Below are 143407 nucleotides of genomic sequence, written 5' to 3' on the forward strand. Positions count from 1 at the left end.
GCCATTTCCTCTAGCTCTGTTTTCATTTGAGGGCAGGCAGCATTATTCACCCTGCCTGTTCTTTCTGTGTCCCTCTCACTCCTAGCCATGGAATTTTCCTTTACCAACAGCTTGTATTGCTCCCTGTTGAAGATCTGCTCATGCCTTCCCCTTGCACTTGGAGTTAACACCCTTGTCAAGACCTAAATGGCCCGTCAGGATCACCCTACCTCTGGGATCCTATCTTGGATCATCGTCCCCCTTTACTCCATTGATGAATCTTTCTCTAGTTTTCTCAAACCTGTCAAAACTGGATGCGGCTTCCAGATTATTACACTTGGGCAGGAACAAACTTTCGCCCAAGGATTTCGCCCAAATCCTTTCATGGTGGCATTCAGAGAGGCCTTCACTAACTGTCCAACACTACCTTATTGCTAACTTGTTTATGGCCTGTGTCCGTAGGTTTGAGGTGGAGAGGACAGGCAGGTAAATTCCCTGCAGTGCTGGTGGGGACCAGGAACACCACTCATCTTGTGCCATATGCTCACATGGGGTGACCCAGCGTCTCCACCGGGGAAAGGGACTTAATAGTACCCACGTATCCTTGGAAGAATTAAGCGGGAACCTGCTCAGGAGAGCCGAGTCCGGCGCTGATGAAGTGCAGTGGGACACGGCTTCCGGCCACCCTTTCTCGTGGCAGCGCCCCGAGGCGTTCAGGGCCTGTCTACTGGGCGCCGCAGGGGGGAGGGGGGAGGGGGAGGGGGGGAGGGGGGGAGGGTCGCGGGGGTGCGAGTTCGTTAGGGCAAAAGCCAGGTACGGGACTGAGGCACGCGCAGGAGACCCCGCGCGGGTCCGGACCTCAGGCCCGACGGTGGCAGGTAAGGGGAGTGGAGGCACATACGCCTTGGACATGCTTCCGGTGTCGCAGCCCCCAGGAGAGGCCCAGGTGGTCATAGGCTGGTTCTAGGGAGAAAACGGGTATAGGCGGTGCCAGGGCGGGGAGCGGCTGTCCCTTCAGGTCAGCCCGGAGCGCGGATAATAGGCTAGAGTAGGGGTAGGAACGTAGCCACCGCACCACATCCCAGATCTCGGGACTGCCTTTCATATGATTACTACAGGGAATGGATTGCCGCCATTCCCCTCCCCCACTCTGGCGGGTAAGGGGACAGAACTGTTTGAAGGAAGACGCATGCGCATGAAACTAAATCATAAACGGCAGAGGCTCGAAGTTCAATAACCGCGGAATGGCGCAGGCGCAAGAAAGCCCGGCGGGTTTATGGAGGTGGGAGGGGGAATGAGCCCAAAACGCGTGCGCACAATCATATGCTGCCTAGAGGGAGGCCCGTTCATGAAATTACGCATGCGTCTGAGCTCTGTGTGACGCAAGGGGGCGGTGCGGGCACCTAGCTGCGCGTGCGCAGAGCTTGTTCAAAGGGCCTTATTTAGGTTGCGCAGGCGCCCGCTAGCCATTTCTTCTCAGCCACGCCGAAGTCGTGTGTTCAGGTAGGTGAGTGTCGCTCTGTATTTGCTACCCAGCGGCCCCCGAGGATGTCATTTTTTCGAGGACTGCTTATCCCTAGCCCTCGGTAGTGCCTGTGGGGCCCTGGCAAGGTGCGGGCTGCAACTAGAAGCCAGAAGTAATTCGCCGAGTAGCGGCGGGGCCGCCGAGGCCTGCAGGCCGCGTCGACTCTATTGTGTGAGATGTCGGAGGAGGCGGAGCGGAAGCGGCCGCCGCCATTTCCTTGCCTCCACGCTGGCGCTAGGCCAGGGCTCCCTCGGCTTGGGGCACCGGTACTTGGTGCCCACAGCGGCTTCGGGCTCCCGGCCGTTGGCCAAAGAGGTGTTGGTGTTGGAATTGCTGGGTTTCGGGCGTCTGCACGGGCTCGCCTCATACTCGGGCCCCGCGGACCGTCGGGCGCCTGGAGGGCGGAGGGCTGTTGAATTTTAACATTTCCCTGTTCTGACGTTCATCCCTCGCCTTGCAGTCTGTTTGGACGCCAGGACCCACTAAGAGACAATGATGTTGGGCACCGAAGGCGGAGAGGGATTCGTGGTGAAGGTCCGGGGCTTGCCTTGGTCTTGCTCAGCAGACGAAGTGCAGCGTTTTTTTTCTGGTGAGTTTGAAGCGGAGGCGGGAGTTCGGGGCCGGAGCCGGCGGACGGGCAGGCGGGCCGTGAGGCGGTCGGGCCAGGGCGGGGCGGGCCGGGCCGGGCCTGGGGCGCCCCCTGGCGGGGCGCGGGCGGCAGCCGTTCCCTCTGGGCTGCTCGCGCCCCGCCGGCCGCTGTTACGCAATGGAAATTGCGAAAGCCCCGCCCGCCCTCCCGAGTCCTCTTGGGGGGAGTGCGGCCTCTCTGGCTGATTTTTTTTTTTGTTGTTGTTGTTTGCTTTACCTACGTTTAAGCACTAGTCTTCTACGGCTATCTTTTCGAAAGGATAAATGGGATTTCTCTCTTCATCTTGAGAAAATTGCCCAGTTGCTGGGCAAACAATACTAACATTTTGCAAAACCTTGAAGTGTAACAACTTACTCCCAATTTTGGTATGTTCTTGAAGCAGGGTATTTGACTTCAGAAAGTTAAAATGTCACTTGTTAATTTCAGATAATTTTCCAAATCAAGATTTGGTAATTGTGACGAGTTCTTGCTCATTCTAGTTCTTGATCTGGCTCACTTTACAGTTGAGGACACTGAAGCCAAGGGAAATTTACTTGTCTGTGTAGCTCTTTTCCAGTATGTAGGTTTTCTAAATAATTTCTACTAGAATGTCCTTGTTCTCATTGCTAGTGTGAGTTTAGGCTGATAAAGATATATTTGGAAGAAATTTACAGGTTTTGGAAGGACACTTGTAGTATTGACTTACTGTCTGAATTTAGCCTGGGTAACGGAAAACGACCTGTAAAACGAGAACCAAGTACACTGGAAGCCACCTTGCGGTGAGCAAGACTGAGTTTGGCTTCAGCTGTGCAACTTGGAGCATTTTAGCTTGCTAACATTGATCCCCACTTAGGTGAGTATTGGCCCTGCAAATTTGGATTCACAGGAGAAATTGTAATGTTGCTGCTAGTAAGGTAAAACCAAGTGCCCTGGACCAAAACTTGAAACAGTACCCAGAAAATGCCATAAAATCAAGTCCAGACTTATTTTATGAGGGGTTTCAAAGGATGTTCAATGGAGAAGACTTGGAAATCAATTTTGTTAAACTGTTTTTGGATTTTGGGTTTTCTTGAGGTAATGGAATGTATCATCTAGGGAGTAAGGAAGTTTGGGAGAAGTTAACGGCTTAAGTTCTAGAAAGCGGCTCTGGGATTTGGTAATATTGCTCATTCTAGGCTTTGCAAAAGCTCTGTTTGTAGCGGAGCATGAATAGGCGTTTCATCTGTATCACCCAGAGGTGGGTTTTTTTTGTTTGTTTGTTTTGTTTTTTGTTTTTTTTGTTTTTAGTTTTAAATTCTGTATTAACGGTTGTTTTCTTTCCAGACTGCAAAATTCAAAATGGGGCTCAAGGTATTCGTTTCATCTACACCAGAGAAGGCAGACCGAGTGGCGAGGCTTTTGTTGAACTTGAATCAGAAGATGAAGTCAAATTGGCCCTGAAAAAAGACAGAGAAACTATGGGACACAGATATGTTGAAGGTTTGATTTATGTTGCCCTAGTAACAGTAAATAAAAACATTAAACACATAGAGCTCTATCTTACCCCTTCTGAATTTTAGGTATTTGACCGCATGGAAATGGTCATCTAAGGGAGTTTATGGCAGCTCTTCCTAGATTATCTAAAGACCCAGGAAGTCTGAACTTCGTTCTCTGACTTTCCAAAATTGACTAATTCTAAGCACCTCTTTCAGTATTCAAGTCAAACAACGTTGAAATGGATTGGGTGTTGAAGCATACTGGTCCAAATAGTCCTGACACGGCCAATGATGGCTTTGTACGGCTTAGAGGACTCCCCTTTGGATGTAGCAAGGAAGAAATTGTTCAGTTCTTCTCAGGTATGTAGTTGTGTTTGTTGCTGAGCAGTGAGTTCTGGCTAGCTTCTGGCAACATGTGATTTAATAGACCTTAAAGTTGAGTAGCTTAGATATTTAAACAGGTGTGAGTATATACAGGTGAATTTAAATGTTTTCTTCTTCCTGGAGACCTTCAAATAATTTAAGCCCATCTTAAAGGTGGAAATTAAGTACTTTGAAAATGCTAACTTTGCCTATATTTAGTATTGTAGTTCAGAGTAGATCTTTGAGGATTGTCCTCAACAGCTTAACTACTTCCTCACAATGCTGTTCAGCAAAGTACTTCAAGTTAAAGGTAAGATCCCTTAACATTAGATTAGTTTGAGTTAGGTTGTTGTGATTTATGGCAAGTGCCTATGTTTTAAGACAAATTGGGTCATGGGCCCAGAAACGTCTCTAATGGCCTAACTCTTAGTGGGGAAAAAAAATACGGAAGCAACTGGTTGTTGTAGCCAGGGAATTATGAACTTAATTAAAATCTAATGTAAGAGTAGTTTGAATGTAGTCTCATTGTCTGAAATAAAGTATTTTGAAACTGTTCTGGGCCTAAAGTATTTGAATGTTTTTATGCTGAAGAGCTGGTAAAATTGCATGTGTAGAAGAATGTTAGATCATATATTTTAAGTACTATTTTAATACTCGTGATAAGTGGAATTAAGAAATCCTTTCATGGTTCAGTATAGTATGTATGAAAATCTTGACTTAGATATGTATCAAGTCCTAATATTTTGCCAGAATTCTTGAAATCAAGTCTGCTTTGATTGTTTTTGTCTAAATTGGTGAGAATTGAATGCTATCTGTCAACGTTAAATATGAACATAATTTCATATCTTCTAGGAAAGTGCTTTAAGCCCTTTTTGTAAGCTTGGGAATGTATCCACGGAAAGGATTTTTCATAGACGGAATTTCCAGAAGTGAATCATACTACTATTAGAGCATAAGAGTGCATGATTGTGCTGTGTAGATCAGTTGTTTGTTGAAAAGTTTAGATTGTATGTTTGTCAATTATATGACTTAAGCAATGTTTCAATTTGTATATGAAATGTTTAAATGTGTAATTTTTTTTTAAAAGTTGAAGTTCCACTAACTTAGAACATTGAAATATAAATTGAGGTAAAAGGTGTTTTAAGTATAGTAACTGTTGTATTTAATGCTTGAAACTTTATTAAATTCTTGTGTAATTCTCAACATTAATTTGCATAGATTAGAGTGTTAATTGTTGAATTCTTAATGCATCCTGTGTTCAAGTTTTTTTCTTACATACTGTGCCATGGGGTGTGTTAAGAATTGAGTTATACTTTGTAATAATGGAACTTCATATTACAATGCATATGTAAAAAAGTACTTGTTGAAAGCATACCGTTCACCTAAAGTTAAAATTCTGGTTTATTTAAAGCTATAAGAAGAATCATTTCTGGGCTTGTGATGTTAATATTGCCCCCCTACTGGGGTTATTTGTCCTTGGGTTGAAGGGTTGGAAATCGTGCCAAATGGGATAACATTGCCGGTGGACTTCCAGGGGAGGAGTACGGGGGAGGCCTTCGTGCAGTTTGCTTCACAGGAAATAGCTGAAAAGGCTCTAAAGAAACACAAGGAAAGAATAGGGCACAGGTGGGGATGGATGGTTGGTTGGATTTGTCACTTTTCTTATGGTAAACAATTAAATCCATATTCTCTCTGCTTAGAAGAAAGAAACCTATTTTCTAGTCCCAATTGATGTTTTGCCACAATTTTCAAATTCCCTATATTAAAGTCCCATAAAGCATTCAGATTAAAGTTTAGGTTTTAAAATTGTCCCCAGTTAATTTGGTCTCCCTTACAATACTGTAAGATTCCAAGATTCCTAATTCTAATCAATAGAGTTGAGAGACTATGGCTTTAAAAAATGTTAATGCAAACCTGGCTTTAGCTGTAATAACACCCACCTAGTAAATTAATATTACCATAAGAAAATGTGATACTTTCTGATCTTGTTTTTAAAGTTGAAATGCAACAAACTTTTTCTTGCTGTATAAATATTCTGCATATGTATTAATAAGCATAGCTTTCAAGAAATTGTCACAAAAGGTTTTATTCTCTTTGCTTGTGACTATTTTTCATTGAAGCATGCGCTTACCTATGCTGATTTCTACTAAAAGCATAGGCCTGGGGTATTATTGGCGAAAGAAAATGTGTAGTGTGGGCTAGACTGTTGGTGGAGGCTGGCTTTTTAGCCCACTTGCTATACATGATGCCAATGGATTTAAGACATGAAATGTTGAAAGTTGAGTGGAATTCTTTCCCTCCTAAAACATTTATTTGTAGTACTCCTCTCTACCCCTAAGGTTGGGCTCTCTGCCTCAGAGGAGTGAGTTATACTCTATAAATACAATTTACATTAAATCTTACAATTGAGTGAATTTCTGGTCATTGCCTATGCAAATATAAGAAATCTGGCTTTAAATATTAGTCAGTTTCATGGCTATGACTACATTGTTTTCTTGTGTAACTAAATACCTGTATGAAATGAACTAATGTTTTTTCTCCCTTCCCCATCCCTTTCCTTCGTGAACAATGCTTTAGGTATATCGAAATCTTTAAGAGCAGTCGAGCTGAAGTTAGAACTCACTATGATCCACCACGAAAGCTTATGGCCATGCAGCGGCCAGGTCCCTATGACAGACCTGGAGCTGGCAGAGGGTATAACAGCATTGGCAGGGGAGCTGGCTTTGAACGGATGAGACGTGGTGCTTATGGAGGAGGTACGTCAATATGCAGATATCACAAGGTCTGTTGTTTGTGTAACTGTTTTCATTTGATTGATTGTACTTCTTGTCTTCCAGGTTATGGAGGCTATGATGATTATAATGGATATAATGATGGCTATGGATTTGGGTCAGATAGATTTGGAAGAGGTAAGGTAAGAATTGAATTTCTCAACTAAAGGATACTTACACTCTTGTCCATCTAGACCTCAATTATTGTTTTTCAGGAATGTCTGATCACAGATATGGGGATGGTGGCTCTACTTTCCAGAGCACAACAGGACATTGTGTACACATGCGGGGATTACCTTACAGAGCTACTGAGAACGACATTTATAATGTAAGTGTAAGATAAATTTACAGGTTGTCTATTTCAGGAGAGCATTAAAAACTTGGTTCTTAGTCTGAGTGAAACAGTACGCTATAAATTTGTTTTCTAACAATAGAGATTTGACTTTATTCTCTGAAATACTTCTATTTAGTTCTTTTCACCGCTGAACCCTGTGAGAGTACACATTGAAATTGGTCCTGATGGCAGAGTAACCGGTGAAGCAGACGTCGAGTTTGCAACTCACGAAGATGCTGTGGCAGCTATGTCAAAAGACAAAGCAAATATGCGTAAGTGAGATTTAAGTGTCTTGGCCGGGGGTCTCTACAGATGGTTGAGTGACCAGTGTTTGTGATAGAGAAATAGTAGGGATGTATGAGAAATTTGGTCTGATAATGAGTTAGTTCTTTGGTTTGTGTTTAAAAATGTGGGTTTAGTGGGATTGGAAGGGGTTTGTGATGAGAACATGGACTTGAATTATAGCCTTAATTGACTTAATTTAGATGAATGTTTAAATAAAAAGGCTGGTTTTTGAAATGTGCATAGTCCAATTGCCTGAGAAGCAGCTAGACTTTTTTTTTTTTTTTTTTTACCAAAAGTATTTGAAGTTCACAGATCTACTTGTTTAAGAACTTAAAAGTGCTTCTCTCTCTTTCTTTCACCAACAAACACTTTCAAACTTTTTTTTTTCTCATTTCAGAACACAGATATGTAGAACTCTTCTTGAATTCTACAGCAGGAGCAAGCGGTGGTGCTTACGGTAGCCAAATGCTAGGAGGCATGGGTTTGTGTAAATATCACTTTAGTGTCTTTTTTTTAAGCTAACCTTGTATGCCTTTTCTCTCATTTCAGAACACAGATATGTAGAACTCTTCTTGAATTCTACAGCAGGAGCAAGCGGTGGTGCTTATGGTAGCCAAATGATGGGAGGCATGGGCTTGTGTAAATATCGTTAGTTTTTTTAAAAACCAAAACATATCTATATAAGTCGATTATATAAGTTAAGTTAATTTATATTTTAATGAGTTTAGCATAATTTAGGCAAAGAGTTTTCAATTTGAATTTTGTCTGGCTTATTTAAATCCTTGTGAGTTAATGTAAAAACTGTTTAGATGACTAGTTTTAAGTACTTTTGGGGGAGGGGATGGCAGAAACTAGTTCGGTTGTCTTTATGAAGTATAAGTCTAAAATTACTTAACTAAAAAAGCACAGGATCAATAAATTCTTGGGCATAGTTGGGCATAATTAGGTGTTCAGTTATACCTGTGTATTGACATAACCTTACTGTATAAATTATGGGGTAAAACCCCACTAAATCCAGTTAAGCAGTATCCTAAGGTCTTCTCAAAATGCCTCTACTTTATGGAATCATGTGCATTTAGTCCTGCTGATGTGCATACTGTTGGCCTTTTGGTTTATAAATGGTTGACTAGTTCATATGATGGATAGGTAGTTTTGGTCATAGGCAATAGGCAGAAGGAGACAGAGGATTATAGTAATATAAAATCAAAACTGGAAAATCATAGATTTAGAATTACAAGCCCGGTACCACCAGGTACCACATTACATATGGCACAAGGTTCTAATGTTCTCTTAACTTAACAGCAAACCAGTCCAGTTATGGTGGCCCAGCCAGTCAGCAGCTGAGTGGTGGTTATGGAGGCGGCTATGGCGGCCAGAGCAGCATGAGTGGATATGGTAAGTGTGTTTTTCTGTATACTTGAGATAAGTTTTAGGCAGGTTTCTTTAGTTGGGGGAATATGCAGGCTTCTTTTTGGTGAAATTGGGGTTAATAAATAATGTTTTTGATCCAAATGTAACTTGTTCTTTTAATAGCTTAATTTTCAGAACCAATCTTTGGGAGGGGGAAGTGTTGTATAAATTATTAGTCATTGCAACTTGGAATAATGTCGAGCCAGAAAACATCTGCCTCCACTTATTAAAAAAATTGTTCATTTTTTTTTTTTTTTTTTTTTCTGTCTTTTCGTTAGCATTAAATCCATTTTAGATGGAGGGAGAATTTTATAAAGTAGAATGGTGGTTGGGTTCAGGACCGTATTTACTAGTCAGTTTTATCCTAGGATTGCTTTTATTTGATTTTTTTTTCAATTGGTCTAAAGAATGGTGATTTTGGTATTATAGTCTTACCCTACAAAATCCTTTTGCAGACCAAGTTTTACAGGAAAACTCCAGTGATTTTCAATCAAACATTGCATAGGTAAATATTTTCTCAAAAAATATAATTTAAATTCCCAATAGCAAATACTGATATGTTGTAATAACACTATTTCTATAGCAGTCAATGGCTCTGACTTAACTCCATGGAGGCTGCCATTTTGGGCACAGTGAGTTGCCTTTAGTCCAACTTTTGTCGTCTCACTTCCTGCCCACCATGAATAGGAAAAGCAAGAGACTGCCCCTGTCCTCCCTATTCATATATGCCATTCGATGGACACATTGTGAATGTTTATGGTAAAATTTTTTTTTTAAAATGCCTTGTTTAGCTTTAAAAACAACATGAAGTAATTTTGCAATTTTTGAAAAACACTAGTTTTCCTTTAAACTTAATTTTCTATGTTGATCCTGAAGCATCCAATTAAATGGTAGCACGAGAGTCTGGCAAGTTGGTACTGCAGAGAAAAGGGGTTAATAGAGACTTGTTTGGAGTCGGGAGTCCCCTTTCCCAAACATGCTTCTCGCCACTTGGACAGCAGCCATTTGTACTCGTATACTTTTTAAACTTTTTCTTGGAATGCTATATTTTATTTGACTGATAATCTGATAATTCTCCTGACTTGTCATATTGATCTCTTTGCAGGCAGCCAAGGAGCAGTGAACAGCAGCTACTACAGTAGTGGAAGCCGTGCATCTATGGGAGTGAACGGAATGGGAGGGATGTCTAGCATGTCCAGTATGAGTGGTGGATGGGGAATGTAATTGATCCTGATCACTGACTCTTGGTCAACATTTTTTAAAGAAAAAAGTTTAACAGTTTTGCAATACAAGCTTGTGATTTATGCTTATTCTAAGTGGAAATCAGGATTGTTTTAAAGACTTAAGGTTCAGTATTTTTGAACACAAACTTTCATCTAGGATGTAACAACCGAGTAAACTATAACTGTTAAACAATTTTCAGCTTTTCTCTAGTTATATAGTAGGATGTACTTAAGCAGTAAGTGTATTTAGGTTAAAGCAGTTGAATTATGTTAAATGTTGCTCATACCACATTACATTGAACACTGTTTGGATGCATGTTGAAAGACATGCCTTTTTTTGTAAAACTCAATATAGGAGCTGTGTCTACAATTAAAAGTGAAAACATTTGGCATGTTTGTTAATTCTAGTTTCATTTAATAACCTCTAAGGCACGTAAGTTTTTTTTTTTTTTTTTTTTTTTTAAGTTAATGGGGGAAATTTGAGACGCAATACCAATACTTTAGGATTTTGGTCTTGGTGTTTGTATGAAATTCTGAGGCCTTGATTTAAATCTTTCATTGTATTGTGATTTCCTTTTAGGTGTATTGCGCTAAGTGAAACTTGTCAAATAAATCTTCCTTTTAAAAACTGCACTTTGTCTTGTCTATGCTTCAGTGTCATGTGGACTGTTTCTTGGTGCTCTATTCCTGCCCGGGGCGTAGGTGACAGTGGCTCACGTCTTTGGCTGTGGCAGAGAGGCTCGGCAGTTGAGGCTGTTGTGTAGATGTCGTCAGACTTCTTCCCTCCAGTGCAACTGAAGGTAAATCTAGCTTGTGGGGCCCTTGTGGAAGGGCTGTGTGTTTGGCCTGGCTGCATAGGACCTAACCTGAGCTGCCTCTGACTCGCTAAGCGCTTGCGTAAAACATGGAGAGGCAGAAGTGCTCACTGCATGTTCTGCATGTTTGCGGAGGCCTGCAGCAGGCATGGCTAAGAAGGAAGTGCCAGGGTTGGCAGGTGGCTGACCAGCAGCCACCCTTCCCACTCTGATGGCATCTCGTGAGTTTTTGCTTACGTGGGGTACGGGAGGTCTAGAAGGAGCTAGCCCTCTTAAAAGTGTGATTGTCTCAAAATTCCTTTAGTACATGCTTAACACTGCAGACTCCGCTTAAGCCAAATTGAGGATTTGAAGCCACTTGTGTCAGTGTTGAAAATCTCTTTTCATCTTGGGTGAGGTTTGGTTACAATCCTAGGTGTTTCTAAGCATCTGTAGATGGCAGCATTGCACAAACGTGTGCAAAAGGCCCTGCAGATGTATTGTGCTGCATCCCCTCTGTGGAGGATGGTGCTATCCCACATGGTGGAGGGGAACAACTTGCCATCAGCCTGGGGCACACAAGTGTTCTTGGAATCCTTAGCCTGTCTTCAGGTTTAGAGAAATAATTTGCAGGGGATGCAGCCTTGAGCTTCTGCTGTGTTCTGGACTTCACACTGCCCCTAGCATCTTGGCTGAGTTACTCAGGGTCTGGAACTGACCCCTGTTAATGAGAAGGCTCAAGGAAGGTTGCTCGTCTGGCTCTTTAAGTTTTACGTAAGGAATGTCTTTGTTGAGTAAAGGCTCTTTGGAGGTAAAGGGGACGGCGGGAGTAAGGCTAATCCAGAACCATTTGGCTTTTGAAAAGGGAGTATTTAACCCACCATCCTGGTTCTTTGGAACCTTGTGTTCCATGGACTTGAACCAAAACCACCAGGGTGCTTGTTAGACCAGAACCTCCAGGTGCTGTTGGGAGGTGGCATTCTAACAGGACACCCTTCTTCCTGGCTAATTAACCTGTGCATTTAAGCTTGAGAAGCATTGCCTTAGACCACTGTCCCTCATTGCCCGGGTTAGGAAGGTCACCCCACCACAGCCTGAGGATTCCAAAGTTCAGGTGCATATTTGATGTGGCGTGGATAGAAAAGTCTCACTGCAACTAAATATTTGGTAACTGGCAAAAGGGTCCTTTGAATAATGCCTCAGTATCTTGCTTGTTGGGTGGAGAGGGGGAACATTCTACTTAGTGGTCAAAACAGGAGTCAGGTATTCTTTTCTGTGTGGGCAGATGAGAGCCCATAAGTGAGGTGATGATGAGCCCAAGGCTCCCCAGTGAGCTGGAATCCAAATTGGGTGCACTGAAAACTGGGTACTGCTCTGATACCAGACCAGTGTGGAGTATAGTTCAGGATGTAAGCATTACGGGAACAGCTGAGTGCTGGAGATTTTACTAAAAAGCTGCTCAGATGAAGTGTCCCTCTTGGCAGCTGCTTTCGCTGCCATCGTACTTGCTGATAAGATGTGAGAACCTGCAGCTCCGAAGGAATGTTGCTCTGGAGCTGGGCGTGTGTATCGACCCAACCTTGCAGAGCTGCCCAGATCTCTTCCCCCCCGCACCCCCCAACTTCCCAACCCCACAGATGTGTTTAAGGGAGCAGCACATATGGAATCTGAGCCAGCCTGTGGGGAACTTTCTGCAGGGTAAGAGCCCAGGAAGAAGAGGGAGAGCCAGGGCCTCGAGCAGGGGCTGGACAGCTAAGCAGGCCAAGGGACTTATGGGGAAAGTGGGGACTGAGCAGCCAGCACAGGGAGTCCACTGAGGGCTGGAGAAGGCAGAGGTTCTGCAGATGGATGGATGGACAGGTCTGGACAGCATTACAGCACTTCTTTCATTTCAGACCCCTGGCTGGGGGCAGGGGGTGGGGTGAGCATGTACTGAGCCCAATTTCACAGCTGACTGCACCTGTCCTAGCCCTACTTTTGAAGTTCGTGAATGACTATCTGGCAGGTGCCTCCCACAGGTATCTCCTGCAATCCACTTGCATAAAGGAACAACTTCTGAGCTTTGGTGATGGGCGTGAGGTCACTTCCTCTGTGCCTGTTGGTGGACTTAATGGCCCATGTCGTCCTCAGCTCACTGGACAGGGCACAGCCTGTACCAGAACCCAGCAGGCTCACCTCAAAGGCAGCTGCCCTCCTTGAGGGCCTTTAGTCCTGACATGGGGGCTGCCTTGAGGCCTCTCCAGAGGCTGACCCTGACCTCTGTGACACGGACACGAGTCCCTATGCTTTCTGCACCGGAGTGAAAAATAAATGATTTTATTGCAGGTCCAAAGACACATATTAACAAGGGTGTGATGTGGCAAATCTCTGGCTTCTGAAGCAGGGAAGGCACGGTGCGGGGGGGCGGAACTGGTTGCTCATTATACTAGTACGACTGCCATAAAACCGGACAATTTTTTTGAAAAGTGAAAAATGACAGTAGCAAAATCATGAAGTTACACTGGAGCCAAAGCCAGTGATATAGCCAAGTGAGAAGGAAGCATCCAGACAGGTTAGCAGATAGGTTAATTCCATACAGTCCGGAAAGGAGAGGCGTGTACCTTCCATTCCGCCAGGCTGTGTGCACAGCCGGCCAGGATCGCGTTCCTTTCTGCTTCCCCAAGCCCCTGGGCATCCCCCGAGACCCACAGAGTTTGGCACTGTTCTGAGACTGCCTCGCCGACGCCCTGTGTGCTTAGGAGCCAGTGGACGAGGAGCAGCGCTGCAGGAGCAGCGTGTGGCAGCTGTCGCACACACGCACGGGCTTGGGGTAGGAGGGCAGTGCTAGCTCGTTGCTGGAACACGTGTTGCAGAAGATGTGGCCGCAGTTACGGCAGTGGTGCTGCAGGACAGAGAGACCATCATGGTGTGCTGTGCTCCCCCATCCGTACACCCACTCTGTTCTTAAAGCCTTTGGGGGAGGGACCTTAAAACCTAAGGCAGACTTGCAGATGTGTCAGTTTGGAAGGGGTCCTTGCAGACCTTTGTTTCTACAGTCCTGTGCCTCTAAGGTCTGCAGAGTGGTGGTGGAGGGGCATGCGCTTGTATGAATCAGGCTCTTTACCTTCAGAATGTGTTTACTGGAGTTGGGGGCCCTGGTTCAGTCCCTGCAATCCCTGCACCCTGTGGTGGGACCCCAGGTTTCTTTAGCCAGCCAGCCCCTCCTGATGGGTGTCTTACTTTGTGAAGAACTGCCTAAGCCTTGGGCAGAACGCCAAGACCAGGATCCATGTAGAAATCTGTCATTTCTGCCAACAGCCCAACCCCATCAGGCTAGACAATGAACCTCTGCCAGGCCGTTCACAGGTGGGGACGGAGAGGCCCTAGTGTCCAGCAGGCCTTGTGGAAAGCAGGATTTCAACGGTAGCCTCGGGAGGGCTGTTTCTACCTCTGGACCTACTGCAAGGCACTAAGGTTTGGGAGTTGTACTTTTCCACAGAGAGGCCATTAGCCGGGACCGGTGAGCATGTGCACCTGTGTAGTAGTGGATGGGGTACTGTGGGCTGTAGAGGTTTCCAGCTTTGCTTGGCGTCTATATCCTGCCCCTATCATGCTCAACTGGTCACTCAAAGCCCTGTCAACCCTGGACCAAAGGTATAGGACCTTCTGTTCCTGGAGCCTGAGGGCAGGCTGTACACTGGCAGAGGCAGACTTACCAGGGCACTGGCCCTGCCCAGATGCCAGTGAGCTTTTGGTGCCACTTGGGGGCCTGTCCGGAGACTCACTGCTCACGGGTTCTCTAGAGATTGTTTTTGCCTCACTTTGCCAGATGTTGGTCCTGTTGCTTAAAATGAATTTTCAATGATCTGCTCACCTAGACTAGCTCTGGGCATGAGCTGGGAAACCATCTCCGTGGGCCAGCAGACCAGCAAGTGTGATCACAGTGCGGTGGCCCCTGTGGGACTGGGGGTGGGAGGGGAGCCCACCTGTGTGAGCCAATGGAGGGCCACCCCACGTACCTTTCTTCGGGAAATGGAGAACTCCTTTTCACACTGCTTACAGTGCGTTGCTTCATCGTCTTTCAGCCAAGTATGGCCCTGGGGAAGGAAAGACCACAGAATCCCAGTTTACGGCCTGGCTCCTGATGGACCTTTGCCCAATGTCCGTGACCTACTACCACTTCTCTAATAGCACCTTTTGAGGGACAGCCACTTTACGCTAGATGGGGCCTCCTAGGGCCTTCCTGCCCTGACCACAGCTCACGTGCTGCAGACCGTCTGCCCTCTGGCCCTGGCTTCCCAGCCTGCAGCCAGATCCCCCAGCTTCCCGGGAACCTGAGCCTTCCCCACCCCCTTTCAATAAATGCCCTTCGGCTGAGGTAACAAGAGTCAGGATCTGATGCCTGCAACCGGATCCTGGCTGAGACATTCTCCAGTGTCCCCCTGCTGAACTGGCAGGAGGGAGAGGGGCCAGACTGGTCAGCCAGACCAGGTCTGTGATGGCAGTCCCTGCTGAGACAGAAGGCAACGTGCCATGGGATGGGAGGCCCTTCTCCACATGCTGAGCCCCTGACCCTCAGAGCGAGGCGGGGAGGCAGGAGTCTCCATTCTGCAGAAGCAGCCGCCACTCTGAAAGCTGTCTTTCTAAAGGACAACCAGGAGGTATGATTTGTTCAGCTGCAGGGACTGAGCTTTCAAAGGGGCCAAAGACCTGAGAAACTTTTCTGGCTCCTTAGCCTCTGGTGGATGTCACTTTCTTGGTGACAGAGTGACCCTAAGAGCTGTAGCACCATGCCCAACAGCTCCTTCCTCGAGTGCTGCTGTCACTGTTGGACATTCCAGCAGTTTTTCAGGGACAGAAAAGCAGCTCACAGCGATCTCCCCTAAGGCGCTGCCCACCTGCAAGGGCGGGGAAGGTGCATGATGTTAAGTCAGGGCTGCCGTGAGCTGCCGTGACAGTTTGCCTCTGCCCTGTGTGCACTAGGGTCTCCAGCAGAGGCCGCAAACTCCTGTCCTAGGTGGGCGGTCCCTTCTCTGAGCTGTCCCTGTCCCGACCCTAGCGGGCCAGCCTGGTGCCCGTACCTAGTCACCTGGTCCCCACGTTCCAGCTCTCCGTAGGTGGGTGCATCATCCTGCCCTCCCCAAGGTGGTCCAGAAACACAGCCCAGCTCAGGGCTTGAATGGTCCCCAGAAATAGCAGGGTGGCCTCCAGCCCCTCACTTGCAGGGAGAGGTCTCACGCTCCCTATTCAACAATCCCTGGATCTCTCTGCCACTTCCTCCATTTGGGCACCTGTGTGGCAGGCCTGGGGTGGAACTACGGCTGACAGCTGAGGAGCCCAGATCCAGACCAGGGTTCTGGGCTGGGCCCTCCGCTCAGCAGCACCACCTCTCACCAGGTCACCTGGCTCTGAGTGGCACTTTCTGCTCTGTGAACAAGTGCTAACCGCCACTGAAGCCTCAGCCGCACACGCTCACCTGACTTGTGGCAAAACCCAAGAGCACATGGGGCATTCGCACTAGCTGACCAACAGCTGCTCTTGGGCAGAGATTCTTATGCTAATAACATCAACAATCCAGTACCTTCAGTGCCTTATTTACTTCTTTGATGTCTTCCATCTTCAGCTTTGACCTTGAAGAAAAAAAAAAAGGCAAAAATCATTTAGAAGCAGTGAGAGGCTCTCAACAGCGACTGGCTTCGGGAGGGAGACCGGGCTTATTGAGAGAGCTGTCCCATAACATGAGTCATTCTGGAACACTCTTTCTACCTTTTCATCATCCCAGAGCCACCTCTTGAGGTTGGCTCACGTCTGCCATGCTCCGAGGTTGAGTCTGTGGACTGAACGTGGCCCAAGAACAGACTGTTGATTCTGCAAGCTTTCAGAAGACTTGGAAATAGTTGCAGCCATTTAAAGATTGAGGATACGGGTGCCTGGGGGGCTCAGTTAAGCGTCCGACTCTTGGTTTTGGCTTGGGTCACCATCTCACAGCTTTGTGAGTTCGTGCCCCGCATCGGGCTCTGCGCTGCAGTGCAGACTCTCTCTCTCCGTCTGCCCCTTCCCCACTTGGGGTGTCTCTTTCTCTCTCAAAATAAATAAACTTAAAAAATAAAAAGATAATGTCCTAGAAGTCCAGTTTCCTGGCTTCTCTGGGCAACCATTCCTGCATATGGCATGTGCTGGAGTGGGGCTGTGTGTGCTCCCCTCAGGAACCAGAATCTGCAGGGCTCTCTGGGCCCTTTTCCTGCTGCCTGCTCCTTTTAGAACAGTCCTGCTCAGAGGACATGGTCATTTGTCCTTGCTCCATTCTCAGGGTAAGAATAATTCCTTAGTTGTCCACATAAACGACCGACTGAACATGGTCTAAACTGGCAGGATTAAACCAGATAAAATGAAACTGTAAGAAGTTGTAATTGTGGGCAGGTGGGGCAGGGGGGATGGTCTGAGCCCTTGAAAGCTGAGATTAGCCTAAACTGTCATTGGATTAACCTAATCCAGGTGTCAAAGTGGCCGGGCTCTGAGACCCGAGCTAGTCTTCTGGGGGAGGATTAGGAAACTGAGCATCAGGTCCCTTAGAAAAAGACGTTCCCCCCTGCCCTGACCAGTTTAGGAACAGGCCTGCAGACTGACAGCACCAGCAGCTGCCTGGGTGGAGAGACCTGGGGACACCAGGTGGAGAGGGCAGCCTGACCGTGCAAGCACTTCCCTGGGAAATAAGCTTGGGAAGGACCCAGACTTTGGTGACATAAAGAAACCAGGCAGCTGTGTCTGGTTGGTGGAGGGATCTGAAGGGAGTCTTCTCTGGTGTCACCTGGTGACATGAAGAGGGAGGGAGGGAAGGAGGGAAGAAGCACAAAGGTTCCCTGGGGAACTCCTGCCTGTGTCACGTGTCCTGACACAGCAACCCCCACGCAGCCCAACTGAGGGATGTCCTGTTCGGTGTGCATACTACTTCAGTGTTTCTAGTTTCTTCTCCTGGTCACCCTCATCTCTGGACCTTTTCTGGTCAGGGTTTTATTCAGCATGGAGCCTGAGCCCAGGCTGTGCTGGCCATGACAGCCCTTCTCTCTCTGGTCACCATGCTTATGGCAGGCACCAGAACAGGACTCTGGTGGGGGTGGCAAGTCAACCTGGAGTCCCTGTGGGAGCCATTCTGCCCTGATGTGGGCCAGAGCCCCTCTTGGTGGAAGCAACAGACAGGACAGCAGAGGTAGGAAGGAGAGACAGTTCTGATGGCTTTTTCTGCTTCAGTTTGAGTTGGATTTCTGTCCCTCTGAAACCAGGAGTCCTGACTCAGAAGGAGAAAAAGCTCCCCCATGGCTTTGAAAATTCAGTAATAGGGGCACCTGGGTGGCTCAGTCAGTTAAGTGTCCGACTTTGGCTCAGGTCTCACGGTTTGTGGGTTGGAGCCTGGAGCCTGCTTTGAATTCTGTGTCTCTCTCTGCCCCTCCCCTGCTCATGCCCTATCTCTTTCAAGAAATATTAAAAAACAACAACAACAACAATAATTGCACAGGTGGACATATTCTAGTATCAGCTGTGATCTATCAGACTGTCCAGAGAAACCTGGCAGGACTGGGACATCGGGAAGGAGAGCTGTCCAGTTACAGGACAGACAGAAGCACCAATATCGGCACTCCTGCAGCAGCAGCCAGCAGAGCAGACAGAAAGACTGGTGGGTGCGAGTATCCAGAAAGGCTGGAGGTGACCGCACTTTGGCTAGGGCAGGCTGGAACCCTCACACCACAGTATCCACTCTGGTCTGACTGCAGGCCCAGCAAGCAGCCCGCCCCCCACCCATCTGGTTCACCCATCTGGGGTTTCTTAACACGTTAAACCAGCATTGCGTCCTCGAGGCCTGACCTCCACCTGGCAGGCCTCCTTCCCAGCCCTCCCTTCCATGACAACACAATTTGGTTCAGGGCCTGGTGGGCAGGCTGGTGTGACTCCAGGGGGCGGCGCAGGGGACAGGTGAGGGGGACTGGGGTCTTACTGGCTGAGGTGCAGCCCCATTTCCTGGAGGGCCTGTTCCTGCTCCTCGCAAACCTTCTGCAACTCCGCCTTCTCGTCCTGGAGCTCCCGCAGCTCCTAAAACAAACCGACCAGATGCCTGATATGCTGACAGTCTTTTTCTTTCTTTCTTTCTTTTTTTTTTTAAAAGGTTTAGCGATCACAGGGGCACCTGGGTGGCTCAGTCGGTTGGGCGTCCGACTTCGGCTCAGGTCATGATCTCGTGGTTTGTGAGTTCGAGCCCCGCGTTGGGCTCCATGCTGACAGCTTGGAGCCTGGAGCCTGCTTTGGAAGCTGTGACCCCACCCCTCTCTGTCCCCTCCCTTGCTCATGCTCTGTCTCTGTCTCTCAAAAAATAAATAAACGTTAAAAAAAATTAAAAAAAAAAAAAGGCTTAGCGATCACAGCAACAAGAAGGGCAGAATGCTTTTCAAGCGCAAAAAGCAGTTTTGTTGTATGAACCACACTCCAGACGGAGTTACTTCGTGGGTTACTTCTCACCAGCCTGTTTCTCCAGAATGGGCAACTGCAAGGTGAATGCTACAGGGGTGGCCCTGTGGTGGGGACAGTGACATGGAGCAGGAAACAGCTCCATTCAAACAGTCCTCCTCCCAGGGCAAACAAGGCTCTGCCCATCTGAGTTGCTATTAAAGGACTGTTTAAACACAGAGAATTACCTCCAAAAATACACAGGTGAAACTTCTATAGAACTGTAGGTCACTTGCCCATGGAAGGCTTGTCTGGATAGTGTTTTTTGGAAAGGGCTGGTCGTGAGTGAGTGAACAAGGCTGATGAAGGCCCAGATTGGGATCTCATTCTCGTGCATGTGGGGAGAGCAGCTCACACAGTGACAACCATCATAACCTGAGAACAGGGCACCTTGACACAGGCTGGCGAGGGCCAGGACAGAAGACCCAGGACAGTGCGGTTCAGGGCTTAGGCCTAAGTGGTGGGCACTTCCCTCCCAGCTGCCCCAGAGCCTGCTGTCACAGGCACATGGCACAGGGCACCCTGCTGATGTCAGATACATTTTGTTTCTTGTGTGTGTATGTAAGTGCGGGTGGGAGGTGGGGAGGGCAAGGGATTCAAATCTTACACCAAAGTATTTGGGAGTGGAATAAAGGAGGCACGATGCAGAACTTTCTGGGAGTCCTCTTCTACCCTCCATTTCTTCTCCTCCCTTTTCCAAGCCTGAGAGGCTCATGAGGAACTTCTCCCCTCCCCAGGGGTCCTCCCCACCCCTGGCCTAGTGGGCTCCCCAGCAAGGGGCTCTAGACACTTTTCAACAGAAACCAAAGTGCCTTTGTTGGCTCATTCAGGTTGTGCAGCAGGACCCATTACCACGTTCAGCACAACGAGATCCGGGTCTGGGAGCTGCCCCAGCCTCAAGGACCCTCCGCCAGGGCAGGTGTGGTGCGGAAGGCATGCCAGTCCCACCAGGAGAGGCTGCAGTAGCCAGGGACACCCCCTAGCAGGCTGCAGCTGCTCCCACCAGCATTGTGGGGACCTCCCGCCTTTGCGGGAGATGCCTAGCGATTTTATCATCGGGGAAGACTTGTGGACTGCCTGGGTTCCCTGGGAGATCTAGTTCTGCAACCAGAGATGCCATTCTGGCACCCCAACATCTCTCTCCCTGGAGCTTTCCATAGGATCCAGGCCTCACCTTCACCAGAGGACCGAGGTGACTCCAGGCAGAGACTGGTTTGGTTGGCTTCCCAGGGGTGGCCCAGGCCCAGAAAGTTCTGAGGAACCAGGATACCTGACCCTAGGCCGAGCCCCTCTGGGGTGGAGGTGTGGCACTTGGTGGAAGATGTTCATGCTTACTGTTTCCTCTCTTGCAAGCCCGCCACCCATTCTCACACAGTAGCTGGTGACGGTCTTAAAATGAAGTGGGCCATGTACCTCCCCCACCCCCTCCATGCCCCCAACAGCTTCTTACCGTGCTCAAGATAAGATCCAAATCCCTTCGTGCAGCTCTGGGGGCCCGAGATCGGTCTGCCCACCTGAGGCCTCAGCTCCAGTGCCTCCTTCTTCCGCTCGCCACACCTCAGCCTCATGGCCCTTCTTTCTGCTCCTTGACCACGACAGACCCTCACACTTCCTGCTATCTGCCTGAGAGGTTCTTAGCTTGGACTTGTGCATAGCCGTCCCTTGCTGTCATTCAGATCCGCCCGTCACTCTTCCCAGACCACCCCTGCCCATGGCAGGGAATGTTCTGTTCACAGCACTCATCCCTGAGTGTTTGGTGTGTGCACCAGCCGCCCAGAGCAGCAGCTCCATGGGCACAGCTCTGGCTCTGTGGTTGCAGTTTCCAGAGACACTGGTAGCTCTTTTTCTCCCAAGGATGGCTGCCTTGCCTTTCTTTTTTTTTAGTTAGTTTTTTTGTTTGTTTATTTAGAGAGTGAGTGAGTGAGCAGGGGAGGGGCAGAGAAAGGGAAAGAGAGAATCCCAAGCAGGCTCCATGCTGTCAGCACATAGCACAATGTGGGGCTGCAACTCATGAACTGCGAGATCGTGACCTGAGTTGAGATCAAGAGTCCAACACTCAACCGAGCCACCCAGGCACCCCTGCCTTACCTTTTTTAATCCTTCCACTTGCTGTAGCTCTGCTCGGAGCAGAGAGGAAGTGTCTTTCTCCTGCTGTAATTCTCGTTGAAGAGCCTGTCTTTGCTCTTTTTCTGATTTCAGCTCTTTCTCTAGACTTGAGCTGTTTTCCCAAAATGAACTGGAGTTAGTCTCAGTGGGAGATTTGCATGGAAACTGCACAATCGCCAACCCAATTCACCACACAGAGAACGGGGAATTGGAATTGGCATCGTCACATGCATATCTAAACCCGTCACTGGAGCAGGGCTGCCTGCCCCTCCACAGGGGACACCGGGACCCCTCAAGGGGAAGAAGGGCAGGTGCACACTTGACTGCATGTGAGCTGAAAGAAAGCAAAAGGGCCTGGGGACACTTAGGGCTGCACCTGTGGGATCCCCTACTGAGGCAAGACCTGGGGCGTGGGGGGCTGCAACACGAGTTCTGCTTTTTCCAACCCAGAGCCAGCTCCCACTGGAGGACACTGGGGGTGGGGGCAGGAGAAAGCTACTGGACCCCCCCACCCCCCGCTGCTCACCAGCCAAGTGGCCCTGGGACGTTCCTGAACCCCTGAACCAGCTCTCTCATTTGTGAAACACAGACATCTGTCACTCATCACTGGGCTTTACACGCACGCTCAAACCCTCATTCCAGCCTCGCAGGAGATGAGGGTTAAACTTCGAAGAGGCCACGGCCCGCCACCCCCTGCCCCCCACCGGGCCGCCCGCCTACCACTGCTCATGCAGCTGTGAGAGCTGCTGCTGCAAAGCACACGTCCGGCCGCCCAGCTCCTGCTGCAGCCGGTGGCTCCGTTCCTCGGCCCCCTGCCTGGCCCTTTCAGACTGCCGTAATCTGCACCGAAGCAAGCACATCTGCATAAGGAAAGGAGCCACCCTCGCCACCGAAGGTATCGTGTTTTCCTGTTCTCGTGGCTTTCGTTGTAAATATGCACACAGTAAGATTGACTCACGCGTGTGCCCAATTCCCAGAGTTTTTAGCACACGGATAGACCCATGGAACCACCATGGTGATCAAGAGACAGAGCAGTTCTGTCACCCCTGAAGCCTCCCTTCCCACCCCTGACCCCTGATCGGCTCTGATACCATGACTTTCTCTTTTCCAGAGTGTCCTATAAGTGGAATCATACTTTATATAAATAATGTTTTAAGCCTGGCTTCTTTCTCTCAGCTTAGTATCGCTGAAATCAAGTTTGTGGATCAGTGGCTCATTCCTTCCTCTGCCTGAGTACTATTTCACTGTACAGGGTACCAGTTTGTTCTTACTTCACTCGATGAAACACCTCTAACTCGCTTCTAGTTTTGACAATAATGAACAGACCTGCTACAAACATTTGTGGATGGGCTTTTGTGAGGACATTAGTTTCCATTTCTCTTGGGCTGATACCCAGGAGTGGGATTGTTGGGTCAGATGGAAGAGTAAGGTTAGCTTTATTTTAAGACACTGTTTTCCAATGTGGCTGTACCATTTGGCATCCCCACCGGTCATGTAGGAGAGTTCTAGTTGCTCTGTAGCCCCGTCAGCACTCGGTATTGTCATTAAAAAGATATTTAGCTGTTCGAACAGGTGTGTAGTAGCATCTCACTGTGATTTTAACACGTACTTCCCTGGGGGTGCCTGGGTGGCTCAGCTGGTTGAGTGTCTGCCTTGGCTCAGGTCCTCATTTTGCGGTTTGTGAGTTCGAACCCACAGAGGGCTCACTGCTGTTAGCACAAAAGCCCACCTCTGTCCCCCTCTCTCTGCCCCTCCCCTGCTTGCACTCTTTCAAAAATGAATATTTAAAACAAAACATAACAAAACATGTACCTCCTTGATGGCTACTGACACTGAACATCTTTTTGTGTGCTTATTTGCCATCCCTATGTCCTCTTTGGCGAAGTGTCCGTTCAAGTCTTTTGTCCATTTTTCAACTGGGTTGTCTGTTGAGTTTTGAGAGTTCTTTATATATTCTGGAGACAGAATATATAACTTTGTCAGTTAAGTGATTTGCAAGTTTTCTGCCAATCTCTAGCTAGTCTTTTTATTCTCTTAACCATATCTTTCATAGCACAAAGGTTTTACCTTTTGATAAAGTCCAACTTATCAAGTTTTTCCTCCCATGGACACCATGCTTTTCAAAAGTATTACTTTTTTTAGTTTTTATTTATTTATTTTGACATAGAGAGAGAGCAAGAGAGAGCAGGCTGAGAGAGAGAATCCCAAGCAGGCTCTGCAGTGCCAGCGCAGGGCCTGGCATGGGACTCGAACTCATGAACCGTGAAATTATGACCTGAGCCGAAATCAAGAGTTGGACACTCAACTGACTGAGCCACCCAGGGGCCCTGGATCCCATGCTTTTATGTCATGTCTAAGATCTCTTTGCCTAATCCAAGATCACAAAGATTTTCTCCTAGGTTTTCTTCCAGAGGTAGTAAGTTTTAAGTTTTCCATTTAGACTTATGATCCATTTCCAGCTAATTTTTGTAGAAGATAGGAAGTATACAACCAAGGTCCATTTTTTTTGCTTATGCATGTCTGATTGTCCCAGTATCATTTATTGAAAAGATTTTCCTTTCTCCCTTGAACTGCCTTTGCACCTCTGTAAGAAAATCAGTTGCCATATTCGTTGGGGTCTGCTTTCAGGCTCTATTCTGACCCATTACAGACTGATGTTTAAGTGTGTCGGTGACAAGGAGCTCACTGTATGGGTCTGACTCCTGAGAAGACAATGTGATACAGTCACCCAGAGATTGATTAAGGGAATACACACTTAGACAAGGATGGGAATCCAGCCCCCTTGCTCAGCAAGACTACAATCCCAAAGGACTTTCATCCCAAGTTGTCTGACCTTTTGAGAGAGACTCTGAGTAAGTTCCCGGGCCTGGGGAATGTCCAGCACCTTCTAGGGAGTATCTGCCACAGGGAGTGATTACCTTTCTTCCATCTGTTTCATGTTGGACATAACCTGGTTGGTTTTTTCTTCAAAAGATGTGATGGCTTCATTCTTCTGCTGTAAACAGCTCTCTGCATTCTGCAAAGGCAAGGAAGAGGGGTCACACTCTGCCTCTCTCTCACTGCTGTGCCCGCTCAGGGTTAAGAGAGGGTTTGATGATTCAATCTGTACTTTTACAACATTTCTAGGAGCATTTCACTAATTGCTGGTCTTTCCCATAGCACTGGAAGACAAACTGGACTGAGGCTCCCAGCTTTATCCACACAAAGAAAGGCCAAAAAGGAAGTAATAAGCTTTTTGTTTCCCTCTATGAAAGGTCCATGCTCCTTTTTAAAAAAAGAACTTCAGAGTGAGATCTGACAGTGTTGCAGAGCTGTTCCTACATGCCAAGCACACCTACGAGTTCATCGGGCCCTTGCAGGTTCTTGTGGCCGGCTGGTCAGCCCCAGTTCCCTAAGCACAGAGGGAGGCTGGCACAGATGTGCGATACAGCAGATTTACACCCACAACTGTGTGACTTCTGAATCCAGGCATGTACCGGGGGGCCCAGGCAGGGGGGGCAGGCAAAAAGCACTGTGTCCCTGTGTGTCTATAACAGACACTTTTAAAATAAAAGGATACGGAAAGGCTGATGACAGAAGGAAGTCCTAATAAGTTCCTAATATAATATAGACTGTATTCTTGGACCTTAATATAATACAGTTAAACATTAACAACAAAAGAATGGCTAAAAATGCCTCATATCTTAGAAACTAAACTACATAGCATATCACTAAAAAGCTGTTGAGCTAAAAATGTAAACCAGAGGACTAATTAAGAAATACTGAGAGGTAGGGGCGCCTGGGTGGCTCAGTTGGTTAATTGTCCGACTCTTGATTTTGGCCCAGGTCATTATCTCATAGTTCGTAAGTTTGAGCCCTGCATCAGGCTCTGGGTTGACAGCCTGGAGCCTGCTGGGGACTCTCTCTCTCCCTCTCTCTCTGCCCCTCCCCTACTTGTGCTTTCTCTTTCAAAAATAAATAAACTTAAAAAAAAAAAAAAGAAATATTTAGAGGTAAAAGCCAGTGAAAACACTATGCAATATTGTATGGTATTGAAGATGCACTGAGTGGAAGACGTATCCTAATTTTACACACCACTAAGCAAGAAAAAACAGCTACTTAGAACATGTGCCATTGACTGTAAGATGCATGTAGGTTTTAGAGAGGCTGAGCTGTGAATAAATGTGCTTCTTAGGTGATATACTTTTGTCAAAATTTGAGGGCCACAGCTAAAGCAGTAGTTGTGTGGGTCATTTTTAACTTCAAATAACATCTTTTTTATTTATTTTTATTTTTTAAAGCAAACTACCCCCAGCATGGGGCTTGAACTCACAACCTTGAGATCAAAAGTCACATGCTCTACTGACTGAGCCAGCCAGCTGCCCCCAAATAAATTTTTTTATGAAATAAAAAAAAAAAGATAAAACAGATGAGCTAAGCATGCATTTCAGAAGATGAAAATAAATTACAGAGCAAACGCAAAGAAATCAGAAAGAATATAATAAAGGGGTACCTGGGTAACTCAGTCAGTTAAGCATCTGACTCTTGATTTTGGCTCAGGGCATGATCTCATGGTTGTGAGATTCAGCCCCCCAGCGCAGAGCCTGCTTGGGATTCTGTGTCTTTCTGCCCCCTCCCCTGCTCAGGCCCGTTCTTTCTTTCTTTCTTCTTCTTTTTTTTAATGTTTATGTTTGAGAGAGACAGAGCATGAGTGGGGGAGGAGCAGAGAAAGAGAGAGACACAGAATCTGAAGCAGGCTTCAGGCTCTGAGCTGTTAGTACAGAGCCCGATGTGGGGCTCGAACTCACAGATCATGATGTGGGCCAAAGTTGTACGCTTAACCGACTGAGCCACCCAGGTGCCCCTGTTTCAAAATAAACTTATAATAAACTTATAATAATGTATAATAAGCTTAACAAACTTATAAAAAAAAAGAAAACCTTAAAAAAAGAATATAATAAAAGGAAGGGTGGAAATCAATGAAACATGGAACAACAGACAATAAAGAATATTAGAAAAAAGGTGGTTCTTTGAAAAGATTATTGCCAATGATCACCAGCAACCACCAGCAGCTAGGGGACAGGGATGCTTACAGTCCTTCTCACAGCCCTTAGAAGAAAGCAACTGTGCTAATACCCAGCCTCAGGCTTATGGCTTCCTGACAGTGTGGAGTCTGGTTGGGATTCTCTCTCTCCCTCTCTCTGCCCCTCTCCCGCTCCCACTCACTTGCGCACGCTTCTCTCTCTCTCAAAATGAATAAATAAACTTAAAAAAAATGTTATATATGAACCTTATGGTAACCACCAATCAAAAACCTATAATAGACACACAAAAAACAAAGAGAAAGGAATATAAGCACAACACTATAGGAAGCCATCAACTGCAAGTGAAGAGAGCAAGAGAAGGAATAGAGAATAACTACAGAAACAACCAAAAAACAACAAAATGGCAATAAGTACACACCTGTCAGTGATTATTTATTTATGAGAGAACATATGCATATTTACTTATTTATTTTTGAGGAGAGAGTGAGCCCAAGAAAGGGGCAGAGGTGGGGAGAGAGAGACTCTTAAGCAGGCTCCACTGTGAGCCTTGATCCCATGACCCTAAGATCATGACCTGAGCTGAAATCAAGAGTCGGACGCTCAATGGACAGAACCATCCAGGCGCCCCAAGTAATGACTTTAAATCTAAATGGTCTATCTGCTCCAGTCAGAAGACATAGGTAGGGTGAGATGAATGGATAAAAAACCAAGACCTGTCTATATGCTGCCTATAAGAGACTCATTTCAGATCTAAAAACATATACAGACCGAAAGTGAAGTGATAGAAAAACATATCGCACACAAATGGAAGCAAAAAAAAAAAAAAAAAAAAAAAAAAAGCTGGGGTAGCAGTACCCATGTAAGACTAAAATAGAATTACATGATGATAAAGAGATCTAACAAGCTGAATCCAGCTTGAGGATATATGTCCAGCAAAAGAATATAAAAATCATAAGTATGCACCCAACATGGAAGCACCTAAATACATAAAGCAGCTACCAACAAACATTAAAAAAGAAACTGACAATAATACAATAGTAGGGGACTACTTACATCAATGGATAGATCATCCAGGCAGAAAATCAGTAAGGAAACTGGTTTTGAATGACACATTAGAGCTGATGGACTTAACAGATGTATACAGAACATTCTATTCCAAGATAGCAAAATACACATTCTTTTCAAGTGCACATGGGACATTCTCCAGGATTGATCATGTTAGGCCACACAAGGAGTCTCAATAAATTTAAGAAGATTGAAATCATATTAAGCTGCTTTTCTGACCACAATAGTATGAAACTTAAAATCAATTATAGAAGAAAAACTGGAAAAAACACAAACATACAAAAAATACACCAAAAAAACCTGGGGAGGCTAAACAACATGTTACCAAACAACAAATTGGTCAACAAAGAAATCAAAGGAGACATTAAAAAAAAAAAAAAGCACCTGGAGACAAATGAAAATGGAAACACAGTGGTCCAAAATCTTTGGGAGGCAATAGAAGCAGTCCTAAGAAGGAAATTTAAAGGGATACAGGCCTACCTCAAGAAACAAGAAAAATCTCAAAGAAACAATCTAACCTCACACATAAAGCAACTAAAAAAAGAAGAGCAAAACCCAAAGTTAGTACAAGGAAGGAAATCATAAAAATAAGAATGGCTATAAGTGAAACAGAGACTAAAAAAACAATAGCAAAGACCAGATGAAACCAAGAGCTGGTTCTTTGAAAAGATAAAATTGATAAACTTTCAGCCAGACTCATCAAGAAAAAGAGGGCTCAAATAAATAAATTCAGGGGCATCTGGGTGGCTCAGTCAGTTAAGCGTCCGACTTCGGCTCAGGTCTTGATCTTGCGGTTCATGAGTTTGAGCCCACATGGGGCTCTGCATTGACAGAAAGACCCCAGTTGGAATTCTCTCCTTTTCTCTCTCTGCCCTTCCCCTGCTTGCGCTCTCTCTCTCAAAATAAATAAATTTATAAATACATACATACATACATACAGAAATGAAAGAGAAAAAGTAATAGCTGACACCACAGGACTGTAAGATACAACTAGGAAAAATTATATGCCAACACATTGGACAACCTAAAATAAATGGATAAATTCCTAGAAACTTAACGATCTTCCAAGACTGAATTAGGAAGAAATAAAAATCTGAACAGACCAGGGCACCTGGGTGTCTCAGTTAATTAAGTATCTGACTTTAAAAAAAAAATTTTTTTTTTTAAATTAACATTTATTTATTTTTTGAGAGTCAGAGAGAGACAGAGCATGAGCAGGGGAGGTACAGAGAGAGGGAGACACAGAATCGGAAGCAGGCTCCAGGCTCTGAACTGTCAGCACACAGCCCGATGCAGGGCTCAAACCCATGAATTGTGAGATCATGACCTGAGCTGAAGTCAGTTGCTTAACTGACTGAGCCACCCAGACGCCCCCTGACTTTTTTTTTTTTTTTTTTTATTTTTGAGAGAGAGAGAGAGAGAGAGAGAGCGAGCTGGGGAGAGGCAGAGACAGAGAGGGAGACACAGAATCTGAAGCAGGCTCCAGGCTCTGAGCTGTCAGCACAGAGCCCGATGTGGGGCTTGAACTCATGAACTGTGATTTCATGACCTGAGCCAAAGTCAGATGCTCAACGATTGAGTCACCCAGGCACCCCAGGCGCCCCTCAAGTATCCGACTCTTGATTTCAGCTCATGTTCTCATGGTTTGTGAGTTTGAGTCCCACGTTAGGCTCTGAGCTGACAGTGCAGAGCCTGCTAGGAATTCTCTCTTTCCCTGTTTCTCTGCCCCACCCCACCTCTCAAAATAAATAAACTTAAAAAAAAAAATCTAGGGGTGCCTGGATGGCCCAACTGGTTGAGTGTCTGACTTCGACTCAGGTCATGATCTCACATTCATGGGTTTGAGCCCCGCGATGGGCTCTGTGCTGACAGCTCAGAGCCTGGAGCCTGCTTCGGATTCTGTGTCTCCCTCTCACTCTGCCCCTGCCCCACTCGCACTCTTTTTCTCTCAAAAGAAATAAACATAATAAAAAAAAATCTGAACAGACCAAGTTCTAGTAATGAAATTGAATTTGTAATAAAAAGAACTCCCAAGAAACACAAGTCTAGGACTGGATGGCTTCACAGGTGAATTCTACCAAACATTTACTTAAAAAAGAATTAAAGGGCACCTGGGTGGCTCAGTAGGTTAAGCGTCTGACTTCAGCTCAGGTCATGATCTCACAGTTTGTGAATTCGAGCCCCATACAGAACTCTCTGCTGTTGGCATGAAGCCCACTTGGGATCCTCTGTCCCTGTCTCTTTATGCCCCTCCCCCTTTCATTCTTACTCTCTCTCTCCCTCAAAATAAATAAACTTTAAAAAACATTTAAAGAGGGGCGCCTGGGTAGCTCAGTCGGTTAAGCGTCCGACTTCGGCTCAGGTCATGATCTCGCAGTCCGTGAGTTTGAGCCCCGCATTGGGCTCTGTGCTGACAGCTCAGAGCCTGGAGCCTGTTTTGGATTCTGTGTCTCCCTCTCTCTCTGACCCTCCCCTGTTCATGCTCTGTCTCTCCCTGTCTCAAAAATAAATAAACGTTAAAATAAAATAAAATAAAATAAAATAAAATAAAATATAAAAACATTTAAAGAAGAGTTAATACTCCATCTTCTCAAACTATTCCAAAAAACAGAAGAGCAAAGAAAACTTCCAAATTCATTCTGTGAGGTCAGCAGTACTTTGATATCAAAACCAGAACACAGGTCCTACCAAGAAAGAAAAGTACAGGCTAACATCCCTGATAAACACAGATGCAAAAATTCTCAGCAAAATACTGGCAAACTGAATCCAACAATATGTTAAAAGGATCATTCACATGATCAAGTAGGATTTATTCTAGGATACATAGCTGGTTCAGTATCTGCAGATCAATCAACGTGATACATCACAACAAAATGAAGGATAAAAACCATATGGTCATCTTAATAGATGCAGAAAAAGCATTTGATAAAATACAACATCCGTTCAACAAAGTACGTTTAGAGGGAACACACTTCAACATAATAAAGGCCATATAATGAGAAACCCACAGCTAACATCAGATGCAATGATGAAACACTGGAAGCTTTTCCCCTAAGGTCAGGAACAAGACAGGATGTCCACTCTCACCACTTTTACTTAACATAGTACTCCAAGTCCTAACCAAGCCAATCAGACAACTGAAAGAAATAAAAGGCAACCAAGTTGGGAGGGCGCCTGGGTGGCTCAGTCGGTTGAGTGTCTGACTTCGGTTCAGGTTAGAATCTTGCAAATTGTGAGTCTGAGCCCCTTGTCAGGCTCTGTGCTGACAGCTTGGAGCCTGGAGCCTGCTAGTGATTCTGTCTCCCTCTCTCTCTGCCCTTCCCCACTCATGCCCTGTCTCTCTCTCTCAAAAATAAATAAACATCAAAAAAAAAAGGCGGGGCGCCTGGGTGGCTCAGTCGGTTAAGTGACCCACTTTGGCTCAAGTCATGATCTCAAGGTCCATGAGTTCGAGCCCCGCAATGCGCTCTGTGCTGACAGCTCAGAGCCTGGAGCCTGCTTCGGATTCTGTGTCTCCCTTTCTCTCTGCCCCTCCCCTGCTTGTGCGCTCTCAAAACTGAATAAACATTAAAAAAAAAAAAAAAAAAAGGCATCCAAGTTGGTAAGAAAGAAGTAAATCTGTCACTATTTGCAACTACATGATACTAAAGAAAACCCAAAAGACTAAAAACTTAGAACAGATAAATGAATTCAGTAAAGTTACAGATACAAAGTTAATATACATTTCTGTTCCATTTCTATATACTAATAAAGTAGCCGAAAGAAAAATTAAGAAAACAATCCCATTTATGGGGCAACTGGGTGCCTCAGTTGGTTAAGCATCCGACTTCGACTCAGGTCACAATCTCCCAGCTCGTGGGTTCAAGCCCCGCATCGGGCTCTGTGCAGACAGCTTAGAGCCTGGAGCCTACTTCGAATTCTATGTCTCCCTCTCTCTGCCCCTCCCCTGCTCGCTCTCTGCCTCTCAAAAAAAAAAAAAATTTAAAAAAACAATCCCATTTATAATTACAGAAAAAATAACAAAATATCTAGGAATAAACTTCACCAAGGAGGTGAAAAGCCGATTCTCTGAAGACTGTAAAGCATGGATGAAAGAAACTGAAGATGGCACAAATAGACCATGCTCACAGATTGGAAGAATTAATGTTGTTAAAATATCCATACTACCCAATTTTAGTATATGTGCTGCCGAAGCGAGCACAAAATATCCATACTACCCAAAGCAATCTATTGATTCAATGCAGTTCCTATCAATATACCAACAGTATTTTTTTTCCTTTACTTCTCTTTTTTAAAAATTTTTTAATTTTTTAAAATTTACATCCAAATTAGCATATAGTGCAACAATGATTTCAGGAGTAGATTTCTTAGTGCCCCTTACCCATTTAGCCCATCCCAATCCCCCACCCCCCCACAACCCTTTCAGTAACCCTGTTTGTTCTCCATATTTATGAGTCTCTATGTTTTGTCCCCCTCCCTGTTTTTATATTATTTTTGTTTCCCTTCCCACCAATAGTATTTTTCATAGAACTAGAACAAACAATCCTAAAATTTGTATGGAACCACAAAGGACCCCAAATAACCGAAGTGATCTTGACAAAGAACAAAACTGGAGGTACAGAATCCTAGATTTTAAGCTATACTACAAAGCTGTAGTAATCAAAACAACAGTATGGGCTTTCCTGCACATCTCTGTCTGCAGTTTCAGACGACCGGCCGCTGAAGGAGGGGAGTGGGGAAAGACTGATAGAGCACAGAAATGAGGCAGGCAGAAGAACTGTGTTCAATAAATGAAACCATAGGGGCGCAGGGTTAGCTCAGTCAGTTGAGCATCTGGCTCTTGATTTCGGCTAAGGTCAGTATCTCATGGTCGTTGAGTTCAAGCCCCACGCTGGGCTCCCCACTGAATGTGCAGCCTGCTTAGGACTCTCTCTCCCCTTCTCTGTCTGCTCGCCCCTGCTCACATGCATGCGCACCTGTACTCTCTCTTTCAAAATAAAAAAAATATAAAAAAATAAGAAATAAAAATAAATGAAACAATAAACTGTGGTCATCAACACACGGATTGAAGGGAAATAACCAGACCAGACATGGTGACTGAGGGAACTGTACTGTCACAAAAACCACGAGTCAGGCCTGAAGAGTATCTGTGACTGTTTGACCCTTCATACAATCTCCAGGCCAGGAAACCGAGACCAGTGGGAATGTGGCTTTTAAGCCGTGCAGCCACCAGGAAGGCCACATTCACCAAAAGCCCACTTCAAATGGGCTATAGAGATGGTGGACTTGTCAGGAACCATGGAGGTTGGCTGACAAGTTCTGTTGACGACTGAGGAAGGGTAGGTGGACATGCTAACAAATGGAGCCCCCAGCACCCTGGGCAGCCTTCCCAGCTCCTGCCCAGAGGTGCAAATGATGGCCACGGCAGGCCAGGGTCTGCCCTGTGGGTCTCTTATTTCCTTTTGCAATCCTGTTTTGGCTCCACTATTTTATGCTGGGCGGGATGGGTTAATGTGAGGAAGACAGCTGATCTTCTGGTTCAAACACAGGCCTTGAGGGCTCCATGGAGAGTGCTGCTTGTCACCCAGGGGCTGCGGACCGGGAGGATTCTGGGACTGGATAGGACTTCTGGAAGCTCAGTGGGGCAGATGGTGGTAGTGACAGCTATATCTAGTGACCCTAGTGACTCCTATTCTCCCCTTCATCTGGCTCGCAGCTGGGACATGCCAGCCCCAGGCTCCCCTCACAGCCACGTCTGGCCCTTGGCTGTGTAATTGAATGGAATGATGTGTGAAACTTCTCTCTCACTGTTTGGGAGGAGATCCTGGTTCTGGACTTTTGCTTTTCTCTCCCTTCCACTCCCTTCCAGTGGCCTGGACAGCTGGAGCTGCCATTAGCCTGGGTCCCCAAGCGACTGTGGGGGGCAAAACTGCTGGTCTGAAATGATCTCCTCGAAACCATTATGCAACAGAAATACAAACTGCCATAGTTTGAAGCTGCTTTAGGTTAGGGCCTGCTAAATTATTATGGAAGTATGGTTTCCTCTGACGAGCATGAATATTAAGGTTATAGACTAACCCAGACCAGAAGAAAACACAAATTAAAATAAAGAATGTGTCAGGAGAGCGCAACGATTTTCCTCTTTTTCTCCCTGTGCTTTAATTTCCACTGCAGCTATTATTATAATGCTGGTTATGTAATAGTTTTTAAAAAGGCTGAGGATGCCTGGGTGGCTCTGTAGGTTGAGCATCCAACTCTTGATTTCGGCTCAGGTCATGATCCCACGGTTCATGAGTTTGAGCCCCTCGTCAGGCTTTGTACTGACAGCTCGGAGCCTGAAGCCTGTCAGATTCTGGGTCTCCCTCTCTCTCCGCCCCTCGCCCACTTGTGCGCTCACTCTCTCTCAAAAATAAACATGAGGGAAAAAAAAGATTCTCTCTCTCCCTCTGCCGATTGCATATGCTCTCTCTAAAAAATTAAAATAAAATAAATACATAGATAAATAAATAAATGAGACTATGTTTAAAAAAAAAATGGCAGCATAAGATAACATGTGTGTCTGTTCACACCATCTTTGACACAGATTGAGAGCACATCTAAAGAAGAGGAAGTGGGACAGTTCAGGCATTAAAACAGGAAACAGGGGCACCTGGGTGGCTCAGTTGGTTGAGCATCCGACTTTGGCTCAGGTCATGATCTCACAGTTTGTGAGTTCAAGCCCTGCACTGGGCTCTGTGCTGACAGCTCAGAGCCTGGAGCCTGCTTCGGATTCTGTGTCTCTCTCTCTCTCTCTCTGCCTCTCCCCCGCTCATGCTCTGTCTCTCTCAAAAATAAAAATATAAACATTAAAAAACAAAAAACAAAAAACAAAAAAACCCAGGAAACAGAACTTCAAAAAAAAGAAAAGAAGGACACAGAATGGTCCTGGGTGCTGCTGCAGCCTCTGAGCAAGGAAGCTTTGCGATTTTTAGATGCTAGCTTTCAAACTCTGGCACAATTGCTTCTCTCTGGGCTACCTCCCCTGAACCGCTCTGAAGTGACAGGAGAGGCGTGCAGCCAGCCGCGCAGCTAGAGACTCAGCAAGATTAACTTCATGGCCCAGCTTGAAAAGATGACACTAACTTCTATCGTTCCTTAATCCACTTCTCCATTTCCTGGGGCAGACAGTCATTGAAGAAGACGAAAGACACTAGGGAGACAGTGAAGGGAAGAACGGGCCAAGACAGGGTTCAGTTTTCAGTTCTACTTACTAGCTGTGCCACCCAGCGCACAAGATGCAGCCACTCGGGTCTGCCCTGTAATTTACACTTTCCCCCATGTTATCAACTTTTCTCAGGGACTGCTGGGAGACCCAAATAAAATAAGTGCAGAAATGCGTAACAGGGCCTATGGACGGGGCCTCACGGAGGTGTCCGTCCTCTCTTCTGCGGCAAGAACGGTGTGAGGTCGCAAGGCTGTGCTAGGCACACAGAGTCAGCTCCCACCTGAACTTTGTGAAACATCTGTAAATTGATGGCTTTGACTTCCTCCAGCTGCTGGCGGAGGGCGACTAGGGTGTCCTGCTTCTCGTGGGTGTCCTTTTCGAGCAGCTTCATTGCGATCTCCATCTCCGTCTTCATTCCAATCTGCAGCTCCAGTTCTTTTTCTAGTTCCTTATCAATTAGGAATATCAATTAAGAAGGTGTTATTACAGTAGACACAGGGATGTATTTACCTGAGGGTGTATCTTGGGCAGTGGCAAAAATATAACCCGGAAGTTGGAGTAGGTTAGGGAGATTTAGGAAATTCTGTCTAGAGCATAACTACATTAGGTTTAGCCCTTTTGCTCATTTTGTAGGGAAAACTGGCTCTGGATCCAGTCAACAGAAAGTTGGTAGGTGGCAATGTGAGCCTTGATCCTGGCAACCTCATTCTTTAAACCCTAAGATCAGAACGCACAGTCTGAAAGAATGTCTGCCAAGCAATCTGACGTTGCAATGTGAGAGTTTTTGGATTTTCGTATGGTTTGCTCCTTTATGGCAATAAAGGTGCAACCATTTTGAACTAGTGCTGTCCTGGGTAACTCAGGAGACACGTTTCCACATCTGCGTAAAGACACAAAGCAGGTCCAAGAGTTGTGTCTACTAAAAAACACTGGTTGGGGCATTTGGGTTGGTTCAGTTGGTAGAGTGTGTGACTCTTGATCTCAGGGTCATGAGTTCAAGCCCCATGCTGGGTGTGGAGCATACTTTAAAATTCACAGTTCATGGGATCAAGCCCGGCATCGGGCTCTGCACTGGCAGTATGGAGTCTGCTTGGGATTCTCTCCCTCTCTCTGCCCCTCCTCCACTTGTGATTGCTCTCTCTCAAATAAATAAACATTAAAAACAAACCCAAAACACTGGTCACTGGCACAGAGATTAGGTAGAATATAATAAGTAGACCAGAGGCTGACTGAGGGAACTGTATTGGCAAAGCAACCTCGAATCTGGTCTCATGGTAATCCTTGAAAAAGGTTTATAAAACTGGAAAAAATACAGAACTTAGGTGTAAGCTAAGTAAGCCCTTAAAAAAACATTTTTTGGAGGGCACCTGGGTGGCTCAGTTGGTTAAACGACTGACTTCGGCTCAGGTCATGATCTCACGGTGCCTGAATTCGAGCCCTGCGTCAGGCTCTGGGCAGACAGCTCAGAGCCTGGAGCCTGCTTTCAGATTCTGTGTCTCCCTCTCTCTCTGCCCCTCCCCTACTCACACTCTGTCTTTCTCTCAAAAATAAATAAATATTTTAAAAATATTAAAAAATTTTTTTAAAGGGATGATTTTTGATTCTTCATGAATATATTTCTTCAGACTTTAGAAACTTTGCATAAAAAACTCATTTGTTTTTAAAAGCAGATTTAAGCACATGTGTGAAAAGTGACAACAAATAACACGAAGGGCTATTGGGGAATTCCTCCTAAAGACACTTAGCCTATGGGTACCTGGCTAGCTTAGTTAAGCATCTCGACTCAGGTCTTGATCTCAGGGTTGTGAGTTCAAGCCCCATGTTGGGCTCTGCACTGGGCATAAATCCTACTTAAAAAAAAAAAAGACAGTCTTGCACTCACCAAACGGACTTTCTTCTCCTCTTTTAGCTGCTTCCACACATCACTATACATTTCATCCAGACCTTGCCGAGTTTGCTTGTAAGTGTCCAGCTCAACTTTTGTATCTTGTTTTGTTATCTATGTCAAACAAGAACACCAAGAGGCATGGTTTGCTTATGGAAGTGAGCTAACTACAAAGTATTTTACAATATACCATAGGGGCACCTGGCTGGCTCAGTCAACTCTTAATCTCAGAGTCAGGAATTCAAGCCCCACATTGGGCATGGAGCCTACTTAAAATAAAAACATTAAAAGAATATGCCACAATTTTTAAAGATGTAGGATAACTTCTATATTTTAAGCACTGTAGAAAAATGCTAAAAGATACTTCAAAATATCTTTGAACCTGAAGGATGACAGCAAGCCAACAGACTTTTGAAAAGTTAGGTTCGGAAAACAATACATACTTAATTTTCTTTAAAACAGAACCGTTGTTCTTAGTGGGAAAGGCCCCCATTCATTCCATCATTCAGCATGGATTTTTATTTATCCAGCATGTTCTTTAGCAGTGGGTGAATTTCAAGATGAATCAGATATGGTCTCTTTCTGTTCTCAGGTCATTGTGTAGGACAGCTGCAAGCCAGCAATTCTATGACACAGAAAATGGGTTCTCTAATGGAGGGAGGGACAAACAGCTCTGGGAACAGGGGAGGAAGGCCCAAGGCCATGGATGGGGGCCATGGAGGCATCACAGAGGACACGGTATATGAGCAGAGGTTGAAGAGTAAATAGGAACCTTTGAGTGCAAAGGCCCAGAGGTGAGGAAGCAGTGCGCTTGGAAGCCCGAAGTGGCCCAGGTGGCCTGCAAGTGGTGTGGGAGGGCACAGTGGCACCAAACAAGGCATCTCTGTACGTCCTGAGGCCTGTGTCACTATTAAACAATGAGCATGAGCTCTGCCACGGACACTTGTGCATGGGAGACATGCTGCCCAGCTGTGAGGTCAGTTTCTCACCTCCACGCTCTTTTCACTTCTTTCGCGAATTAACTCATTTTGTTCTCTTAATTGTTGCTGCTCTTCTTGAAGTGAACAAATCCGGTCTGTTGCAGCTGAAAGCTGATAAAGAAAGATTTTTATGTTCCTTAACGTTGAAATTAATCTTACCGTTCAGATTAAAAACTAACATTTGGCACCTTCACAATTGATGATGGATTTCCATGTATTTGGTATTTTATCATTTAATTTCTTTGTTTTGAATAGGGAATACATTCACATAGTTTGAAAAAAAATGAGAGCAAACCACTTAATGGGGTTAAGGATTTAATGTGGGCAAGGATTTATGGACACAAATTATTAGAGGCACTTGAGTGTCCAATATCACAGAAGCTTATTGAAAGACAGTGGGAGCATAAGGCAGAAATATGTAGTTATTAAAATGTTTGCAAAGGCTTTTGATGACTTGAGAACATACTTCGGGTATAATATCAATAGGGGACAAAAGGCAGGTTCTATGGCACGTTCTCACCTCTAATTAAAAAGAAAAAAATCACCTGTGTTAGAAATGCTTAGGAAACATTGGAGAGCACATATACACGGATAATAACAGTAGCTGTTACTTAGCAAAGGGATTATGGGCTTTTTTTCCTGATCCTTCACTCTTTTCCAGCCAATAAACAAGGATTATTTTTATCACTAGAGGGAGACTTAAAGCATTCTGGGGAAGGAATCACAACAAAATCTGCTGAAGCCGGGCCCTAGAAAGCCATCTTCCTGTCCTCGAATGAGTTACCATAGGTGGGGGCAAAGTGTATACAAGCCTGTTGGGAGGAGGTTCTCTGCAGAGGCAGGTAGAGGCATTGATATACCCACTAACCTCTCCTTATGCAGCCTCTGAACACAGCCTGGAGAGAGAAGGGCAGGCTGGGGAAGGAGAAAGAAGACGTGAACTGGGCTGTGCTCTTGGCATCACTCACTGAGGGGGCGGGGGCTAAAGCACTGAACGCCTCTCTCCTCTTCCTCAACTGCATCTAAGTCCACATGGACTCAGAACCCACGACTGGGGTTTCTAAACATTACCGCTGTGCCGAACTAAGAAATCTTAAGTCTCTAGAGGTGCTAGTTAGCCATCTGCTAATTCCCACTCTGCTCTCTGAAGCCAGGGAGAGCACACCCTGAGGAGAGGGACTTTTCTATAAAGCATGTTTCCCATTACAGTTGTTGGCCTTTGAAGAAAAAATAACCTAGCTGTTTAGTTTCAAAAGCTAAAATTAGACCTTCCTTCAAAGTATGCCACCTCGCCAGGGAGAACGAAGAGTCAATCTGTTTGTTCTAAAATCAACTAATGTCTCCACACGCCAAGTGTTGTGTGAGGCACATTTATATAACACAAATCTCATTTTTACAACACTGTTAGGTATGAGTTATCATCTGATTTGGAGATGAGGACAGTGAGGCCCAAAGACCTGCCTCCCTAATAAACTAAGGCCCAAAAGCCCACCCACCCAAGGGCAATGTGGGTCCTCCAGTTCTAAGTGTGGTGAAGCTGCTCCTGAGAAGCCCATCTACGAACGCCACCTTTGAATCTCCTTCTCCTCACACAAATCTGAGCTCCTCTCCTTAAAGCTTTCCAGCGCTGGCCCCTTGGGAGAGAGCAGTCAGTGTAAACAGAGGGAGCCTTAAACCGGGCCCTCCGTACAAAGGCATGCTCTGCGTCTCTCCTCTGGCCATAACCTGCCTCCACACTGAGGTGGGGGTCACGCCCTGGCAACCTCTCACAGCCCTCTTCCTCCCCAGTGAGACCTGGTGGGGAGGCCCGAGCAGCCAGGGACCGCTACCTGTGGAAAGCCTCAGAAAGGCTGAGCAACCCCCCTCCTGCTAACAGGAGACAAGATGTGTCCACCAAGGAGACTGCCGGGCAGCGGGCAGCAAGCTTTCTTCCTCGGCCTCAGCCCTCCTTCTTCCTGTCTTTTCATTCTCTCTCTTCCTAGTGAGAAAGCAGAGAAAGACCACACTGTGGGGAGACTGGTTCCAGGCTCCTGAGAGGCCGAAACACAGAAGGGGTGGGCAAGGGTACTTTTACCTCATAACAGAATCTGCACCTTCTGGGCAGCAGGGAGGCATACTATGTCAGAGGAAGGTGGGGAAAGAGGAAGAGAGAAGCGCATTCACCACAGGAGCTGGGCTTTCCGAAGGAGGCCCAGGGTTCACTGCGAGGTGATAAAACCTAAGTCACTTAGAACTGGCTCATGATCAGCTGCACTGGCTCATGGGAAGCCCCGGACAGGGCCACAGACATTCTGAGGATGCGAAATTCCGAGAACACCGGTCTCACATGCAGCTCAGTCCAAACTTAGCGATTCCCATTCCAACCAGTGAGCAGCTCCGGTCAGATGTACCAACCACACTGTTTCTCTTAACCTTGGGCCATTTTGTCCTAAGAATTTCAGTAAGTTACAAACCTCTTCTTGAAGTTTTGAATTCGTCTTTTCCAAGCCATCTATCTTGTTTTGCAGATCCCCAACTGTGCAGCTAGAGAAAATAACATATTAAGTAATGGTGAACTTTAGGAAGGCTGTTTCCCCAACCTCTGAACAATGAGAATAGATTCCTAGGTTTCCTGTATGAAACGGAGAGTTGACGGGTCTCCGATTAATTCAGAGATGAGAATTCTGAAGACATACGTATGTGTGCGTGTGTATACGTTTATTGAAAAGGTTTCAATGTCTTTCCCCCAAAATATGCTATACATTTCTTTAGCCAACTGGAAAGAAAATCATTTTTTCTCCCTAACATGGTAGATGGGAACCAAAATGTACTGGTAGTCATGTATCTAAATAATATCCACAACAAGATAATAGTACTTTGGGGTTGTAGGATCAAAGGGGGATCTTTTTTATACTTTGCCTCATTTTTTCAAATATTCTTTAAGTAATATGTACTATGTTCCCACTGAAAAATACGTAAAACGAATGTAAATCTGATAAATAATAATAACGGCCACAATAATGATACAGTACCTTCCTTTTTGGAAGGTCTCTTCTAAGCACTTTATTTATTTCAAATTATTTATTTGTTTGTTTGTTTGTTTATTTATTTATTTAATTTTTGAGATTGAGAGAGAGAGAGCACGCAGGGGAGGGGCAGAGAGAGAGAGAGGGGCACAGAGGATCCAAAGTGGGCTCTGCGCTGACAGTAGAGAGCCCAGAGCCCGATGTGGGTCTCGAACTCATGAACTGTGAGATCATAACCCAAGCTGAAGGCAAACACTTAACCAACTGAGCCACCCAGGGGCCCCTAATTTTTTTCTAATGTTTATTTATCTTTGAGAGCAGGGGAGGGGCAGAGAAAGGGAGACAGAATTCAAAGCAGGCTCCACGCTATCAGCACAGAGCTGGATCTGGGGCTCGAACCATGAACCGTGAGATCATGACCTGAGCCGAAGTTGGACACTTAACCGACTGAGCCACCCAGGTGCCCCTTCTAAGCACTTTAAGTGCATCAACTCATGTGACCCTCTCCATAATTCTGTGAGTAAATCTTACCGTTACCTATTTCACAGACGAGGAAACCATAACTTTACACTGAAAAACTCACTCAGGTTTCATCCCCGTTTGGAGGGGTGCCAGGATCTGAACCTAGGCAGTCTGGCTCGAGAACCTGTACCTTTTGCCACTAACCTGGTGCCTTTTGCCAGTGGGGGGGGGGGGGGGCAAAGAAATAAACCTGGCAAGGTTAATGAATCAAAGTTCAGGCATTAGATACGACAAAAATTAAAACACGACAAAATGAAAAAAAAAAGAACACAAAAGATATAGAGGGAATTACAAGTCTTTAAAGTATGTAATTTTCAGTTCTATTCCAACTGTAACATAGAAAACGTCCCTAAAATTTATGCTTTTCTTAGAAAATATAAATTACCAGGGGCGCCTGGGTGGCTCAGTCGGTTAAGCATCCGACTTCAGCTCAGGTCATGATCTCCCAACTCGTGGGTTTGGGCCCCGCGCCGGGCTCTGTGCTGACAGCTCGGAGCCTGGAGCCTGTTTTGGATTCTGTGTCTCCCTCTCTCTCTGCCCCTCCCCTGCTTGTGCTCTATGTCTCTCTCAAAAATAAATAAACATTAAAAAAAATTTTAAAAATAAAATATAAATGACCAAAAAAGACACATCCTCAGGAGAAAAAAACACAGATAAACAACTCAGGAAAAAACTGAAAAGCTGACAAAGTCTTGCCTCAGTAAAGGCTTTGAGCTTCACATTTTCTGTTTTCTTTTTTAAAATTGTTTTAAAAAAGTAATCTCTACACCCAGTGTGGTGCTCGAACTCACGACCCTGACATCAAGAGTCACATCTACTGACTGAGCCAGCCAGGCGCCCCATGCTTCACTTTTTCAAGGAGCAAATAATGCTCATGAACCAGAAGCTCCTCCTGATTCATTCTGTGAAAATGCATAATCCTGACACTGTGCCAGAGGGGGGAAAAACTACAGAACAATTAGGTCAGTTCACATATCAAAAATGATGCAGTTACTAAAACTATGATTAAGTAGAGTTTATTCCTGTGACCTGGAAATGGTTCTGTATGAAGAAATCTATTAATAAAAAACCTCCCATCAACAGATTAAGGGATAAAAGTCATGATTGCCTGAATGATAATGAATGTCTGATGAAATCTGACATCTCTTCCTTACAAAACCGGTCAATAAATGAGGGATCTATCAAGGATCTCTCAAAGCAACAGCCAACATCACGCCTCAGGAGAACTTGGAGCACTGTCCCTAGGCACGTTCTGTGAAATGTGCCAGCTCCTTTAGCTGTCTCGTTGGCTTTTGGGGCCAGCGGGGCTGTCCCTTGGAGCACTGCTTATGTGCACTGCCCACTCGGAGGGGATTCAGAGATACAGAGAATAACCTGTCTCCCAAACACATTAGACTGTGAATCTCTGCCCATTCTCCACCAATACCACCATCGGCTAGTGTTTCATGGAACACAGCAGGAGCTTTCCAATTAAAATGAAAAAAATCACAGAAAAGATGCCTGCTGTTGCTACTGAATTGCTGTCAGGGTTTAGCCCTTTTCTCCTGTCCCGACACACCAGAGGGATGTGTGCGGATTCCCTGTAGGAACAGTGCTTCCCATGGCAGTCACTTCCAACCAGGTGGCTGAGGGGTGAGGGGTGAAGACTCAAGGCTTAATTTGTTTGCTTTCTACAATGTCTAACTGCATAAAACAAAGAATCAAAGAACTCCCAAAGCTCCTTATTGAGAAATCATACTCCTCTGGTCTGTACACACAAGCACGCTATGATACCCCTTTTTCACTTGGTTTGGAAAAAAGGTCAGTTATGGCAACTGAAAAATGTTCCACGGAACAATTATTGGGTACTGAGAATTAACTGTGACACTGGAAAAGGGAGTGAGTCCTACCTTAAGTGCCGATTAAGTTCTTCCACGTAATTTTTTTGATCAAGGACATCAGTAATTCTTTCGTGCCTTTTGAAAACAGCATAAAAAAGACAGAAATTCCTTTAATACATGGTTAATACCTTGTAACCATCTCCCAACCTTCCAGGCACCTCGAAGAAGTACCAATGTCATCATGAAACTAAGGCACAGTCAGAGCTTAGTAATAATGTCTGCCTGGTCCTGGTACCGGAGTGAACAGAGCAAAGCTGGCCAAGGGTGTGGTGGGGATGGCAGCCAGGTCCTTTGGAGATGCAGGAATGTGGGCAGGCTTCCTGTAGACACCCTCCTGCCTTGTCAGGCCAGGCATTTGGGAAGAGGAGAGAAAGCCATCTGGCATATGAGGTGGAAATACTGACAGCCAGATACAAATGGCCCTCCCTCAAGGTGGCAGATCAAGCTTATGATACTCAAGGGAAAGAGAAATGGCTCAAAAAAGGAGACCAGAGGCTTTTCAAAACATAAAGCTGACTAGCCTGGGTAAAAAAAAAGATGTTAATTAAAAAAAAATTTTTTTTTTAAATAAAAAATGTTTATTTATTTTTGAGAGAGACAGAGACAGAATGTGAGTGGGTTAGGGGCAGAGAGAGAGGGAGACACAGAATCTGAAGCAGGCTCCAGGCTCTGAGCTATCAGCACAGAGCCCGACGAAGGGCTCAAACTCACGAGCTGTGAGATCATGACCTGAGCTGAAGTCGGAGGCTCAACTGACTGAGCCACCCAGGCGCCCCTTAAAAATTTTTTTAATGTTTTTATTAATTTTTGAGACAGAGAGACAGAGCATGAATGGGGGAGGGGCAGAGAGAGGAAGACACAGGACCCAAAGCAGACTCCAGGCTCTGAGCTGTCAGCACAGAGCTCAATGTGGGGCTCGAACTCATGAACTGTGAGATTATGACCTGAGCCGAAGCCGGATGCTTAACCGACTGAGCCACCCAGGCGCTCTTCTTTAACATTTTAAAGTTAGGCATCCCCCTCCACCCCTGACCCCCAATCTCCTTACATATATATATATATATATATACACATATGTACATACAGGGGATCATTCTACACAGGTTCTTGCCACAGGTGCTGGATTTGTTTTTCAGCACATTTTTTTCTTTTACCTATTCTGCCCTTCACATAGCTTTTCAGGTAACCCACGTTAATAGTCTGTTGAGCCTATATGCATATGACCATAGTATCTGTCTGTATTATATACATAGATACAGTATGTAATTAAAACATACAAAATACATTAGGGATTTCTTGGGGTTGTTTACAAAAATGACATACAGTTGACCCTTGAACAACACATGGGTGGGGGACGCCAACCCCCTGCACCGCTGAAAATGTGCATGCAACTTTTGACTCCCCAAAACTTAACTACTCATAGTGTACTGTTGAGGGAAGCCTTACCAATTACATAGTCCATTAACATGTATTTTGTATGTTATGTGTATTATATACTATAGCCTTACAATGAAATAAAATAAAATGTTATTAAGAAAATCATAAGGAAGAGAAAATACATTTACAGTACTGTACTGTACTTAACCAAAAAATATCTGCGTAAAAGTGGGCTTGTGCAGGTCAAGCCCATGTTGTTCAGGGGATCAACCGTATATATCCTTCTCAGTATCATACTTTTCTCATTCGATAACACCTTGTGGAAATCCCTCTAAGTCTACTATAACCAGTAGGTCAAATTTGTTCCATAACATCTCATAGAATGGAATATTTTGAATGTTCTGTAATTCATTCAATTATCTCCTATTGGTAGATATCAGTTTATTTCTATTTCTTTACATTATGAGTATAATTTTTGGGGGCTCCTGGGTGGCTCAGTTGGTTAAGTGTCTGACTTTTGATTTCGGCTCAGGTCATGATCTCACACAGTTCCTGAGATCAAGCCCTGCTTCAGGTTCTGCGCTGACAACACAGCCTGCTTGGGATTCTCTGTCTCCCTCTCTCTCTGCCCGTCCCCACTTGTGCTCATGCGCACTCTCTCTCTCTCAAAGTAGATAAATAAACCTTAAAAGAAAAAAAAAAGAATATTTCTGTTTAAGTTTCAAGTGGGTGAATCCTTATACTCAAGAAGCCTGAGGTATTTGTGGGGTTCCCACTGCCGGATAAGGTGTGCTGCTAGGGCTTGGGGCCTGTGAGAGTCCTTATAAAGAACACATTTGAGAGACAGATAACAGATACGGTAAACTATTCAAGCACAACCCAAGGGTTTACAGTGAGACTCCCTCTTCCCCTCACCCACCCAGAACAGCCACTGTTAGTAGGTGTCTACGCACCACTCTAGAAATGGTCCAAGCGTGTGGAAATACAACATATAAATGTGGATGCATATTCTTCAGCATAACTCAAATGGTAGCATGTTATATACATTGTTCACTTTGTTTTCTACCCCACCCCGAATGACTCCTTTAAAAGGATGCTCTTGTTAATAATAAGCAGGAAGGAGAGCATAATAAGGAAGGAGAGCATAATAAGCATGGCATGGAGGGACATCCAAGACACACTAGGATCAAGGAATGAGTCCAAGGGCAACATATATATATATATATATATATATGGGAGTACCTATAATGGTACCATCCCACTTATATTCAAACAAACCATAAGGCAAATTATACAACCAATAAATATACACCTGCAAGGCATTTAAAAAAGGTGTGAAAGGAGACATGAGCAGCTTCCTCTGAGGGAGGAGCAGGCACGGGATTGAGCTGGAGATGAGGGGGCAATGTGAATGGGGACATTCCTTTCTACCCTGCAGAGCTTAGTTCCTTGCACAATGAGCACATTCATATATTACCTCCGTGACTAAAAAATTCCTGCTGAAAATGAAAAGGTTGAACAAAGCAAAAACAAACGTAGCATTCTTTCCCAGAATTTCATTAAAATTGTGAAGAACAGCAGCAGGCATGCAGTTACTTACTCTTTGCCGCCATCAAGACCCTGCACATCCTTAAGGTAGAGGGAAAAATCGATCACTCCAACCTGATCGACACAAAACGTACAAGTATTAAATAGGAGAAATTTTCTCTGTTTTCCATAAACCATACATCTTTAAAATTCAGGGCATTTACCTTCCCGTCTCTTTCCTACACACATTTAGTCGGGCTGACCACCTCTACAAAAATAGTAATCAACTGAACAAACAAACCAAGAGAGAGAGAACCCCGCCAACTTCTAGAAGAAAAACTTATCACAAATCAGGATTTAAGGGAAGATTCTGAAGTTTTACCCTCTCGTCAAGACTAGTTTTGTGTATTTATTCACTAAGCAGGTTGTTGACAAAGATCAGTGAAGTTCTTTGGGTATAGAGCAATTAAAAAAAAAAGGGAGGGAGGGCGCCTGGGTGGCTCAGTTGGTTGAGCATCCAACTTCAGCTCAGGTCATGATCTCACAGTTCATGAGTTCGAGCCCCCCATCAGGCTCTGTGCTGTCAGAGCAGAGTCTGCTTTGGATCCTTTGTCCCTTCTGGCCCCCTCTCTCTGTCCCTCCTCTGCTCATGCTCTCTCTCTTTTTAAAAAAAAATTTTTTTTAATGTTTACTTATTTTTGAGAGAGAGAGAGCGCGTGGGGAAGTGGCAGAGAGAGAGGGAGACACAGAATCTGAAGCAGGCTCCAGGCTGTCAGCACAGATCCCGACGTGGGGCTTGAACTCACAAACTGTGAGATCATGACCTGAGCCGAAGTTGGACACTCAGCTGACTGAGCCACCCAGGTGCCCCCTGCTCATGCTCTCTTTCAAAAAAAAAGAAAAAAGAGGCCTGGGTAGCTAGACTAAGGTGGTAGGTAACCTTAACTGACATTCTGACCCCCCGCTTCCCTAAATTGTGGTGAAATGGTCCCATCTCATTTTCCAGGGGAAATACTCTGCTGTTGTGAACGAGGGAGAACCAGAGCCCCTCACATCTGAATGTCAAGGGCTTTGTCCAGAAATAAAGCTCTTGAGAGAGAATGAGAGCCTGGTCTGCCACTGTCTGCTACAGCATGAGTAAGTGAAGCCACTTCTTCTTCTTCTTCTTTTTTTTTTTTTTTTTTTAATGTTTTTTAACTTTATTTTTGAGAGAGAGACAGTGCAAGTCAGGGAGGGCACAGAGAGAGGGAGATGAAAACTGGGAAAATGGCGTCCATCAGTAGAGAAATATTGATCAGTCGTGTAATAGCCATGTCATGGAGCCCCATGCACCCATCACAAAGAATGCAGTGGGTGGATGTATGACATAATGACATGAAGAAAGCTCCAGGAGAAAACGAGAAGTCCCAGAGTGATATGTACAGCATTACCCTTTACAGTAATACCACTTTGTTAAAGCCACAGCCATGTGTGAGAGTTTCTGCAATTTCTCTGTCACACCTCCCACCAACCTACATTCCTGACCCTTGAACCTGGGCAGCCTCAGTGTCTGTCTTGAGTAAAAAGCAGCAGAAATGATGCCGTGACTTCTGCAGCTATATTAATGGAGGCAACACAAGCTTCTTCCTAGCTCTTCCTAGAGGGGCATATAACATTGAAGTTCTGAGCTTCCCCGGAAGAAGTCCGGCTACCCTGAAGCTACCATACTGGACACCAAATGGAGAGACCACATGAGGACAGGGGTGCCTGAGAAGCCTCTGTGGTTCCTGTCCCAGCTCCCTGAACCTTCTCAGCCCGAAGACAGATAAGCGAGAGAAGAGGCCTTCAGTGATTGCTGCCCCAGCCACCAATCTGACTGCACAGAGCTCTTAATCCAGAAGCGCCTGCCTCTCTCTGTCCAGCAACCGCTGAGATACAGTGATTGCTATTGGTTACCTGGCTGTTGATTCGTCATCCAGAAATGGGAGCAAGAAAGGATTTAATATGAAACAAACCCACATATACATAAATGCATAGAAAAAGTAGAACTGTTTCTAGAGAGATTTTCCCCCTCAATATTTACCACTGTCTATGGGGACGAAAGGGATCAAGGGGGGGGGGGGAGTTTGAATTTCATTCTTCACTTGATATGCTTCTGTATGAACTTTTTTTCAGCAAGCATGCATTTCTTTTGTAATAAAATTAAATAATAATAAATCGGGGGGGCCTGGCTAGCTCAGTCAGTAGAGCATGTGACTCTTGGTCTTGGGGCTGTGAGTTCGAGCCTACATTGGGTGTAGAGATTACTCAAAAATAAAATCTTAAAAAAAATAATAAAATTTAATTTAAAAAGTACACTTTGGGGCACCAGAGATTCTGTGTCTCCCTCTCTCTGCCCCTTCCCCACTCATGCTCTGTCTCTGTCTCTTAAAAACGAATAAATGTTAAAAATTAAAAAAAAAAAAGTACATTTTCAACTGCAAAAAACCCTCAACAATAGAAAGGAGAGAGGATTAATACTCAAAGTAGACATTAATGGATCAGAAAGCAAATAAAGCCCTCCTCCCAAAGCAGAAATAATCAAGAGCAAAAGATCAAATGTAAAAGCTGGTTCTTCGAGTTCAATATAGCAGACGAATCTCCACCAAATATGATCAAGATTTAGCAAGTGCACAACACTGCCAATGAGAAAAGTGAGATTTTAAGAAGCTTAAGAGAATACTCTCATAACCAATAGACCTGAATGAAATATATGACTTTTGGAAAAATATAAATTACTAAAAAATTGTCCTAAGGGGCACCTGGGTGACTCTTGATTTTGGATCAGGTCATGGTCTCATGATTGTGAGATCAAGCCTCGTGTCTGGCTCTCACTCAGCGTGGAGCCTGCTTAGTATTCTCTCTCTCTCTCTCTCTCTCTCTCTCTCTCTCTTTCTCAAAAAAAGAAATGAATAAAAATAAAAATAAAAAAATGTCCTAAGACACAGGAAACCAATACATTGACCAAAAGCTAAATGAAAAAGTAAGTGGTCAAACAACTAAGGACCAAAAAACCCATAAAGCTGAAGAGATCATCCCAGTAAGTTCTTACAAACCTTCAGAGGAAAAAATCATTCCTGGTCTAATAAATAGTTGCAGGAATACAGAAAAGAACATTATCCAGCTTATTTTATGAGGTTACATTCCGACACCACAAAGTGGCAAAGACAGTACAGTAAAGGAAAACTGAGAACAGTGTCACAAATACAGGGAAACACAAAATTTCCAAATAAACCACAGACATGTTGAATCTAGGAGGACACTAGAAGAGTAACACATGATGACCACTCCTGTAAACCCTGTTTACTTGAGGAATGCAGGGATAATATCACAAAAGGAAACCTATGAATGAATTCAGTTATATTTATGGGTTAAAAGCTAAGACATTTTAAAAGATGCCAAAAAAAGGTATGTGATGGCACTGCATGCTCATTTATAATAAAAATGCAAAATAAATTAGATTGGCACAGTACTTTCTGAACATGAGAAAAAGGATCCCTCAGACATCAGTAGCAAACATTCATGGTGACATATGAGAGGCACTGTGCTAAAGAACAAACCAGGGAAATGCATGGAAGTGTGGGATCATATATCATACACCTGAAACTAATGTAACACTGTACGTTAACAATACTGGAATTTAAAATAAAATTCCAGGGGCACCTGAGTGGCTCAGTGGGTTGAGTGTCTGACTTCAGCTCAGGTCATGATCTCACGGCTCGTGAGTTGGAGCCCTGTGTCAGGCTCTGGGCTGACAGCTCAGAGCCTGGAGTCTGCTTCAGATTCTGTGTCTCCCTCTGTCTGCCCCTCCACTGCTTGCACTCTGTCTCTCGCATTGTCTCAAAAATAAACATTAAAAACAATTTTTTTTAATAAAATTCCACTGTGAGCACAGACCTACATATGGAAATGCTATTTAAGATTTTTAAAAAATATTTTGAGACAGAGCAAGAGCGCACAGTCAGGGGAGGGGCAGAGGGAGAGAGAGAATCCTAAGCAGGCTCCACTTGGCGAGGAGCCCGACTCTGGGCTCAATCTCATGACCTTGAGATCATGACCTGAGCTGAAATCAAGAGTCAGAGGTTTCATTGACTGAGCCATCCAGGAGCTCCAATGTTATTTAAAACTAAAAATGAATGAAGCAGGCTACTACTGTCATTTGAGAGGACTCCTTAAAGGTTCCCTCAGATTGTCTCTTAAATAACGGTAACCATAACAGTACAGAATTAAAAATAAAAAAAGAGGTGCCTGGGTGGCTCAGTTGGTTGGGCATCCAACTTCAGCTCAGGTCATGATCTTGCAGCTCGTGGGTTCATGCCCTGCGTCGGGTTCTGTGTTGACAGTTCAGACCCTGGAGCCTGCTTTGGATTCTGTGTCTCCCTCTCTTTCTGCCCCTCCCCTGCTCACACTCTGTCTCTCAAAAATGAATAAACGTTAAAAAAGTAAAAAATAAATAAAATAAAAATAGAAAAAGACCAGAACAGGATGCTTTATCATATCTATTATTTGATAAGAGTCACAATTGAGTTTTTATTTTGGAATCTAACAAAGTGATGTTCAAGTTCACATGGCAGAATGGACAGCCTGAACTATATCTGAAAAGGAAATAAACAAAGTAGGCAGGAGGTGAGCGACTAGAATGTAAAACATACTATGTGGCTCTGGTAAATTAAAGACTGTGTTACTGGCATAGGAATAGAGAGATTCAGAGACTAGACCTCTGAGTCCAGAAATAAACTTCAGTTGATTTTGGATATTTCACTCGTGATATAGGTGAAATTCCAAATTAGCAGAAAAATATATTTACTACATGACATTGAGAAAACTGGTTTACTATTTGTAAAAGAAACCTAGACTCCCACTTCACACTATGTCAAAACAAATGACACACGTTATTTAAATGTAAAAAAAAAACCAAACCAGTTTTTAAAAAATTACATTAATTTTTAGATGGGGACAATACCTTAGAAAGTATAAAGAAAAAGTCCATTAAATTTGATGGCACCAGCAGGGGTGCCTGGCTGGTTCAAGTTGTTAAAGCATGCAACTCTTGATCTCGGGGTCATGAATTTGTGCCCCATGTTGGGTGTAGAGATTACTTAAAAATAAAATCTTAAAAAAAAAAATCAAATAAATTTGAATGCCAAAAAAAATTATTTTTTTCCTTGCAGAGAAAACCTGCTGTAAGAAACCAGCAAAAAATTTATAACAAAAATTCTGACAATTGATATCATTAATCTATAATAAAGGAGTGGGAAAAAATGGAAGACACACAAAAATGGGAAAAGGAATAGGGATGGGGAGTCACAAAAGCTGAACCACCAATGGCATATAAAGCATGCAAAAAATACTTGACCTCCCGAGTCCTCAAAAATATAAATTCGATGGGGTGCATGGCTGGCTCAGTTGGTAGAACATGTGACTCTTGATCTCAGGGTCGTGAGTTCAAGCCCCATGTTGGCCATGAAGCTTACATTTATTTATTTATTTATTTATTTTTTACATATATTTGTTTTTATGTATATTTAATATATTTTTAAGTCTATTTATTTATTGAGAGACAGACAGACTGCAAGTAGGGTAGGGACAGTGAGAGAATGGGAGAATCTCAAGCAGGCTCCTTGCTGTCAGTGCAGAGCGTGACGTGGGGGGTTGAACTCACGAAACTGTGAGATCATAACATGAACTGAAATCAAGAGTCAGCTGCTTAACTGACTGAGCCACCCCAGTGCCCCTGAGCCTACTTTTAAAAATAAAAACATGTTGGGGCACTTGGGTGGCTCAGGTCATGATTTCAGGGTTCACAAGTTTCGAGCCCTGTGTCGGTCGGGCTCTGTGTTGACAGCTCAGAGCCTGGAGCCTGCTCCAGATTCTGTGTCTCCCCCTCTCTCTACCCATCCCCTGGCTCATGCTCTGTCTCTCTCTCCCTCTCAAAAATAAATAAACATTACAAAATTTTTTTAAAATAAAAAAAATAAAAATAAAAAACATGTTTATAAAAAAATGCAAATTTGAGATGAGCTGTTTTTGTCTATCAGATTGAAGAAAGACCAAGAAAGCCCACCATGACATCACAATACTCATGTAGAATGTTTACTGTGACACAGTAGTCCCAAAATTTATCCTAAGGAAATCAATGGACAATAGTACAAAGAGGTATGAGGATGTTTACAATACTGTTGTTGTAATATGGAATCAACCTAAGTTAATAAGGTACTGGTTAAATGAATTATGGCGCATTCATAAAATGGAATACAGGCATACCTCATTTTATGCTTTATTTGTACTTTGTTTAATTGTACTTTGCTTTATTTTGCTTTGTTGTACTTCGTGGACATTCCTTTTTTACAAATTGAAGGTATGTGGTAACCATGTGTTGGGCAAGTCTATCAGCATCATTTTCCCAACAGCATTTGTTCACCTTGTGTCTGTGGTTCACATTTTGGTAATCATGTATTCAAACTTTTCCTACATTTGTTATGATGATCTGTGATCAGTGACTATGACTTGTTGAAAGCTCAGATGATGGTTAGCATTTTTCAGCAGTGAAATATTTAAATTTTTAAAAAAATATTTATTTACTTTTGAGAGAGAGAGAGAGAGAGAGACAGAGCATGAACAGGGAAGAAGCAGAGAGAGAGGGAGACACAGAATCCGAAGTAGGCTCCAGGCTCTCAGCTGTCAGCACAGAGCCTGACATGGGGCTTGAACCATGAGCCGTGAGATTGTGAGTTGAGCCAAAGTCGGATACTTAACTGACTAGGCACTCAGCAATGAAATATTTTAAAGTACGAACATTAATTTTTATTTAACTTATTTTTATTATTTATTTACACATTTTTTTAGGTATGATGTTATCACATCACACACCTGATAGGTTACAGTATAGTGTAAACATAACTTGTATATGTACTGAGAAACCAAAAAACAAAACCAAAACCAAAAAACCCTCCATGACTCGCTTTATTGAGATACTTGCTTTATCGCAGAGGTCTGGAACTGAATTCATAGTATCTCTGAGGTGTGCTTGTACTGTGCAGCCATTTAAATAGTTTATATCTCGGGGCGCCTGGGTGACTCAGTCAATTAAGTGTCCGACTCTTGATTTCAGCTCAGGTCACAATCTCATGGTTCATGGGTTCCAGCCTGGTGTTGGGCTCTGCTCTGTGTCAGTGCGGAGCCTGCTTGGAATTGTCTCTCCCTCCCTCTCTACTCCTACCCCACCATGCTCTCTCTCTCTCTCTCTCAAAATAAATAAACTTAAGAAAAAAAAAAAAAGATTTATATCTCAGGGCACCCGGGTGGCTCAGGGTTAAGTGTCGGACTCTTGATTTTGGCTCAGGTCATGATCTCACTGTTTGTGAGTTTGAGCCTCCTGTGGGGATTTGCACTGTCAATGCAGAGCCTGCTTGGGATTCTGTCTTTCCCTCTCTCTCTGCCCCCTTCCTGCCCACCCTCCTGTGCACGTGTGCACTGTCAAAATGAATAAAATAAGCTAAAAGTAAATAAATAAATGGTTTATATCTCTGCTGACATTGAGAGCTATGTGGGACATAGTGTGAAATAAACAAAATTACAAAATGGTGTGTCTGGAATAATCATATTTTGGTTGAACAAAAGTCCAAATACCTTTAATAAAAGATATAAACATACACCCCCTATTCTTGTGCTGGAAGGATAGATATCAAAATGTAACACTGTATTACTCTCTGAATATGGGATTATGTGTGAAGTTTTGTTTCTTTTCAAATACTTGTCTGTATTTTTTGAAAAATTTTCAACATGCAAAAACAATAAAACTATTGGGGAAGAAAGGGGGGAGAGGTTATAAGAAAAAAAACAAAACAAAAACAAGCTGACCTGGGTATGGAGGGATTAGAGGAAGCTTTAGATTCTTCAGATCCAAACTTGTGGCAGGAAGAAGGCTGGGCATTGGCCCAACCACAGCTACATATGCCCTGAACAGGGGTGGAGGTCGGGATGGGTCGGGGTGTCTCTCCCCGTCACACATCTATTGTAACTGCCACCAGGAGCGTAGGGCTCAACCCTGGTCACCTGCTCCCATAAGGAAGAAAGCCTCCCAAGAGGGCTGTCTCACCCGTCAGGGCACTCTGATCTGTGCTGCCTGCTTTCATTTGCACCCCATTGTATCATCTCACTTCCCAAATCTCTCCTGACTCTATCTTCCTAGTCCCCATCCAACCTTTGGGACTTTGCTCACTGTTTTTGCTGTCTCCACTGTTGGCCCCTTCTAAACTTATGACCTGGATGGCTGCTAGATTGCTCTTTCTCAAAGCTGGGCCCAATCATTTCAGTACACTGCTTAAAAACCTCCAATGGCTTCCTTTTTTTTTTTTTTTTTTTTTTTAGTTTATTTATTTATTTTGAGAAAGAGAGACAGAGACAGAGAATCACAAGTAGGCTCCACGCTGTCAGTGCAGAGCCTGACATGGGACTCGAACCCACGAACTGTGGAGATCGTGACTTGAGCTGAAATCAAGAGTCAAAATGCTTCACTGCGCTACCCAGGCAGCCCTCTGATGGCTTCCCAAGGTTCCAGACACAAAAGACAAACCCTTTCGCAGGACACTGATGGCCTGGAAACTGAGCCCAGCCTCTACCTTCATTTCATGTGCCTCCGTGCCTTGGCCCAGACTTCCCCTTCCCCGGGGGGCTTCCCCCTCTGCCCCAGCCTTCCAGTAGACACCCTCTGCCATTTGCCCCTTTCTTCAGCTCAGCCCATGTCCTCAGATCTTATGGAAAATCCCTGGCCCAAAGAAGGCATTCCACCTAGAGCCAAGATTCCTATTTTACCTGAGAATCCAAGTCTTCTCCTTTTAAGCAGAGATTGGCATCGAGAACATTGAGTCCCACCAGCAGACCCACAATCACCATCCCTTCCTCTTCCATCATCAATGCCTCAGGCTCATAGAACTCACTGAAAGAGATTGACACAGCAGGGGGCTTCTTAGGAAGGGATGTTCACCACCCCATCTCCCTGACCTGCCCCCCTTTTTATCTCCCAGCTGACAGCTGGGCTGCTGGCTTCACCAGAAGCCAGAAACTCCCTGGTGTCCATTACCTCCTGCCCCCACCTGCTTCAAGTGCTGCTATTTCTTCTCTGGCCTCTCTTCTCTTCCTGTGGTTGAGAACGGGCTCCTCCCACCTCTAGTCTAAGGCTGACTCCTCCATCTGGACCCTGGACCCTGGTCCTTCTCACCTCCTCTTGGCTCCTCTGTTCCTGACCATCACTCTGCCCTTCCTTTCTCTGCTGGCTCCTTTTTCCGCACTGTGAGGAACTATTTCTACACTCATGTTAGCCGGAAGCAGGTTTCCACATACCCCCAAAACATCCAAGAATAAAACCCTTCCCTCTTCCCTGTGTCCCACGGAGCAACACTGGATGCTTTTACTTTCTTACCTCCCGAGTCACCTCAGCCATTCATAGTGGGGCCCCATCCCCTGTCTACTACTGCTCCTGGTCACCAGTGATGTGCTAGTTCACCAGCTGTGTGTGTGTGTGAGTGCATGAGAACTTATCATCTTAAGAATTAGTTCGTTAGGTCATAGGGATGAAAGGTCCAGCATAGGGAATACAGTCAATGGTGCTGTGGTAACTCTGCACGGCAACAGAGGGTAACTACACTTGTGGTGAGTACAGCATCATGGTGTAGACTTGTGGAATCACGATGTTGCACACCTGAAACTATGTAATGTGTGTCAACTATAAGTCAATTAAAAAAAAAAAAAAGAATTAGTTCATTAGAATAAAATCTGTACCTCGAAGTTACTCAGTGTGACTTTACTCAAAGTGCAAAGTATGTGAAGTATTTGAAATTGCATTTATCATGTTAAAGATATAATCAATAATAAGCCATGACTTAAAACGTGGAAAATTTTGAGTGGCAGGCCATACTATAAAAGCTATTGTCAACTCAATTAGACAAAAAGATGAACTCTAGAGAGATTCTTCCCTTATAAATGCTCATGTTCTAGAGAAAATTCCTTTTATGAAGATATTTTTGCTTACATATGTTTATATGTACATATTTTATAAATTTATATTTATATATTTATAAATATCAAAAATGAACCAGTCTTGGGCACCTGGTGACTCAGTCGGTTAAGCATCCGACTCTTGATTTCAGCTCAGGTCATGATCTCATGGTTTGTGAGATCAAGCCCCATGTTGGGCTCTGTGCTGACAGTGTGGAGCCTGCTTGGGACTCTCTCCCTCTCTCTCTCTGCCCCTCCCCTGCTCTCTCTCTTTATCTCAAAATAAATAAACATTAAAAAAAAAAAAATGAACCAGTCATAAATTTCAGAGACAGCCAGTTAGTCATTACTGATGCTAAGAGATATAAAATTTTACAAACTGGATATGGAATCCTAAGATAGGTAATATCTTGAAAAAAGCAGGATTTTATACTTTAAAGTTGTTCACTGCATCTGGTTTTAAAGTCATTTTTTCCCTGTTATCAACAAGTCAAATAAATAACATTTTGTTGAAGCTTAACTGAGTAGGCTGTCAGTTACCTAATCACAGGGATTTTGAAGAATGAGTTTCGAAATGACTTTTCAAAATGAAAAGTAAGTATGACTCTTCATTCAAAAGGACTTTCAGATACCTGTGCTTACAAACTGAAATACTCTTTTAAAACTAAGCCACAGGAAATTTATGATGAATAATAATTCAAATAAAAGCTGTGTATGTTGTATACTCGTTTCAATTCAAAACAATCTGCAGAACTATGTTCTAATTATTTACAGAGCGAAAGACAAGCAAAGATAGGAGGTAAAAAAATACCTTAAGAGATGTTTATTGTCTATAAGCACTTTCAGATAATCTGCCAGTTTCTTTTGCATGAGTGCAAGATAAAGCCATGCTCTGCCTCTTCCCACAGCTGTCCTAGAATTCAGAGAATCAAACTGTTAAGGTGTTAACACCAAAAACCCCTCAAACCCCACTTTAAAGAGATACACATATTCACACATGTACATGCACATCAACATGAACACAGAGAACACTGTAAGAATAGTGGCTTTGGGGGTTGGGTGGAACATACGGTCTGAGAAAGCCCAGAAAACAGCTCTTTGGGTACAGTTTGAATTTTGTATCATGGACATGTACTTTTTGTCTGGTTGGTTTTTTTTTTTTTTTTTTTTTGATGCAAAAAGATTATTTTATTAAAGCATGGGGCAGGAAGAACTGCCTATTTTGACAAAAGAGTGAGAAAAAAACACTCTTAATCCTCAAAAATCTGATTTCTGGAACAAATACAATTAGATAAACCTTTGCATATATTCATAAAATTTCACAGGGGGCCAGGAAATACCAGATTAGGTTTGTACGTCAGACATAGGTCATGATGTCATGATGTGTGGGTTTGAGCCCTGCATCGGGCTCTGCGCTGGCAGTATTGAGCCCACTTGGGATTCTCTCTCTCTCTCTCTCTCTCTCTCTCTCACTATTGCTCTCTCTCTCTCCCCCACCTCACTTGCTTTCTCTATCTCAAAATGAATAAAACTTAAAAAAAAAAAAAGAAAAAATCTGGGTGACAAATCATACTGCAAAAGATATTTTCATTTATTTATTTGTTTGTTTGTTTATTTACTTGGGGGGGGGGGAGGAGCAGAGTGAAGAGACAATCCTAAGCAGGCTCTATACCCAGTGTGGAGCCTGACGCGGGGCTCAGTCTCACAATTGTGAGATCATGACCTGAGGCCAAAATCAACACTCAGATGCTTAACCAACTGAGCCACCTAGGAGCTCTGATATTTTTTCTTTAAAAAAAAAATTTTTTTTGAGAGAGAGAGAGAGGGCAGGGGAGGGGCAGAGAGGAGGAGAGAGAATCCCAAGCAGGCTCCCCACTGTGAGTGCAAAGCCCAATGCGGGGCTCAAACCCACAAACTGTGAGATCATGACCTGAGCTGAAATCAAGAATCAGACGCTTAACAGACTGAGCCACCCAGGCGCCCCACCCTGGTATTTTCATTTTAGACAGGGGAACTGAATTTTGGACAGATTCCTCTCAGGATGCAAAAATTCATCCTACAAGTTTCAAACAATCTTAAACAACCCCTTCCCCCCAAAAAAACCCCACTAGTCATAACTTCCAAAATAATACCAAAATTTTAGAACTTTCATTACTATTTAACGAAATAGTTAAAAAAAAAAAAAAAAAAGTCCTTTCCCATGCAGCCCCCTGTGAGGCTACTCCCGGAGGCATCAAGGAAAGGGAACTATTGTATATTTCCTCTTTGGCAGACAGGGTAGGATTTTGGTACCTAAGCCTGTTTAGCAGCCAGAGTTAATAGGGGAACAGAGTAGTGGGTTTAGCTGACAGTGAGCTCTTTGTTAGCATAAGGCTTCAAAAATGCCTCCCATGCATAACTGGAAACAGAGGTCTGAGCGTAGGAGGGACTGTTCTACTCCGACCTGAACATGCTGGGACTTGGTCTAGCTGCTTCACTCCTGAGGGAGTGAGCTGGTCGGAAGGGGTGGGCAAACAGGACCACATAAGTATGAAGCAAAGCAGAAGATGAGGGAAGTGCATGACAGATCACCAAATACAGATTTGAAGGTTGTCATGTACAAAAGGCTTTCACCACCTGTGGTACAAGCCCAGAGGACTGAACTAGGGACAGGGACAGAGGCTTAAATTTCGTCTTGATAAGAATGCACAGGGTTCTGTAGCAATGGAGGTCAATGGGCTTTAGAAGGTTCCAGAGTCCTGCAGACCTGTGTTCTCTTCCTGGCTCTACTACTCACTTGCCAACGGACCTTGGGCAGGTTACTTAGCTACTCAGTCTTAGTTTCTGTACTTATCAGTGGGGATTCCAACAGCTTTCCCAGAGGCTTGTTGAGAGGGATTAAATGAGATCCTGAAATGTCCTTAGCACAACTCCTGGAAACATGGCAGGCCCTTAGTGAATGCTGGTTATTATCATTATCTCAAAATGGAACAGGCTAGGTCCTTGGGAGAAGCATCAGAGGCTGGACAGTCGTGTCCCCCTCTGGGAGACTGCAGGGTGCTCTTTTGTATCGGCCCAGGGATCTCTAGGTCCCTTTCTAGTTCCAAATTTCATGATGATGCCTTGTTTGTATTCTGTCCAGTTTTTTTATTTTGAGCCTATGCATGGGGAATCCTGAGGCAAACCCAGACATGGCAAATGATTTGTCAGTCTCACCTTTTCACAAATGTCTCATGTCCCAGAATCGAAAATCTGGCCCGAACTACACTATTCAGAAAGGTGCCCAGATGTATCTGAAGCACGGATTCCCAGGAGTGTAATGATGACTCCTTTTACTCCTGTAACCGCTCCTCAGGTGACAACACCTTTTCTTTTTTAAAGTAATCGCTACACCCAACATGGCGCTTGAACTCAAGAGTTGCATGCTCTACTGAGCCAGCCAGGTGCCCCACCACATCTTTCAAACTACGTGACCTTGTGTGACAAGCAGGAATCTTTCAAACCCCATTTGAAAGATAAGGGAACTGAGGCTCAGGGAGGGGCAAATCTTGCTGAAGATCTTGAGGATTATGAGCATCAGGGCTGGAACTAAAGTTTAAGTAGAGTGTGGCTCATGCTACAATTTGTTCTGAATTAGAAAAAGTTTTATCAGCAAGTAGTTGAGAAATGGGTAAATACAAGGTTTTTGTTTTTGTTTTTGTTTTTAACATTAAGTCAGTGTAACTGCTTCTCACTCACTTTAATTCTGGCAGATTTCTGACACTGGTGGCTATATCTGATGCTTCTGGACAAAGTTTCTCCACCAGCTCCAAAGGACCAAAGAAAGATTTATTTTGGCCAATAAAACTCTTCTTGACTAAAAGGGAAAACAAAAGTGTTATTTATAAGAACAGGTTGCAAAATGTCTTCAGGTGTCCACTGTCTCTCTCCCAAAAGCCAAAAAGACAATGCACGACTCTACCACTTAATCCTGATTTAGTCTCAGGGACTCAGATGCCAGGTAACAAATGAGCTCTCCCTTCCTCTGGTGACAGGGTTTCTCTGATATCCCGAATATGTTCTTACTCCAAGTATTTACTGCCCATGAAATAAAACAAGTATCTCATATCTGTATTGCTTGTAGAAAGCCTTCCCCTTTCTCCCTCCTACCTGATGTCAAAATCAATGCTCAAATTATCCCCACCATCCCTCATCTGACCCACTGCCAATAATCTTCTAATGGGTCTTCTTGCTCCCAATATGGTCGGCTCCCCACCCTTACAATCTGTTCAAACACGTGGAAGTTGTTTTAAAAATGTAAGTCAGGTCATGTTTTCCCTTGCTTAAAATCCTCCAGATACAGTTGGAATAAAATCTGACTCCTCATGTGACCTATAAAGGTCTACACCATCCAGCCTTCCCCCACCCCCCAATCTATTTCCCTGACTTCATCTCCCCGCACTCTCCCTCTGAGCCCTCTGGTATCTTCCTCAAACCAAGCTTGGTCTCACTCAGGACTTCTGCACCTGTTTTTTTCTCCCTCAGGAATGCTCTTGCCCCAAATCTCTGCACGGCTAACTCTCTTTTGGGTCTCAGCTCATAGTTCTCAGCAAGGCCTTCCCCTCTCACTCTAGTAGAAACCCATGTTGCTTCCTTGAATTTGTAGCATTTTGTAATTAAGTTTGTTTCTGCCTTTACTGTCTGGTCCTCTAGAACTGTGCTGTCAGAGGTAGTCAGTGGCCACATGTGCTACTGAGCACTTAAAGTGTAGCCAGTGCAATCGAGATGTAAAACACAGTGGGTTTTTAAGCCTTAGTATAAAAAAGAATAATGTAAAAATCTCATTAATAAGGCTTTTAAATATTGTGTGTAAAAATCATATTTTGGATATACTGGGGACAAAAAAGTATGTTCTAAAATTAATTTCACCTGTTTATTTTCACTTTTTTTTTTTCTAACGTGACTAGCAGAACAGTAAAAATTGCACATGTAGCTGACCTACCAGACAGTGCTGCTCTAAATGTCACTTATTGAGGGCAGGGATGCTTGTCGGTTTTGTACACTGCTGTTATCCCAAGCACCAAGAACAATGTTTGGCACTGATGAATGCCTGCTGAGCAAACAGCTAGCCCGAATTTCCACGCCCCCGAACGCCCCCCCTCAGGCTCACCTTTCAGCCCGTGTTTGAGGCAGTGCTCCATCACTACAAAGAATTGCTGCAAGGGGGCATGGTCCGCATCCAGGCTGCGGCCCAGGCTCAGGGCAGACTGGAGCAAGACTTTGACGCTGAGTTTCATCATGTGCATCAAGTTGGCACGCTCCTCCATCATCTGGCACTTGGAAGCTGTTGGGGCACAAACAGGGACAGCTTCGTTAGTGGGCTGAGTGTGTTCCCGGGTGAGGACGTTAGATGTAGGGCAATGGATGGAAGATCGTCCAGGCGGGGCCAGGCAATCTGTTCCAAGCACGGACGTGCGGGAGGACGGATAACTGGGTTTCGCAGTCAAACGGCCTCTGATCCCTGGAGGTCATAGATGCACCCGGGAAGCCTAAGCCGCGGGTCAGTTTCCCGAGACCTTTCCCAGGCGGCTCCGCGCGTTGCTAAGGCGACCGTCCTACTAAGACTTGCCGAGATTGGCCTTTCCCACACCCAGTATTCCATTTTTGACCAATGGAAGGGGGCAAACTCCAGGAAGCCCCGCCCCAAGATAGAAGGCGAGCTGGGGGGAAAGCGTTCCGCCCCTGAACACTCCAATTGGACGAGCCCAGCTAGAGGCCACGCCCACGAAGCTCACGGGCGCCATTTTGCATCCTCTGCCCGAGTACCCTTCGTCTTCAGTCTGTTCAGAAGGCCAACTGAACCGGCTCTTTTGTCCCATGGTGTCAGCCCAAGTGTCTTCGGGGAGGCCTCTGCCCCTCAGTTCCAGACTCAAATTCTCGTTGTTGCCCGTCAACTGTTGCCCACAGCTACTGGACAATTACGAGTTTTACATTTGTGGGTAAAACCGTTAGAATCAAAAGAACTGCTACGTTTCCATTTCAGCTCCATTAACGTCGCTTTGTTTTGAGAGTAAAAAAAGGTTTGTCGGCTGTATCAGATATCCATGACAAATGTTTACCAGGTGTCCCCCTAATACCCAGGAGCCTGTCATCCTGGAAATTAAAAATGTAGACTCCATGCTATTAACCGAGTCCTGGCAGAAAAAACAGCCCCGCGCGCGTCTCCTCACCCACGCCAACATTTAGTCTTAAATATTTGACAACTGGATGGGCGAGGGAGTCGTATTGTTTTAGTTTGCAGCTGTTGATTACCAATGAGGTTAAGTAGCTTTTCATGTTTATCCTCTCCTAGTATTCTGTGAATTGCCTGCAAATCTTTTACGTTTCTCGCTGAACTGTCTTATTGATCTGTATAAATTAGTAGTGATATTAATCTTTTATAGCTGTTTTATTTCACGGTCATTAATATGAACATAAAGATAGCTAAAAGAGCACATCATGTACAGCTTAAATTGAAAAGAACTACATAATGAATTATGACCATGAATTACTTTCAGAGAATCCTATGTATTATATTTATAAATTCGAAAACTTTAATGAACTGGATGATTGGCAAAGGAAATAAAAATTGTAAAACCTCATTAAGAGGAGGGAAGAACCCTGAGTGGAGCAATAAACATAGAAGCAATTTGTAAAGATTTACTGCTGAAGAAGGTACCACGCCCAGTTCTGTAAACCACACTGGTCTTCTAATCACAATACGTAACCAGGATTCCTGCTCAGGGCTACGCAAGCCCAGGAGCTTGAAGGAAATCCGTTTCCAGCTCAAGTGTGACAGTTCCACATGACAGCCTGATTTGAAAGAGGTTTTCAAATACCTCCGTTCTGATCTTAGTACTTTCTAATTGAAGTTCTTTCCAGCTTATGTTACCTCTGGCAGAATGCTGCGTTCAGAAACCACCCCCTCAGGCAATAAGGACTGCCCTGAGCCAGCAAAACCCCACGTGACTGACTTGAAGACCAGGATAGACTTGACCTTTACTGTCCACCTGTCTGTACTCACCGGCCTTTGTCCCACATTTTCCTTACACAAATCTGTATTTTCAGCACTTTGTAAATCGCTTTTGAAAGGCTAGTCCACTGTCTTCCCGGTGTTGGCCTCATGGAAATAAATTCCTTTCTGCTTCACCACCCCTTGTCTCTGCCTTTGGATTTTGTCAGTGGTGAGTGGCCGAACCTGGTGTGTTTTGAAACCCCGAGGCCAGTGCTCTTGAACCTCTGTGCCCTGGATACAGATTCCCTCCCTATCCCACATCTTCCTTTTTATGCATTGACCTGGGGTCCACAAAGTCCCACACACCAAATGGAGGTGAAGCCTTCTTTGATAATTCATCAAATCATCCAAAACATGAAGAGCTTCCAATCTCTCATTGCTTTATTGTACTTAGTTAAGGAAACCTGGTCTTGGGGGAGAGGGAAGGTCTCTAGCTCTTTAATGGGTATCCCAAATTTAGAAAGTTATAAATTTTCCCCTATAAATACATGTAATTATTCTCATCCAGTCTCAATACTCCTCCCTAGGATATACCATTAACTTGATGGACATGTGCCATAAATTAAATAGGCCAAAACTGTAGCTCCATGTTTTCAATGAAACTGGATTTGAAGTACACATAAACTATGTCTTTTTGTCAAAAAATGTTGTATTGGCAAAGCTGTAATGAAATAAGCAACACCTAGGTGTCCCCGTTTTGAGTGTTGTGGTCTAAACATGTAACTAAATGAAAGAATTACAAGTATAATTTTCACTTGATAAGTCTTAGTAAAGCCTTAAAAATGTATTTTTATTTTTTAAAATTTATTTATTTTGAGAGAGACAGAGACTGCACAAGTGGGGGAGGGTCAGAGACAGAGGGAAGACTGAGAATCCCAAGCAGGCTCTACACTGTCGGCGCCGAGCGACTGTCAGGCTCAAACTCACTAAACCATGAGATTATGACCTGAGCCAAACCCAAGAGTCAGCTGCTTAACCGACCCAGGCACCGCAAGCCTTTAAAAAAAAAAAAGTTTACTTATTTTTGAGAGAGAGTGAGATGGGGATGGGCAGAGAGAGAAGGAGACCGAGGTCTAGGAAGCAGGGTCTGCACTGACAGTTTGAGCCTGATGTGGGGCTCAGACTCACAAACCATGAGATCATGACCTAAGCTGAAGTGGGATGCTTAACTGACTAAGCCACCCAGGCACCCCTTGGTAAAAACTTTTTTTGGGGAACCTTTTGTTGGTAACTGATCAGTCTCCTTTATTCTATATCATCCTATTAGAGTTTTATTATTTTTACACAGGCACTGTGAAATGCTTAAGATATAGATTACTAAATAAAAAAATTAAAAAGAGATCTCAGTACAGAAAATACATTTAATAAATTAAAGTAAAAACCAAAGATCTGGGGAGATCCAAGAGAGCAAAACAAGCCTTAACCAAAAACGTCTGGAAATACCCAAGGAACTAGTCTTTTGACCCATATTCTCTTGGCTTCCAGTGACCATATTTAATAATAAGCACATCAGCCAAAAAAGGGCAACAAATAGTTTAATGGTTTAAAAGATAAGCAAATGTATACTTATTTTGTACTGCACCAAGTGCTACTTTCAATAGATCCATTAAAATAAATATGTGAGAAATGTTAATAAAAGTGATGGTTGCTCAATCCAAATTAATGTTATACAGTTTATAGCATTTTATTACTGCTAGTGTTTTAAATCTGTATGAACAAATTCAAGTACTTCAGTAGTTTCTTACACTTTATAGAAAACCTACCACAGTTTCAAATGCTTTTCAGCATAAGTATCTTAAGAAATATTATAAATAATTGTTCGAATGTTAACTAGGTGCTATGGTCCTAAAACAGGCCACTTCCAAAAAGTCTAATAATTATGGATTATCATAGTAAGGAACTTTTTGAGAAACTTCTTTAATATGGCTGAGTTGCGTCCTTTGCAAGTCAGGTGATTTTCCTTTGCTTTGAACAAAAAGTAACAAAAAAATAATTTTTGACAATAGATCCGTGTGATTCGGGGCACACAACTTGGAAGGAATTAAAAAACTTGACAACATTACTATGACAAGATTATTCATTTCTATTTCTTTTTATATGAACCAGGCTTCTCAGGGATCACATCTATAAAACACAGGAATAAAACTGATGCTGAATCCTATCATATTTTATCAGTAAATCACATATTTTCATCTACAGATACATGCTAATGCAAAAAACCAAACCAGCTCATTTAGAGAATAACAAGAAATTATATCCTTTTGTCAACTTAGCATTTCTAATTATTTTAATGGTAATTCATTCCAGAAGAAAAATATTTTATACACTTAGAGCTTTAGTCACAAGAAAAGTTTACTGAATTTTAATTCATTTACATTTGTTTCTGAAATGTATGATAGAATGAACAATAACATTTTAAAAAACATATGGAAGTGGATGGGGCACCTGGGTGGCTCAGGTGGTTTAGTGCCCAACTCTTGATTTTGGCTCATGTCATGATCTCACCTGAGATTGAGCCCCACAGATGGGGCTCTGTCAGTGCAGATTCTCTCTCTCCCTCTCTCTCTCTCTCTCTCTGCCCCTCCCCTGTTCACACATTCTCTCTAGATAGATAGATAAATAAATAAATAAATATTAAATAAACAAACATTAAAAAAAAAATATATATATGGATGGGACACATGGGTGGCTCAGTCTGTCAAGCATCTGACTTCCAGTTCAGGTCATGATCTCATGGCTTGTGGGTTTGAGCCCCATGTCGGGCTCTGTGCTGACAGCTCAGGGCCTGGATCCTGCTTCAGATTCTGTGTGAGTGTCTCTCTCTCTCTCTTTCTCTCTCTGCCCCTCCCCTGTTTGTGCTCTGTCTCTCTCTCAAAAATAAATAGACGTTAAAAAAAAAAAACCATGGAAGTGAAATGGAAATTCAAGTTCAAGGAATAAAGGGACAATGTACAGTTTTCAGGGGTGCCTGGCTGGCTCAGTCACTAGAGCATGCAACTCTTTTCTTTTTTTAATTAATTTTGAGAGAGACAGAATGAGAGCAGGGGAAGGGCTGAGAGAGGAGAGAGGGAGAATCCCAAGCAGGTACCAAGGTCAGTGCACAGAGTCCAATGAGGGGCTTGAACCCACAAAACCATGAGATCGTGACCTAAGCCAAAATCAAGAGTCGCCGCTTAACCCACTGAGCCACCCAGGCACAAGAGCAATGCAACTCTTGATTTCAGGGTTGTGAGTTCAAGCCCCATGTTGGGTGTAGAGATTACTTAAAAATAAAAAACTTTAAAAAAATGTAAAGTTTTCAAATAACTTACTTATTTTTAAGATGGACAGTAGTGCTTATCAAATCATTTAGATATTTACATACCACTTAAAGAATGATGTAACACTTTTATTTTAAAAAGCGAGTACTTAACAATAAGCCAGAAAACATATTACAAACTTTAAAATTATGATGAAGAATTTTATATGTTAGCTTTAAAAGCTGAAGATTTTTGGGGGGGGGCGGTCATGTGAGAAAAACATGTGAAGACTAGTGTTTTAGGTGATATGAGCTGGGCGGCAGCAGCTCCTGTCACCGTTCCTGGGTACATGGCTGGGTCCCATCCATTGTTCTCTTCATTATTCACCTGTTCCCATTCGTGCTTAAGTCAGAGAGCTAGGCAAAATGTGAAGTGGATCTTTTCTTCCTTTTTAAAATGTTTATTTTTTATAGAGAGCACGAATGGGGAAGGGGCAGAGAGAGAGGGGGACAGAGGATCTGAAGCAGGCACTGTGCTGACAGCAATGAGCCCAATGTGGGGCTCAAACTCGCGAACTGTGAGAACCTGAGCCACCAGGCGCCCCTTTGAGCCATTCCATCTCTCAATTTTAATAGCTTTGTGACTCTAGCCAAGCTGGTCACATCTCTCTAAGCTGCATTAATAATAGTTCAGCACATCAGCACAACACATGGAACATCACAAAGTTCTACACTTCCTGAATTGCCAAATAAATGGTGTGTTCAGGGATCCTGAGCTTGACTCCTGCACAGGGGCCAGGCCTGGAATAGAAACGAGTGCAGCTCTGGGAATATGAGCTGGAGGGAACCTGTGGCCCAACCTCCAGAGGCAGCTGGAGATGTTTGTTGTTTTTTTTTTAATTTTTAAATTTTTTAAAATGTTTATTTATTTTTGAGAGAGACAGAGACAGAGACAGAATGCGAGTGGGTTAGGGGCAGAGAGAGAGGGAGACACAGAATCCGAAGCAGGCTCCAGGCTCTGAGCTGTCAGCACAGAGCCCGACACAGGGCTCAAACTCACAAGCTGTGAGATCACGACCTGAGCCGAAGTCGGAGGCTCAACTGACTGAGCCACCCAGGCACCCCTGGAGATCTGAATTTTTATGTAAAGCCTGCAAATTGACTAAAAAATCTTTTTGTGTGTTTTAATACCTTTATGCTATGCGGCATGAAAAAAAAAGCAACTTCCAGACACAAATGGCTCAAATGGCTGGCAGCTTGTTGTAACTTTTGGTGTAGAGAGTAAGGACTCATAACGGGGAGTGGGCTGTTTGGGGTTTTTTGTTGTTGGCCTCTAAGTTATAGAGAAGTGAGTAGATGCTTTATAAATTTGAGTTCCGGGTAGCCCTTTGGTGTCTTGAAAGATCTTATAATGCAGTGTGATGAGGAAGAAAACTTTGACACTTTCCCAACTGTCAGGAATTTTCACTCAGCATCTCAAGGGCTAACCTGAGTTCAGCAATGTGGAGTAGAAAAAGTTACTGTGCTTCATTCTAGAAGGAGTGGCACCAGTTGTGGAGGGCCATTTTGACATGTGGAAAATAAAATTGCCCATGGAAGAGAACAAAGGCATAATACGTACCACCTGCCCGGTGGCAAATATGTATGTAAATAATTATAAGATTTTGAAAGAGCGCCCTCTTTATTGGGTACCTACATGCAAGCCATTGTGCTGGACACGTTAACTCTTAGGAACATGCATACTTTGTCACCCGTCCATTAGGAGAAGGCATTACTCGAACAAGCAAGATGAAGAACTTGGCGTGTGTCCTGTGGTTTGTGAGAGATGAAAGCATGCATGACTGCTCACTGAAAGATACGACAGGACTGGGGACAGTTCCTGTGCAGGAGGACATACTCTATCTACACTGAATGATCTTTTGCACGGTTTGATTTCTTTTTTATCACCTGCACTTATTACTTAAAACAACAAAAAACCGGGGGCACGTGGGTGGCTCAGTCGGTTGAGCCTGACTTTGGTTCGGGTCATAATCTCACAGTTCGTGGGTTCAAGGCCTGCATCAGGCTCATTGCTGTCGGCGTGGATCCTGCTTTGGATTCTCTGTCCCACTTTCTCTCTGCCCCTCCCTGACTCACACTTTCTCAAAAATAAACATTTATTTTTTTAAATGTTATTTTATTTTTGAGAGAGAGAAAGAGTGCAAGAAGCAGGGGAGGGGCAGAGAGAGAGGGGACACAAGATCTAAAGCAGTCTCTGTGCTGACAGCAAAGAGCCCAACCTGGGGCTCGAACTCACGGGGACAGTGAGATCATGACCTGAGCCGAAGTTGGGTGCTAAACCGACTAGGCCACAAAAATAACTGCCTCTCAAAAATAAACATTAAAAAAACAACAACAAAGAACTGAAACAAGACAACTACACGATCACTATGGCATTCTGTGCTAACAGGCCCCACATGGGATAACACTGTAAAACAAGTATTTGAAGCATTCTGCAAGAATCCACATTTGCCTTTAACCTAGATCATCAAAAAAATTTTTCCCTGGCAGGAGTACCGCTCACATTCAATTTCTGCTCCTTTGCTGTTCCTCTGAAAAAGCTCTGCCCTCACTGCTTGTGGAAACACATCAAAGAAAGAAAAAGAGATGAACGAGGTGGCCCTTGCCTGGCCCTGGCTGAACTGGTGGCCATGGTTTTGTCCCGACCTGCTTTTCTGAAGCCTCTGCAGAGCCTGCTGCCCAGTGTCCATTTCCTTTTCCCTACCCTCACTCCTGTTCTATCTGATGGCTGCAAATTCTATTACATCCGGGACTGGCCACTCAGTTCCCCACGCTGCAGCCCTTGGTAAGCCATGTTCCCAACTGGTGCCAGAGCTAAGTGGCAGTTACTCATTTAATATTTTCTTTAAAGTGGCTATTTAAAAAAAAAAAAATCTATGTATACCATGGCATTTTGCTTATAAAGGCATTGAGGCATTTAAGTGTTGTGACTAAGAGCATAGTTCAAGACTTGGTTCAAGTCCTGGTCTGTCACTTTGAAGTTAAATAGGTCAAGTTACTTCTCTTTTATTCAGTTTCCCTCTTTATAACGGGGACAATCACATGGGGCCAGCTACACAGGTGGAAGTATGGAAGTCAATCTCCCCTTCCTGCGGTCCTAAGGGATTGCAATTTCCTGCAGGGATGAAGTCGGTATCTGGTTGGGTGGGCAAGAGGCCCCTCAGTCCTGCCCTGAGATACGGAGTGCACAACCCCAACCCTCCCTGGATCAGCAGTAGTCATGGAGTGGGGTCAGGGAGTGGTAGGAAGAAGCCCCAGGGCAGCCTGAGCAGGCTATGGTGGCTAAGAACCTGTCCCAGGGAGGCTGTGGGACCACACACGAGCCCGGCTCCAAGGCCCCTACATACTTCTTTGTTCCAATGTACTTCACTTAACAAAACACACGAAGATGGTAAGAATTTAAAGTACGGGGCACTTCTGAGTAGCTGGATGACCACAATGATCCCAAGTCTGCATTAATGCACACCAGGAAGTCAGTCCTGCTATCACCTAGGGTCTTTATGCAAGTTAAATGAATGAACACAAGTACAGATCTAAGACCTGGCATCTACTAAGCACAATGTAAGTGTTGGCTATTATTGATAACACTACTATGGATTGAAAACAAGTATTTTTCAAATATGCATTTCAACAAGTATTTATTATTATTCTGTGCTACATGCTATTTTAGGCACTGGTACATTTTATTTATCAGTGAACAGCAGATATTTTATTATTTGCTTGCTATGTGATCTCAGATGCCTCCAGAACACCTCATGCCTTGACTTTAGGGACTAACCGCCAATGGCTGGGTATACAATCAAACACTCACAGGTGTGGAGCGCCTGGGTGGCTTAGTCAGTTGAGCGTCGGACTTCGGCTCATGCCATGATCTCATGGTTTGTGAGTTTGAGCCCCGCATCGGGCACACTGCTGCAAACACAGAGCCCTCTTCAGATCCTCTGTCCCCCTCTCTCTCTGCCCTTGCTCTGCTCGAGTGCTGTCTCTCTCTCTCTCAAAAATGAACATTAAAAGAACACACACCCAAGGTGTGTGCAAAGGTAGTGAGCTAGTGGGATTGTTGAACAGGCTCCCTCATTACCTTCTAGTCCTACTTTCCCTTGCAAGAATCTCAAAAAAAGTCAGTTTTTAAACTTTACTCCTCAATCTTTCTTAACTAGTGAAATTCTCACAATTCACTATGTTGGTGTCAGTGATGACTTCTACAGCACATTTACTGATAGGCAGGAGGGAATCAAGAAACTTCAAAGGCACATCATCAGGATTCTTAGCAGTACCGTCCTTGGTCAACTCTGCCCCACAGCACTTTCTATGAAGATGGAACTGAAGTTTTAATTTTAATTTAACATTTAAACATCACACGTGTGTAGTGGTTACTTTGTTGGTTAGCACGGCTCTAAATACTTGGCTTTATAGGGCTTCCCAAGTCACACCCTTAAATGATATTAATGATATTATGATATAATCATTTAGTATTTTCATTCATCTAACATGCTCAAACTCTACTCCAGATAACAAGGGCTGAAAAGGACTATAACAGGTCACTGGGTGAATCAAAAAATCCCTATTGCACACTCTGGGAAATGGGGTGATTTGTGTCCATCACAAAGCTAGTTGACGACTCGGCTCGAAGGGAACTATCGCCTCCTGACTTCCTCCTGGGAGCTTTGACTCCCGAGTGAGTCGGGATGCGCGGTCACACCCAGAGGCATGAGCCGGGCAGGCTTTTCGAGGTTTACAGCAGACAGCAGAACTGGATTCAGTTCTCAAGTACTTTTAAAATACGGACTACCTTAAACTCGTACACTTTGTTGAAGTCCACCAACGAAGAGTAAGGAGGTTGTCTGGGGGAATACAATTAGAAGAGTCTCCTTAGGGGAGTAGCCCAATCTCAGACCATCCAAATCCGCGTTATCTATTCTGATTTGGCTTGCACGGTATAAAGAAAACAGACGAGCAGTTGGGCGTGCTAACAGGTTGGTTGTGAACAACTCGTCTAACAGGCTAAGTAGGTTCAACTCCCTCGCCAGCCCGGCTCCCACGGCCAGCCACCTGTCCCGCGGGCGCGCGCGGGGCGCGCCCCTCCGCAGCCTACCTGCGCGCGCCGCGCCGTCCGCGCCTCCGTCCGCGCCTCCCAGTCCCGCGGCCGCGCGCAGCGCGCTCCCGCAGCTTGCCGACAGGTTGCCAGTGGCTTTCCGCGCCAGGGTCAGGATGGGCGCCGACCAGCCCTCCGGCCCCACCCGCGGCTTGGCCGCGCTCCGCAGCTCGCTAGGGCTAGGCAGCTGGCTTCGGTCCACAATCTCGAACTCTTCTCCCGGCTCCGGTCCCGGCGCCTGCTCCGCTTCCCGCCCCGCTGGGCAGCCACTTTCCCCGTCGGCCATCTTAGCTGAATCACGTGGCCGCGACGGGCGGAGGACTTGGCGCGGGCGGATGCGCGGGCGGGCACTCTCCAGCCTACTCTGCCTCCTCGGTTTTGGTTTTTTTTTTTTCCGTTCGCGAAGTTCTTCTTCCTCTTCACTGCCCCCCTTTCCCTTCTTTAACCTTAAAACGGCTCAGGAGAGTACAAATCATAACATAGAAGCACCCCTATTCCCACCAGTCGGGAGGACTTGTGTCCAAAAAATTACTCTGGTGTTTTCTCCCCTAACTGGGGTGTCCCCAGCCTGGCATAGAACACAGCCCCCATGGCTTTGGGTTTCTTTGTGACACTATTTCCTCTTTTTAATTTTCATTTCATGATTTATTTTTTCTACTTCGTCACTTTTCTGCAGCACTCTTTAGAACAAACCCTAGGAGGACGGGTAAGGAAATCAGGATTTTTATTTAAAGAGCCCCAAAACTATAAATGACGGGTTGGCAGGACTGGGAATCAGAAGGTCCAGATTCTATTAATTAGTTAACTGGGGGTAATAAGAGAACCTGCCTGATTGTTAAATAAGATTTTGCAGAGGGGAGCACATGGCAGACGTTATCAGTTACTGACCAGTGTTAGCCAACTGTGTGGCTTGGGCAACACATTACCCCCTCGCAGGAAATCACTCCCAGTCTGTTTCTTCACTTGGAAAAGAAGGGAATTTCACTAAATAGGAACATTTCATTAGCATTTGACACTCTTTGCAAAGTGCCACACATGGGCCTTATCAAACTAGGAGAACCCTGTGTTTGGTTCCCAGAGCGTTTACATCTTAAATTAAAAAAAAAAAAAAAAAAAAAATGAAGTTGGGGGCCTGGGTGGCACAGTCGATTGAGCGACCGACTTTGGCTTAGGTCATGGTCTCACTGTTCCTGAGTTCCAGCCCTGCATCACTCTCCCTGCTGTCAGTGCAGAGTCTGCTTCTGATCCCCTGTCTCCCTCTCTCTCTGCCCCTCTTCAGCTCATGCTCTCTTAAAAATGAAAAAACATTTAAAAAAAAAAAATACGAAGTTGTTGCTGATATTTAGAAATTAAAAGATTTGGCATAGGAGCGCCTGGGTGGCTCAGTCGGTTAAGCGACCGACTTTGGCTCAGGTCACGATCTTACAGTTTGTGAGTTTGAGCCCCGCGTCGGGCTCTGTGCTGACAGCTCAGAGCCTGGAGCCTGCTTCACATTCTGTGTCTCCCTCTCTGCCCCTTCCCTGCTCATGCTGTGTCTCTCTCTGTCTCAAAAATACATAAACATTAAAAAAAATTAAAAAAAAAAAAAGAAAAAAAAAGATTTGGCATTAAAACCTGGATTTTAGCTCTTTTGAAAAGTTGGAAGCTTTGGCAGCTCAGAGTATAGTCCCTGACGTCAATAAGCAATGGCTTGTCCCTTTAGAAACCCGTTTTCTCCCAGATGTGTCTGGTCCCCGAAGGCCAGTTGTTTTCTATGGGGAGAGTGGGAATGGTGTTTGAGCTGTCACAGTGATGGAGGGGATGCTTCTAGTCTTTACTGGAGTGAACAGGGGAGTCTGGAATACCAAAGAGGGGACCCAGATCCCTCATGACTTTGCAATACACATGGACATTCATGTAGGTGATCAGAGCCTGGACCTAATTCCATTTTGCATAAAAACACAAACTCCTTTCAGAAAAATAGTTTTAGCATTTACCAGACTAGGTTATGCTTCAGTAACAAAGAACCCCCAAATCTCAGTGGCTTAATGTACCAGAAGTTTGTTTCTCATCAGGCTCCACTTGGGAACCCAGGCCCTCGGAGGTTGTATGCTTTGTAGCAGAGTTTTTTTTTTTTTTTAAAGTTTATTTCTTTATTTTGAGAGAGTGAGCACACAAGCAGGGGCAGGACAGAGAGAGAGAGAGGGAGAGAGAGAATCCCAAGCAGGTTCCACGCTGTAAGGCTGATGTGGGGCTCAAACCCATGAACCATGGGAGCATGATCTGAGCCCAAATCAAGAGTCAGATGCTTAACCAACTGAGCCACCCAGGTGCCCCTGGCGTAGGGTTTTGCATCAACACTAAATGCCGCAGACCTGACATGATGAACTTCACTTATATACATTTCCCTCTTTTTTTTTTTTTTTTTGAGAGACAGGGTGCAAGTGAGTAAGGGGCGGAGAGAGGGAGAGAGAGAGAGAGAGAGAGAGAGAGAGAGAGAGAGAGAGAGGTGTGGCTCATGTTCACAAACCATGAGATCACGACCTGAGCCAAAGTCAGATGCTTAACTGACTGAGCCACCCAGGTGCCCCTCTCATATACATTTTATTGACCAAAGCAAATCACATACCATTTCTAACTTCAAGGGAATTAGAAAGTTATATCGTACTACTGTCTGGGGAGAGGAGAGCTGGGAATACTGGTGAGAAACATAACTACCATAAATGTACTCGGAGTCTTCCCAGAATGCAGTTAAACCGCTCTGTTCAGAATCAAAGAGCTATTAACCATTTCAAAAAATCACATTGCCTACACATGTTGCTTTTGGTATTAAGACAATACCTGTGCTGTCACAATCATGGGGATTTTAGTACAAGTGTCTGGCTACCTTATTTCGATAATATGTATTATCTAAGGGGCGTGATGGGCCTGATAGGGTAGGCAATTGAATTTGCATGGAACTATCTCATGTCTAGCAATAGACACTGTAGTTCTAAATTCTTTCAAATTTTGCTTTATATGAGGCCAACTTTGGAGAAAACTTGGTGAGAGGGGTCTGCGATTTGGAGCAAACTTGGTGAAGAGGATGTGTATGATTATTTTAGGTACAAAAAGTAAAATTTAAGAGACACCCTAATGAGTTTGCTATTTTCTATGATTTTCCATATGCTTGAAATGTTCTATAACAATTAAAAAGTTCCTACCCCCAAACATATAGCCCAATCCTCTCTCCCCATGTTCTCCTACTCCCCCACATCCTCCCTGCCATTTTCTCGAACCTTCTCTGGACCTGTTTTTTAATGCCTTGAGTTTCACCTGTCTGCTGCCTCCTTCTGCATGTGATTCTACCCTCCGCCCATTGCCTGCCTCATTTCTTTCTAATCTTCCCAGGGCTTCTTACTATGTTTCTTAGACTCCGTCTCTCACATCTGGCCCTTCTATGCCCAGTGTCCCTACCTGCATGGATTCTCACATAATTTTTGCAGACACACTGCAGGACATCTTGAGTCTTGGGGCTTTACTTCCTCTGTTCTATTCTCAACACCTCAACCTTTCTAAGACTTCCTAAGACCCAGCACTGATTCTTCCACCTTCCTGCTTACAGATCTCTCATGGCTTCTCATTAAAAGGAGGCTTTCTCTTATCTGCATGCTGTGGTTGCAGATGGCTCATTTTCTCCTTGATGTGGACTTTATTTATTTTATTCCTTTATTATTTTTTTTTTAAAGTTTATTTACTTATTTTGAGAGAGAGAGAGAGAGAGAGAGAGCACGCGGCGGGGAGGAACAGAGAGAGAATCCTAAGCAGGCTCCACACTGTCAGAACAGAGCCTGACACGGGGCTTGAACTCATGAACCATGAGATCATGAGCTGAGCTGAAACCAAGAGTTGGATGCTTAACTTACTGAGCCACCCAGGTGGCCCAATGTGGACTTTAAATTGAGTTATGCAGCACCTCGGGGTGGGTTTAGTGATTTGCCTCATCCCAAAGCCATGCCCAAAGAGACGGAACCTCATGGCTTCACTGGTATTGTGAGTTGGCCCATCAGCTAAGAGCCTCTCGGGCTGAAGTCATTCTATCTCACATGTACACGTTTTATACTTTGGTTGGCATTTTGTAATCCTCAGTCTTTGGACATAGTTGGTACCCTGCTGCCAGGAAGGGCCAGTTAAAGCCAAATCACTCCTCTGAATGATGCAATAAGAAGGTTTAAGTTTGCACCTCCTAATCTTTTTGACATCATGACCTGCTCTGCTCTGCTCTAAGGACAGTTGAAGCCTTGTCTACTTCCTAGTGAGGAATACCATGAATACTTTTATTTATTTTATTTAAAAAAATTTTTCTTTTATGTTTATTTATTTCTGAGACAGAGAGACAGAGCATGACAGGGGGAGGGGCAAAGGGAGAGGGAGACCCAGAATCGGAAGCAGGCTCCAGGCTCTGAGCTGTCAGCACAGAGCCTGACGCGGGGCTTGAACTCACAAACTGTGAGATCATGACCTGAGCCGGTCACTCAACCGACTGAACCACCCAGGCGCCCCCCATGAATGCTTTTAAATTTTAGCCAAAGGAGTAACAGACACAACTGAGTAACAAATACCAGTGTTTGGCTCCATCTAGTGGTCTAAGTGGATTTGGGTTTCTAATTATCCAGGATTAGACTATTTCCATCCATCCATCCATCCATCCTTCCATCCAATCATCCAATACCCATTCTCCCATGCATATAACCAGCTCAGCCTACAAGACTCTGTATGATCTGACCCCTCAATCTTTCTTACCCCGTTTCATATCATTATATGTAGGTTTGTTAAGTCCCACATGATTTCTTTCTGTTTCTTAAACACACCACGCTTATTTTTTACAAATGCTTTCTCCTCTTTGCTTGGAATGATTTTCTCCTAGTCTCAGCCTGATCAACTTTTAATCAACATCTTACATATTCAAGTTCAATTCAACTTTCCAGAGACACCATCCCTAACAGCTGAAAAATACACACCCTTCCCAGCTTCCGGTCCCTCTTTGTCACTTCACTCAGTTTTATTTCCTTGATGGTACTTATCAGTTTCTGACATTTTCCTGTTGGAGTTTTATTTGGTATTGTTGCTTCCCCACACTGGAACGGAGCTCAGAGGGAAACTTGTCCCTCTAGTCCACTGCTGTATTCCCAGGGCTCAGAACTGCACTCGTGTGTTAGTGACTTTATAAATGTTTGTTTATTAATTTTGGTGGGAGGAAGGGGGCAGAAAAGAGAGAGGGAAGGGGTAGAGAGAGAGAGAGAGAGAGAGCGAATCTCAAGCAGGCTCCGTGCTATTAGTGCAGAACCCAACATGGGGCTTGAACTCATGAATGTGAGAGCATGACCTGAGCTGAAACCAAGAGTCGGATGCTTAATCGACTGAACCACCTAGATGCTCCAACATGTGTTAGTGATTATAAACAAGAAAAGTTTATTTCATGCTCATACCACACAGCTACTTTGGTTTGCAGAGTTTGTCCCCCTCTTCCCACTGAGAGACTGGGCTGGCAGAGCTCCCATTCTGTGGAACTTCCTTTATCACCCTAACAGAGGGGAGGAGCAGGGGGAATAGTGGCCTATTCCTCCAAAATAAATAAATATTTAAAAATTGAAAAAAAATTTAAACATTTGATAATTCCAACAGCTGGGTCATCATGAAGTTGGTGGGTTAGTTGTCATTTCTTTTGAAAATTGATCACAGTTGCCTGGTTCTTTGTATATTAAAGAGGCATGAGTCCTGGTCGCTTGGCTAACATGTCACTGACTTCTCAAAACCTTTGGTGTCTGTCCTGTTTGGGGTCAGATGCACGTATGTGTATGTTGGAGGTGAGCCCAGGAGTTCATATACAACTTTATAGGATTCTTTTCTTTTTTTAGGCTTATTTATTTTTTTTTCAACGTTTTTATTTATTTTTGGGACAGAGAGAGACAGAGCATGAACGGGGGAGGGGCAGAGAGAGAGGGAGACACAGAATCGGAAACAGGCTCCAGGCTCTGAGCCATCAGCCCAGAGCCCGACGCGGGGCTCGAATTCGCGGACCGCGAGATCGTGACCTGGCTGAAGTCGGACGCTTAACCGACTGCGCCACCCAGGCGCCCCTAGGCTTATTTATTTTGAGAGAGAAAGAGAGAGAGAGAGCACAAGCAGGGGAGGGGCAGAGAGAAGGAGAGACCCAATTCCAAGCTGGCTCTGTGCGCCATCTATGCAGTGTCGATTTGTGGGGCTCGAACCCACGAACCGGGAGATCATGACCTGGCCAAGATCAAGAGTCAGATGCTTAACCGACTGCACCACCCAGGAGCCCCTATAGGATTATTATCTAAGTCTCCCTCTCTTCACAATCTCTTCTACACTCACTTCCAGAAATCCCCTTCCCTGTCCTCTGGCTGGAGAACTGGGGCTGTGGTCTTCCCTCTCTGTACACTTTCTGTGGAGAGGTTTGCCTTTGTGGGTAAGTGGTGGGAGGGGAGAGGCAAGTAAGAAAGCAAGGGGTGCCAGCTTCAGGACTGAGCTTACCAGGGGCCAGGGCCCAGGGGGAAACACCAAACAAGCAAGCAAGCAACCAACCAACCCACCCAGGGGATAGTCCCCATTCTCTCTGTCTCTTAGGGGTTCTCTGCCTGTTCTGTAGATAAAGGAGGGCTTCTCTGGTAGCATTTTGTTTTCTTCTCTGGGAGCAATTTTTGTTGGTGCCCGGGGTTGCAGTTCTAGGATTTATGTTGCCCTTGAATCCAGACCAGGAGATATGGGGACCAAAAGATCCCAGGCAACTGATCGTCAGTTTCTTCTCCTATGTGTCCACTGCCACTTATTTTTCAGAACCCTCAGAGAGCTGTGACATGGATTGTGTCCAGCGTTTTAGCTGCATTCAGTGGGAGAGACACAGTGGACTGTGTTCGCTCCATCTTACTTGTAACAGAATCTCTTGTCTGTTTCAAAAAATTTTTAAGTTTATTGATTTCTTTCTTTGTTTGTTTGTTTAGAGAGCACAAGCAGGGGAGGGGCAGAGAGAAGGAGAGACAGAATTCCAAGCAGGCTCCGCACCATCAGCACAGAGCCTGGCGTGGGGCTCAAACCCACAAACTTCGAGATCATGACCTGAGCCAAGATCAAGAGTCAGATGCTTAACTGACTGCACCATGCAGGTAGTGCGCCCCCCACCCCCTAAGTGTTTTTAAGAAAATCTAAGAGACATTTGAAGTCACATTTAAATTTTTCCTGGTGGGAAGCTTTGTTTGAATAGACTAGTCTGCCATAACTAGGATCAGGATTTCAGGGTAAGTGTATCAAGTTCTATAATAAATCCAGTGGGAATTATAGTGGAATTGCATTAAATTTATAGATTAATTTGAGGGAGACCTTAGAGTGTTTCTCTGCTTCTTCAGAGGATCTTTTATGTCCTTTAAAAGAGCGTTAAAAGTTTTCTCCATTGTGCCCTTGTATGTATGGGTTACTCTATAAATAGGTGTTATATTCACATATATATTTGCCATTGCGTGTGGTGTCTTATTTAAATTAGTTTTGTGTTGGGGCACCTGGGTGGCTCAGTTGGTTGAGCATCCGACTTCGACCGAGGTCATGATCTCGCAGTTCGTGGGTTCAAGCCCTGCATTGGGTTCTGTGCTGACAGCTCAGAGCCTGGAGCCTGTTTCAGATTCTGTGTCTCCCTCTTTCTCTGCCCCTCCCCCGCTCGCGCTCTGTGTCTCTCTGTCTCAAAAATAAATAAACATTAAAAAAAAATTTTTAAATTAGTTTTGTGTTGGTTTATGCAAGTGTGAATGAATGTAATTAATTTGGATAATTTCATAAGAAATACGTGATATGCATTTAGATTTCTTACATTTATAGTTGAACAAGTAGGTCTACATACCTAGTTGTTTCAAACGTCTGGAAACATTTCAAATAGGTGCATCCATAGGCTGCAACATAGGATTCCATTTATATGACATTCTGGAAAAGGCAAAACTGTGAGGACAGAGAATAGATAAGGTTGCTAGGGGTGACTGGTGGAGGAAAGGTTTTGCTAAAAAGGAGAACTATGAGGGACAGTTGTGGGGCTAGAGAACTGTTCTGCCTCCTACATATGATGTTGGTTACATGGTCCGATGCATTTAATCGAAACTCACAGAGCTGCATGCCAAAAGTAATGCATTATACCTTACTTCATGTAAATTAAAAAAAAAAAAAACAAAACTAAAAAGGTTTCATGACTGACTCAGTTTAAGAAATACCGAACCTCATGGCATTAAAAATGTTTTCCAATAATGGAATTCAGTATCAGTTGTTCCATTAAACTTAAACTTCAAAAAAATTTTTTTTAACTTTTATTCGTTTTGGAGAGACAGAGAAAGACAGCGTGAGTGGGGGAGGGGCAGAGACAGAGAGAGGGAGACACAGAATCCAAAGCAGGCTTCAGGGTCAGCACTGTCGGCACAGAGCCTAACTCGGGGCTTGAATTCATGAACCGTGAAATCATGACCTGAGTTGAACTCGGAGGCTCAACTGACTGAGCCACCCAGGCACCCCATTAAACTTAAACTTAATGAAGGTGAACTAAAAGTAAAAATTCACTTTGCCAATCCTATTAGCCACATTTCAAGGGCTCACAGCCACAAGGGACCAGTGGATCCTGCATTACATTGTGCACTTCGTGAGAACTTACACTAATAAGAGAAGAGCTAATTCTTGCTTGTAAGTTTGAAAGGATTCACCTGTAAAAAATATCTGTGCCAGAGCCAGTCTTTTTTTTGCTTCTTGTCTAGTCTTCGTGGGAGGGGGTCTTTGACCGCCATTTCAATTGGGACAGAATTATTCATCTAGTCAATTATCTGTCCTTCTTGTGCAGTTTTGGTCTTTTAAATTTTGTCTGTGAGTGTATCACTTTTGTCTAAGTTTAAAAATTATTGGTATTTTGTAATTTATGAATATCTGTCATCCTTGAGTCTTTTCTATTATCTTTTTTTATCTGCAATTATCTTCATTGTCTCCCTTTCTAGTTTCCTTGGATTTGGTCTGTTGTTCTTCTCCCAGTGTTTTGAATTAAATGCTTATTACATTCATTCATTTATTCACTTATTTATCTCTACACCCAACGTGGGGTTCGAACTACCCCCCCCCGTGCTCCTATTTCATTTATTTTTAATATTTCTTTTCCAATAAATGATTTAAGAGATATATATTTTATTTCAAGTACCCTGACTTGCATCCCCAAAATTTTGACATCTCTCTGGTTCAGTTTTAAATATTCCTTAATTTGCTTTCTACTAAGGGTTATTTAGTAATATATTATTTGCTTTCTAACCTTTCTTAGTTTCTTTCTTTCTTTCCCTCCCTCCTTCCTTGTGAGGGGAGGGAAGGGCAGAGTGAGGGAGAGAGAGAATCCCAAGCAGGCTCCGTGCTACCAGTGCAGACAGAGCCTAATGCTGGGCTTGAACTCATGAATGTGAGATAATTACCTGAGCCAAAACCAAGAGTCGGATGCTTAACTGACTGAACCACCTAGGTGCCCCAAGCAGGTTATATTTTTATTAGCTTTATCATTTATGAGTATTTATTGTACACTTTGTCTTCTCTTACCTTGAGGTTATTGTTTTGATTTAATTTTAATGTTGATAAGAATATTCTTGAATGATTTAATCAGAAAGGAAATTTATGGTGGACTTTCTGAGGAATACATTGGAAGTGTGATTTTCTCTGGTAAGCATCTTGTTCATTCTTTCTGGAAGACTGTAAGATTTTCTTTTGATCACTGTAGTTTAAAAATTCCACGGGAAATGTTTATATTTATGACTTTATTTTATTTTCTTTTTAAAACTTTTCTTCTTTTTAATGTTTATTTGCTTTTGAGAGAGAGATAGAGAGAGAGAGTGAGAGGGGAGGGGCAGAGAGAGAGGGAGATACAGAATCTGTATCAGGCTCCAGGCTATGAGCCATCAGCACAGAGCCCGACACGGGGCTCAAACTCACAGACCGCAAGATCATGACCTGAGCAAAAGTCAGACTCTTAATGCTTAACTGACTGAGCCACCCAGGCACTCCTATTTACTGTGGGGGCACCTGGCTGGCTTAGTCAGTAGAGTGTGCAACTCTTGATATTGGGGTTTGAGTTTGAGCCCCATGTTGGGTGTAGAGGTTACTTAAAATAATAAAATAAAATAAGTGACGTCTATTTGGCATTTAGCTTGACATTTTCAACTGGAAAATTAAACTATTTTTTCAGATGGGGAAGTTTTCATGTATTGTATCTTGTATCACTATTTTCCTTTTTTTTCATTTTGGAGCTACTATTATCCATTGTTTTCCAGGTTGGTTTTTCTTTTCATGAATGATATTTTATTGTGTCTGGAGAGTTATTTGTTTACATATTTATTTGACAAATGTTTGAGGACCTCCTCTGTGCCCCAATATAGGCATTTAGGGTTTTTCAATGCACAATTCAAAGAACCCTACCTTCATGGAACTTACGTTTTAGCGTGAGGAGACATAAAAATAAAGAAGTAGATTTTGTAAATATAGATGAAGGTGATATGTATTAAGGAAGAAAGAGACAAGGAGAGTAGGGTCAGAAGGACTGGAGGCAGTGAGATGGGAAGCTTCTGTAATTTTAAGTAGGGGTTTCAGGGTGAACTTCTTGGGAAGGTAAGATTTAAGAAAATAACGTGAAGGAGTGAATTTTTTAGGGTGGAGAAGGAATGTTCTAGGAAGCAGCTAGTATAAAGACCTTAAAAAAGGAGTGTGCCTTACATGTTGGATGAAGAGCAAGAACGTTGGGGCGACTGGTGCAGAATGGGTTCTGGGGTTCTTTAAAAAAATTTTTTTAATGTCTATTTATTTTTGAGAAAGAAGGAGAGAGAGAGAGAGCAGGAGAGGGCCAGAGAGAGAGAGGGAGATACAGAATTGGAAGCAGGCTCCAGGCTCTGAGCTGTTAGCACAGAGCCCAACATGGGGCTCAAACTCACAAACAGCAAGATCATGACCTGAGCTGAAGGCAGATGCTTAACTGACTGAGCCACCCAGATGCCCTGGGTGTGTGTGGGGGTTCTGGTGGGTAAGATCCTTTAGGGTCTTGCAGTCACAGTAAAGACTTTGGTTTTACTCTACCTAAAATGGGAAGTCATTCTAGGGTTTTGAGACAGAAGAATGACTTGATCTGACTTAAGTTATAAAAGGATCTCTCTGGCTGACCTGCTAGAAGGAGATTGTATAGGTACAGATGGTATAGAAATAGATCTATAGGTAGAGTCAGGAGACCTAACAGGAGGCGCTGTAGTGATCCAGGTAACAGGTGACAGTGGCTGGGATCAGGATCGTAGCAGTGGACTATAGTGGTTAGTAGAATTGCCACCAGCTGGAATGAGAAATGCTATGGGGTAAAATCAAGAATTTGGTTTTGGATACATTAAGTTTGAGTTGTTTAACATCTCAGATGGAGGTGTTGAATAGGCACTTGGATATCTGAGTCTGGAGGCTCGGAGACAAATTTGGCTGGATCTATAAACCTGTGAGTTATTGGCAGACAGATAGTTTTGAAAGCTGTAAGACTGGATAAGGTGACTGTATTGGTCAGGATAGGATAGGCTTCTGCGTCAGTAACAACTAGCTCCCAAATCCCAGTGGCTGGATACACAGAAGTTTACTGCTCAATCATATGAAGCCTGATGGAGGTCTGGGCTCATTTCCAGGACATCTGTCTTTCATAGGGTGACTCAGTGATCAGGCTGCTTTGGTTTTTTGGTCCCACACGTCAACACGAGGATTTCTGCAAATAGCTGCAGCAGGAGAAAAGACAGCTGGAAAGTCGTGTGGCAGGCTCTGCTGGGAAGTGACCTGTCTCTTCTGCTCACAGCCCGTTGGCAAGAGCCAGTCACATATGGTCTTCTACTTGCCGGGAAGGGGTGGGAGGAGCTCCGAATGAGCAGTCGCCAAGGAAGCCAGGAGAGGTAGAGGGGAAAAGAAGGTCATGGAGAAGAGGAGCCAGCAAAGGAGACAGAGAAGGAATGTTTAAGGAGGTGGAAGAAGGAGGACTAGGAGTTAGTATCCTGGAATCCAAGGAGGGAAATGTTACAAGGAGAAGAGACTGACCAAGACGGGGGTGACTTAGGGCTGGTAGTCAGATCTAGGTGGAAATGATCTGCAACCTTGTGAAGAGCAATTTATCAGAACCGTGTGCGAAAAGCATGGCTGCAAATGAGCGAGGGTGGGTGGGGAGGAATTAGAGACAAGTGTAGACCAGAAATGGGGCAGATGCTGGCAGAAGAAGTAGGTGCAAGCCAAGGACATTTTCGTTTGTTCTTCTCAGCCGGGAGAGGTAACAGCTGTTGAAGAAGATCTCTGTAGAGTGAAAACTGATGATGCAGGCCAGAGAGGAGAGTTACGGAGCCATGCCTTGAATGGGTGAGGAGGGACTGGCCATGGATCTCAGGTAGTAGGTAGAAAGGTAAAGAAGATGGGGCAGCTCTGGGGGAAAGAGGAGGAAGAAGGAAATGGCCTTCTGGACACAGGGTAGTGGACAGAAGAGGGAAGCATAGTGTGGCCTGGGCAGGACAATTTGCCTCTTGAGGTTCATGGTCAGAAACTGAAGTGAGACCCATCAGGTCCACGTGGCTTGTGATTTTCCCAGCCCCCTTCAGTGGGAGAGTCAGATTTAACCCAGCTGATGTTTCATCAAGAGAGTCCCAGGAAATGAGGGGTCAGGAGTTTGGGGTGTGCGCGGGGAAGGGGGTGATAATTAGGATAATGTTGGGTCTTTTTTTTGACCTTTGGGATCATGAATTATGTTACCAGCAACATCCAGTTTATGTTTTACTACCTTTACTGAATTTTATAAACTGAATGTATGTTAGGTATAAAATGTATGTATGGGTGTGGATAAAGTAAATAACTGTAGTAAAAATAAATACAAATAGAAACTATAAAAATATGTGAACATGTATGAACAAATAAAAAAGTTAAAATTGTAATAAAAATTTAGAAAATACTGGTAATGAGAACTCTTTTTAAAGTTTATTTATTTTGAGAGAGAGAGAGAGAGAGAGAGAGAAAGAGAAAGAGAGAGAGAGAGAATCCCAAGAAGACTCCACACTGTCAGCACAGAGCCTGACTTGGGGCTCAAACTCACAAACTGTGAGATCATGACCTGGGGTGAAATCAAGAGTTGGATGCTTAACTGACTGAGCCACCCAGGGAACCCTGGTAATGAGAACTTTTAAGGAGAGTGAAGAAGATATTGCCAAGAAACAATAAGAAAAACAAGCAAAGATTTTGGAATACATCTATTCCAAATCTAAATCTGTATCTATATGCATGTCTATAACTATATCTACTCTGTCTCTAATCTATATGTATATCTAACCCTTGTGTATATGTATATGTATGCCTATCCATCCACTTCCATCTATATTGATACATCAATCTTGTTTTAAGACGTCTCATTAAAATTGTTTCTCTCAAGTGGCACCTGGACGGCTCAGTCGGTTGAGTGTCTGACTCTTCATTTTGGCTCAGGTTATGTTCCCAGGGTCGTGGGATTGAGTCTTGCGTTGGTCTCCGTGTTGAGCATGGAGCCTGCTTGAGATGCTCTCTTTCTTTGTCTCTCTACCTCTGCTCCTTTTCTCAGCTCCCATGCTCTCTCTCTCTAAAAAATAAAAATAATCCCCCCCCAAACCCAATTGTTTCTCTCAATATTATCTTTTGTTTCTTCTCAGAAGTCTGCCTCTCCATAAGTCTCTGTCCCCCTCCCTCAAGCCACTGGGTCCTTCACACCAGCACTGCTCAGTGTGGTTCTGGACCAGTAGCACTAGCGACATGTGGGAACTTTTTGGAAATGCAGATTCTCAGGCTCTTCCCTAGACCTCCTGAATCAAAGCTCTGGAGGTGTGCCCCGGGAAGGTACATATACTCCAGCTCCCCAGAGATTCTGTTGAACCTCTGTCTATATCTCCTGTGGTCTTTGATTTCCTACTCATGTCAGGGACCGTGGGCCCTTCCAGACCTGCACTGTCAGGATCTGGGGAGCTGGTGAGAGGCACGGGAGCAAGTCCTTCCTTCCTTAAAGGCAGTGGGGTGGGGGGAAGACAATGGTGGGCAAGCTGGCCAGAAAAGATCTGCTTCCCCATTTCTTGGGGTCTCCAAATATACATTTTGGGTCAAACTGGCATGCAACCACTCCCATGCATGTTAATTATTGTTCTCACCTTCACTGTGGTCCCTGTGGGCTTTCTCAGGGCTCTTCCTGGGCCCAGCCAAGGGAGGACACTGAGATCTCAGAGAGAACAAAAAGCCAGCCAAGTTTCTAAATGGATTTCAGGAACTCACAGCGGAGGGAACATTCATTTGAAAATCAAGATATTTTTGACTTGCTTTGGCTATCGAGAGACAAATCCTGAAGGACTCTATCTAAACGTTCTTCTGTGAGAAGAACAGAGTGGGGAAGAATGGAGATTGATGTAGGAGCTGAGTCCACTGGCTGGAGGAGCCCCCAGTGGGCAGTGTATATGTGTTGAGAAGGGCTCTGGTCCGGAGAACATGCTGGCCACAAAGTCCCAGGACCCCGGGGCAGGGAAGGGGAGGGCAGCTGCATGTCTCCGGATCTCTTGAGAGAGAGCCTCAGGAGTGCTCACAGTTTTGATGAAAGCATGCAGAGTGCTTGTCTCTCCAGCAGGTGGCCATGGCTGGGGTGGGGTGGATTTCAGTGGATGCTGGTGGGCACAGGTGCCAACCTGTCGTGGGCTGCCAAGGAGGATGCTGGGGACTGCGACCAGGTGTCCATCACCCTCAGTCCTGGCCCCACCCGAGGAAAGCAGGAGGACAAGGTAGGATAACTCTGCCTGAAATGTTGAGTGACCATAGATTGGGCTGAGTTTTCCTGGGAGGGACTAGATTATGCTTACAGAAATTGGAATTAGAAATTAAAATTGTGGGGCGCCTGAGTGGCTCAGTTGGTTGAGCGTCCGACTTCGGCTCAGGTCATGGTCTCGAGGTTCATGAGTTCGAGTCCCACATTGGGTTTGCTGTTATCAGCACAGAGCCCGCTTCGGATACTCTGTCTCCCTCTCTCTCTCTGCCCATTGCCACCCCCCTCAAAAAAAAAAAAAAAGAAATTAAAATTGAGTTGTGAAATATGGAGTTACATTTTGCACACATGACTTTTGAGATTAAGAATTGGTACTTATAACAAGTACCAATTTATGCTTGAATGTGAAAGTATCTTGCATGGTGCTGGGTGTATATTTGGTACCCAGTAGGTTCATGCTTTTCCAAGTCTGCACATGGCCTAAATATATGCACACAACCCATTGGCAAATGTAATGGAGCAGAGAGAATGCCAAGGTGATGCTGTCCTATTATTTTTATTCAGAAATGTGCCTGCTTTTTAACAATTTTTGGAACACACCATATTGGTGATTTTTATAACTTAGAGGTAATGATTAGTACAAGATGATTAAATTCCACATTGGTCAGAAGACCCAGGTCTGAATCCTGGGCCTACCACTTACTAGTTGTGGAAACTTGAGCAAGGTACTGCCCCTCCAAAAGTCTTCCCTGTCAAGGGAGGTAATGCCTGATTCATGAGGCTGGTGGAGAAGAATGAGTGTCTCTTGAGGACTTATACCTGCCTGGCCCTGTGCTGGGCAATTTCACAGATGATTTATTGATTTTTCTTTCTTTTTAAAATTTTATTTGAGAGAGGGAGAGAGAGAGAAGGACAGAGGGAGAGAGAAGGACAGAGGGAGAGAGAGAGAATCCCAGGCAGGCTCCACACACAGCATGGAGCCTGACATGGGGCTCAATCCCTTGACCACTGAGATCATGACTTGAGCTAAAGTCAAGAGTTGGACGCTCAACCTACTGAGCCAGCCAGGTGCCCCTTGTAGATGTTTTCTTAACAGTAAAGCACCTAGTTAGTGCAAGGCAAGGCGCATATGCAGAGAAGTAGTAATTTCCATTCTCCTACTTGCTAGTCCTACATGCACATGCACACACAGAACACAAATACAGACACACCACATACATGCAACGCACCACACTGCGCGCACACAGTTTGGTAGCAAGGAATTGCAATAATTAGAAACACCACTAGGGGGCATCATGACACTTTAATTCAGAAATTTTTATGTCTTTTTACACAGTTGTGATTATAGTCTATATTAGCAGTTCTCAAAGTGTGGCCAAAACTATTTTCATAATAATGCTAAGATGTCATTTGCCTTTTTCATTCTCTCTCCCTTGAGCATACAGTGGAATTTTCCAGAGACCACATTCCTGGTGACATTGCAGCAGGTTGAAGGCTGGAGCAGATCTGAGAATCCAGCTGTCTCGCTAAGCCAGACATTAAAGAGATTTGCAAATGTGAGCAGAATGCCACTTTGCTCACTAAGATTTTCAGAGATATCATTATTTTTCATGGAAATGTTATTTATATTAACATGCAATGTTTTTTTAAATTGCCATTTAAAAATAAAAGGGGCACCTGGGTGGCTCAGTCAGTTAAGTGTCCAACTTTGGTTCAGGTCATGGTCTCTTGGTTTGTGGATTCCAGCCCCGCATCAGGCTCCTCACTGCTGGTGTGGAGCCTGCTTGGGATTCTCTTTCTGTCTTCCTCTCTGTCCCTTCCCATTTGCACTCTCTGTCTCTCAAAATAGAAAAAAATTAACTTAAAAAAAATTTGAAATCTTCTCTGTTCTCTCTTAATATCTAATGCAGTTAAAACTGATAGATATACCTCACATAAGCAAAAGTTCTTCAGGGGATTTGCATAATTTTTTTAAGAGCATTAGGCAAAAATACATGCATGTGAGTATACATGTACAAGATGTATAGGTATGTATTATAAATATATGTACAAGGATATATGAGGCAAAAATGTTTGATAATCATTGTTCTTTTTTTTTAAATGTTTATTTATTTTTTAGAGAGAGAGAGAGTCAGAGCTCGAGCAGAGAGAGAGGGAGACACAGAATCCGAAGCAGGCTCCAGGTTCTGAGCTGTCAGCACAGAGCCTGATGTGGGGCTCGAACTCACGAACCGTGAGATCACGACCCGAGCTGAAGTTGGATACTCGACTGACTGAGTCACTCAGGCCCCCCTGACAATCATTGTTCTGTATGTCATCACATGTCCATAGATACACATCAATGTTTTTAAATTATAAATTTATAAAGAACCAACATGTACAGAGAAGGGAAAAATCATTTGTAATCTTATTGTTAAGAGATTAAAGACAATTGCTATTGGCATTTTGTCATGTTTTCTAATTATGTTTCTGCAAGTATTTGTCCGCAGTTAATGCCTTCTGAATACAAGCTCAGAGTTCCAGGTTGCACCAGCCTACAGATCCAAGTGTCTTGTGCTGTCCACACAGGAACTTGGGGCTCTGAGGCTCCATACATTCACCTGCTTATGCTGTGTGTAGCCCAGGCTCCTGGGGCTGGCTGTCTCTCGCCATCTTTCTAGAGCTTTCAAGGAGCCTTACTTGAGTAATCCCAGTTACCTCTGATTGTCGCCTTACAGGCTCTGGCTAAGATATGTCTCCAGGTGTCACTTCCTGCCATGTGGCAGCCCTCAACCCTTCCACCTTGGTCCCTTCTGGCTTCTGTGAAGTGTAGAGGGCTCCTCTCATCCTGTGAGGTGGCCAAGGCCTTGTAGCACCCCACCCCTGCTCCCCTGATCTCTTCTCACTCTGCTTTCCTGGGTCAAGGCTTCTGTCCTGACCTGCCATGCTGCTACTATTTTTAGGCTCTGTGTGGGTCTCCACGGTGTCCACTTCTTTAACACCTGTGGCGGGGCCAGCTGTGCACAGTGACCCAAGACCTCCCCATGCATGTCTCTCCTCTGAGTGCACCGAGAAAGCCTGCCTGCTGCCACATTCAGCTCCCAGAAGGAATGGACCATGGAGCCACAGAGGTGGAGAAGACCCTTGGCGAGCCCAGGTGGGAAGGGAGGGGCCTTGAGCTGAGCGCCCAGTGAAGGGGTTCTCCACCCTGCCTCCCCAGGGCCCATGGGGCTCCAGGAGGGGCTTCCCAGGTGGGTTCAGGCCAGCCCCCTGTTGCTTCAGCTGTCCAGGTCGTGCCTTGCTCCTGGTGCTCACCTGCCATCCTTGGCCTCCTTCCCCACCATCTGGAAGACAGATTTGACTGTGATTGTGAGCCCCACTGAGGCTCTTCCCCATGGTGTGGCTGGGCCCTCAGAAAATCTAGAGATGTGGCTAGACCCCAAGCCCCATGAAAAGCATTCCAGACTGTCCATGAGAGTGCAGAGCTTGGTGTGCCCAGAGCCCGCTGGGTCCTGGGGGTTATCCAACTCTACAGACTGGCCGATCTGCCTCTCCGCTTTAGCTGGACACAGTATCCAAACCCACTGATATTTGGACATTGGAAATTCCAGTATTTGGACATTGGAAATTCCAACTCACTTGGAAATTGAATTCAGTGAGGGACGCCTGGGTGGCTTAGTTGGTTGAGCGTCTGACTTTGGCTAAGGTCATGATCTCCTGGTTCATGGGTTTGAGCCCTGCGCTGACGTGGACCCCAATTCTGATCTTCTGTCCCCTTCTCTCTCTGCCACTCCCCTGCTTGTGGCCTTTCAAAAAAAAAATTAAACAAATTGAGTTCAGTGAAAGGCACAGATCTGAAACGTAGAGTTCAGTGATTTTTGACTACTATTTATATATCTGTGTAGCCAACACCACAGTCAAGATACAGAACATTGTCATCACCCCAGAAAATTCTATCCTGTTCCTTTCCAGTCTATCTGCTCTCCCTCCCCAGGCAACTACTATTCTGATTTCTATTCGAAAATATTAATTTTTTTGTGGGGTGCCTGGGTGGCTCGGTCGGTTGAGCGTCCGACTTCAGCTCAGGTCACGATCTCATGGTTCGTGAGTTCAAGCCCCGCGTTGGGATATGTGCTGACAGCTCAGAGCCTGGAGCCTGCTTTGGATTCTGTGTCTCCCTCTTTCTCTGCCCCTCCCACACTTGTGCTCTGTCTCTCTGTCTCTGTCTCTCAAAATAAATAAACATTAAAAAACCCCCCAAACTATTAGGTTTTTGTGTTTTGTTTCCTTTCTGGTTTTCAACTTCATATTAATGTAGCATAAACCATACACTCTTTTGAATCTGGCTCATTTAGCTAAAAACACTTTTTTGAAGTCCTTCCTTGTTTTTGCATGTATCAGCAAATCATTCCTTTAAATTTTATTTTTATTTATATGTTTATTTATTTTTGAGAGAAAGAGCGGGAGAGAGGGGAAGAAAGAGAGAGGGAGGGGCAAAGAGAGGGAGACACAGAATCCAAAGCAGGCTCCAGCCTCCAAGCTGTCAGCACAGAGCCGGATGCGGGGCTCGAACTCAGGAACCATGAGATGGTTACCTGAGCCAAAGTCTGACGCTCAACCTACGGAGCTACCCACGTGCCCCTCCTTAAGTAATTTAAATGTGAGTATCTTAGTGGGTGTGTAGGAATACCTTGTAGTTTTCATTTGCACATGAACTTTATTGTTTACATATTTATTTTGTTTTTAGTTATGAATGTATTTATACTATGCTTTATTCCAAGAAAGATTTTAGATGGTTAATTTGTGTTCTCCTTTTTTTTCCTGTAGAGCCTTATATCATAATCTATTTTGGAAGCATTTAAAACATGATTGTGTACTTTATTTTTAAATGGCTGCATAACATTCCAGAATGTGAATGAATCATATTATCTTCTTTTGGCCATTTTAGGCAGTAGAGCATGGAGGTGAAGGCCGGGTGCCCTGGAGCCAGAGGTCTGTGTTTGAAGGCCTTGGGAAGGTGACTCAAGCTCTCAATCCTTCTCTGCAAAGTCTCATGGAGGTTGTAAGCATTGAGTAAGAAAATTCATGCGAAAACCTTAAAGGGGTAAGTGTGCAATAAACGCTCCTTTCTATCATAAACCACATTGCCATTGTGCATAAAGCTTTTTCCCTTTTTAGGATTACTCCCTTAGGATCAATATTCAGAAGTGAAATTACTGGGTCAGTAGATGGGAGTGTTTTTAAAAATCTTGATAGCTATCCCCAAATTGCTCTCTAAAAGGCACCTATTTACCCATCCACCAGCAGCATATGGGAATGCCCATGTCACCACACCATTCCTGGAAAGTGGTGACTTTTATCAGAGTGGAATATTCTTTTTTTTTTTATGCTTTTATTTATTTTTGAGAGAGAGAGAGAGAGTGCACAGGGGAGGGGCAGAGAGAGAGGGAGACACAGAATCTGAAGCAGGCTCCAGGCTCTGAGCTATCAGCACAGATCCCAATGCAGAACTTGAACTCATGAACTGTGAGATAATGACCTGAGCCAAAGTTGGACTTTTAACCAACTGAGACACCCAGGTGCCCCTGGACTGTTCTGTCTATAAGTGAGGGAAACCATGTTCATGAGGCAGCAACTCAGGAATCACTCCTCACATCTATGCCAGTGACAGCTGCCACCTGCCTCTCCATGTATCAGCTAGCTATTGCCACAGTTATGCTGCATAACAAACCACCCCCCACATGTCAATGGTGTATAGCAATGAGTATTTATTTCCTACTTATGAGTTTGCAGGTTGGCTGGTGTGGCTCTGCTTCATGCTGAAGGTAGGCCAGGCAACTGTGCTCCACATATCTCTCATCCTCCTCTGGGGACTAGCAGGGACATGCTCATCACTGGGTGATGGCAGGAGCCTGAGACAGGGCCTACTCGACCACACAGACACATTTCAAAATTTTGCTGTGTCCTATCTGCTAACATTCTATTGGCTGAGTCAAGGGGTGAGAAAGTGTGTCTCACACACAATGAGGCTGTGGCAAGGATGTGGGTGGAGGGAAGGTTGAAGAATTGGGGCCAATAATTCAGACTACTACTCCAGCTTTCCACTGTTGTAAATTAAAGGAAGAAGTGTCTGGGGTGCCTGGGTGGCTCAGCCAGTTAAACGTCTGACTTTGACTCAGGTCATGATCTCACAACTTGTAAGTTTGAGCCCTGCATCAGGCTTTGTGCTGGCAACTCAGAACCTGGAGCCTGCTTTGGATTCTGTGTCTCCCTCTTTCTCTGCCCTTCCCCTGCTCATGCTCTGTCTCTGTCTCTGTCTCTCTCTCAAAAATAAGCATTAACAAAACTTTTTAAAAGAGTTTCTTTTTTCCTCTTAAAAAAAATTGAGGTATAACTGACGTATCACATTATATTAGTTCCAAGTGTACAACATAATCACTTGATACTTGTATATACTGCAAAATGATCACCGTGGTGAGTCTAGTTAACATCCTTCACCACACATAGTTATGCCGTTTACCTCTTGTGATGACAACTTTTAAGATTTATTCTCTTAGCAACTTTCGAATATACAGTACAGCATTATTAACTATACTCACCAAGCTGTACATTACATCCCAGAATGTACTTGTTCTATTCTTTTAAAAATTTTAAAAGTTTATTTATTTATTTATTTATTTTTGAGAGAGAGAGAGAGAGAGTGAGCAGGGGAGAGGCAGAAAGAGAAAGGGAGAGAGAGAAGCCCAAGCAGGCTCCATGCTGTCATTGTGGAGCCCGGCTTGGGGCTCAAACTCACAAATTGTGAGATCGTGACCTAGGCCAAAACCAAGAGTCAGATGCTTAACTGACTGAGCCACCCAGGCCCCTCAGAACTTACTATTTTTATAACTAGAAGTTTGTAACTTTTGGTTTCCTTCAACCATCTGGCCAACTGCCCCCCACCCCCTTGCCTCTGACAACTACCCATCTATTCTCTGTATCCATGAACTCCGTTAATTTTTAAAAAATTTTTAGATTCCACATATAAATGAGATCACATGGTATTTATCTTTCTCAGACTTATTTCAGTTAGCATAGTGCCCTCAAGGTCCACCCATGTTGTCACAAATGGCAAGATTTCAATCATTTTTATGGCTGAACAATATTCCATTGTGTATGTACTCCCCATCTTCCTTATCCATTCCTCCACTGATGGACACTTAGCTTGTTGCCATATCTTGTTTTTTGTAAATTATGCTGCAATGAACACAGGGGTGTATGTATCTTTTAGGATTAGTGTGTGTTTTCTTCAGATAAATACCCAGAAGCATAATTGCTCGATTGTATGGTTTTTCTATTTCTAATTTTTTGAGGATCCTCTAAACTGTGTTCCACAGTGGCTGTATCAATTTCATTCCCCCCAACAGTGCATGAGGGTTCTCTTTTTGCTACATCCTTGCCAACACTTGTTATTTCTTGTACAAAAGGAGTTTATTGGATACGAAGGGATAAAAGGGAGATTTCTGTTTAACTCAATATGTTGATATATTAGGAATTCCTGTTTTTCATGTTTAATCAACTCAGTACTCTTTTTTTAAAAATATTTTTCTTGGGGCGCCTGGGTGGCGCAGTCGGTTAAGCGTCCGACTTCAGCCAGGTCACGATCTCGCAGTCCGTGAGTTCGAACCCCGCGTCGGGCTCTGGGCTGATGGCTCAAAGCCTGGAGCCTGTTTCCGATTCTGTGTCTCCCTCTCTCTCTGCCCCTCCCCCGTTCATGCTCTGTCTCTCTCTGTCCCAAAAATAAATAAACTTAAAAAAAAATTTTTTTTTTCTTTTTTAGTGTTTATTTTTGGGAAAGAAAGCATGCATGCAAGTGGGGGAAGGGGAGAGGAGGGGGGAGGGAGAGGGGGGAGAACAAGGGGGAAGATGAAAAGAAGGGGAGGGGGAGAGGAGCAAGAGAAAGGAAGACAAAGGATTTGAAGTGGGCTCTGTGCTGACAGCAGAAAGCCTGATGTGATGCGGGGCTTGAACTCACAAACTGTGAGATCGTGACCTGATCTGAAGTTGGACGCTTAACTGACTAAGCCACCCAGGGGCCCCAACTCAGTATTCTTTTTAAGAGAATGCATCAGGATACAGCGTTTTCTGCACAGTTCCTGATCGTATATGCTCTCTCTTCCACCCCAGGTGGCTTTCCACATAGTGTGATCTGACTTACTGCAGCTAATATGGTGCTGGAAATGACAGGTGGTAATTGAAATGAATCTGTTAGATGTGTTCCCACCTTACCCTTGCCCTTGAGTACATTCAAAGGCAAAACATTTATAAATACCTTCATTAACTTAGAAAAGCCAAACTGGCTTTCTTGTCCAATTATTTAGTGAATCAGTGCAGTTTAGTAAAAATCTCAAATCAAGTTATTTTCAGAAGTATGGCAGTTCTAATGGGATAATTTGCCCCCCCCCCCAAAAAAAAGATCCGTTCTTGCAATGGGACAGTCCATGTGGACCTTGATCATGATTTTGCTTCTTTTCCTCCCTGCTACTCCCATTATCCCTACCACGTTGTGTGCATTTGAGATTTTAATTCCAGATTGAAATTTAACTTAAAAAAAAAAAGTATGCATCAACTCTAAGCTTTTACTTTGTTTCCCCCTCTGTTATTTATTGGACCCTATATCTTCCACTTTCTTGGATTCTTGGGGGCAGTTTACAGGTGGTATGAAGCTACACATGCTTAAAAGTGTCTTTGTTTTGATCCCCACTTGAATGCCAGTTCAGCTGGGTATTGGATTCTAGGTTAAAATTTTTTTTTTTCTTTCAGAACATGAAAGGACTTGGTCTACTATTTTCCAGCATTGAGGGTTAATGATGGAGATGTCCAATGTCAAGCTGATTTTTATCCTATTGTGATAACCTATTTCCTTTCTTTGGAAGCTGGTAGGATTTTCCTCTCACCTTTGGTATTCCAAAATCTTACCACAGTGTGTCTAGATTTTTGAAATTATTATTATTATTATTGCTGAGAGAGAGAGAAAGAGAGAGAGAGGAGAGAGAGAGAGGAGAGAGAGAGAGAGAGAAGAGGGAGAATGCACTGGGGAGAGGTAGAGAGAGAGGGAGAGAGAGAATCCCAAGCAGGCTCCTGGCTGTCAGCACAGAGTGGGGCTCAATCTCAGGAACAGTGAGATCATGACCTGAGCTGAAATCAAGAGTTGGATGCTTAATGGACTGGGCCACCCAGGCGCCCCTAGATTTTTGAAATTCTGTTTCATTTTTCATTCATCCTGCTTAGCATTCAGTGAACCCTATCGGTCTGAAGGCTTATGTCTTTCTTCAGCTCTGAATGCCCACCTGCCGTCCTATTTGTTCTTTTGGGTACTTCTTCACTCTTATCTGTGTTCTCCCTTTAGAACTTCTATCATACAGTTATTGGAATTTCTGGGTCTACCCTCCATCTCATGACTTTTAACTCACATTTTCTATTTCTTTATCATTTCACACTAAGCTTTAGGGGAATTCTTTGGTCTGATTTTCCATGTCACATATTTCCCCTTACCTGCATTTGTCTCAATATTCACCCCATCTTTTGAGTGTTTGAAGTTAATCTTCAGTTTTTATCCATTGTAATTAATTTTTTATGGATGAAATACACACCGTTTTCTCTCTAAAGACAGAAGTTGTAGATATTGGGGTACCTGGCTGGTTCAGTGGGTGGAGCATGTGAATCTTGATCTTGCGGTTGTGAGTTTGAGTCCAATGTTGGGTGTAGAGTTTACTCAAAAAAAAAAAAGTTGTAGTTATTATAATGTTTTCTTTATTTTCTCTATTGATCTCCTTTGGTTGTAGTTCTTCCAGGTTATGTTTGATGTTACTCTGTTGTGGTGTTGGTTTCCTCAAATGTTTGGCGATTCTTGGCCATCTGCCGTCCTTATGTCTAAGAATTCCTACTAGCTTGCTTATTCTAGGGATCATATCTGCCTCTGATGATTATTGAGGTGGGGTGGGCTCTACTCCTCAGAGGGTGTAGAAGTCACCTGTCCTTTCTGGAGCATCAGTAGTCACTGGGGTAGTCACTGCCTTGCCTCTCTGAACCAAGTATGCACACTCTTGGATTTAGGTTGGGGACAAATGTTATGTTCCAATGATGGTGATCTTTCTTATTTTCCCATGCCATTGTGAATTTTTTCCCTTTACTTTTCTTTCCCTTTTCTGTATTTTCTAATTAAACAAGACTTTTCTGTCATTTAATAGGATTTTGGTTAGGAGGGAGGTCAAATGGGGGTGCTCGGTCCTCCATCTGGCTCTGATCTACATTTTTAGCAAAACAACTAAGTTTGGAAGTTTGAAACTAACGACATTAGGGCTGAGAGATTTCTTAATGTAAATATATTTCAGCAGAGTTAATGAAAACTTGGAGTGCTTACAAAGTTGGATGTATTACATGTGTGACAAATTATATATAAACCAGATTTCATTTCCTGTTGTTTTTTTTTTTTTTTCAATCAGCAAAGAAAAAATGGCAAGAAAACCAAGTCTCCTGTATTTTAGCTACGCATTTTAAGGGATAATGCATATTTAAACATTTTCAGCATTTGCTGTTAAGATGAATAAAACTTTACAATAAAATCCCCCTGAAGCATAAAGTTCCAGCCAGCAATGAGCCCCTCATTCGGATATGGTTCAGGCTTCGCCTCAGAGAGCCCATTGGCCTCAAGCTGCTGCTGTTAGCAACCACAGTGCCGTTTCCCTCACTTGTCTGCCATCACTATGGTGATTCTCGTTAAATAAAGTGAACAGTCCCGATCATGGGCACCAGCGCCTTATCTGTCATTTTTCCTGTGGCTGTCAGTTTCTGCAAAACAACAGCCATCTAGTCAATAAATGTTTGTTGAATATCTCCTATGTGCTCGATCCTAGAGGCACACAGACCGAAGGGACAAAATGCTTTCCCTCGAGGAAGCTCTCTACAGGGAAGAAAAAGCAAAAGACGTGGATTCTGTGGGTCATCAAAATAGGCACAGCAAAGGCAAAAGACAGATTCCGTGGTTCAAAGTGAACCCCAACTTTACTGTAGTTACTGAACTTAAAGATGTTTCCTGCTTGTGTAGGTATAATCCTTTTATTTTTTTTAAATTTTATTTTTATAGTTTATTATTTATTATTTATTTTTGAAAAAGAGAGGGTGTGAGCAGGGGAGGAGCAGAGAGAGAGAGAGAGAGAGAGAGAGAGGGAGATTCTCAAGCAGGGTCTGAGCTGCCAGCACAGAGCCTGACATGGGGCTTCAACTCATGAAACTGAGAGATCATGACCTGAGCTGAAATCAAGAGTTGGATATTGGGGCACCTGGGTGGCTCAGTCAGTTAAGTGGCTGAGTTCGGCTCAGGTCATGATCTCATGGTTCATGAGTTCAAACCCTGAATCAGGCTCTGTGCTAACGGGTCAGTGCCTGGAGCCTGCTTTGGATTCTGTCCTCCTTCTCTCTCTGTCCCTCCCTTGCTTGCACTCTATCTCCCTCTCTCTCAAAAATAAATAAACATTAAAAAAAAAAGAGTTGGATGCTTAACCGACTGAGCCATGCAGGTGCTCCAGTATTAACCCTTTTACAATTTTTTTAATTTTTGGAAGGGAGATAAGCTACAGGGTTCAAAAATCAAGTGACACGCAAAGTTATTCTCATCCACTCTTTCAACTCTGCTCACACCCTCTCTGGGTAACCATTTTTATTAGATTCTTGTTTCTACTTCTAATGTTTCCTTATGCAATTATATATGAATATGTATTTTAATTTTCCTGTCCTAAAATTGGTGGCATGCTATATACATGCCAATATATCCCCGGAGATCTTTCCATATAGGTCCATAGAGATCTCCCTTGTTGCTGCTCACAGATCCTTACAGTCCCCTGTGTGGATGTCATAGCACATTAACCACACCCCTATCGGGGGCCACTTGGGATGGTTCCAATCTTTTGCCATTACAATGAATGCCCCAGTGAATAATCTTGTACGTCTGCCATTTGTATGCATGCAGAGGGATTTGCAGAATTGATTTCCAGAGGCAACATTGCTGCCTCAAAGGGTACTTGCATCGATAATTTTGGCAGGGTGTTGTCAGCTGTCACCTTATAGGGGTTAACCCATCTGATTCTCTCCTAGCAATATCTGAGAGCACCTCTTTCTCCCCAGGGAGAAGATTTCTAATCCTTTCTTGTATTCCAGTACCAAGTAATCCAACCTTCTCCCCACAGTGTTGTGTTTGTTCTCACGTGTTGTCCAGGTTTCTGTTAGCACAAGTGAAGCTGCTTCTAAGTGGACAGTGTGTTCTCCTTGCTTTGTGGTGCACCAGATGAGGGATCGTTGAAGGGAACCCAGAATGTTTCAGGGATGATGTGAAGCACCGGGTGGCTGGGGGCCAGGTTCGGGCTGCTGAACAGTGGGAGGGAGGATCAGGAACAGATTGTGGAGAACTTGGGCTGCCATACACCAAGAGCTTTGGATTTTTCCTGCAGGCCATGGGCAGCCACTGAAGGTTTCAGAGCAGAGGGAGGAGATGGGTAGACCATGTCAAGGTAGATTTTAATTCCAGTGGTCTGTGCAGGATGCAGAAGAGACTAGAGACCGTAATTTTTGATTTTAGCGCAGACCTGCTGGGGTTTGCTATGGTAATAAACGCGTAATATTGCCATTTGGCAGTTGTCTGTTAAATCGCATGGAGGGGTTCTGGGAGAGAATTCCTGAGCCCTGGGGGCGGGAGCAGTGATTTTTCTCTACTATGTTCACTGATTGCAAGCAGTGAGGGGCCACTTTTCCACTTGGCTTCTAGAGAGCTGTCCTCATCATTGCCATTCAGTGCACTTCAAGCTCACAAAGTGGCCGGAGCTTTTGAATCAAGGTTGCTTACCCCCTAATCTTGTGATATTATTTCCCACCTTCGAGGGAGAGGCAGTCCTTATGGGGCTACCCCTCATCCCAGACACCTGTGAAGAGCAGGTGTCAGACCCAAGAAAGGAAGGCCAGCCTCCTGAGGTTTTGCTCAGCTGTTTTCTACCCACAGAGTGGCCTTGCCAAACACTGTCGCCTGCCTCCTTGAGGGTGCTGGGAGCCGCGATGCTGTGTGCGTTTCCATGGCAGTGGGCCGTGGGGACTGGCAGCCAGGTGGCTCGCTCGCCCAGCTCTGTGTTGGCTCACCTGTCTTGCTGTTGGCAGCTACCCCCTTCGTTCCTCTTAGCTCCTGGAGCTTTAGAATGTCTTTTGTTACCCCTTTATAAGTCTGATCTCTGTGGGAGAGGACCTTAAAGTTCTGAGCATATAAAAAGTGTGACTTTGTCTCTAAGCAGATTGAATAGCAGGAATTCAGAATGCCAGGGTGGAAAAGTACTGGGCGATGGCATGTCTCTCCGAAGCAAGGCTAGAACTCAGATGTGAAACTGACTCTGATAGCTGAGCTTCAGGCAAAGGGGGGCAGGAGGAACCCTCCACGGCGAAAAGGGGGGCTTGTCCCCCCACAAAGACCCCAGGATTGTCTGCATGGGTGTGGCTGGCACAGGCTTTTAGAATTCAGGGTCTGCCCATCTTTGTTTCATCTGATCTCTTCATTTAATTAACTCCGGGACACTGATCCTGTTGTACTTACTCCCTGCAGCCTAGAAATGCCGGTGTCGTCTTTGTCTCAGGTTTTCCAGGGAGGACACGTTATCACAAGATTCCAGGAATTAAGAGTCATGGGAGGGAAGGGAAGGATCTCAAGTGGAGAAGGAAGTCAAAGTCAGGTGCAAGTTCATCTGTGTTTTCTCAGCAAGTGCTTCTTGTCTCCCTGTTAGCAGGCTGTGCCTGCTGTGTTTGCTGTCCCATGGCATTGGGACTGGCCAGCTCGTCACGCAGAGGACCCCGTTGGCCCTGCCCAGCAAGGAGGACGCCGGGCTCCGGACTCGCCCTCCAGGCCATGGTGGTGGGCCAGAGGTTTATTTAATGAGTTAATGCCACGATAGGGATGGAGACAAAGGCTCAAGGTCAGGGACAAGGACTCTGTCTTGGAAAATGAAGACGCTTTCAGTGAATTCCTTCTGATCCAGTCATGAAGGAGCCACTGGAACACACTGGAACACTTGTCACCTGCCTGAGACCCCAGAGAAATGGCTCCGAAGCCATGCGTTCTTCTTGGACGTATTGAAGAATCACCCATCAGAGCTGGGAAACAAACACAGAAAAACTCCACTGGAGCCTGAATAGGAGTCAAAGCAGATTTATCTCATCTTCTTAAGGCGCAAAATATCCTTTGTTCTAATCATCTGCAGTTAAGTCATGAACAGAGACAACAAAATTCCCTTTGGTAAACCCCCAAACTAATTAAACACATCTCTTTGGTTTGTATGATGACTAGGAAAGAGACAAGGCAAGAAGGAAAGACTGGGGAAATCAGTCTGTCCTGTTATTCCTGGGGCAAATGTTTTTGAGCACTTAATCACGTTTTTCGGCTTGGAGGTAGGAACAAGGTGAAGCTGAATTAAGCTGGGGATTTGGAGAAGCAAGCAGCCAGCCAGATGGTAGCTAGAGGCCCGGGGACCTGGCCTTGGGTAGGTGAAGTGGTTGGGGAGGAGGGAAAGTAGAAACAGAGGTACGGAGGTGAGAGAGGGAAGCCCATTCCAGGCATAGAGCTGGGGGGATGCTGCTGGAGGAAGAGGTGTGGGGAGAGACAGGCAGAGCCCACCGGCTTAGGGGGATGGACTCCATGTTGCACACGGGAGATGCCTTTGAACAGGGGAGAGGGGCTTCTCAGAGGCCATGTGGCTGATGGGTGGAATGGGGAGGTCTAAAGCTCTCATAGGGACAGGGAACCCAGTGAGATGGTTTTGCCAAAGCAGGAAGGAGAAAAGGAAGGGGCAGAGGGTGGACAGCTGGGTGCAGATTTGAGAAACGCCTAGGGTGGGCCGGCTGACCGGGAGTGGGAGGGAGGAGACCCCTGGACTTCTGGTGTGGACAGCCACAAGGCAGGTCATGCAGTTCACCAGGATAAAGACCTGGTGGGAGGGTGCCTTGGTGGGCACGATGGTGGGGCAGAGTGAAGGAGAATGATGGGTTTGAAGTTTTTTTTTAATGTTTTATTTATTTATTTTTGAGAGAGAGTGTGAACGGGGATGGGGCAGAGAGAGAGAGAGGGGGACAGAGGATCCAAAGCAGGCTCTGCACTGAGAGCAGAGAGCCCGATTTGGGGCTCGAACTCATGAACCATGAGATCATGGCCTGAGTGGAAGTCAGACGCTCCACTGACTGAGCCACCCAGTGCCCCGAGGTTGAGTTTAACTAAGGGTATTAGGTAGTATATCAGTCAGGGCCTGCCAGGGAAACAGAATCTGCTTATACACCAAAGAGGTGGGGGGCGGCGGTAGGGGGGGAGATTGATTTACTGAAAGGCTTACATGATTGTAGGCTGCCTAGGCAAGTCTGAAATCTGCAGGAGAAGCTGTGAGGAGGAGCATACTGGAGCCATCAGGGAGGAGCTGACATTGTAGTCCCCAGCTGCAATCTCTTCCCACTCACGGAAAGTTGTGCTCTTAAGGCCTTTCATCAGATCAGGTGAGGCCTATCCAGATGATCGAGGATCATCTCCCTTACTCAAAGCTAACTGGTTGTAGGGATGAATCACATCTGCTAAAAACCCTCGAGGCAACATCTAGGCAAGTGGAGGGCTGAATAACAGGGTACCACAGCCCAGCCACGTCAACACATAAAACTAAGCATCATAGATGGCAAATCACAGAATCGTGAAATATTCAAGTAGTCGGGATGAGTAAAGGAAAAAGTGGGTTCCTCCCATCCCAATTTTAACCACAGTTGAGTGTCTCCATCCAGGGGCACCTGGGTGGCTGAGTGGGTTAAGCGTCTGGCTTCAGATCAGGCCATGATCTCTGGATTCATGGGGTTGCAGCCCCGTGTCGGGCTCTGTGCTGATAGCTTGGAGCCTGGAGCCTGCTTTGGATTCTGTGTCTCCCTCTCTCCCTGCCCCTTCCCTGCTTGTGCTCTGTCTCTCTCTTCTCGAAAATTAAAAAAAAAAAAAAAAAAAAGAGTGTCTCCATGCATAGACAGGAAAAGGACTTGGATGGGAAGTAGGCACTGGGGTGCTCTAGCATTTGGGTAGGATGGGAAGCCATGGGTCTGAGGAGTACCTAAGGAGAGTATGAAAGTCATGGACACAGGAAGAGAAGGGCACATTTTGGGGACACCACGCATAGGGGACAGAACAGGTGAGTATATCATGGAGCCCTGCTCTGCAGAATCCCAGTGAGCTTGTGCATGGTGAGTCCCTAGAAAGTGCCCATGAAGACAGACTGGATGGGCAGCAGAGGGACAGAGAGCTTGCCTGGGCTATCTGGCAAAGCGGTGGGGAATAACCTCATCCCAGCCAGGTGAGGGCTTTGCTAATAGCAAATGTAGGGGATGTTGAGGAAGGAGCAGTCAAAGCTTCTGCTCTGGGCTGCAGAGAACAGACGTCCTTGGCACTTTGCTCAACATTCACCTTAGTGAGTTTCCGGCTGAACAGGGTTGTCCTGGAGCCTCATGTGGGGTTGCATATAAGAAATTGAGGATAAGAGGCTGGGTTATGGGAAAAGAGCAGAGTGGACTCAGTCCATGGCATGAGGAGACATGAGGAAGAAAGATGGTCAGTGAGACCTTCCCAGAGGGCCTTTTGCAGACAGTGTCTATGACTCAATTTGATGCTGCATCCTGTGGTATATGATGGTGGGCTCCCCTATTACTCCTCCATCCCCCCCCGCCCCCCCATAATATACCCAGATCTCGAGGGGCAGTGAGACAGAATGACAGCATGTTAACTGGGTGTGCATTGAGGTGGGGGCGATGTGCCAGGCCCCTGTGATTTGCAGGGACCCTTAGAGGGCACGTGGTCCCTTCCTCCAAGCAGGATCTTTCTTTTGGAGCCTTGCATCACATGGGAGCCTGGGGCACTTGCAGGGATGGCAGCCGCTCTCCAAAGTCACTTCAAATGGGAAGAATGTTTTCCCTAAGGAGCCCCTTGTCTCCTGGACCTGGAATTGCCTGTTTCTGGTTTGTCTTCCGAGGCCAGAGGAATAAGTCTCAGGACAGCTCTGTATGTAGCTCTTTATGGAAATAGCTCTCTTGTCTGCCATCCTCTCTTTCCGGGGCCTCCTTTCTTGGTCTCCTTGGCTGCTCTGATGACAGGTTTTAGCCTCCCACTGTTTTGGGCACACTTACCCGAAAGTCCTTATGTGCTATAAGAAAGAATTTGTCTGCTTTTTTGTCTTGGGTTCCTGGGAGGAAGCTTCTAAGCACTTGGAATTTTCTGAGTGACAGGAGAGTTTAGGTTATTCATGGTGGCCCTTGGACCACACCTCAGTTTATGCTAAAGAGATGACTCAGGAAGACCCTGCATGTGATTTGAGGATCAGGGCTTTGAGCCCTGGGATATTAGCACAACTGCCCGACCTCTGGGGATAGAAGAGGTGCTGGAGATGAAGTTTAATCACACTTGGCCAATGATCCAACCAACCTCATCTGTGTAATGAAACCCCAATAAAAACTCTGGATGTGGAGGTTCAGGTGAGTTTCTTGGTTGGTGAACACAGGGAAGGTGTTGTGTCCTGCTGTCGGGGGAGAAGACATGGGGGCTCTGTGTTTGGTCTTTCCCAGACCTTGCCTTATGTGTATACTCTACTTTTGGCTGATTATGATTTATATCCTTTATAATAAAACTAAGCCTAGTACTTTCCTGAGTTCTGTGAGCCATTCTAGTGAATTACTGAAACTGAGGGGGTCATGGGAACCCCCAAATTTGTAACCCGCTGGTCAGAAGTGCAGGTGGTCTGGGGAACCCCAGACTTGCAGAGGTGAGAGAAGGCTCATTGGGGTCTGTGCTTTAACTTGTGGAGTCCGGTGGTAGTTCTTGATGGTGAGCACCAGAACTGGATTGCAGTATCGCATCCTGCCTCAATAATCCCAGAAAAAATGTGGTACTGAGCTTGCACGGGGGCAGTATCTTCTGCTCCTCAGTGTGGCCCAGTGGCCCCCCAGTACCGTGGGCTGGGACAGCTCCCTGTGTCCCCTTGCATGAGCTGTGGTCAAGCCTGAGTTACTTGGTGATAAAGCTCCTTGGAGCACCTGGGTGGGGGAGGGTTTAGGCAGGAGCTAAGTTCTAGGTCTCTACGCATCTGGTTCTAAAATCCATACAGAGCAATGAGGAGCCTGACCCCACCCCCCACCCCCAATGACATAACAAAACTGTACCTTTAGAGAATCTGGGAGACAGAGGAAAGCTCCAAGCATCAAATTACATTTAGCTATAGCCAAAGGCTGTCTCAGTGGGGCAACAGGACCAGAAAGGGGAGCAGGGAAGAGTCTAACAGTCAGGTCCTGGAAGGTGAGGGCCCCACCCTGAGGGGGGACTGCTGTGAACAAGACTGAAAATTAGTGGGAGGGGATGAGAGAAGGAGTGGATGGGCCTCCAGTGGGCTCAGAAGTAGCCAACCTAGAAGAACCCCTTTGGGAAGAGAGTGCATCCCTGGAAGGCAGCCACAGCATCACCTGGGGGCAGCTGCTTGTGTGGGAGCGAGAGGGGCTCAGGATTTGGGAAAGAACCCTCTTTTAGTTTTAGTTTGCTCTTTTTTTTTTTTTTTCCAGTATCTTACGGTAGAACATTAGGTTATTGATTTGAGTCTTTCTTCTTTCTTTCTTTCTTCTTCTTCTTTTTTTAAAAAAAGATTTACTTATTTTTGAGAGAGTGTAAGCAGGGGAGGGGCAGAGAGAATGGGACAGAGGATCCAAAGTGGGTTCTGTGCCGGCAGGCTGACAGCAGTGAGCCCGATGTGAGGCTCAAACTCATGAACCATGAGATCATGATCTGAGTGGAAGTTGGTCGCTTAACCTACTGAGCCACCCAGGTGCCCTAAGATCTTTCTTCTTACTTAATATAGGTGGTTGCAGCTATAGCTTTCCCTCTAGGCACCGTTTTAGCTGCCCACCATAAGTTTTGGTATGTAGTGTCTCTATTTTCATTCATCTCAAAGTATTTTCTGATTTCTCTTTGCATTTTTAAAAAATTTTTAACGTTTTATTTATTTATTTATTTTTTTTTTTTTTGAGAGACAGAGACAGAGCATGAGCTGGGGAGAGGCAGAGAGAGAGGCAAACACAGAATTTGAAGCAGGCTCCGGGCTCTGAGCTGTCATCACAGAGCCTGATGCGGGGCTTGAACCCATGAACCACAAGATCATGACCTGAGCCGAAGTTGGACGCTTAACTGACTGAGCCACCCAGGCGCCCCATACAGCTCATTTAAATATCAGTAACACAATAGGTATAACTGTACATTTATACAGAACGTCAGAAAAGAAAAAATAGAATTTTTCTGCAGGTGAAGAAAGTACATAAGAAAAATGTTGCCAAAGGTGAGGAAAAGTTATACCCTAATTTTCTAACATAATAATAATAATAATAGTTAATAATAAATACCTCAGTGAAATAGTGGAAGCTATGACAAAAGACTACAAAGCAGAAATTTAGGATCTTGGGATAGAAATAGCCAGACAAGGGGTGCCTGGGTGGCTCAGTTGGTTGAGTGATTGACCATTGATTTCAGCTTAGGTCAGGATCTCATGGTTTGTGAGTTCAAGTCCCAAGTGGGGGTCCTTGCTGACAGTTCAGAGTCTGCTTGAGAATCTCTGTCTCTCCCTCTCTCTCTCTTTGCTCCTCCCCCCCCACTCTCTCTCTCTCTCAAAATAAATAAATAAACTGAAAAAAAAAAAAAAAAAGAAAAGAAATAACCAGACAAGAAGACAAGAAGAAAAGATGGATGGGTAATGGGTGGACATTAGGGACTGGTAGAAGTTAGGAAAGAGAAGAAAAAACAAAATAATTTCAACAAAGTAATGAACACTAAATTAAAAGGAGTGCAAAAGAGGAATGGAGCAGAAAGCACAATAAGGCATACAGAGGTTAGAAATGAAAAAAAAAAAACAAAAAACCATGAAATAGAAATAAAGGGATGAAAAAGATTAAAGATACCAGGATCAATTGTGAAAGACTTTGAAAGGGACCAAAAAGATTATTGGGCATGTTCAATAGAAAACTCTGCTTTGGAATGTAATGAAAAACTAAGCACCACCTTCTGGATTTGCTCTCTCCTGGGTCTGTGCCTTTCTTTCATTGTCTTTGTGCTGTTTTATAATCTTGTAAAGGGCAGATAACCAATAGCAACACAAGCGATTTTTATATGCAAATGAACTCTTTCTGATGGAAAAAACCACTAATGTCCCATTGTGGTGGGCAGAATAATGGTCCTCAGAAGACTGGCCTCTTAATCCCTGTAATCTGTGAATGCCGTTACTTTACATGGCAAAGGGGGTTGTGCAGATATGATTAAATTAAAGATTTTGAGATGAGGAGATTATCTTGAATTATCCAGGAGGGCCCAATGTAATCATGAGAGTCCTTATAACCAGGAAAGTCAGAATTAGAAAAGGAGATGTTGGAAGCAGAGCTTGGAGAAATGCACGGTCACAAACCAGAGAATAAGGGCAGCCTCTAGAAACTTGAAAAAGGCAGGAGAGTGATTCTCCCCTAGAGTCTCCAAAAGGAAAACAGCTTTGCCAATACATTTCAGACTTCTGACCTTTAGAACTGTAAGATAATCAATTTGTTGTTTTAGGACAGTAATTTTGTGGTAACTTGTCATAGCAGCAATAGGAAACTAATACATACTGCATCAAAAAAGATAATTTTATATCTCTTTGTAAATTCATTTTATGTTCTATATAGGTCTCTGTTCTTTGAATTCTCCTTTGAACTGGTTGTAATGTTTTATTGATTTTATCATTAATCAATGAGTGGAAGAAACTATTTTAAATGTGTTTATTTTATATTTTTATGAATTCATTATTTCAGTCTTAAAAAATTATTTTTGATGGTGTTTCCATTCAATGGGGGAAAAGATGGTCTTTGCAAAGGTGTTATGAAATGGTGCTGGGAAAACTGGATATCCACATCTAATCATATGCAAAATCTTTATCTAATCATATGCAAAAATTAAGTCAAAATGAGTAATAGACCTAAGTGTAAGAGCCAAAACTATAAAACCCTTAGATGAAATCACTGGGGAAATTTTCATGACATTGGATTTAGCAATAATTTCTTGGATATGACACCAAAGGAACAGGGAACAAAAGAAAAAATGGACAAATTGTATTTCCATCAAAATTAAAAATATTTATTTATTAATTTATTTATTTGAGAGAGAGAGGGAGAGTGAGTGGGGAAGAGGGGCAGAGGGAGAGAAGAAGAATCTTAAGCAGGCTTCATGCTCAGCATAGAACCCAGTGGCCCTGGGATCATGATCTGAACTGAAATCAAGAGTCAGACATTCAACTGACTGAACCACCCTGACACCCCCATATTAAAAACGGAACCAACAAAATAAAAAGGTAGCCCATGGAGTAGGAGAAAATATTTGTGAATCCCCTATCTGGTAAAGGGTTGATATCCAGGTTATACGGAGAACTTCTGAAACTCAATAACAAAAAAGTCAAACAACTCTATTCAAAATTAGGCAAAGAACTTGAATAGACATTTTCCAAAGAACATATTTAAATGACCAGTAAGCACATGAAAAGATGCCTGATATCAATAATCATAAGGGAAATGCAAATAAAAACCACAATAAGATACCACTTCACACCTATTAGAATGGTTATAATAAAAAAAAAAAACACAGAAAACAACATGTTGGTATGGATGGAACCCTTGTGCATTGCTGGTGGGAATGGAAAATGTTGCAGACACTCTGGAAAGTGGTAGAGCACTTCTTCAAAATATTAGATGTGGAATTATCATTTGATGAAGTAATTTCACTTCTGAGTATATACCCAAAAATTGAAAGCAAGAACTTGAACAGATATTTGTGCATCATGTTCATACAGCATTACTCACAATAGCCAAAAGGTGGGAACAACCCAAGTGTCCATGAATGAATGCATGGATAAAGAAAATGTGGGTATACAATGAAATATTATCAACTTTAAAGAGGAAGGAGATTCTGATACTTGCTACAACATAGATTGAAGACATTTTGCTAAGTCAGATAAGCCTGGCACAAAAGGGTAAATACTGTGTGATTTTGCTAATATGAAGTACCCAGAGTAGTCAGTTTCATGGAGACAGAAAGTAGAACAGTGGTTCCAAGGGCCTGGGAGCAGGAGGAAGTAGGGAATTAGTGTTTAATGGCTGGAGTGTCAGTTTGGAATGATGAAAATGTTCTGTAGATGTGTGATGGTTGCAACAAAATGAATGTACTTGATTCTACTGAACTGTACACTTAAAAATGGTTATAATACAGGGGGTGCCTGGGTGGCTCAGTCAGTTAAACATCTGACACTTGTGATCAGCTCAGGTATTGATCTCAGGGTTGTGAGTTCAAACCCCACATTGGGCTCCACACTAGGTGTGAAGCCTACTTAAAAAAATTGGTTACAATGGTAAATATTATTTTATATACTTTTTATCACAATAAAATAAATAAAAATTATCTTCCAATAAAAAGTGATATATAGAGAAAACCAGTAAGAGAGACCCAATAGCTACATCATTGGAATCTTTTTTTATTTTTTATTTAAATTCAAGTTAGTTAACATATAGTGTAGTATTGGTTTCAGGAGTAGAATTTAGTGATTCATCACTTACATAAAACACCCAGTTATCATCACAAGTGCCCTCCTTAATGCCTGTCACCCATCTAGCCCATCCCTCCACTCTCCTCCCCTCCAGCAACCCTCAGTTTGTTCTCTGTATTTAAGAGTCTCTTATGTTTTGCTTCCTTCTCTGTTTTTCTCTTATTTTCCTTCCCTTATCCTGTGTTCATCTGTTTTCTTCCTTAAATTCCACATGAGTGAAATCATATGTTATTTGTCTTTCTCTGACTAATTTCACATAACGTAATACATTCTAGTTTCATCCACGTTGTTGTAAATGGCAAGATTTCATTCTTTTTGATCACTGAGTAATATTCCATTATATATATATATATATATATATATATATATATATATATATGCCACATCTTCTTTATCCATTCATTGGTCGTTGGACATTTGGGCTCTTTCCATACTTTGGCTATTGTTGATAGTGCTGCTATAAACATTGGGGTGCATGTGCCCCTTTGAATCGGCATTTTTGTATCCTTTGGATAAATACCCAGTAGTACAATTGGTGGGTTGTAGGGTAGTTCTATTTTTAATTTTTTGAGGAACCTCCATACTGTTTTCTAGAGTGGCTGCACCAGTTTGCATTCCCACCAACAGTATAAGACAGTTCCTCTTTCTCCACATCCTCTCCAACACCTGCATTTTTTCCTGAGTTGTTAATGTTAGCCATTCTGACAGGTGTGAGGTGGTATCTCCATGTGGTTTTGATTTGTATCTCCCTGATGATGAGTGATGTTAAGCATTTTTTCATGTGTCGGTTGACCATCTAGATGTCTTCTTTGGAAAAGTGTCTATTCATGTCTTCTGCCCATTTCTTCACTGGATTATTTTTTGGGGGGATGCTTAGTTTGATAAGTTCTTTATATGCATAATTGGAATCTACAGGGAAGAAACCAAAAGAGTGATTCAGAACAAACATTTAAAAAATAATTGAAGAAATCTTTCCTGAAATAGATTTTAGTCTATACATTGAGAACACACAATGTATTCCAGGGAAAATTGACACAGAATGTCAGTACTGCTACCTGTCCTAGAAAATGACTGGACTTTAAAGATAAAGGAAGACTCTTGCACAGTCAGGCAAAAATGTTACTTGAGGGAAAGGAAACTAGTTGGCATCACACTTCTCCATCACTCAAAGTCAACACAAAGTCAGAAGACAGGGTGGTAACAGCCATAAGATTGCCAATAAAAGAAAATGGGAGCCAAGACTTATCTAGCTAAGTTAAACTGTATGAGGGCTAGAAAGTATTAAACATTCAATAGCAGAAACCACAGGGTTCGCTTGGCTGAAGGTTCACTAAGATTGAGATGACAGGAAACTTGGGCAAAAGGTCTGATGGAGGGTATTGGGTATGAGTAATTGCCGAGCTAATACTAATGTCGTATGTCCTGACAATGTAGATAGAATCAACTTACAAGACATGGGAGGAAAAGGGGCAGTAGAATAAAAAAAAAAGGTATAGAATGAATAAACAAAGAAAGTAGAAGGTAGAATTAAGTTTGAGGGTTGCCTTGTATGCAATAGAGTTCAAGATGTTAAAAAAATTATTTATTATTTATTTTTTAAATTAAGCTTTTTATTTGGATTCCAGTATAATTCACATACAGTGTGATATTGTTTCAGGTGTACACTATAGTGATTTAACAATTCCATACATCACCCGGTGCTCATCACAAGTGCCCTCCTTAATCCTGATCACCTGTTTCACCCATCCCCCCCCTGCCCACCTCCCCTATGGTAACCATCAGTTTGTTCTCCATAGTTAAGAGTTAAAGGTATTTTTTTTTTATGGGGCGCTTGGGTGGCTCAGTCAAACTTCTGACTTTGGTTCAGATCATGTTCTCACAGTTCTTGAGTTCAATCTCCACATTGGGCTCTGTGCTGACAGCTCAGAGCCTGGAGTCTGCTTCAGATTCTGTCTCCCTCTCTGCCCCTCCCTGCTTGCACTCTGTCATTCTCTGTCTGTCTCTCTCTCTCAGAAATAAATAAACATTAAAAAAAAATTTTGAAAGTACTATTATTTTTTTTTAATTTTATTTGAGACAGAGAGAGAGAGCGTGCAGAAGTGAGGGAGGGGGGCAGAGGGAGAGAGAGAATCCCAAGCAGGCTCCATGCTCAGCACAGAGCCTGACGCAGGGCTTGATCCCACAACACTGAGATCATGACCCCAGAAATCAAGAGGTGGGCACTCAGTTGAGTGAGCTACCCAGGCGCCCCAAGATTTAAAGGTAAATACCTAGTTAGTTGTAAAACTAACTAACCAAGTGGTAGGAATTTAAGCATATTTAAGAAGGCAAAGGTAAATAAAAATAAAGAAACCATTAGACAAACAAAGGTAGAGAAAAAGAAGCCCAATGTCCTAAATTGGGATATAGAGGACAGGGAAGAAATAGGAGAGATGGGGCTATAAACTTTTTTTTTTCTTCCTGCTCTACATAGTAGGAAAGTAACAAGCACCTGAAACAGGAGGGGACAAGAGTTGTTATACAAAAATTTAACATATGAGCACTGCTCGTGGCCTATTAGTCTGGCCGTGACTGATGGCCTCTATTCCAGTGGGACAACAGCTCCAGCAACAAGTGACTGACTGACTCATGGCTCTCAGGGTCAGGTCCTGGGGGCACAGGGCTTAGGGAGGAAGAGAAGAAAGATTTAACCTATAAGTTTACGCATAATTTTAGTTTATTAAAAGATTTTTAAAAAGAATGTTCATTTATTTTAAGAGAGAGAGAAAGAGTAAGCACGGAGGAGGGGCAGAGAGGGAGAGAGAATCCCAAGCAGGCTCTGTGCTGGCAGTGCAGAGGCTGACTCAGAGCTTGATCTCACAAATTGTGAGATCATGATCTGAGCTGAAATCAAGAGCTGAATGCTTGATCGACTGAGCCACCCAGGCACCTCTAAAAATATTTAAAAAAATTTTTAAATATTTTATTTTTTATTTTTGAGAGAGACAGAGAGAGGGACAGAGAGACAGAGCCAGAGCCAGAGAGACAGAGTATGAGCAGGGGAGGGGCAGACAGATGGAGACAGAATTTGAAGCAGGCTCCAGGCTCTGAGCTGTCAGCACAGAGCCCGATGCAGGGCTCGAACCCATGAGCAGTGAGATCATGACCTGAGCTGAAGTCAGACGCCTAACTGACTGAGCCACCCAGGCGCTCCTAGAATTTTTTTAATGTAAATAATCTCTACACTCAATGTGGAGCTTGAACTCAGGACCCTGAGATCAAGAGTCACATCCTCCTTCAACTAAGCCAGCCAGGTGCCTTTTATGCATAATTTTAGTAATCAATAAAATAAAAATACAAACCTTGCCAAAATTAGAATAATAAAACGAGCAAACTGACCACATGCTAAAGTAATTTAATGTATATGTGATAGGTAAGTACAACATTAAATAGTAGAACTAAGAAGAAATGTACTTCATATCAATAAATATAAATGTGCTGGGGCGCCTGGGTGGCTCAGTCAGTTAAGCATCCAGCTCTTGGTGTCAGCTCAGGTCATGATGTCATGGTTGGTAAGTTCGAGCCCCCCATACAGCTCTGTGATGACAGTGAGGAGCCTGCTTGGGAGTCTCTCCCTCTCTCTCTGCCCCTTCCCTGCTCTCTCTCTCTCAAAATAAATAAATAAACATTAAAAAAATTTGAAAAAATGTAAGTGTGCTAAACTCATCTTTTAAAAGAAAGAGATTTTCAGATTAGATCACAAAGTAAAAATCTAACTTTGTGTTGCACACTAGAGACAAACCTAAAACAAAGATTCAGAAAAGATAAAAATAAAAGAATAGGCAAGCATAATAGCTAAATGCGAAAAAATAAAATTAGGGATTATAATCAAAATATACAAAAGATAGAATTTATATAAAAAGTATTAAATGGGGGCACCTGTGTGGCTCAGTTAGTTAAGCGTCCAGCTTCGGCTCAGGTCATGATCTCACGGTTTGTGGGTTTGAGCCCTGCCTTGGGCTCTGTGCTAACAGCTCGGAGCCTGGAGCCTGCTTTGGATTCTGTGTCTCCCTCTCTCTCTGTCCCTCCCCTGCTCACACTCTCTCTCTCTCTCAAAAATGAATAAACATTAAATTTTTTTTTAAGTATTAAATGAGCCAAAGAAGGATATTTTATGATGCTGAAGTTTACAATTCTCAACAAAGATATAATAATTATGGATATCTATACACCAAGTAGCAGCAGCTGTTGGAAAAACTGGGTAGCTTTTTGGAAAAATACAAAGTTGGAGTCATACCTCACAGTGCTCATGATAAGTTTCAAATGTATCAAAGATTTGAATTCGAAAAGTGAAATCATACAATTACTAGAAGATCACATGGCAAATTTCTTTATAACCTTTGAAATGGGGACATCCTCTCTATCACTCAAAGTTAAAAGCCATCAAATAGGTCTGATAAATTTGATTGTATTAAGACGAATTTTCTATTCTGCTCCTGGGAAAGATGGAATAGATATACTTTCCCTACATCTCCTAAGTAGAACTAAAACTCCTAGAAAACAAACATAGGGTGGAGAGATAAAGGCAGACTGATGAAAGTTCTCAACAAAGCCTTCTGTCTGTGGCTAAAGGACTAGGAGAGAGACAGCCTAGCAAGACAGAAAATTTTTAGACAATAGCTACTCTACTTCCGCCAAATTCCACAGGAAAAATGATCCCTTTCCCCTCCCCTCCCCCACTGCCATCATCAAAGGCTGTGTGAAGAGCCTAGACTTCCATTCTTGCCTGGCTGTAATGAGGTACTCTAATCTACGCCCTCATCACTAGGTGGTGTTGGACAAGGCCAAGTGAGGAGCCAAGACTTGTGTCCCTGCTGGGTGCAAACAAAGCAATGTTACCCCAGCACCCTGCTGTGTCAGTGGAGAACTTGGGTAGCCTGGACTTTTGCCTCTACTCAACAGTAACAAAGTATCCCTTTGCCTGTTTGTTGGGAGTGTTGTTGGAGGAGATATAGGGGAGAGCCAGGAATTCAACCAGTTGTTAGCAGTAATGAGGCCATCCCCTCAAGGTGTCAGTGGAGGCCTTGTGGGGAGCACTAATGAGGCACCCCTCCCTCTCCGGGCTGGGTGGTACCCACAGAGGCTGAGTTAGGAACCTGAACTCCCATCCCTGCCCAGCAGTATCAAGGAGCCCTTCCACACCAGGAAGACATGTTAACCCTAAATGTGTATATATCAAACAGAACTGTAAAATATGCATAGCAAAAACTAAAAAAAAAAAACAAAAAAAAAAAACAACTGGAAGAGATAGAGATCTCCACAATGATAGTTGGAGATTTCAACACCCTTCCTCAACAATTAATAGGACAAATTAGACAGAAAATCATCAAAGATCTAGAAAATTCAACCATATCATCAACCTACAAGATGTAATTGATGTTTATACAACAGTCCACCCCAAAAGCAGAGCACACATCCCTCTCAAGCACCCACAGATCAGACACCAAGGTAGACCATATCCGGTGCCATGAAACAAACGTCAAAAAATGTAAAATAACTGAAATCATACAGAATGTGTTCTCCAACTCTACCAGAATCAGACTAGAAATCACTAACAAAAATAACAGGAAATCTCCAAACACTTGGAAACTAAACAGCACACTTCTTTTTTTTTCCTTCCTTCCTTCCTTCCTTCCTTCCTTCCTTCCTTCCTTCCTTCCTTCCTTCTTTCTTTCTTTCTTTCTTTCTAGGTTCAGGCCCCTTTGTAAAAATTTTTTAAGTGTTTATTTAATTTTGAGAGAGAGAGAGAGTGTGAGTGGGGGAGGGGCAGCGAGAGAGGGAGACACAGAATATGAAGCAGGCTCCAGGGTCTGAGCTGTCAGCACAGAGCCCAATGTGGGGCTTGAACTCACGAACCATGAGATCATGACCTGAGCCCAAGTCGGATGCTCAACTAACTGAGTCTCCCAGGTGCCCCTAAGCAGCACACTTCTAAACAACCCCATGGAGCAAAGAAGAAACCTTAAGTGAAATTAAAAAAAATACATTGAAAAGGAAAATATAACATGAAAATTTGCGGGATGAAGTTAAAGCCATGCTGGAAAAAAATTTACAGCACTAAATGTTTACATTAAAATAGAGGGAGGGAATGTCTCAAATCCATACTCAAGTTCTCACTCAAGAACCTAGAAAAAGAAGAGCAAACTAAATCCAAATCAAGCAGAAGGAAGGAAATAATAAAGATAAGATCCGAAATTAACGAAATTGAAAACACAGAATGATAGAGAAAATCAATGAAACAAAAAGCTGGTTCTTTGAAAGGATCAATAAAATTGACAATTGGCAAAGCTGACAAAGAATAAAAGAGGGAAGACACAGATCATTAATACCAGGAATAAGACAGACCCTGCAGACATATTTGAAATAATAAAAAGGAAATACTACAAACAACTCCCTATAGGTACATTTGACAACTTAGATGAAAAGGACCATTTCCTCAAAAACACAAATTCCACAACTCACTCAATATGAAATGGTTAATATAAATAGCTCTATCACTACTAAGGAAATTAAATTCATAATTTAAAAATCCCCCCAAAAGAAATTTCCAGGGCCAGAAGATTTCACTGGTAAATTCTATCAAACATTAAAAAAAATTTTAAACATTTTTTGTTTATTTCTGAGAGACAGAGCATGAGGTGGGGAGGTGCAGAGAGACAGGGAGACACAGAATCTGAAGCAGGCTCCAGGGTCTGAGCTGTCAGCACAGAGCCTGATGTGGGGCTCAAACCCACAAACCGTGAAATCATGACCTGAGCCAAAGTCAGAGTGACTTTGCATACAGATGGAAAATTCTTTCCTCCCTGATAATTTATTTTTATTTCTTAATTTCAGCTTTATTGAGGTATAACTGACATGTAAAATTGTAAGATATTTTAAAATTCTTAAAAAAAATAAGCAAATAGAATTCAGCAATGTATAGAAACAATTATATACCATGACCACGTGGGCTGTGTTCCAGGGTTGCAAGCCTGGTTCAACATTCAAAAATCAATTAATGCGGAGCACCTAGGCGGCTCAGTAGGTTAAGCATCCAACTCTTGATTTCAGCTCAGGTCATGATCTCACGATTGGTGAGTTTGAGCTCTGTGTCAGGCTCTGTGCATTGGCTCAGAGCCTGTCTGAGATTCTCTTTCTTTGTCTGCCCCCACCACCCCCCGCCAAAAGATAAATAAACATTAAAAATATCAGTCTGGGGGAGCCTGGGTGGCTCAGTCGGTTAAGCGGCTGACTTCAGCTCAGGTCATGATCTTGTGGTCTGTGGGTTTGAGCCCCGCGTTGGGCTCTGTGCTGACAGCTCAGAGCCTAGAGCCTGTTTCAGATTCTGTGTCTCCCTCTTTCTCTGACCCTCCCCTGTTCATGCTCTCTCTCTGTCTCAAAAATAAATAAATGGTAAAAAAAAAAAATTAAAAATCAGTCTGCTATATTAACAAATAAAGAAAAATCACATGATCATATCAATTGATATAGAAAAAAACACTTGACAAATTTCAACATCTATTCATGATAAAAACTCCCAGGTAACTAGAAATAAGAGGAGATTTTCTTGATAAAGATCTTGATAAAGATCATCTTCAAGAAAATCTGTAGCTAACATCACACTTAATGGTGAAAGATTAGATACTTTCCCCCTATGATCAGGAACAAGGCAAGGATGTCTGTTCTCACCACTGCTGTTTGGCATAGTACCAGAACTTCTAGCTAGTGCAAGTCAAGAAAATAAAATAAAAGGTATACCATTGGAAAGGAAGAAGGAAGTCTCTGTATTTGTAGAAAACATGTAGGGTTTACATAAAAATCCCAAGTAATCTACAAAACCCTCCTATAACTAACAAGTGATTTCAGCAAAATAATTCGATACAAAATTAACTGTATTTCTACATACCGGCAGTAAACACATGGACCCTGAAATTAAAATTTAATACCATTTATAATTGCTTAAAAAAAGAAATACTTAGGTGTAAATCTAACAAAACATGGGCAGGATTTACACACTGAAAACTACACAGTGCTAATGAAAGACCTCAAAGAAGATCTAAATAAATGGAAAGACATACTGTGTTCATGGATTAGAAGACTCACATTGTAAAGATATTAATTCTTCCAAATTGATATATAGGTTTGACACAGTTGCTATCAAAATCTCAGCAGACTCTTTTATAATTTCTTCTTTTAAAGTAATCTCTACACCCATTATATGGCTCAAACTTACACTCCTGACCAAGATCAAGAGTCATATGCTCCACTGACTGAGCCAGCCAGGTGCCTCAGATTTTTTTTTTTTTTTTTTTTTTTGGATATGGACACGGTTATCCTTAAATTTACAATGAAAGAAAAAGGAACTAGAATAGCTAAAACAATTTTGAAAAAGAAGAATAAAGTAGGAAGAATCACCACACCAGATTCTAAGACCTACCAGATTCCAAGGTATTGGTGGAGGGATCAATGAAACAGAACCCAGAATCCAGAAATCACCCCAATCAAGTAGGGCCACCTGGTTTCTGATAAAGGCGCAAAAGCAATTAGAGGGAGAATAGTCTTTTCAACAAATGGTGCTGGAACTATTGGACATGCAGGGCAAGAAAATGTTCTTTGACCTAAATCTTATACTTAGAAATTTTTTGTTTATTTATTTTGAAAGAGAGAGAGAGAGAGAGAGAGAGAGAGAGAGAATATGAGTGGGGGAGGGGCAGAGGGAGAGGGAGAGGGAGAATCCCAAGCAGACTCCATGCTCAGCAAGGAGCTTGATCCCATGACTTTGAGCTCATGACCTGAGCTGATATCAAGAGTTGGACGCTTAACTGACTGAGCCACCCAGGCACCCCTTGCACTTTACACAAAAATTATCTCAAGATGGTTTAAAGACTTAAGTGTTAAATGTAAGAAGATAAAATTTTTAGAAGATAATGTGAGAAAATCTTCAGGACACAGTTCTTGGTAAAGATTTCTTGAACATGACACTAAAAGCACAATCTGTTAAAGGGAAAAAAAAAGGACATATTGGACTTCTTCCACGTTTGAAAACTTTGCTTTCGGAAAGAATCTGTTAAGAAAATGAAAGGACAAACTATACACTGGGAGAAAATATTTGTAAAAACTATGTATTTGACAAAGGATTCATATCTAGAATATATGCTCTCAAGATTCAGCAGTGAACTATTCAGTTAGGAAAGGGCCAAAAGGCATGGTGAGACATTTTACTAAAGAGGATACACAGGGGGGGAAATAAGCACTGGAAAAGATGTATTTCCATATACAAGATGGAAATGCAAATGAAGACAATGATGAGGTATCACTATCCATCTATCAGAATAGCTAAAATAAAAAATAGTGACAATTCCAAAGACATATCTAGAAAAATGTTACCAAGGCCAATGCCCGAGAGATTACTAAGATTACTATATATATATATATATATATATATATATATACACACACACACACAAATATATATATACACACACATATATATGTATATATATATACATATATATATGTATATATATATATACACACACACATTAGGGGTTTTATGATTTCAGGTCTCACATTTAGGTCTTTAATACCTTTTAAGTTTAATTTTGTGTATGGTATAAGAAAGTTGTCCAATTTCAATTCTTTTGCATGTTGCTGTCCAGTTTTCCCAACACCATTTGTTGAAGAGACTTTTTCCCATTGCATATTCTTGCCTCTTTTGTACAAGATTAATTGACCATATAACCATGGGCTTATGTCTGGGCTCTCCATTCTGTTCCATTGATCTATGTGTCCATTTTTGTGCCAGTGGCTGAAATATATATATATATATATATATATATATATATATATATATATATATAAAGATACTGTCCTTGGATTTAGGGCTAACCTTAACTCCCGTGTGATCTCATCTTGAGCTTCTTAATTATAGTTGCAAAGACCCTTTTCCTAAATACAGTCATAGTCACAGATTCTGGGGATTAGGAATTGGACATATCTTTTTGGAGGTCAGCCCTCTGTGGAGATGTAAGTCAGATTTGTGGTTGCCAGGGATCGGTATGGTGGGGAGAGGGCAGTGGGTATGACTATAAGAGGTCTAGAGGAAGACGTTTGTGGTAATGGATGAGTTCTGTATCTTGATTGCAGTGGTAGTTCCATGAATCTTTACATGTGATAAAATGATAGGCATTGTATCAATGCCAATTTTCTTGGTGCTGATGTACTATGGTACGTAAGAGGCGATCATTGGGAGAAACTGGGTGATGGGCATAAGAGGACCTCTCTCTACTATCTTGCAACTTCTTGTGATTATACAATTGTTTCAAAATAAAAAGCTAAGGGGCGCCTGGGTGGCTCAGTCAGTTGAGCGTCCGACTTCAGCTCAGGCCATGATCTCGCAGTTGATGAGTTTGAGCCCCGCGTTGGGTTCTGTGCTGACAGCTCGGAGCCTGGAGCCTGCTTTGGATTCTGTGTCTCCTTCTCTCTCTGCCTCTCTCTCACTCATGCCCTGTCTCTGTCTCAAAAATAAAGATAAACATTTAAAAAAAATAAAACAAAGCTAAAAAACTCTACACACGTATACACAAACATAAGCACAATCAAAAGGCAAATGATACATTGGCAAAAATATTTCTAGCTAATTTCACAAGGGATACATTACCTCCTATAGATAAGGATGGCAGATGGTCTTGAAAGATGGCCGCTACTGTTTTTTCCTTCCTTGTACCCCACACCACTTCTCCCATCTATTTCCCATCCATTGAGTCTGGGCTGGCCTGTGACTTTGTATGATTGATAGAACACAGAAATGATGTTCTATGACTTCTGAATCTATACCGTAAGAGTACTGGAAGCTTCTCATGTCTTCCTTCTTGAAAGGGAGCAAATATGCATGAAAACTGACTTCCTTGGGACCACTATTCGGTGAAGAAGCCCAAGCCAACCCCTTGAAAAGGCCACATAGGGAGCACCAGCACACCAGACAAGTGAGTCAAGTCTTCTTGGACTGTCCAGCTCAGCCCAGCTGCAAGCTGAATGCAGCCAAGTAACTAAGCCCAGGTGGTTGCCATCTGAGAAGAACCACCCAGCTAAGCCCATTCAACCTCAGCATCCAGAGGAGCAATGAATCGTTGTTCTTTTAAGCCACTAAATTTTTGGAATGGTTTGTTACATAATAAGGGGTTCTAATCACCAATTCCAATGTGAGGGGTTTTCCCACACCAACAAGCAAGCAATTCTCTGACACCAGCTGGGTGTTCTACAATTCAACTCAGTTGTGACACTGTTTCCCTGGAGAGAGCATCAGATCCCATAGGTTAAGGTCCCAGTCCTGCAAGACTGCTCCCTGCTACCCCAAAACATGCCAGTGACAAATCCAGGTTATCACCTGTGCTTCTGATCCACTGGCTATCTATTGGAGACTTTACAACCCCCTCCTTGGGTTTGTTTAATTTGGTAGAGTGGCTCACAAGACTCAGGGAACCACTTTGCTTACTAGATTACTGGTTTATTATAAAGGCTGTAACTCGGAAATAGCCAGATGGAAGATATGCATTGGGCAGGGTACCGGTACGGCGCGTGGGGCTTCCAGGCCCTCTTCAGGAGCGCCACTCTCCCCAAGTCTCCACGTGCTCACCAACCCGGAAGCTCTCGGAACCCCATGCTTTAGGGTGTTTATGGAGCTTCATTGCGCAGTCACGATTGATTAAATCGCCGGCCACTCGTGAGATTGATTTAACCTCCAGCCCTTCTCCCCTCCCTGGAAGGCTGGTGTCTGGGACTGAAATCTCCAGCCTTCTAATTATGTGGTTGGTTCTCCAGATAACCAGCCCCCACCCTTAGGTGGACTTTCCAAAGCCACCTCATTAACATAACAAAAGGCAGGCTGGTCTCCTAGGAAATCCCGAGGAATTTGGGAGATCCATGTGCCAGGAAATGGGATGGAGACCAAACATATATTTCTTATTATAAATCACAACATCATCCATAGCAATAAGTAAATTAAAAAGAGTTTTTTCTCTTGTATGAAAAAGACCAAAAATCCAATAAAAAAAATGGGCAGAGGAAATACTTCATAGAGAAAGGAATGCAAATGGTCCTTAAGCATCGAGAGATGCTCAACATCACTCATAAAATAGATGCACATTAAGGTCCCCTTGGCGGCTCAGTTGGCTGAGCGTCCAAGTCTTGATTTTGGCTCAGGTCATGATCTCACGGTTTGTGGAATGGAGCCCCATGTGGCATTCTCTCTTTCTCCCTCTCTCTTTCTCTCCGTCTCTCTCCTTCTCTCCTCCTGTCTACCTTTCTCCCCCTGCTTATGCTCTCTCACTATAAAATAAAAATTAAAAAAAGATAGTAGGAAAATAATATGGATGACTCAATGCCCTTATACTCCAAACGTTCTAAAAAATATCTAGAAAATACAATTAAACAAATTGCCTCAAGGAGAAATAGAAAACCTAAGTGAACAGTCCTTAGCCTGGGTGGCTCGGTTGGTTAAGCATCTGACTCTTGGTTTCAGCTCAGATCATGATCTCATAGTATTGCAAGTTTGAGCCCTGAATTGGGCTCTGTGCTGTGGCCTGCTTGGGATTCTCTCTCTCTCTCTCTCTCTCTCTCTCTCTCTCTCTGTCTGCCCCTCTCCCACTTGTGCTGTCTCTGTCTTTCTCAAGATAAATAAAATAAAAGCTTAAAGAATAGTCCTTATAATATTTAAAGAAACCAAATTATTAGCAAACAATCTTTCATAAAGCAAACAATAGACTGAGGTAAGTGAAAAAAAAACTTAAAGGAGAAGATCATCTTGGTCTTTTTTTAAAAATATTTTATTTTAAAGTAATCTCCATGCCCAATGTGGGGCTTGAACTCATGACCCCGAGATTAAGAGCCACACACTCCACTGAATGAGCCAGCCAGACATCCCATATCATCTTGGTCTTAAACTGTTCTTGTCATAAGAGGAAATGTTCTCCAATACATCTCATAATACTAAAATACAGGAGATACTCAAAATAGACAAGAAAATTAGGAGAAAAGTAAATTATGGGCCAATCTACTTGTGAACATGGATGCAAAAACCTTGTAAGTAAAATTTCAGCAAACTGAATCCAAGCAATATATATATATATATATATATATATATATATATATATATGAACATCAACAATTCATGTCAAGGTGTAGTATTCCAGAAACTTAATGTTGATTTAATATCAGAAAGTCTATGAGTGAATCCAACACATTAACAGGCAGAGGAAGAAAATAGCATACAATATTCTCAATAAATGCAGAAAAATAATTTGATAAAATGCAAAAGCCACTCATGATTTAAAAAAGAAAACCCAAACTCTTGGCAAATAAGAGTGGGTGGGAGCACCTGGGTGGTTCAGTCGGTTGAGTGTCCAACTTCAGCTCAGGTCATGATCTTGAAGTTCGTGGGTTCGAGCCCTGCATTGGGCTATGTGCTGAAAGCACGGAGCCTGGAGCCTGCTTTGGATTCTGTGTCTCCTTCTCTCTCTGCCCTTCCCCTGCTCGTGCTCTCTCTCTCAAAAATAAATAAACATTAAAAAATTTTGAAAAATTAAGCATAAGAGACTGTTAAAAACTGAGAACAAACTGAGGGTTGATGGGGGGTGGGAAGGAGGGGAGGGTGGGTGATGGGTATTGAGGAGGGCACCTTTGGGGATGAGCACTGGATGTTGTATGGAAACCAACTTGACAATAAATTTCATATATTGAAAAAAAATTTTTTGAAAAATTAAAAAAAAAAGAAATAGGAGTGGGTATATACTAACAATCTACAACAAGCATTACACTTTAGGGTGACAGGCTAGAGACAGAGTAATCTTTAGCCAGTCAGGAATAAGACTGGAAACCCAGTGTGCTCTTTTCTTTTCTTTTCTTTTCTTTTTAAAAATCTTTTTCAATGTTTATTTATTTTTGAGAGAAGAGACAGAGTGTGAGTGGGAAAGGGGCAGAGAGAGAGGGAGACACAGAATCCAAAGCAGGCTCCAGGCTCCATGCTGTCAGCACAGAGCCCGACACGGGGCTCAAACTCACGAGCTGTGAGATCACTACCTGAGCTGAAGTCGGACGCTTGAGTGACTGAGCCATCCTGGCACCCCTCCAGTGCACTATTTCCATTCAGTATTGTCCCGGATATCCCAGACAGTGCAGAAAAAGAAAAAGAAATTTTACCTATAAGGATTAGAAAAAAGGAGACCAAATAGTAATGATTGCTTGATATCTGATATTGTTTGATGTATGATATTACTATATAAATAGAAAACACCCCTCCCCCCAATTTACAAACAGAGAACTGAAATTAATAAGGTAGTTTAATGAGTGCCTGGATCTATAATCAATAAACAAAAAATTGATTGCCTTTCTATGCTCCAAAAAACAATGATAGAAAATCAATTTAACAAAGCAACAAAAAATATGGAGTGCCTAACAATAAAGCCAGCAAACGTTTTGCCAGGAACTTTTAAAAAATGTTTATTTATTTATTTTGAGAGAGAGAGAGAGAGAGAGAGAGAGAGAGAGAGAGAGAGAGAAAGAGCACAAGCAGGGGAGAGGCAGAGAGAGAGGGAGAGAGAATCCCAAGAAGACTTTGCTATCAGCAAAGAGCCCAACACAGGGCTTGAACTCATGAACCATGACATCATGACCTGAGCTGAAATCAAGGTTCAGACATTCAACCGACTGAGCCGCTCAGGTGCCCCATGTTTTGCCAGGGACTTCTAAATGCCACGAATCCAACAGCTTTGGGTGGACCCTGCACACAGCAATAGAGGAGAGAAAAAGTGGAGCCTGGGCTGTGGAATTTCCCTGCATCAGCATGTCAGAATGTCATGAGTTAAAGAGAATATTTGGTAGAAAGCATAGGAAAGTCCCCAGCAGTGAGCACCCTAAAATCTGGGCCACGTCATCCTGCCATCCCTGAGGTCCAGCTGCAGGCGTTGACCCAATGGAGTGCCTGTGACCACACCTGCACGCACACCCTCGTCAGACATGCCTGCGCAGTCCCCAGGGCAATGGTGGTGTTGGCAGTCAGCTTGGATGTTCCCACCTCACACTTCCAGCACATGTTGTTAAGATGAATTTTATCTTGTGAATAGGTAATGCATTTGTATTGTTAACAAAACACAATACCTTGGTGGCCGAGTGACAGATGGGACCCAGAACACGGAGTAGGAAGCAGCTTGGTTGCACTGGGCATCACCGACGGTCTCAGGGCCCCTATCCCAGTATCTTTCTCCTCTGTGGTTACCTCCTGCCCTGTTTGGGCCTGCCCCTCCCTCCCCCCCTCCCCTTTGTCCTTTGGCTCTGTCCCCTGCAAAAGCTGTATTGTGTTCTCAGGCCATCTCCTAGAGGAAGCAGAAAGAACAAAGGTAGAGTTTCCTTGAACAGACTTCCCACCAGGGAAGACCACCTCAGCTCCTCCCCTTCCCTGGGCCTGATATGACCATGAGGTGGTGCGTCTTCCTACCCTCCAGGGCAGATCTCCCCTTGGGCCCTGCACCCCAGCCCCACCCCTGAGCTGACACTGTGTTGCCTGCAAGTGGAGACAGGTAGTGGCAGACGCTGTCGGGGCTGTCTGCACCAGAAACATGGCGGGGGGGCCTCAGAAAGGAAGTGGTTGATCTTTCTTGGTTAGTGGGGTACAGGTAAAGGGAGACACCATAAGAGGGGTGGTCCTGGCCTGGGGCAGATGGGGAGGGGCATTGTGGTTGAACAGTGCCACCTGCAAAGGCATAATGGGGAAGTATATTTGGGGCTCACATTACAGACATGTTTCAAAGCCACCCTGGTCAGGAATGCATGGCCTGGGCCTCCAGAGACAGAAAAGCCCTGCTGTATTTACAGAGCATTTCCACCCTGCTTTGTGGGTGCTCTATCTTGGGGGTCTGGGAGGGAATGCTGAGGAGGCGTTGGGAGCTTTCTCCCATGTGGGTGGCTGAAAGCCCAGGATCCCAGGATAGGGATGCCTAGAAGCAGAGATCAGACAGCAGCCCAGGTACCTTCCTACTACCTCCTGGCTCTTGGATCCTGTTCAGAGACCCTCAGACCCAGGGCAGAGGTGGTGACTAGATGTCACAGTGGGCTTGAGGCTGAACCTGGAGTAGGGCTGGAGGCTCTGGTCACGCAGCCTCCCGACCTTGTGTGGCCCAGAGCATTTCTGAAACTGTATGCTGTGCAGGTGCCAACTGCCCCATAACAACATCCTAAATTGTCCAGAGCAAAAAAGGTGGTTCACTGTTGTCACAGCCTCAGACTTTAGGAGTGGGCAGTGGCCTTGGGTTGATGGCCTTGTCATCCCCAGGACAGGGAGAGGGGTTGTTCCTCTGGATGCCGATGGATTAATAACAAATCTTAGGAGTTTCGGTGCCCTTGCCCTTCAAAATCAAGCCTCAACATAGAATTTAGCATTTTCGTTCTGATTGGAATTTGTGGCTTATTACCGCGACCAGCACCATCCCAGCGAGTATGGCTTAAATGTCAAGATATATTTTTCAGGTACATAAGACACCAAAGATCATAGCTGTCTGGAAGAGTGAATGTTAATTAGCAAAGGGATCCCATAAAACCTCCCAAGCCCCGATGAAACAGCTCTGCCAGGCTTTGTTCAGCCCTGGTGTTTATTACAGACTCAGATGGCTGGCGATAACGTCCAAAGGACCTGGGGAAAGCGTTAGTGGGAACTGGTTTTAACTTTCAAACCTTATCTGTTAAGTCCCTAGTGCCAAATACCTCTGGAGAAAGAAAGAGGGCTACAGAAAGGCGCTTGATGAATAGCTAATAGTGTAGTGGTACCTCCACAACATTCCACGCACTGTGCTCCCTTAGTGGCTAACGTACATGGTGTAGGAAGAATTTGTTACCTGGTAGGAAGGCTTAAGGGCATCTCTCACATTTGGAAAGTGCCCCCTTTCCAGTTCTTACCCTCATGTCTGCTTTCTCCACACCAACTCCCTGCCTCCTATAGGCACCTCCAGAGAAGGCAAAGACACCCTTCTTTGATGTCAACACAGACTCATCCAGTTCAGTGACAGACTGTCCAGTCAGCCCCACCCTGGCGGCTGGGCACTCAGACATGAGTAGGTGGGGTCTTGACCTTTTGGAAAGCTCACAGCCTGACATGTAAGTACGTAGGCTGTGACACAGAGTGACAAGGTGCCCCAGTTACGGCGTAATGTAAACTCATTAAGTAATATCTGGATTTTAGAAGAGACATACGATTTTGCTAGGCAAAAAGAAGGGGTAGGCACTCTATTGACAGTACAGAAATGAAAGAGATTGTAAAGGGATACCTATTTTTAAACATTTTTTTTAAGTTTATTTATTTTGAGAGAAAGAGAGAGGCAGGGAGGATCGGACAGAGAGGGAGACAGAGGGAGAATACGAAGTAAGCTTTGCACTGTCAGCACAGAGCCCGATGCAGGGTTCGAACTTTCGAACTCTGAGATCATGACCTGAGCTGAAATCAAGAGTCAGTCATTTAACCACCCAGGTGCTCCAGGAATACCTTTTTTTTTTTTTTTTTTTAAGGTATACAAGTGGCAACTGAGCACATAAAAAGATGCTCACCATCACCAGATCTCATGGGAATATGAATGAAAGCTGCAGGGAGAACCACTTCACACTCAGTAGCATGGCTAGGATAAAAATAATCAGATCACAGGTGTTGGTGAGAACATGGAGACACTGGGAACCTCACACACTGCTGGTGGGAACGTAAAACAGGGCGGCCATGTGGGAAGATGGTCTGGCCATTCCTCACATGGTGAAACACGGAGTTGCCGTGTGACCCAGCAATTCTACTCCTAGGCGTGTACCCGACAAAAATAAAAACATGTTCACACAAAAAGTAGCACACGAGTATTCGTATCAGCATTATCCACGATAGCCCCAAAGTGGAAACAAAGCCCAAATTCACCTACGGATGCATAGAACTGTGGCATATTCAAACAATAGAACATCACTCGGCAATAAAAAGGAATACACAAGACAGCATGGACAAGCCTCGAAAACATGTTAAGTAACATAAGTCAGTCATAAATGACCTGCTATATGATTCTATTTATGTGATATGTACGGAAGAGGCAAATTTGTAGAGACAGAAAGTAGATTAGCGATCGCCTAGGACTGGAAGGGGGTAAGTGTGTGGAGGCTAATGGATATGGGTTTTTTTTTTTCCCGGGGGAGGGGAGGAAGGTAATGAGAATGTTCTTTTTTTTTTTTTTTAATGTTTTATTTATTTTTGAGAGGCAGAGCATGAATGGGGGAGGAACAGAGAGAGAGGGAGACAGAGGATCCGAAGAGGGCTCTCCACTGACAGCCACAAGCCCATTTCGGGGCTCGAACTCACAAACTGCAAGATTGTGACCTGAGCCGAAATCGGTTGCTCAACCGACTGAGCCACCCAGGAGCCCTGAGAATATTCTAAAATTGATTGTGTTGATGGCTGCACAGCTCTATGAATATACTAAAAAAAAACTATTGCACTGTTACGGAATTTTATGGTATGTGAAATACATCTCAATAAATCCGTTATTTAAAAAACAGAATTCCTCAGGCAGTGGGAAGGGCATGCTGGGCTGGGGAACAACATTGCAGAGGTCTGTGTTTGGGAACATGGAACTTTTGGTGTGATGTGGCAGCCGGCTGTGCATGGAGGGGCAGGAGTGGGCTCAGGATGGAGCACTCGGGCTGTAGTGCCTGGATTTTCTTTGAAGGCCACACGGTGGGCCAGGGAGAAACAGGAATAGGGGAGCAGCAAGCAGAAGAAAGATTGCTCCAGAATGGAGAGCAAGTGGCTGAAGCGGGGGCTGAACTGGGGCAGTGAGTACCAGGCACCAGGAGGAGAAAATAGATTTGAGATCTAGGGACAGTGTCTAATCACTGTTGGGGGTGGGAGGGGGGCCAAGGAGAGACCCCTGGGGAACCTTGGGGAGAGAGGGAGGTCCTACAACGAGAATGGCCTCTGTCCTCCTGCCTCTACTGTTGTTAATGACCTGATCACTGAATCTAGCCAATAAGGCCTGAGTGTCCCCCATGGCCTGGCCTCATCCAGGGACAAGGATGGACTCCCAGCCGCAGCCCTGCCTTGAAAAGCACACGGGATGGAGTGGTGAGCTCCAAGGAGGTGGGAGGGATGGGGGTAGGTTTCCTAGACAGGGAGTCTGGTGCGAATCTTTTGATAGATTTCTTACTGACTGTGTTTTTATTGGAAAAGATGGCAGAGAAACCAAAACAAAATCTGAAAACAAACCAACAAATGAAAAGCCCCTGAGTGTTCCCCACTAACTTCAGGGATTGCTTTTCCTTTGGGAGCTGAGGCTTGGATCACCATCAGGCTTAAGTAGCCTTGACACCTTGGTGTCTCCAGTTGCAAAGTGCACCTACCTCAGAGCCTCAGGGAACACGAATCATGACAATGTAGGCAGGTCATTTGGCACCAGGGTTGGACACAGAGCGAAGGTTGAATGAAGGCCAGCCAGAGGTCCCATTCTGGCCCCATCACATGTGGCTACTTCTTACGCATTTGGAAGGATGAACTAAGTCCCATTCTGAGTTCCTCCTTCCACATAGTGTCCTATGTGTTTTTTCATATTGCTACTGTGTGTGTGTATGTGAATATCTGGAGGAGGCTTTTTTTTTTTTTAATTTTAGAGAGAGTGAGAGAGAGAGAGAAAGAGAGAGAGAGAGAGAGCGCACTAGCGGGGAGAGGCAGAGGGAAAGAATCCCAAGCAGGCTCCAGGCTCAATGAGGAGCCCAGTGTGGGGCTTGATCTCACAACTCTGGGATCATGACCTGAGCTGAAATCAAGAGTTGGAGGCTCAACTGACTGAGCCACCCAGGCTCCCGAGGCTGCTTCTTTTTTTTTCCCAAGTGAAGATGCACAAAAGGGATTATTTGCTTAAGCTTTTATTTGTGTATTTCAATTAATTAATTAATTAATTAATCCTACTTTTTGTCTCCTTTTCATTGGAAAAAAAGAGGTGTACTCCAGGCTTTTACTGCTAAGGTGCCTGCTGTTCTTTATATCTCCTGTAAGTTTTGCTTTATGAAAGTTGGTGCTATGGCATTTGTTATGTGGACATTAATATTCATGTTGGGAATTATACCACTTACTGTAACAAAGAGCCATTTGTTATATTAAAAAAAATGTTTATTTATTTCTTTTGAGAGAGAGAGAGAGAGAGAGAGAGAGATAGAGAGAGAGGGAGGGAGAGAGAGAGCGTGAGCAGGGAAGGGGCAGAGAGAGGGAGAGAGAGAATCCCAAACAGGCTCCACCCTCAGTGCAGAGCTCCTGACCACGGGATCAGGACCTGAGCCGATATCAAGAGTCAGATGCTTAGCCAACTGAGCCACCCAGGTGCCCCTAGTTATATTATTTAATGCTATTTACCCTGAGTGTAGCCTTCTCTGTGTACTTTTGGCTGCATTTCTTGGATATAAGTTGTTCATACTTGGAAGTTTCTATCTCTCTGAGTTTCTCTGGTTTAGTTACATCTTTTGTGTGATGTTGCCTTTTTGGAACAGCTTTCATTGCCTTAATCCACATATTAGCTCATGTGCCAGATATATTTTGCCTTTGTTCTGTCATATAATTTAGGTTTTTTTGGGTTTTACAAAATCTTGCCATATGATCTGTTTTCTTCACTTTGTGTTTTGAATGTGTATTTCTTCTGGTAATGAGAAACATTTTTAAAAATTCTTTTATTCAGATGTAATTGACAGGTAACATCGTAGTAGTTTTAGATGTACAACCTAATGATTTGGTATACATGCTTAGTCTTTGTATCATTTTAAGGTATTATATGAAGTTTATTGTCAAATTGGTTTCTTTTTTTTTTTTCAATGGGTTGTATACTTTATTTTTTATTTATTTATTTTTTTTTATAATATATGAAATTTATTGTCAAATTGGTTTCCATAAAACACCCAGTGCTCATCCCAAAAGGTGCCCTCCTCAATACCCATCACCCACCCTCTCCTCCCTCCCACCCCCCATCAACCCTCAGTTTGTTCTCAGTTTTTAACAGTCTCTTATGCTTTGGCTCTCTCCCACTCTAACCTCTTTTTTTTTCTTTTTTCCTCCCCCTCCCCCATGGGTTCCTGTTAAGTTTCTCAGGATCCACATAAGAGTGAAACCATATGGTATCTGTCTTTCTCTGTATGGCTTATTTCACTTAGCATCACACTCTCCAGTTCCATCCACATTGCTACAAAAGGCCATATTTCATTTTTTCTCGTTGCCACGTAGTATTCCATTGTGTATATAAACCACAATTTCTTTATCCATTTTATTTATTTTTTGAGAGAGAGAGAGAGAGAGAGAGAGAGAGTGAGCAGGGGAGGGGCAGAGAGAGGAGGACAGATGATCTGTAGCAGGCTCCGTGTTGACAGGCTGACAGCAGTGAGCCTGACGTGGGGCTCGAACCCATGAACCGTGAGATCATGACCTGAATCGAAGTCGGACACTCAACCGACTGAGCCACCTAGGCACCCCATAAAGATTTTTTTTTTAAGTTTATTTGTTTATTTTAGAGGGAAAGAGAGAGAGAGAGAGAGAGAGCAAGTGGGAGAGGGGCAGAGAGAGAGGGAGAGAGAGAATCCCAAGCAGGGCGTGTGCTGTCAGAGCAGAGCCTGATTCGGGGCTTGAACTCACAAACAGTGAGATCATGACCTGAGCTGAAACCAGGAGTCGGATGCTTAACCCACGAGCTACCTAGGCACTCCAAACTTAGTATTTTTAGTAATGTTGTGTGATAAGCTGAGGCCGTCTCTAATTTTGCAAAGATGTGATAAACATCTCTGTGTTCAATCGCTGTTGCATTCAGGACTCTGGGGTTGCCAGTGACGGAGATGAGGAGCTGAGGGAAATGGGGAGTGTACTGGTCCCTCGGCCCTGGGGAAGGTCATGCCCAGGAGGCCTGGGTGTGGGAGTGGCCCTGGCTCATTGCACTCTTGCTGGTATCTGGGGATGCCACCTAACTTACCTTCTCTTTGCTAACTCAGTGGGTATTAAATAGAACTTCAAAGTTGCTTTAATTTTAGCAGCAAGGGGTGAGGATGTCTCTGGGTTTGTTGGATGCGGCTATTTCCCCTGTGGCGACCGGCTACATTTATTCCTTAGCTCACTGCCCATGGGGCAGGAATCGGGAAGCGGGGCCTGGCCTTCCATTTCTCGAGAACACGAAGAGCCCGTCTCTGACTGTGCAGCAAAGGCCAGTCTGTTCTGCTGCTGCCGTGAGGCCAGCTCTGTTTCAGCAGGCTGCCCGAAAGGGGCCGAGGAAGTGCTAAGTGAAAATCCATCACAACTTCTGGAGCCAACTCAAAGAACACGCTAGGCTGCCGGAACATCAGCACGACTTGGCCAAACTCAGCGGTCTGGAGGAGGGTTCCTTGTAAGCACATGCAGTCTTTGCTAAGGAAGGTCTTGGAAGGATAGCTAATCAAAAGCCTAAGAACTCTCTGAAAAGTATTTGCATAGGTAGACAGAAGGAGAAGGGAATTTGGGCTTTGTCTGAAACCAGCGTCCTCTGTGTCTCTCTTTTGTGGGGTGTCCTTGCAGCCCTGTGTCCCTCATTGTTTATTTCATTCTTTTGGAAAGAGCTGTGAGCAAAACAAGGCAAGTGGCATTGGGTGGAGACTGGAATATAATCAGGGGGTTTTACTGTGTTTGATGTAGGTAGTGTCTTGTACAATATCAGATATGTCTTATCCATCAATTTATTTGAACAAAAGCCTTTGGATTTTAGGCATTCCTGAGTGTGCTCCCGTTTTGTGAAATCTTTGCAAGTGGAAGATGGCTTATAAGATGAAAGGAAAATTTTAGCTGATTAGTAATATTCTTTCCTTCTTAGAATGCTGGGTTTTGTCTCTGAGAATCCTTCTAAGTGTAACTGTGCAGGCACAGGCCCTGGATCTCCTGTATGTTCAGGATCTCTTTGCAAGAAGCATCAAAGAGGTTTGGTGAGAAAACTAAATTCTCACCTCAACATGAAATTGCTCTGCTCTTACTTGCTTTCTTATTTTCCAGAAATTCCCCAAACTATGTCCCCCAAACAGAATCCGAAGCATCATTCTCCTCTTCCCTGTACCGTTGTGTGTGTGGGGGGTGGACTTATCCATTTGAAAATGCTGTTTTCTCTTGCCATTTCTTAGCTATTTGGGGATGAGGAGGTATGATAGGAATACGGTTCGCCATCTTGATTTGGACATTTCTGTTTGAATGATTTAGCTTTAAATATTTGATCCAGGGTACATGGGTGGCTCAGGTGGTTAAGTGACTGCTCTTTTTTTTTTTTAATTTTTTAACATTTATTTATTTATGAGAGACAGAGAGAGAGCAAGAGTGATGGAGGAGCAGAGAGAGAGAGAGAGAGGGAGACACAGAATCCAAAGCAGGCTCCAGGTTCTGAGTTATCAGCACAGAACCCAATGCGGGGCTCAAACTCACAAACTGTGAGATCATGACCTGAGCCGAAGTCGGATGCTCAACCAACTGAGCCACCCAGGTGTCCCAGGTGACTGCTCTTGATTTTGGCTCAGGTCATGATTCATGGTTTGTGGGTTTGAACTCCATGTCGGGCTCTGTGCTGATGGTGTGGAGCTTGCTGGGGATTCTCTCTCTCTCCCTCTCTCTCTGCTCCTCCTCCACTTGCTCTCTCTCTCTCTCTCTCTCAAATAAAAAAATAAATAAAAAATATTTGATCCATCAAGACCTTATTTTAGTGAAAGGAGTGCAGCACTTCTAGGCATTAATTTTTGTTTGTATTACTTTTAACTGATCGACTTTCCATTTGTCTCAGTGCCTTTTATGGAATGATCTATGTTTGCCAACTCATGTGATGGTTCTCCTCTCTCATGTATTAAATCCTGGTTGTATTTCAGATTATTTCTGAATGTTCTCGTCTGCCTCGATCCCTCCCTCTTGGTGGCGGTGCCACACAGGTTCATCACGTCTGGAAGAGAGTGCCAGTCCTTTGTTTCTTCTGCTTTTAGAAATATCCTGGATACAACTTAATTTTCATTCTGATAGATTGACTTTGCCCCCCAGCTTTTATGTTATTTTACTTTTAAAATTGAAGTATGGTTGATACTATGTGGTGTTACATTACTTTCAGGTGTACAAGAGAGTGATTTGACAAGTGTGTATGTTATGCCATGTTCACCACAAGTGTGTTACCAGATTGGGGTCCTTGGACCTAGTAACTGTAGAAATGAGGCCCGAGCCCCCAAATTTAGATTTTTTTTAATTTGACAGAGAGAGAGAGAGAGAGAGAGAGAGAGAGAGAGAGAGAGGATCTCAAGCAGGCTCCATGCTCAGTGCAGAGCCCAATGCGGGCTCAATCCCACAACTCTTAGACCTTGACCCAAGCTAAAATCTAGAGTCAGTCATTCAATTGACTGAGCCGCCCAGACACCCTTGGACCCCAAATTTAGAAGAACAGGCAAGGCTTTATTGGAGTAACAGGTGCAGCTGAAGGGAGACAGAGCCACAACAAAGGTGTCAGACTGGCTCCTCAGCAATGGCCGGGAACATCTTAAAGGGGCCGAGGGGAGAAAGGAGTGACCTATAAGCATGTGGGGGTGGGGAAGCCCAGGAAGTTGGGATACAGGTACAGGTGACAGAACATGCTTCTTCATACATCGTGTTTCACTGGCATATTACATCTCCACCCCTCGGCGTGATTTTTAATATTACAATGAGGGGTGACATTTCAGCAGTGGGGTCCATCTTGGCACAGACTGGTTTGGTCCAGTCTTTGCCCAGAGTCTGTAGTAAGCATCCTTCTCTCAGTAAACTCCCTCCCTCTGCATTCCCACGAGATGTGCTACTCAAAAGGTATAGAGCTTTAGCTGTTGTTGTTGTTGTTGTTGTTGTTGTTGTTGTTAATGGAGGTAGCCAAAGAAGGCTGGATTTTGTGGTCAGGGTTAAGGGGACCTGAGTTCAGTCTCTGTTCTGTCTCAAAAGTGTAGCTATCATCTGTCACCATAAAATGCTATTCCATTACATTGACCCTATTTCCTGTGCTGTACCTTTCGTTCCTGTGACTTATTCATTCCATAACTGGAAACCTGTACCTCCCACACTCTTTTACCCATTTTCCCATCCCCCACCCCCTCTCCTCTGACAACTGCAAGTTTTTTCTCTGCATTTGTGAGTCTGTTTCTGTAGAATGACTTTCAAATATCTTCCCTTCCAAAAACAGTGTGAAGAAAAAATAAAATACTGTCCTTTTAAAAAAAGTTTATGTATTTATTAATTTTTTTCCCATTTTATTTATTTTAGAGAAAGAGAGAGTGCAAGCTGGGGAGAGGGGCAAAGGGAGAGAGAGAACCCCAAGCAGGCTTCACACTGAGCTCAGAGCCTGACAAGGGGCTTGATTCCATGACCCTGGGATCATTGATCTGAGCTGATATCAAGAGTCAAACACTTAACTGACTGAGCCACCCAGGCACCCAGTTTATTTATTAGAGAGAGAAAGGCAGAGAGTGAGAGAAAGAGATATCATGAGTGGGGGAGGGGCAGAGAGGGAGGGAGACAGAGAATCTGAAGTAGGCTCCAGGCTCTGAGCTGTCAGTGCAGAGCCTGATGCTGGGCTTCAACTCATGAGCTGTGAGATCATGACCTGAGCTGAAGTTGGATACTTAACCAACTGAGCCACCTAGGCACCCCAAACAAAATACCCCAATCAAGCAAGCAAACAAACAAGCAGAGCAAACCAAATCAAACCTCAAGCCCAACCAAGTCCTGTTAGGATTTTGATTAGGATTGAATTAAGCTTCTAGTTAATATGGAGGAGAATTGACATCTTCGTTAGTTTCCTAGGACTTTGGTAACAACTTACCACAAACTTTGTGGTTTGGAACAACAGAAATGTGTTCTCTTGCAGTGCTAGAGGCCAGAAGCCCAAAATTAAGATGTCAGCAGGCAGTGTTCTTTCTGAAGTCTCTAGAGGAAAATCTGTTCCATGCCTTTCTCTTAGCTTTTGGTAGTTGCTGGAAATTCTTGGCATTTCTTGATATGTAGATACATTACTCCAATTTCTGCCTCCACTGTCACATGGTGTTCTTTCTATGTACCTCTCTATGTCTCTTCCCTGCTTCTTATGAGGACATCAGTTGTTTTGGATTAAGGACCCACCCTACTCCAGTATGACCTCATCTTAACTAATTACATCTGCAAAGACCCTATTTCCAAATAAAATCACATTCTGAGGTTTTGGAAGGACATGAATTTTGGGGGGACCTAGTAGAACATCTTTACAATTTGTGTCAATATTGTATTCCAGAACAAGATATGTCTTATTATTCAAGTCTTCTTCTTTTTTTAATTTTTAAAAAATATTTATTTATTTTTGAGAAAGAGAAACAGAGACAGACAGAGCGTGAGTGGGGGAGGCACAGAGAGAGAGGGAGACACAGAATCCCAAGCAGGCTCTAGGCTCAAGCTGTTGGCACAGAGCTTGACTTGGGGCTTGAACCCATGAACTGTGGGATCATGACCTGAGTTGAAGTCAGATGTCCAATCACCTGAGCCACCCAGGTGCCCTTAAAGTCTTCTTTTATGTTAATAATTTATTTCATATAGTTTATTCCTAGTTAAAAAAGATTTTGCCCTTTTGGTGAATGATATAGTTTCTTTTATGTAATCTAGCTGGTACTGCTCCTATTTTCTGTAACAAATTATAGGATCTAAGTTTTGGATATAACTTTTGGATAAAGAATTATATAACTCACTGAATGACCTTATTGTTTTTAATGTTTTTTTTTTTTTTTCAGTCAGTTCTCTGACTGCTCCAGGTCTGTAACTGTGTCATATACAAATATCATCAATTCTTCTTGAATACTTAAACTTCGTATTCTGTTCTCATGTCTAATTGCATGGTCTTGCAGTTCTTGAACAATGTTACATGATGGTGATGATGGCGACCATCCTTCCTAGTCCTGACCTAATGACGTCTGGTTTGAGGGGGCTGGTGGAGGGTAGGATCAGAAGAGTGTGTAGAAAATTGATTGCAAATGAGGCCAGATTCTGGCTAAAGGGGTTGTCATTAGCATCTTGACTTTCTCACACTACTTCTCTTCTGGATGGAGCCTGGGTTGGTGAGAGGGCAGCTCAGGTGTTTTGGGTCACTCCTCAGGTCAACGCTCTCAGCACTGGGATCAACAAGACTGCCTGGGGACTGTTCCTACACAGGGATGGACAGCCTCTCATGCCTGCTCTGTATTTGTGGCCCCTACTTTGGTCACAGCTCATTCTTTTCCACCCGATCCATGTGGTTCAGGCTGACTCTGGTATGCCTGGTCTGGCCGGTCCCTGACATTTCCTAAGAATGACAATTGCTTCAGGGTGGGGTGGTGAGAGATGCTGTACATCTGATTCAAGTCAGGCCTAGTGAACTTCTTTTGGCACTTTTTTTTTTTAAGATTTTAAAAAATTTTTATTTCTTTTTTGAGAGAGAGTGTGAGCAGGGGAGTGGCAGAGAGAGAGGGATACAGAGAATCTGAAGCAGGCTCCAAGCTGTCAGTGCAAAGCCTGATGTGGGGCTCAAACCCATGAGCCATGAGATCATGGCCTGAGCTGAAGTTGGACACTCAACCGACTGAGCCATCCAGGTGCCCCTACGTCTGGGACTTTTGAAGAGAAACTCTCTGGTAGGCTGGAGGCAGGGAGGAAGTTGGCTTGAAGCTGCTCGGGTCACATGTGAACAGCCTGACTGAGGCTCAAGCCAGCACTAAGGGCACCAAGTCGTAACAGCATCATTTGCTTATTTGGATCCAGCCCTGCCTTCAGCCAGTTACTCTTGGATTTTTCAGTTCCATGAGCCAACTAAGAGGTTTTTTGTTGGGTCCTCTTGAGTTAAGTTTGCCACTTTCAACTAGATGACACTTGAAAAGATTCCAGCCTTATTAATCTCCACCCAAAGTCAAGCTTGGGGACTTGGGTAGATCTGGAATCATGCTCACCTGGCATTCATTAAAAGGGTGGTCATGGGGCATTTCATGTTTGCTCATTCAAATAATATGTATTATATTTATTTTTTTAAAGTTTATTCATTTATTTTGAGAGAGAGAGAGACAGAGAGAGCAAGAGAGAGAGAGAGCAAGAGAGAGCAAGAGAGAGAGAGAGTGGGAACGAGTGGGGTAGGGGCAGAGAGAGAAAGAATCCCAAGTAAGATCCACACTGTCAGCTCAGAGCCTGATTTATGGCTGAAACTCACAAACCATGAGACCATGACCTGAGCAGAAATCAATTGGATGCCTAAGCAATGGAGCCACTCAGGCACCCCAATATGTATTATATTTAATATGCAATGCTATGTAAAAGTGCTATTTAAGCCACTTGGGATACCTCAGGCATCAAACCAGACAATAACCCCAGCCCTCACTGAACTCACATTTTATTGATGGGAGGGCAGGTAATAAACACTAAATAATACAATTAAGGAATAAATTATTTAATGTGCTAGAAAGGTGAATGCTACAGAAAGGCAAAGAAGGGGCACAAGGGTGGCTCAGTTGGTTGAGCGTCTGACCCTTGATTTCAGCCATGTTAGGCTCCATACTGAGCATGGAGCCTGCTTGGGATTCTCTCTCTCCCTCTGCCCCTCTCCTCTGCTCATGCGTCCTCTCTCTAAAATAAAAAAATAATAATAATAAATTAAAAAGAAAAAGAAAAGAAGAGCAGGGTAAGGGGGGTGAGGAGGAAGGTTTTGGTATTTAAAAGGGTGGTTGGGTTGAGCCTCATTGAGAAGATATTTTGGGTGGAGGTAGGTGGGGGCATGGGGTCCATCACTGGGACATACCTGTGCTGGGGGGTGGAGAGGAGGTGGTACAGAGAAGCAGGGGGATTTGCTGAGGATACTTTGGAGCTGGGCTGGCAGGACTATAGGATGGGCAGGATGCCTGGGAGAAGGGCAAGAGAGGGTCTGAGAAGATCTCTAGGTCTGGACCATTTGACAGATGGAGCAGGGAATTCCTGTCCTGTGGCAAGAGCTGGGTGTGTGGAGTTGTGTCTTGGAGATGTCCAGGAAATCTGGACAGGCCCAGTCTGGGCCCTGGTGCTTTTTCCCCTGGCTCCTGGGTTGTTGGTTGTGTCTGGCCAGTGTCTATTTATATGTCTGGGTCACACAAGCTGCTGGAGTTGGGCTGGACAGTTGTGTGCCTGACCTCACCCCTGTCCAGTTCCAAGTGCCCTCCAACTGTCCCCAGACAGTCTTCTGATCCTGGCTGCAGGTCAGGTTAGGCCCAGCTGATACCCTTGTGTTTGGCCTTGCATGGGGCCCTGGAGGCCTCAGTTTCCCTCTTGGGCAGCCTGGGCAGGCAAATCCAGAACACCTGGGCTGAGAATGCTGGGGCAATCCCTGGAGGTGGGGGGAGGGGGGTGGCAGGCAGGGTATTTCCCCAGCCTCCCCTCTCTCCTCTCAGCCAGTACCCACAAAGTCCACCCTTCTGATCATGTTTTTTGTTCACATTTCTCTGATGGATTTATTTGCCCTCATTTGCATAAAAAATACCACGCTCCCCATCCTAATGAGCGGGCCCATCTGGCAGCACAGGCCTCCTCTCTGCTGAGAGCATGCGGGCCAGGAGCTGTTAGAATTAGGCTGTTCTCTTCCAGGGTGGAGGAAACACTGTCCCAGCAGGCTCTTGATGCAGCTGCTGGACCAGGGTTCTCCTCAGTGGGCCAGAGCCGGCTCCCCGGGGCTGCGGGCTGTTCACCTGCGTGCCCATCTGTGCGTGCCGTCTGGGCCACCCCACCCCTCCCAGACTGTCCTTGCCTGGACCAGGGCTTGGTCACCGCTGAAGAAGGCATTCAGAGTAACATTTCAAATTCACGCTGGGAGCAGCACCATAGCCCCTCAGTTGAGTTTGACCCGGGCCGGAAGGACTTGAATCCTACAATTTGGTGTCACTGATGGCGTCCTCCGGAAACGCAGTTCTAGGCTGCGTCTAGCATTTAGCTGGGCTGTGTCAGAGGTGACAGTGCAGAGAACGTGTTCTACTATCTCAACTGTCGCTCTGATGACCCCTGGGGTGTTCTTTTGTGCACATTCTGCTTCAGTCCCCAGCAGTTACTGCCAAGTGGGCTCTGTGCTGGCCTCAGAGAAGAGATGAGAAGCTCCAGGCCGTGAGGGTGGGGACCACAGGACATAGGCACTTACTGTGGCGGTCTGACTGCTAGAAGAGAGTGGGGGTCGAGGGAGCCTGGCTAGAAGCACATCTGCGTCCGATATGAGCAGGTCCTGCCTAGTCCAGCATCAAGGTGGTGCCCCCAGGTTTCCCTGCCTGTGCGGGGAGCGCCAGGTCACTTTCCTTCTGCCCCAGGCTGCCTTGAGGCTTGGCCTAACCACAGCCATCTGACACCACTCCTCCCCCTGTTCTTACCCCCAAAGTAGTTCCTGTGTGCTTAGTGAGCACTTCTAGCCTCAAAAAGCCTCATTTCTAGTAATGGGATAAAAGTCCATGCTGCTAAAGGGGCAGTTTCCAGGAAGGGCGCCCCTCAAGCATCTTGGGAGAGTGAAAGGAAACTTGGGGGACCAAGGAGAACAGTGGCTGGAGAGGGTGACACAGGCAGCGGTGCATTTTTTTTTTTTTTTTTTTTTTGGCTTTACTACGGGATCACTCAGGAGAAGCAGTAAGTCAAGGGAGAATTTGCTACGTTCTAAGCCAGCAGCTAGAGAGAGACTGAGGGTGGCATGAATGTGCCGAGCTGCATTAAGGCCAAGTTGCCCTGAGGCTGGAAGGGGATGCACAGTCCCTGACCCTTGGGACTAGAGTCTAGGCTTGAGGCAGAGGATTCTGACACTGGAAAGAGCAGGAGGGGCCTGCGTGGTGACTGGTGAGAGAATTAGTGAGTTCCTCTGTCTTTGTGTTTCTTCCAATTGAATTCCAATTGAAGGGCTGGGCCTTCTGAGAGGGTGCTTTTAAAAACTGATATATGGGGGGCACCTGGGTGGCTCAGTCAGTTAAGCATCTGACTCGATTTCGACTCAGGTCATGATCCCAAGGTCGTGGGATTGAGCCTTGCATTGGGCTCCTCGATAAGTGTGGAGCCGGCTTGGGATTCTCTTCCTCTCTCCCCTTGCCCTTCCCTAACTAGGTAGGTATTTGTATTTTTTAAAAAAGAAATTAAATTAGTGTTCTTTGTCTTTGTGTTACTTCCAAGCAAATTCTATATTTGTATTTTTTTAAGTTCTTAAAGTTTATTTATTTATTTATTTTGAGAGAGAGAGAGAGAGAGAGAGAGAGAGAGAAAGAAAGAGCCCAAGCTGGGGCAAAGAGAAGGAGAGACAGAATCCCAAGCAGGCTCTGCACCATCAGCACAGAGCCTGATGCAGGGCTCAAACCCACATACTGTGAGACATGACCTGAGCTGATACCAAGAGTCAGATGCTTAACCAATTAAATTAACATGTTTAAAGTTTATTTATTTATTTTGAGAGAGAGAGAGAGCACACACGAGGAGGGGAGGGGCAGAGAGGGAGAGAGAAAATCCTAAGCAGGTACCACACTGTCAGTACAGAGCCCCAGGGCTTGAACTCATGAACTGTGAGATCATGACCTAGCCAAAATCAAGAGTCAGATGCTTAACTGACTGAGCCACCCAGGCACCCCATGTTTTTAATTTTCTATATTTTAAGATGTTTTGACATCTTCTGATGCTTTGCTGGCTGGGGAGAGACCACCTCTCCCAGGGATAGCTGATTTCTACAGATAAGGAGCAATGTGCCTGTGAGCACGCCTTTTATATGCAAACCGACCCATCCAAAGCCTCTACCCCCCACCACCTCCCTTAGCTGAGTCTCACACACCAAGCAATATCCTCCCTGCCCTAAGGCATGCCAGGGCCAGGTACCAGACAACTAGAGAACCCTTCTTAGAGCCTAGAGCCTGCCAAAATTACTTATACTATCCAATCCTAAACTTGCCCTCTTGCCTCACCCCTTTCTTCCCTCAGAAACCACAATATAGGCTCTGGCCATGCATCCCCTGGCTCCTTCTGCCTCCCGACGGACCCTGGTGTTTCTCTGTATGGGCCCTGGTGCCATGGAATGCCCTTTTCCCTCGGGAATTATAAGCAGCAAACTTTCCTTTCAAAGAAAGCTGTCTGTTGTTGATTACCTTACTATATCTGATTAAAGCAAAATCTCAGGTGCATTTCAACAGGGCCCCCTCATATCCTTTCCTAGTGCATATACTCCCAAATCTCAAGAGGTTGCCACTGTTCTGATTTCTATCACCACAGAGTTTTGCCTGTTCTCATCCTTCAATGGGATCATTCAGTGTTTTCTGTTTTGTGTCTGGCTTCTTTCACTCAGCATGACGAGATTCATCCATGTTGTTGAGAATACTTCTCTGTCTCTCTCTCTCTTTCTTTGGTGTAGTGAGTATTACATTATATGTATAGACCACAATTGATTTAACCATTTCTTTGTTGATGGGTATTTGGGTTCTTTACTATTTTACTACCGAACAGATTTTTTCTCTTCTCGGTACCCATTTCTTGAAGAGTTTCATGTTCATTGTCAGCAGACTTTTTTGCAATTATGAAGTAAATTGCAAGTATCTTAGAAGCTGTGACTGGACTGTCTCATATTCTGTCTCCTAGAATCCGGTGCCCAGCAGTAAGTGTTCTCCATCCATTTAACAAATCCTTCTCAAGCACTTACCACGTGCAACGGTGCTGTCCTAGGTGCTGGACTACCTCCCACGAAAAGCTGTTGCATTTCCAGCAGTGATGGTGGTGGTGGGCGGAACAGATAGTAAACACGCAGGGAAAGAAATCATATGATTTCAGGAAATGATTTACACTAAGGAGAAAATAAAGCAGGGTGAAGGCATAGTGTTCATGGGATTGAGCCCCGCATCCGTTCTGTATGTCTGGGGGCAGTTACTATAGGCTAGATAGTCAGGGCTGGGCTTTCTGAGAGGGTGCTTTTAAAAGCTGATATATGGGGGGCACCTAGGTGGCTCAGTCAGTTAAGCATCTGACTTGATTTCGACTCAGGTCATGATCCCAAGTTCGTGGGATTGAGCCTTGCATTGGGCTCCTCGATAAGTGTGGAGCCGGCTTGGGATTCTCTTCCTCTCTCCCCTTGCCCTTCCCCAACTTGCACACATGCTCTCTCTCTCTCTCTTAAAAAAAATGTCCTTGAGGAAGGAGTAAACAGTTTTCATTTTATTAAATCTTGACTCTTGAGTGAATGATTTTTTTTGTCTTTTGTGTCAAGAGGCACACATAAAGCATTTGATACATTCTGAAGCATGACAGTTATGTTGAGGAGAAGCATCTGTACAATTGCTTGAGTTGCAAGCTGAACTAACCACTTTTTTCATGGAATATGACATTTTCTTGAAAGATTGACTGACAGACACACTATGGTTTTTCAGACTTGGGTATTTGGAAGATATTCTTTGGAAAATGAACAAAATCAGCCTTTTTCTTCCAGGGAAATAATGGACAGTATTTGTGGTCAATGATAAAATTTGAACTTTCAGGCAAAAATTACAATTTTGGGAACATGTACCCACTGCTGTGAGTTTAATAGCTTCTTAATACTTAAAGACTTTTTTTCTTGAAGTTTATTTATTTTGAGAGAGAGAGCACAAGTATGAGAGTGGGGTGTGGGGTGACAGAGAGAGAGGGAGTAAGAGAATCCCAAGCAGGCTCCACGCTGTCAGTGCAAATCCCAATGCAGGGCTCAATCCCATGAAACATGAGATTATGACCTGAGCCAAGATCAAGAGTCAGACACTTAACCAACTGAGCCACATAGGGCCACATCAATACTTAAAGACTTTTCTGATGAGATTAATGATGATATTAATAATGTGACTTTTGATATTGCTTCATGAAACATGTCAATATTTGGAATATCTATATGACTGAGTGAGCCAACATTTTCTTTATTATTATTATTATTATTATTATTTTATGCTTATTTTTGAGAGAGAGAGAGAGAGAGAGACAGAGCATAAGGGTCAGAGAGAAGAGGGAGAATCTGAAGCAGGCTCCAGGCTCTGAGCTGTCAGTGCAGAGCCTGACATGGGGCTCAAACTCATGAACTGTGAGATCATGATGTGAGCTGAAGTCAGACGCTTAACCGACCAAGCCACCCAGGCACCCAAAACCAACATTTTCTGAATGACAAAGAATCATGTTTCTGTTGGGAAAGACAGTCTTCCACTGTGGCTCTCTCCCACTCCTACAGGGTGAGGTTCACATTGTTTGCTGTGGCAGCATGCTGTGAGTAATGAAGTCTTTTGTCTCTGACACAGGGATCTCCTGTCTTTTGTCAGCATCCATGAAACAGTAACAAGTTAATCTATTAGCTTATAAGTAGAGTAAAATCAAATCCCAGTCCCGATGGCTATAAAATCATGCCTGGGCAAAAGACCCAATCAAAGTACAAGACAGATGAATGAATTTAAAAATTGTTTAATGTTATACATTTATTTTGAGACAGATAGAGAGCAAGTGGGGGAGAGGCAGAGAGAGGGGGAGAGAGAGAATCTCAAGAAGGCTCTGTGCCATCAGTGCAGAAACCTACGTGGGGCTCCATCTCATAGACAGTGAGATCATCACATGAGCTGAAATCAGGAGTCGCTTCTTAACTGACTGAGCCACCCAGGCACCCCCAGATGAATGAGTTTTAGTGGAACAGAATAA

The 143407-nt window shown here is 44.0% G+C and overlaps 2 protein-coding genes across 10 annotated transcripts; one reads left to right on the forward strand and one right to left on the reverse strand.

Moving 5' to 3' along the window:
* Nucleotides 1-1368: 1368 nt before the first annotated feature.
* HNRNPH1 (heterogeneous nuclear ribonucleoprotein H1) lies at nt 1369-10626 on the forward strand. 7 transcript variants are annotated; one of them, XM_045485109.1, is made up of 14 exons: nt 1373-1486; nt 1965-2093; nt 3456-3611; nt 3824-3967; nt 5458-5596; nt 6548-6726; nt 6808-6879; nt 6936-7069; nt 7212-7347; nt 7758-7817; nt 7910-7999; nt 8663-8755; nt 9226-9275; nt 9876-10080. In XM_045485109.1, exons 2-13 carry the CDS (start codon nt 1997-1999, stop codon nt 9273-9275), a joined length of 1350 nt encoding a protein of 449 aa, XP_045341065.1. In that variant the 5' UTR covers nt 1373-1486; nt 1965-1996; the 3' UTR covers nt 9876-10080. The 7 variants fall into 7 exon arrangements, with proteins under 7 accessions (XP_045341029.1, XP_045341076.1, XP_045341044.1 ...); XM_045485073.1 differs by lacking the exon at nt 9226-9275 and having other exon boundaries at nt 1369-1482; nt 9876-10626; XM_045485120.1 differs by lacking the exon at nt 7910-7999 and having other exon boundaries at nt 1369-1482; nt 7758-7847.
* A 2461-nt stretch (nt 10627-13087) lies between these two features.
* On the reverse strand, nt 13088-71569 carry RUFY1 (RUN and FYVE domain containing 1). 3 transcript variants are annotated; one of them, XM_045485060.1, is made up of 18 exons: nt 71257-71568; nt 60980-61153; nt 59569-59686; nt 56663-56764; nt 54670-54793; nt 45911-45972; nt 42943-43008; nt 39980-40049; nt 37536-37637; nt 36544-36660; nt 34942-35109; nt 24287-24384; nt 22089-22208; nt 21351-21480; nt 18757-18851; nt 16348-16396; nt 14786-14863; nt 13088-13668 (listed from the first exon to the last, which is right to left on the reverse strand). In XM_045485060.1, the coding sequence occupies exons 1-18, from the start codon at nt 71540-71542 to the stop codon at nt 13522-13524; spliced, it is 2106 nt and encodes a 701-aa protein (XP_045341016.1). In that variant the 5' UTR covers nt 71543-71568; the 3' UTR covers nt 13088-13521. The 3 variants fall into 3 exon arrangements, 2 of the variants coding, with proteins under 2 accessions (XP_045341016.1, XP_045341021.1); XM_045485065.1 differs by lacking the exon at nt 56663-56764; XR_006714212.1 differs by lacking the exons at nt 13088-13668; nt 14786-14863; nt 16348-16396; nt 18757-18851; nt 21351-21480 and adding an exon at nt 23181-23323 and having other exon boundaries at nt 22094-22208; nt 71257-71569.
* Nucleotides 71570-143407: the final 71838 nt, after the last annotated feature.

Source organism: Leopardus geoffroyi, chromosome A1 (assembly GCF_018350155.1).
Source record: "Leopardus geoffroyi isolate Oge1 chromosome A1, O.geoffroyi_Oge1_pat1.0, whole genome shotgun sequence".
NCBI classification, from domain to species: domain Eukaryota; kingdom Metazoa; phylum Chordata; class Mammalia; order Carnivora; family Felidae; genus Leopardus; species Leopardus geoffroyi.

What these genes read in the sequence shown, in the direction of transcription:
- HNRNPH1 (XM_045485073.1), top strand. Translation starts at nt 1,997, where the DNA reads ATGATGTTGGGCACCGAAGGCGGAGAGGGATTCGTGGTGAAGGTCCGG. An exon ending in GGGACACAGATATGTTGAAG is followed by an intron (nt 3,612 to 3,823) that starts GTTTGATTTATG and finishes CACCTCTTTCAG; the next exon opens with TATTCAAGTCAAACAACGTT. An exon ending in AAGGAAAGAATAGGGCACAG is followed by an intron (nt 5,597 to 6,547) that starts GTGGGGATGGAT and finishes ACAATGCTTTAG; the next exon opens with GTATATCGAAATCTTTAAGA.
- RUFY1 (XM_045485060.1), bottom strand. Translation starts at nt 71,542, where the DNA reads ATGGCCGACGGGGAAAGTGGCTGCCCAGCGGGGCGGGAAGCGGAGCAG. An exon ending in GGACGGCGCGGCGCGCGCAG is followed by an intron (nt 61,154 to 71,256) that starts GTAGGCTGCGGA and finishes GTGCCCCAACAG; the next exon opens with CTTCCAAGTGCCAGATGATG. An exon ending in GAGAAGACTTGGATTCTCAG is followed by an intron (nt 45,973 to 54,669) that starts GTAAAATAGGAA and finishes TGTGTCGATCAG; the next exon opens with GTTGGAGTGATCGATTTTTC.